Raw genomic sequence first — 108,406 nt, 5'->3', positions numbered from 1 at the left:
CGCTGGTGAGGCCTCACCTGGAGCACTGTGTGCAGTTCTGGGCTCCTGGTGCAAAACAGACAGGGATCTGCTGGAAAGAGTGCAGCAGAGGGATATGAAGATGATAAAGGGCGTGGAACAGCTCCTGCATGAGGAGAGGCTGAGAGAGCTGGGGCTGTTCAGCCTTGAGAAGGCTCAGAGGGGATCTGATCCACGGCTGTCAATATCTGAGCAGCGGGAGGCAAAGGCACGAGGCCGGACTCTTCTCAGCAGTGTGTGGCCATAGGATGAGGGGAAACGGCCACAAACTGAAGCATGGGAAGCTGTGCACCAACGTGCGTGGGGACTTCTTCCCAGTGCAGTGACGGAGCACTGGAGCTGCACACAGAGGTGGTGGGGTCTCCTTCTGTGCCTGGACGCCGAGCTGTGCACCCTGGGCTGGGAGCTGCTCGGCAGGGGGGTGGGCTCCATGGTCTCCAGGGGTCCCTTCCAACCCCTACAGCTCTGTGAATCTGTGAACCTCAGCTTTGCTGCCCCACGCCCAGCCTTCATCCATCAGCATCCCCACATTTTCCTCTGCAGCCCTGCTCTCAAGGAGTTGTTCTCCCGCTCCGTGCCCATATCTGGGATGACATCCAGCCAGGTGCAGCACCTTGCACTCGGCCTTGTGGAACTTCATTCGGTTCCCTTGGGCCCAGTCCTCAGCCCGGCCAGGTCCCTCTGGGTGCCGTCCTTTCCTTCTGTTGGATCACACTGCTCAGCTCGGTGTCATCAGCAATCTGCTGAGGGTACACTCAATCCCACTGTCTGTGTCACTGATTACAACAGGAACACTGCTCCCACGTGGGCCCCTGAGGGACACCGCTCCCCCCCAGCCTGCACCTGATCGTAGAGCCCCTGACCACAGTCCTCGGGCAGTGTCCATCCACTGATTTCTTACCTTAGAGTGAGGGCAGTATGGTTGGGTCACGGTTGGACTCCATGATCTATAAGGTCTTTTCCAACCTGAGTGATTGTATGATTCTATGACCCACTGAACAGTCCATCTCCCAAACCCATCTCTCTCCAGTTCAGAGTTAGGGGTGTGCTATGGGACCACGTCAAAGGCTGTATGTAGTGTATGATAATTCTGTGTATGTGAGGAGGTAGTTTAGTATCAGGGAGTCAAGACAAGCAGCAGTGTCCTGAGAGTTTGGAAACGTGCTTGATGGTAAAGACAGGTTACATACCTTTGGGATGTTTTTCTACAGGAACTGATTTAACTCAGTGCTAGGAGATGGGGAGAGTACAAGTGAAGTGGTCACCAGTAAATAAACCCTGCTTTTAATTGTTCCTCGCCGCATTGCCCAGGGCATTATTCACCACATGCCACTTAGACACCGCACCAAATGGAGCTGTTAACTTCCACAGAGGTGTCGACACCATCGCTGCACTGCTGGAATGCTTCACAAACACCAATTAACTCCTCAGTGCTCAATTGTGCTGTGATGAGGTGATTATCCCTGCGTTGCAGGAGAAGAACTGGAGCAGGAATATCCCATTTACAGTACCCCCTCACTTTAAGTGCTCGGTTGAAGGTTCACAGCTTTTAGGAACATAAAGAATGCATCTGGATGGTGGTCTGTGGAGGTGAAACTGTGGAGGTGAAACTTTAAATCTGTGATTTCTTAATCTGTGAGTGATTTCTGCCATGAGAATATCTGCGTTCCAGCAGCACGTTGCTGTGGGACTGATCTCTCTGCTTTGTCTTGTTCTTTTCCTCTTCTCTTGGGTATAACTGTGTGCAGTCTGAAATGTTTTCCTTTGATAGGGCTTTTATGTTCTGTTTTTGCTTTTAAAGTGCGGGTTGCTATTTTGCTCCAGGCAAGATCAAATATGAAATGAAGCACAAGCAGGACTGCACTCACAGAAGGTTCTGCTGTGCCGTTTAGAACCTCGGAAGATTTTTATGAGCGCAGCATGCAGGCTCTTGTTCATTGCTGAAGAAAATGCGTAGCTAATGGTGGTGGCTGTACTGAAAAACAGTGTTTTGTAGCTGAGAATTTGCTCTATCAAATGGAGTTATTATTATGCTCTCCTATCTGTTGCAGTTTCCACTGAAATAAATAGGAGGCATTACTTTCAGAGCAACCTCGGCCAGTTCCTCTTCGCTCAGTATGGCCCAGCCCAGCCAGAACAGGACAGCCACGCATAGCATCGAGTTATTCAGTGGCATTTTCTGATGGTGCTTTTAGTATCTGCAAGGACAGTCATCCCACAGCGTCTGCGGGCTCCTGTTACTGAGCTCGACCGCCCTCACGGTGATTTGCTCTTTGTGTGTCCAGCTGGAAGTTTCTTTATTGCAGCCTGTGTCTGCGAGGCTGACAGCACATCTGCGTGACACCCTGACTGCTCCACTCGTACGTGTGTGCCTCCAGTGGAAGAAGGGTGCATATGATGGATGGCTTTCCAAAATGCTGTCGCTTACCTGACCCCTTTCTTTCTCGCATTGTACTTTGGCCATCTGGTTTTCACCTTGGAGCGGATCTGGACTTCCTGAGCCGCCTCGATGGAGGCAGCTTGTGCCAAAAGACACGGGGCTGTGTGCCGCTTGCAAGCTGCTCCACTTTGAGGCTGTTCATCCAACCTGACCATCGAATGGCAGAGAAAACGGGAATTCTAAGTGAAAGCTTTCTTTCCCTGATGGCAGCGATCACGGGGTCAGTCACAACTGGCACTTCAGTTCCAATGCAGCATGCTTAAAAAGCGAAGGACGTGTGTGGGGCACAGACGGGGGCACAACCTGGAGTCCACTTCCTGACTTACTAATCATCCGCCACCAATCCACCAGCTTTAGCAGTCCTAAAGAAATCTTAAGGTTCTTTCCCACCAGTTCATAAGTCTGATTTACAAATGTTATGTTCGGCTTTTCAGTGTGTCAGAATATCTCATTTTATTTCAGTGGCTTAAAATATATGCCTGTTTTTATTTGTACTTCTGCTCGGTTTCATCTGAATCAGCGTTCAAAGAGAGCTTATTTTTTGGTGGTGAGAACTGCAGATTGCTAGTACCACTTGTATCCCAGTCTGCATCGGGGGAGTTCGGGATTTTCATCGTTCTTGGTAGTATTTTTCTCTCCTAATGCCTCTCAGAAGCATATATTTGAATATATGGACATGGATATATGGATGTAATCAAAGCATCACAGAACCACAGAGCTGTAGGGGTTGGAAGGGACCCCGGGAGACCATGGAGCCCACCCCCCTGCCGAGCAGCTCCCAGCCCAGGGTGCACAGCTCGGCGTCCAGGCACAGAAGGAGACCCCACCACCTCTGTGTGCAGCTCCAGTGCTCCGTCACTGCATCGTGAAGAAGTCCCCACGCACATTGGTGCACAGCTTCCCATGCTTCAGTTTGTGGCTGTTTGCCTTCGTCCTGTTGCCACACACTGCTTTCAAAACCATGCTTCAGTTCTGATTACTATAATGGCTTTTGTTTTGCAGTGTCATGTTGAAGGTGTGGCTATTTTCTCTGTTTCTGAGGTGTTCTGCGTGACTTAACAGAGAATGCCACACTTGAGCTTGGGTTGCTCAAGTCCCAACCTGGCTTTAGCGTACTTGAAAACTGACTCCCACTGCATAGCTTCATTTTCTTTTATTCACCCACTCTGTCTTCAATTTCTACCTCCTACTGAAAGCACCTCCTGCTGCAGGGTGCTGGAAAATGCCAGCTGCATGGACAACAGGGAGGGAGGAAGCTACCTGACAGCCCGTGCTCATGGCCAAGGCAGACCTGTCATGGTGAATATTCAGAAGTTCCTTGACGCCTTGCAGAGAGCAGTTTGATTCTCCAACAGAACGTAAAACATTATTTGGTTATTTATTTCTTTAGGTTGATTTGTCTTTTGGGGAATTGAAATAATATATCTATCAGGAAAACTTCTTGAGGTCCAAATAAGGATAACACTTCTTAGTTGGTTATGATACACGTGTTTAGGGCAGAAGTGATTTAACTGAACATTGGTAAGTGCTACGTATGTTTCTACAATGGAGCAAGTTACCTGGTGCTCATGTAATGGTTCCTGGAGGGTGAGGTACTATGTCAGCGGAGTCTGGGATGCGATTCAGACCTTCAACAACAGAAAGATAAACTGCAGCTAAACCCCTCTGAGAACAGAGGGAGCAAGGGAGCCAAACCAGCTGTCTTAAATACAGACACTTACATTTGGATGGGAGAAATAGCACTCCTTTTCTGAAGATGAGATTCAGGATTGATGGGTTGGACAAAAGATGACTGTAAGAAAAGCAAGTTTCGGTGTGAGTTTGGGGCTTGTATGCTTTTGTGCCCTATCTGGCACTGAAATACCACAGAATCGTCTAATATCCTGAGTGGGAAGGTGTCTGCCAAGTCCAACTCCTGGCTCCATGCAGGACTGCCTAACACTCAAATCGTATTTCTGAGAGCACTGTCCAAATGCTTCTTGAGCTTTTAATGAGTTTGACCCTTCCTGAGCCAGCGTCCGTGCTTCTCCTGGAGAATACCCAGAAAGGCTGATTTAAAGAGAAATGTTAACAGAGAGGATCTCATTCCTTGGTGTCTGAAAAACCTGCATTATCACACTGCAGCACGATGATACCGCCCGTTTTTCCAATCGATAGTTACCAATAACAAGGTTTGAAATAATCTTCTTTCAAGTTTTTCTGCTTTTTTATTCTGTTTTTCCTTATTATTTCCAATTTCATTCTGGTTCTTTGTAAGGAACCCTCAGCTACTGCATTTATTTGTTATTTTGTTTGCCTTTTTAACTGATTACAGTGCGTATATTGTCACGCTGGGTTGGTTTTGTAATACATCTAGATAATTACTATTTGCCACTAATGTCTCCACCAGGGCTCTTCTGTGCTGTAACTGCCTTTAAACAAAGAGCCAGGAAAGAAATGTTTGCTGCCCCAGATTGCTTATAATCCCAGGTAATGACACGATGCTGCAAGGGGATAAACCAAGCCATCAGGCCCGAGTGGACCTCATTTCAGGTGGCTGCAGTTGCTACAACTGTAAGACTTCAGGACTGGAAAAGAAAGCAGCAGAGTATCAGTGAACTCACTTGAACAGCAGGGCAGGTGCTCTGCTTTTGGCTTGCCTCTTGCTCCTCTATCCTCCCTTTTTTTCTGGAGATCTATTTCAGCTCGGTCGTACATGAGGCTGAACTCAGTGCGTGGCAGCAATGTGAGTGCAGCCAGTAACGGTGTGGCTGATTGCTGCTCGCTGGGGGAGCGAGTGGGAATGAAACAGATCTGTGCACCTTGTGATTGATAGTGGTCTTTGGCTTGAAGCAAAGATACTGCAGTATGCATTGCAGGGCTCAGTAATTAACCTCTTTTCCATTCTCAGGGAATTTGATGGTAGTTGACTACTGACTAAGTGTAATTTTATTTCCTCCAGTTAGGTCTTGTGTGTGCATGCTGTATCAGACTCCTGGGTTGAGATTCATCTTTCTGTAGCCTGTTGAGTGTCTGAATGACTGCTTCACCACTTCTATCAATAAAGGTACGAATAAACGACTGCAAAATGGGACATAATAGATTCAGTTTTTCTCCACATCTGATTGCATACAGCGTGTTTTTGTCCAGCTGTTTGCAGAAGGAGTTCCTGGTTTTCCTTGGGTGCTCCCCAGTAAAGATGCTGTGTTGCTGTGTCCTGCATTGCATCCTGTTCTTTAACTGGACCCTTCTGTCCTCACATTTACAGGTGATGATGATGAGATGAGACAGGAACTTGGCTCGCTCGGCATTGTTGAAGAGGGATCTGCATACCTACATACCTGACATTTCTCCTCAAACCTTGAGAAACACAATTTTTGTTTGAAACGCCTTCCCCTTTGCGATTGTTTCCTGATCCAGTTCGCACAGTGGCTCTGCAAACTGCTTTATTGGCATAACTGGCTAGAAGGGGGAGAAGCATAGCACAGCATGGGAATGCATGGCCAGGGCTGCACTGTTCTCAGTCCAATTCTAGGTTTTTGTTGGCATAACATGCAGGCAAGCCTTGCCAAAATACACAAGAAGGATATCAGCGCCTGCCTCCGGTGTGTCTGTGTCTCAGTATTCATCACATTCTGCTTTGGGAATCACAATGGACTGGAAGAAAATGACAGGCTTTCTCGGAGGAATTCCGCCTCCAACGGATGGATCAGCATGAAACCTGGGGCCAGGCAGCTGGCTGGATGGGCCCGTTCTTGTGAGCGACGGCCCTGGAACGTGCTGCTCAGAGGTGTAGTGGGTTATCCTTTTCTGGAGATATTCAAGCCTACTGGGACACTGCTACACAACCTTTTGCAGGGAGCCTGCTCTGCGGGTGTTGCAGTAGGTGATCTCCAGAGGTCCCTTCTGACCGCTGTGATCGTGTGATTTATTCAGGCTGGATTGCATCTTGATAACCTCGCCTGACAGCAGGCCATCTTTCATCTGGTCCTCACTCCCCGAGTACACCTCTCACCCTGCAGTGCCCTAGCAGTTCTGCAGCTCTTTTGTCCACTGCTAGTTCAGGTAAAAAAGCTGCCACCGAGTTGGAAGGAAGCAGAAACTGAAAAGGCATTTGTTTTGTTCATAGCACTGTTGTTACTGACTCATGCTGCTGTTTCACTTCTCTTGTCATTGGAATATCTTGGGTCTTGTTTGGAGGCATTATCTGTGACATTGCCCATGCTAGCAAAGTGCTTGTTAGGAAAGCCCACTGCTGCTGGATTTCTGCAGCAGTGCCCTGGCTGGTAGGATGGCTGTAGCTATGGGGAAATCATGGATTTCCCAGAAGAGAAATTGGAAGTGAAAGTTTGGAGGTTTTCAGTATTATTAGAGGATGGGATGGAACAAGCCCTCCTGTTTTCTTACTTTGTACTGGTGGAGAAGATTTGCTATTTCCAAAACAGTGACGGTGACTTGTGTAAGGAAGTAAGGCTTTGCCTGAGTGAAGTGCATTCCCCAGTTTGCATTTCTGGCTGGTGCGTGGTCCTGCTCTGCACATTGCATCACACTTGGTTGTCTCCCTTCGAGTCTTTTTAATCTCTCCAAAGGTATCTAGCCCAATCAGTATCTGTTAGGATCTGAACTTCACAAATCTCATCGTTTTGTAAATGGAGAGCAGCGACAAGGGAATAAATCTCAAAGAGGAATGACATATGTCATAACGATCTGTGGAAGAGGAGTCTAAACACAAACATCCAGTGTAAATATTATGGCCCTAAGTGCACTGGTAGGACACAGTGACTCTCGACAGACTTCAGTTCTGTGTCTTCTGTTCTGCTTGGGCTGAATTGTAGGAGCATCTGTTTCCAGCCCAGCAGCAGTCAGCCCCACGCTTGCTTACAGACCCTGCAGATCTTTGCTCCAACCTATGACTGACAACCCATCCTGACCCCAGACCTGCCTCGCCTTTGTGGCCCTGCCCAGCAATCCGCTGTGTATGAGCCTCAGCGCCGTCTCTGGGCCTGCTCCCGACCATTGGACCGACTTCCCAGTTTGACTCAGAGCTGCCTTGCTCCCAGCAGCTTGCCTGATGGGCTGGGCTCTTGGCTGACGCTGTCTCCATCACTGCTCAGTCACGGTGGGACTGAGCTCTTTCCGGCACTCCTCACCCCTTCCCTGGCTGAGGAGACCACAGTGCCATGCGTTGCCCCATCAGCTGGCTCTCCGTGATCAGTCAGTGTATGTGGAACAGAAGTGCAGCATCTCCACAAAGCAAGCCGTGAACGGAGTTCAGCTGATGTGACCCAGGACCTGGAGGAGAAGAGTAACACTTCCTCCTCCATCTTTGGCATTGCCATAGCATTTCAGATCCCCTAGGCTACCATAAAGGAAGAGAAGACTGAGGATGCTCCTTAGACGCAGCATCTGTGACTAATCCTTTCTGCCACTTCTGGTTTTGATCTGTTCCAGACACTTTATTTGTATATATTAACTGACCTGGTTTAAACACAACTTTCTCCTGTTTGTCTATCTAGTCTGAAGCTGCTGAGCAGGATTTTCCTGTTTTGATTCCAACTTGGTATCAAGAAGGAGCAGCAACCAGCAGGAGCTCAGCGCAGGATCTGCTTTGTATGCGGTGCACACACAGTCTGTGTGTCACTGGAGAATTCTCTGGGCCCCGTGGCGTCCCAGCCTTGCTTTGCTGGTAGGTGCTGAAGGAGTCTCTTTGGAAGTTTGTCTGCTTCACTGTCCTCCGAGCTCCCCATCGTAATTATTCACTGTAAAGGACTTTTTCAGTGTGACTGTGAAGAGATCCAACATTATTGTGGTAAGCAGCACTGACATTTGGACAAAAGTATGGTGCCAGCCTGGGGCTTTCGTTGTTTTTACCAGAGTTCAGCTACCACTACCGTCCTTCTCAGGGAAAGACACGGGACGTGGCACAAGGAATGAAGTTTCCTGTGGTCAGATATCCTGTCTTTAACATGCTTCCCGATCGGTAACCCCCATTCAGGTCAGAGTGGCATTCGGGTTCAGCGTGGTTGAATATCAAGTGTGATCTGATTGAGAGAAAGCACGCATCTGCCTGTCCTGGCCAGGTATGGCCTCTGCTCGGAAAAAGGCCGAGGATCTTCTCCTCCTGCCCAGGGCTCATCACTCCTTTCAGCAGCCCTTACCTTAGTAGCAGAAGCTGCACTTCAGTTTCTAATCTATATTTTATTTATTTGTAGCATTGCAGCACGCAGGGAAGATGCACAGGTTTTAAAGTCAGAAGAATATGACTGTCTCTCCTCTCCTGCCTGAAAAGACCAAAGACATCAAGCAGCACTGCAGTGGATGTGAACTGCACAAGAACGTTGGTTTAAATCAACGAAGAATTCAGCCAACCTGCGGGGAGCTGCTCTCTGTAGCTTTCTGTTGTGTGCAGCCGACCCCAGCTTCCAGCTGCACAGCTCCTGCTGCAGCTGTCTGCCCAGAACAGCAGGACAGAGCCTCGTACACGTGCACTCCTCAGTGCATGCACCCGCACAGATCGGTGCCCGATTGGTTCTTGGTGTGGACGTTCCAGATTTAACACTCACTGGACCGTGGTAGTTCAGGCAGGAAGATGAAATTGTTTTTCCATTATGCGGAGTTGCAAATCTCCTCTTTCCCCCTTCTTTCAATTCTCTTTCTCTTTGTTTATTGCTTTAGTTTCTAGTTCAGCATCATTAGGAAGTAAAAAATAAGCATGTGCTAGATCAGAGTGGCAAACCCAGATAGAGTCTTGCAGGCCTCATTAGAAAGCATTATGGAATCAGTTGTTGAGGATGTTTGAAAGAAAACAACAGCGTCAGAAGAAATGTGACTGGAAATGAACCTGAGATACTTTAAAGCATAATTTTTACTTAAAAAAACCCCAAACTTTTTCTTTTCTTTTCTTTTCTTTTCCTTTCCTCTTCCCTTCCCTTCCCTTCCCTTCCCTTCCCTTCCCTTCCCTTCCCTTCCCTTCCCTTCCCTTCCCTTCCCTTCCCTTCCCTTCCCTTCCCTTCCCTTCCCTTCCCTTCCCTTCCCTTCCCTTCCCTTCCCTTCCCTTCCCTTCCCTTCCCCCTTCCCCTTCCCCTTCCCCTTCCCCTTCCCCTTCCCCTTCCCTTTCCCTTTCCCTTTCCCTTTCCCTTTCCCTTTCCCTTTCCCTTTTCCCTTTTCCCTTTTCCCTTTTCCCTTTTCCCTTTTCCCTTTTCCCTTTTCCCTTTTCCCTTTTCCTTTCTTTTCTTGTCTGAGATTTTGCTCTGGTTTCCTCACTCCTGGTATGAGATTTTGCTGCAGTTTCCTAACTCCTGTCTTTCTGAACACACTCCTGTGCTGTCGTTCTCTGAGAGGCGTTGGAAGGAGCAGTCAAAGGGGCCCAGGGGAAAGCTTGGGGGGACTTTTTGTACGGGCACATAGCGACAGGGTGAGGGGAAGTGGCTTTAAGCTGGAAGAGGGCAGATTTAGGCTAGATAGCAGGAAGAAATTCTCTCCTGCGTTCACTGTGAGGATGGTGAGGCACTGACACAGGCTGCCCAGCGAGGCTGGGGGTGCCCCCTCCCTGCAGTGTGTTTGAATGTGGACAAGCTCTGTCGCTTTCCTCAACCCAATTCCGTGCACTGAACAACTGCTGTGCAGTGGAGCTCCGCACGTGGCAGTTCACGTCTCTGTCACTAGAGGCCCCCCCGGGATTTCTTTTTAGCCTACTCCGTTCAAGTCCTGCACGAAGGCCGTCATTATCTATAAAACCAGCATAGAAAATCTTCCAGAAATCAAACAACACAGCTCTTCCCATCTGCTGCATGCTGGTATGCAGACGGAGAGGGGCGGCGGCAGGAGCAGAGGGGCACAGAAGGAGTGGGAATGATCCTCAGCAGTGGACGCCTTCGGAGGAGCTGCTCCTGTTGCAGGGGCAGCTGTGGTGTTGCAGTATGGTTTGCGAGTTACTCTCATTACCGTTTTGCATGGGATGGAGAGCTCCAGTTTCTAATTTCTCTGTTTTATTGGGGTGGGGAATTCATCCCGTGGGGTGACATCACTCCACTGAGGAGAGGGCTGATTTTTGACTGAGGGTGCTGGAAACGAAATTCTTTGGGGTGAACTCATACAGAGAGGAGACAGCTCTGGAACAGACCAGAATAACCTCTGACAGGCACCATCCAAGCAGTTCTGGCTCTTGTCAGAACAATACAAATGGCCCAGGTATGAGCAACCAGCTCTTCTGCTTCCCTCTCCTGTCCATCTTCCATTTCTTGTTCCATCCTTGGCCCTCCCTTTCTCCATCTTTGGCCCTTCCTCCAGCCCACTGGTGTCCAACCTTTTGGCTCCGTGGGCTGCACTGAGCAAAGAGGAATTGTCTTGGGCTGCATTTAAACACCTAATAAAGTTAATCTAAACGAGTCACAATTTTCTTCCGTATTTTTTTTTTTTAAATTAAAACATGAAAAAGAGGGCAAGAAGATCATAAAGCTAATGGATCTTTGGCCTCACGTTTGTGAAATCACGCATCAATCCGTTTCAAGAGATGTGGCTGCAATGAGTGAATTCTCCAGGTGCTCACACAGTTTTACTGTTCCTGTGCTTCGCCCTTGAAAACAGTTGTTCACAAATGTAAATGAGGGATATTTTTTTTCTCTGGCAGTGATAAATCTGATAAGAATCTGTTACAGAGGCACGATCAGATTTTTCTTTTAGCTGAATGTCTGATTGCAACTTCGTGTACTCCGTATGCACGTAATGTATTTATGCTGACTGAAAGCAGAGTTGCAAATAGACCAAAAAATGATGGGTTTTCAGAAATCTTGAAAGCTATTCTCTATTCCTTCTTTGCAGGGGCTGTGTGTCGCAGACAGTGGGATGGAGCACACCTCTGGAATGTTTGTGGGTGACACCAAGCCACGCGGTGCAGCTGATGTGATGAAGAAGACAAGCTCCCCTTCCCGTTCCCTTGTTTACCTGGGTTGGTAGCGATAGGACAGGAGGGAACGGTTCCAAACTAAGACAGTGGAGGTTGAGGTTGGATGTGCGGAGGAAGTTTGTCACTCAGAGGATGGTGACACACCGGTACAGGTTACTGTACCAGAGCGGTTGTGGATGCCCCGTCCCTCGAGGAACTAAAGGCAAGGCTGGATGCGGCCCTATGGATTCTGCGACACTCTGGGGCCACTGTGGCCTCTCTATGGGGCTCTGTGGGGTCACTATGGGGCTGTGGGTGCCCCATCCCTGGAGGCACTCAAGCCAAGGCTGCACGTGGCTCTGGGCAGCCTGGTTTGCGGTGGGGTGACCCTGCCCACAGCACAGGGGTTGGAAGGAGATGAACTCTGAGGTCCCTTCCTAGCCAGGCCACTCTGTGATGACTCTGTGATGATGATGGTTCTGGCTTCCTGTTCCCTCTGAACTTCAGAACCATGGATTGCAGCACCCCCATCGCGTGCTTTGTCTCATCATCACATTTCAGTGACAGCAACTACTGTTCAGCTTTTGGCTGCACAGTGGCTTCCAGCTCTCCCTGGCTGCTACCCGTGCATTGCTATTGTGCCACACCAGCTGGGCCACTGACCACATCACATTTTGGTTGGATGCACCCCAGTATGCCATGCCATGCCTTGTAGGCCTTTCCCAGGTGCGTGCTTTCCTGCTGGATCCCAAAGCACCAGCAGCTCTGGCTAAAACCTCACCTCCTTTCAGCACCTTTCAGCAGGAAACAACCCATCTATTTGCTGGGCTATGGGCAAGCTGATGGCAGGAAGCAAAGCTGAGAAACTGTAGACTTCACCCAGTGCAAACGGAATAACTCGAGGGTCTAAAATGTAAAGTAAACTTTATTATCCTTGAACCACAAAATAGATTTCTTTGGTTGTACAAATGTCACTAGTTACAGTCTTGATGCGCTAATTTTCCCTCAGAGTCTCTCAGGAGAGAAGGGGAGAGAACCCAGAGCCTGTCACCAGGTACCAAAAAGGGAAAGGAAGAAGAATCACGTTAGTCACCAAAACAAATCCGAGATCGTTTCCAAAATTGCTCTCGTTAAAAAGCGTATGCTAAAATTAGATTTTAAAAAGGAAAAAAGCTCAAATTGCTGATGATGGAAGCAGCCGTGGCTGCAGCTCGAGATATCCCAGTTCCCCCTTCAGAGCCCTGTAAAATGAAACCGTGTGAAGTCAGTTAAAACTATCCTCTGGATTTTGGCAGGGAGGGAGGTTCTCAACGATAAAAAAACAGTGCCTCCAACCATTCAGCAAACGTACAAGCAGAAGTGCCTGCCTCTCCCAGGCCACATCCCAGTGAAGGTTCAGCTCTGGCCTTACTGCTGGAGTTCAGCAGAGAGCACCAATGGATCTGGATGGACAGATCAATGACTGCTGAACTCAGATGCCTTTCTCTCTATTAGAGGCATTCACAGAAAAAAAAAATCCAACAACAAAACCCAAACAAAATCCATTAAAAAAAGAAAGGAACAGGGATGTTTTACTTCAGTAGTGGGCAGTAAGAGCAGCAGAGACTGATTTCAGAGCTGTGAGCAGCATCAGCCTCCTCCACGCCTGTAGAGCTCACTGGATGCAAACTGTTCACGGCCCTTGTTCCAAGCGTGGACACCAGGAATCACCACACCCCGTCCCTTTTTCCTTTTGCTTTTTCCCTCCTGCTACGACAAGCATGCGTTTGCCCCATCCTGTGCGCAGTGGGGCCTGAAGTCAGCAAGCTGTCAGAGAGCGGCACGGCGTGGGGTGTGGTTATTGCAGGTCGCTGCCAGATCCATTCCCCCTCCCTGTGCTCCCCGTGTGGCAGGCGGTCACTCCTTCAAACCCCCCCGGGCACCACCACAGATGACAGCCAGCGGGACTCCCCCACCAGTACCCCACCTGTAAGACCCCGTTAGTCCTAACCTGACCCCAGCGATGCCACGTCCTACCCTTCCCCGTTTCCTGAATCCTACCCCCCTACCTCGTTAGCCGTTTACACCTCCTACCTCTGCCACCATACCCTAATCCCTCGCTACTCTGCTATTGCTGCCACGCACACGTGCCTGGGGTAGACACCTGCCTCCCACAGCAGCAGGACACTCTGCAGACAGGAGCAGCTTCCCACGTGGGACAGACGCTGCGCTCACGGAGGCAGCAGCAGAACGGAGCTGGCACGGGCTCCGGCTCGTTCAGTCTTCTTTTGAGCACTCGGGTGTCAGTGTCAGTAAGGAGGCACTTCACTAAAATTCCTTTTTTTGTGTTGTTTTTTTTTTTGCCTCCAAGCTTCCACACGCTCCCAAAAGAAAGCAGAGGTGACACAGTGTGGGAGGTGGAAGGAGATGCTTCTTGGCAAAAGACTGGAAATTAAATAGGAGTGAAGGCTGGAACTTCCTTCTCGTCCACACCAGGGTAGAAGCTCTCGCATTAACCATTAAACAAAAAATCCGGGTTGAGGAAATAACAGCTGGAGCTCAACACACTCACACTCTATGTTCTCCGTGTCCTACCGTCCCACCCACCCCCCTTCCCCCAGTATTTACAGGCTAACAAACTGCAGCTGCCCACCGTCCTACCCACAGCTCCTCCTGGTTAGCCATCAGTCAGTCTCGGGTCATCCCCTTTCGGTTCGGACGTGCCCCAGTGCACTATTGGGTGAGAAGAGAGGGCGGTTCACAGCCTGAAGGAAGTCGGTTAACCACGACGCTCCCGGGGTGCTCATTTCCACCTGGAGTCCAGGAGGCAGCACTACGGGCAGCGTGCTGCTACTCCTGGGGCACGGGAAGTTCAGGAGCCCCGTGCTGGGCCGTTGCAAAGCCCGGGTGCCTCGGGTCGTCTACGTCGGGACAGCGGCCTCCAGGCTGCGCCGGCTGTGTCGGAGTTTGCGTTTGCTGCTGTACAGAGCCATCTCTTCAAGTGCAGATGCAGTTGGTGTTGACGAATCACGTGTTAATAGCATCTCCTCCTCCTCCTCTGGCTGTCCATCTTGCTCCTGAGGAACTGCGTAGATAAGAGGTAACAGATTGAGGAGGACGTGCTAGGTTGAGGTGTGCGAGCGATACGGTTAGCCACGACGTAAGGGTGCACCACGTGCTGAGAGGTAAACCACACCAGTACCCTGCCCTGAACTTTCAGGTGATCTGTACCTGAAGGACTACTATTTTCTGGGAAGGAAGTGCTGCTCCTCAGCAGACATCTTCCCTCAACACCCAGGATTCCCTGAAAATGGTACGGAAGTGCCCAACTTTAGGAATAATCAGCACACAGAAGGGACTGAGGCATATAACCTCGAGGTCCTTTTCGGCCCAGGCCATCCTGTGATTCTGTGACGTGCTCGAGCTCTGAGCACTGCGGGACTTTCAACAGAGTACTGAGCACTGAACAGCACTGTGAGTACTGCCACCGTACTGAGAGGGGGGAGCGTCTGTACACTGCACGTTGGGTCCTCCAGCAAAGGACCTCACCACAAAAGCCACTGTGGCAGAGCTGACCCTCAGCTGACATGCTCTGAGGCCTTTCAGGATGTGTTTTAGGGATTTGATTTAGTAGTAGGGTAGGGATAGTGATAGGAGGATGGTTGGACTAGATGATCTTGTAGGTCCTTTCCAACCTTATGAACCTATGAACCTATGTTTTGCACCTCGAGTACGTTGCGCTTTTACCTGCCCCAGAAAATCCACCCTCTGTGGTAATGTGGCTTGAGCAACGTCCACGGAGGACTGATGTAAAAAGGACAAAGCTTCACAAAGCCACAGAACTGCTCCTTCCAGTTCCCGAGAAGCCTCTCTGAAGTCTCTGCATTCAGTAGAGAACCTCAGATACAGAGATCTGTCACGTCAGAGGTGCACAAAGGTGCTGGGCCGTACTTAATGGCCCATCCTCTGCTCATGGCAATGTCCCCTTCCTCACAATAACCAGGTAGGAGTGTTTGTTATGAACCAGAACCCCTCCTGAACCACTGTGCAGCATCAACCTGTTGTTTGAGAAGGACTTGGAACCGAGAGAACACGGGTAACCAACGCGACACCTTGGGAGGACGCCAGGACTGACAACCACACGGCTCACCATCAAAGCAACCAAACCACAGTCAAACAAAGGCGTTGGCAGACATGGAGAGAAGCACTCAAACAGGGTGGAGGACTCAGAGCTGGTGGTGGGTGGTCACTGCTCTTAGGCCCAAAGGAGCCATGAAGCATGCAAATAAAGGCGACCTCACCACCGCGTAGTGCATTTTCCAAAGTCTTTTCTACAGTCCTCTGCCAAAGCTCTTAATGATAATCAGCTGCCAGAGGATAGGAAGATACATCCTTTAGCGTGTAAGAAAGTAGGTAAAGCAGAGAGAAATGATGGGAAGAAATGGCCTGCTGTCACAAAACGATGCAGCTATCTACAGCGAGCTCTGTGTTTGGTATCTAATGAAGAACAGAAGTGATGATGACTGCACTGAGAGACACTACGGACTGCTCCTCATTGCGTACTGTCAAATGGAGCTCAACTCCAAAAACACCACTGGGATCTTACAGAGATGGCCGGGCAGCGGTGTGAAGGGCAGAGGTTACTGCAGGAGTAACCTGACAGAGATTGAAGAAAGAAGAGAACAGCTCTGAAATGAAAGCCTGTAGCTTATGGTGTGCAAAGCCGAACAAAGGCGGCTGTAGTTTGGAGCAGTGTTCTGGAAAGAATCACTTCATGCTTCTTTCTTTAACACCTTTCCTCAGCGCTCCAAGCAGCTCGTGTCAGATCATCCCAAGCCCCGTGCTGACGTCGTGCATCTGCTTTTATGCTTTTGCTTGAAGCTCAGGTTCAACAGAGGTAGCAGACAGCTCTACAGAATCGACTCTGTAGTCACTAGGAGGAGCCTTCTGACAACAGCAGCACACTGCTTAGAAATGCAATTTCACTTCTGGACATCAGGTAAGAAGAAAGATGGGAGAACAGTTGAGCTTTGAATGAACCACCTCAAAGGAAAAACTCAGCACCGAGAGGTTTGCACTACAGCATGAAGAACAGAAGCTACTCTCAGAAGCTACATCTTTGTTGAGCATCTCTGCAGTCAAATCTCCTTGGCCAATGGTCCATGCATGGATTTGCCACGATAAAACGGAGAGAGGAGCTGTTAACTGTGTAAAATACAAGGAATATCTGCAGAGTAGGCAGAAGAAAGCCAGCATCAACTGGTGAACGAAAGGAAAGCACCATTATGGAGGAGGCATGCCCTGCTGTGCTCCACTACAGCACCTGGAACGGAGCAGGAGATGGCCTGAGCTGTCTCTTACGGTTGGGAACACAAGAACATAGCACAGCTAGCACAGCCTGAAGGGATACAGAAGACACAACTTTAGCTAGTGTTTATTTAGGTGATGGTGCACGTGGCTCCACAAGCTTGGGCCTGGGGAGTCACCTCACCTAGCTCCATCCAAATGCCCTCCAGCACCAACCAGGCCCACCGGCACTGCCTGCTGCTGGCTCTGACTCTGCTCTAGCACGAGGGGCACAAGGCAGTCCCTAACGATGGATGCTGTCCCCTTACAGCAGCTGCTGGAGGCCAGAACGTCCCACCCACATTCTACCACCACTCTTCACTCAAGAGCACAACACAGGAGGGTTAGGCATGCTCGTAACAAACAGTTCTCAGCAAATTAGCCATTAATGAGCACGATGCAGATATCCTACCCAAAACTGAATGTGGCGAATCTCAGGGTTTCATTCTAGAATGGACAAAAAAAGAAAAGGACAATGCTTCAAGCAGCATGAAGGTGAGGTCCTCAGGGCTGACTCCACACGCAGGCCAGGGAGAACACTCTAGAACCGTGGATGGGATGTAAACAGCACAGAGAAGTCTCCTTTGGCCATTGGCTTACCTGAGTTATTTCTGTCCTCTACGTATCTGAGGTCATCAGCTGCATCAGGTGACTGGAAAGAAGAAGACACGAGCGTTCACCTCTGTAACACCAGTGCCAGGTCATTTCCCCCTCCAGCCCACGACATACTGCAAGAGAACCTTCTGCCTCAGAGGCCCTGGTGGTGCAGCAGCCACGGCACTGCTCTCCCATTCACGTCTTCTGCTGAAATCAAGCAGCCTGCTGTCTGGACTGTGAGATGAGAGCTGTGTCTACTCTGCACAGCTCTCCTATCGCTTTGTCTGGGGAGAGGAGGGGATAGGAGGTGACAGGAAAGGCAAGAAGCATGAAGACTGCTGAAAAGGAGCAGAAACATGGGAGGGGACTGATGACACAGGACAGTGATCTCTCCTTGAGGGCCCTGGATCCCAGCTCTGCACCCGCACTGTTCTCAGGTCTGGCTTCGTAGGCAAAAATCAGTGTGTTTTTTTTTCCTTTATTCAGTTGCGTATGGAATCATAGAGGCACTAAGGTTGGAAGAGGCCTCATCAATTACCAAGTCCAACCCCAGCCCATCCCCACCATGCCCACAAACCGTGTCCCCAGGAGCCACATCTCCACGGTGCTTGGACACCCCATAGGATGGAGACTTCACCAGGAAGTGGTGCAGCCCGTGCCGGTGCATAACTGCTTTTTCCAGGAAAAAAGGTTTCCTGATCTCCAACCTGAACCTCCCTGGTGCAACACGAGGCCATCACCTCTCGTTCTACCACTGATCCCTGGGAGCAGAGACCAACCCCCACCTCCCTGCAGCCTCCTTACGGGGACCGGGAGAGAGCGGAGAGGTCTCCTCTGAGCCTCCTCTGCCCCAGACTGAACCATTCCCATTCTCTCAGCCGTTCTCCGCAGGACTTGTGATCCAGGCAGTGCACAGAACCCTCCGAAAACCCTTTGTTGCACTTCCTACCCATAAATGCTCTTCCAGATGGAGAACTGACATGGGATAGGAAGCACCTACATCCAAACAGACGTCAGAGACAGCTATGGAGAAACATCTACGGGTAACTGTCAAACTCCACCAGCTGTTGCTGTCAGAATCATAGAATGTCAGTGACTGGAAGGGACCCTGAAAGATCATGCAAGTCCAATCCTCTGCTGGAGCAGAGGACCCTCTGGAGACCCTCAGCAGAGCTCTGGGGACACTCAGCCCAGAGCTGCAGTGGGGTTGGAGCTGCCAGCTCTCTGCTGACCTGGTGCACCACTCCAAAAGTGAAGGGGAAAAGAAAGCACCAAGGGCTGAGCAATACCACCAGCGAAAGGAGTCAGCCAAGAGCAGGAATCAAATAATTTTAAGTGCTGAGGTTCCTCCGACTGCAGCTCTGACCATTTGGGACCTGAACAGTTTGTGCTGTGACAGCGGGTTATAGTCCACCACGCCAGCGTTCGCTGGCTCTCCATGCACACCACGAATGCAACTGCTGGCTTCTGCTTCATTCTTTTCACACAGAGCTTAAAAAGATAATCTAAGAGCCGCACACGATCCGCTCAAATCATCCGTCATAAATGCCATCAGGTAACGACTAACTCAGACAAAAGAAAAAACAGGCAGCTCACAGCAACGACAGAGCAGCGTAAACGAGGCTTCCTCCTCCCACGAGGGCTTCTTTAACACACTCGTGCCCCAAATATGATTACTTCTCAATGATGGTGACACCTACAGCAGAGCTAAAAGTAAGGAAACAGCCAGCACAGCTGCTTCTGGGGCAGGGTGCTGGGTAATTCCAGCCTGAAGCCAACATCAGCTCCCACTCGCATTGTGTTGGCCGTCTTTCCTATAGCTTCTCCCTCCCTTTCAGTTCTCATCTTTCACCCGAAGATGTTTCAGGGCCAGTAAAGGCGCAGATGTAGTTGCTTTGTATTTGCAAAGGCTTTGCCATCGCTCTTAAAACCATCTGCACCAACTTTTGACACCTGACCGATGCCTCCAGTGCCTCCTCAATACAGCACGGCCCGGTGCCATCGCCCCACGTGAGGGGAACCCTGAAGAGGACTTCCTCACGCCAGTCAGCCTCTGTTCTCAGGGCTCATCCCTCCACATGCAGCACTTCCTCTGAATTGAGCCCTGACCAATCCAGCAGCGGGCAGAAATTCAGCATGCAGTGAATACCTGGATTTCGTAAACAGGTTTGGAGGAAGGAATAGCAGCAAATTCCCGGTAGTCAAACTTCTTTTCAGACATGGACTGGAAGGGACAGTAAATGAGAAGAGAGAGAAAAGAGAGGGTGAGGAGAGAGGAACGGATGGACACGCAGCAGCACACCGAGTGATCTATGGAGAGTTAGGAGCAAAGCATGGTTCACAGTGTCAGCAGTGTTTGGATAGAGCCTCAGGAAAAGAAGGCGTCTCGGGGACACCGGGACGCCATGCTTTGTCGGCCCCGGGGTCAGGGGAGGTGCTCCAAGTTGCAGATTAAACACGATGTGCTCCGGTACACTGCACACGTGCACCGGGTATGTAGGAACCCCTCTGAGTATGGGAAAATCAGCAGCAAGATTTCCTGACAGCTCCAGCAGAGCTGATGCTTCAGCTCGGAGCTGGGGCAGAACCAGGCCCCACCAAGCTGCTGCACTCGCTCTGACAGTTCTCTGCAACAACACCCTGCTGCATTTATACAGCACTAGGAGACAGTAAGATGCTGACTTCAGCTTCAGGTTTATACTGCTGAGCAGGCAATGAAACAGAGAAAGGGAAAACAGACACTGCTGCGTATCTGTGCAAAAGGGGACATTGCGGTGGGCACAGCACAGCTCCATCCACAGTGCCCTCCTCCAGCTCTGCACCAGGTGAAGTGTTTCAACAGGGACTTCACGGCCGGGATGCACGACGACTGGGAAACCCCAGGATTACAGAGACAACAAAAGCAAGTGGAATGCCATACCAGCCTTCCTGGTGAAGTGACGTTCCTGGGGCTGCAATCTGCAAAAGATGACATAAAAGCACTGCTTATTGAACATCTTTATTACACGCGATGCACACCCGCCCGTCCCTTCCGTTGGGCACTTATTTATGTGTGATAAAAGACCACGCTCACAACAGACACTTTCAAAAGGAATAGAGAGGAAAAGGACCTGGGGGTGTTGGTTGATGCTCGGCTCAACATGAGCCGGCAGTGTGCCCAGGTGGCCAAGAAGGCCAACAGCATCCTGGCCTGGATTAGAAATAGTGCAGCCAGCAGGAGCAGGGAGGTGAGCATCCCCCTGTACTCAGCTCTGGTACGGCCGCACCTCGAGTACTGTGTTCAGTTTTGGGCCCCTCACTACAAGAAGGACATTGAGGCCCTGGAGCGTGTTCAGAGAAGGGCAACAAAACTGGGGAGGGGTCTGGAGCACAATGAGGAGCGGCTGAGGGAGCTGGGATTGTTTAGTCTGGAGAAGAGGAGGCTCAGAGGAGACCTTATTGCACTCTACCACTTCCTGAAGGGGGGTTGTGGTGAGGAGGGGGTGGGCCTCTTCTCCCTGATAAATAACGACAGGACGAGAGGGAATGGCCACAAGTTGCGCCGGGGAAGATTTAGATTAGACCTGAGGAAACATTTTGTCTCTGAAAGAGTGGTCAGGCACTGGAATGGCCTGCCTAGGGAGGTGGGTGAGGCACCATCCCTAGCGCTGTTCAAGGAGCGTTTGGATGAGGTGCTGGGGGATTGGATTGTGTAGTTGGGTGGGGATGGTGATAGGAGGATGGTTGGACTAGATGATCTTATAGGTCCTTTCCAACCTTATGAACTTATGAATTCCTCTTTCCTGTCTTTTAAACTCTGCTCTTGTTTCCCGGAACTGTCACTTAAATGTTTTGGTCTCTCGAGTTTTCCTATGTGTCAGGACCATGTCCTGTGCTGAGAAACGTCGTGCGCTCAAGTAGGTTCTTCCAGCCTCAGCTGAAGGAATAAACTGCATCCCCCAAATCTGCTTTCAAGGAAGCTGACCCGGACAAGCATTAACTTTCTTCCTCGGGAACTGCTGTACTGTACCTTCCAGTGGTGTTGGTGACGGGGTAGGAACGGGCGACGGAGACTCTGTCACCTGCTCCAGAGTGCTGCGTTTCTTTCCCTCCTTGGACTTGGCAATGACCATTTGCGCTTTGAGGGCATCCTGCTCAAGGGATTTCATCCTGTCTCAGAAAGGAGGGGGGAAGGAAGGAGAAAAAGGCGTCAGATATCGCTTTCTCTGTAAGAGATCAATGCCCTTTTCTGCGCCCAGCGGCTGCACCACAGTCAACGAGCTGAGTGCAGAAAGGCAGGATGAACCCTTGGTTCCCCGAGGCAGACAGACTTTCAGAGCAGGAGAGAACAGCTTGGTTTGCTGTCATCAGACATTACATCACATGTGTTGTCAGGTGTGCTGAACGGAGCCTGGGGCTCAGCATCAACCCCCTGAGCTGCTGCAGGCCTTCCCATGGGTGCCATCGCTCTATTGAGAGCGATCCAATCTGAGGAACGTGGAGGGGAACCGCCAGGGCTCGGCCAGTAGGTGAGTTTTCAGGGCTTTACTCTCCCCTGTGTTCCCAAGTGTGCCGCACTTTATCCCTCTGCTACCACTGGGACATGACAGACCACCTATAAAAAGGGGGTTCAGCCCTCAGAAACGTCGGCTCCCACCCAACCACACAAACCCAGTGTCCCCCCATCGTCCCCACTGACTGCCAGAAGTACCACGGTACCTCAGTACCACTAAATGCTCCCTACCCCTACAAGGACACAGCTGGGAGCACGGTGTTAGGCTGGGGGACACAGGCAGGACGGAGCATGCAGCTGGCAGGGATGGGGCTGTGCACACCTGGATTGGTTTCCTGACCCAGGGGTTCTCGAGGCGTGACTCTGCACTGGACTAGGCATCTGAGCTGGCCTGGCCCCGGGAGCAGGAGCCCATTGCCGGGACTGGTACAGCTTCCTGGCCAGATCCTGCTCGTACTGTTTAATACTGTCTTCAAGAGTTGAGGATCTGAGGAGGAGGAGGAGGAGGAGGAGGAGGAAGAGGAAGAGGAGAAGGAAGAGGAGATGATGGTAATGAACATTACAGTGGACAAATACAGGGAAAGAAAGAAACAGATACAGGAACATACCCTGGCAAGGAGAAATGTATGTCTGAGAAAGGAGCTGCCATGATTACAATAGGCTCCTACACCTGGTCCTTCCCAACACCAACTGCTGCGGAAGAAACAGAAATCTCCAGAGGGGAAACCTGGGATGACATGCCCAGAAGTGCTCACTTCAGAGCCTACGTGTCCAGAGATTGCCCTCCTCACACACTGGGAGGAGAGGACTGGAAACGTCAGCAGACCAACGCAAAGGGCTCAGCAGGGGCTGCAAAGAGCTGTGTGCATGTGTAAAGCAGACTGATGGAGTACGGAGCATGAGCACGTGTGTGTCCATGCACATCCCATCCCCTCTGTGAACACTGCGTGTACATATATGGATCCGACCACCCGTTAGCATGCACCGTTGTAAAGTGGGACCATACAGGGAGTTGGAAGGGACCCTTGGCAATCACTGGGCCCAGCTCCTGCCTCCGCAAAGGGCAACGTGAGCGTTAAACCACGTCTCTAAGAGCACTGTCCAAATGCTTCTTCAGCACTACTGACGCACTTGGAACCGCGACCGCCCCCCTGGGCGGCCTGTCCCATGCCCACCACCTTCAGCTGCAGACCCTTCCCCTAACCCCCGGCCTGACCCTCCCCTGACACAGCTCCATGCTGTTTCTTTAGGCCCTGCTGCTGTCAGCAGAGAGCAGAGATGCTAAGTTGGTGGGGGGCTGCCAGGAATGGGCTGCCGTGAGGCCTCCCCTCTGCCTCCTCTAAGCTGAACTCCTCGGACGTACCACAGGGTCACAGAATGGCCCAGGTTGGAGGGGACCTTAGAGACCATCTAGTGCCAACCCCCTGCCTCGGGGGAGGGCTGCCAATCACTACATCAAGCTGCACAAAGCCCCAGCCAACGTGGCCCCGAATGCCTCCTGAGATAGGGCCTCCATAACTTCTCTGAGCAAGCTCGCCACCCAACCTAAATTTCCCTTCTTTTAGCTTAAAGCCATTCCCCTTTGTCCTATCACTATCAGATGGTGTAAAAAGTTGGTCCCTCTTCTGCTTGGAAGTTCCCCTCAAGTACGGAATGGCCACACTGAGGTCACCCTGGAGCCTTCTCCGAGCCAAACAAGCCCAGCTCCCTCAAGCTACCTATCTTCATGGGGGGCTGCTCCAGCCCTCTGATCATCTCTGTGGCCCTCCTCGGGATGCACTCCAACGTTTTCCTCTCCAGTCCTTGAACAACCTCTGCTGTCCTTTGGGCACATGCTCATGTTTTTACATCCTTTTAATACTGCGGAGCCCACGTGCACTGCGCAAAGCGAGGCCACACCAATGCAAAATGAACAAGCACGTTGTTGTGAAGGGTCTGACTGCCACAGGCCCCACGACACGTGCGATCTCAGAGCTGAGTGCATCCACGAAGGAGCACGTGCACACTGGGAAAACCACACAGGCCTCGCTGGGCTGCTGCCCCTTCTCAGTGTGTGCCTGCAGCTCCTCATCACACCCTGCCTGGGTCATCTGTGTGTGCTGAGAACAAAGGACGGGTCCCCTATGTCCCCATGTCTTTCTCCCAGCAGAGGATGGGGAGTGGGTGTGTGGTGGTGGGGGGCATCACATGTCCTGGCAGGGCACTGATGACACAGGGAGAAAAGGGAAAGCCCAAGGTGGTGCGAGTTGATGGGGTCACAAGTGACAGCACACAGACCAGAGGAACTGGAAGGAAGCAGAAGATAGAAGATTAGAAAGAAAGTAATAAAATCATGCACTTAAAGAAAATACAGGTTAGTGAGGCTGCAGCACCACGTGCAAGGCGATCCTTCCCACTCTGCACGTGTGGGGCTGCGTGGGGAAATGAGACACGAGTCCTGGCTGCCCCCACGTCCCCACACCCCAGCAGTGACAGGACACGGCTCCTGAGACCACCACAGCTGTGAGACGTACGGTGGGAGGGACAGTCAGAGACAGACAGCTGAAGGAGCTCACTGCAGTGACCGATCCCTGGCAGTGCCAACAAGTCGGGCTGCAAGCACCCGAGGAACAGCCACACTCTCCTTTGGAGAGCTGAAGCAAAAATACACCTCGCTACCAGGAGTGAAAGGAAGCTGAGCAGCTGGTGTGCTCAGCTTTATGAACCTTAACCCAAATCCAAACCCAAACCCTAACCCTAACCCTAACCCCAACCCTGCACCTGGACAAGCAAAAGCTGAAAAGCAAGGCAGCTGCCAAGGGCTCCTTGGTGTGTTTGCCCTCAGCTCTAAAAGGCTTTCCCTTCACCAGCTCACCTTCTGTGGAAAAAGAAATGCTAAAACACACTTAAAAGGCAAGAGGCTGAGGATTTAGAACACACTGACCTCTCTCCTGCCCACTGCGGACAAACGCACTGTGTTCAACGCTGTATTCCACACTCAAACTCTTGCACAGTTGTAATGGCACTTCTCAGATCGCGTTACCTGCTGCCATCAGCCAGCTCAGATGAGGACACACTCCTGAGGCAGCCGGCACGCATCATGGGACGCGAGCAGGGTCCTCGCAATGGCTTTCACTTCCAGCAGTTTGCACAGGCACTGTCACACTCCTCCCTTTACACCCATCATAAACAAGGGCTTTACCATAACATTCCTTGGATGCACTAATGCTGAGGCTCAGGAGAGATCAGAGCTGCCAGAGCCTGCCCCATTTATAAGGGAAGATACATAGGAAGTGCAGGCACGAGGGAGAGAAAGTCCCGGCGGTCTGGCTGGAAAGGGAAGGCAGATCAGCCTCCACCACTTCCTCAAAGCAGAGAGATGCTGAATTTCGGGTGCCGAGGCAGAACAGCCAACTTCTGCTTTGCAGGACCACGTGCAACAGTGGGAAGTTGGCGTGGTCCATTTTTTAGGTTTTTTTTTTTGTTTAAGGCATCAAACCTGAGCAGCAGCTCCACGCAAAACGCCTTCGCCGAATGCGTCTGTGGTACTTCAGCAGTGCCACAGCCCTGTACAGTTTTCAACGTGTTGAACATTCACAGCCCTCCTGTGAGACAGTTACAGTCCTCTCATGGAGCAGAGACTCAAAGATCTGACCAAGTTCATAAGGAACTGTGCACCAGAGCAGGGATCCGGACCTGGGATCAGCCCCGGCCCAACCTCTCCCCAGCAATGGTTCCTAACCACACGTTTGTTGCCCAGAGATGTGGATGCTCCATCCCTGGAGGCTTTAAGGAAAGGCTGGACCAGGCTCTGGGCAACCTGGTGGAGCTGTGCGTGTCCCTGTGCACTGCAGGGGAGCTGGACCAGGTGCCCTTTAAAAGTCCCTTCCAACTCTAAGAGTTCTGTGATCCTATGATTCTGTGACACCTACCCAACTTCTGGCCCTGTAACGCAAGGCAAACGATGCCTCCTGAAAAGCTGCGACACAGAAACCTCAGGAATAACATCAGCCAGAACAGGAGCATGGTGCACAGCACGACACCCAGCGGGTCAGAGAAGCAGACACAATCCCACAAGGTCTGAAACAACGGCCCAGAGAGGAAACACTCCTATCAGACCACACTGCGGTCTGTGTAGAGGCATCCCCACCACTGGGAGCAGGCAAAGGAGAGATTGCTGAGTGCAGATCCACTCAGCTTGGAAAGGACTTCTGGACGTCACCTAAAGCTACTGAAAGCAGTGCCAGCTTCAAAGGGGCGACAGACGTGCTACCAGATAGCGGAAATGGCTCTCCCAAATGAAGGTTTAGTCTCACAGGTGTGCTTTCCAGGGACCTGGTGAGCACTGCTGAAATGAAGGCAATGCTTTGTAAAGAAAAAACATCAGCCGAGACAGAGCAGGGAAAGGGATCATCCACGGCCATGCAGTTGGAGCACGCCAAGAAAGTGTTCTGCCTGAAGGGAAAGAGCCTCAGTGACTGCAAAGATCAGCTCAGCACAGCTCTAAATAAGCACAGTCAAAACCATAAGCAGATCTGTTGCACGGTGAAGCAACAGTGGGAAGCTGAGCCCCCTGAAAAGCTCTGGGTGAGCTGTCAGCTCTCATCACTGAGAACTCCATCCACGTCCTCAGAGCCTCTCCAGAGGAACCCCTACGATCCATCCCTAACCTCAGATGTGACACTTTCAGGTGGTATCTCAAGTCACAGCAGTCCTTCCAGCATCCAACTGGGCAGACTGGCAAAGATGAGTCCTCAGCTGTGCTGTTCTTCTAAAACCTCCCACTCAACCTCCCCATAAAAAGGCCACTCCAGGTTTCTTTAGAGTCCCTGAATGCTCTTGGAGCAAGCAAGAAAGCTGTAATCAGTTATAGCAGCAGCCTAATTAATTCTTAACGGGATTACACTACACAGTAAGGGCCTGGACGAGCTTCCAGTCCAAAGCCCTGAAGCAGGAAGCTCTCTTCCTTTCAAAACAGATGTTTGCTCACTCTGTTGCAGCTCGTGATACAGCTTGAGTGGATTTAAATGCCCTAACTGTGCTCCCTCCAGCAAGCCCACCAGCCCAGCAACACCGACCACGGGAAATGTTCTTGCTGCTTTTCATTTTGGGACTGTGCAGGCACGGCTGGAACTTGGGACACCTCGCTCACACAGCTCGTCAGTCAGAAGCAGAGGAGTTCAGCCAAGCTGCGGATGCTTTGCATCGTCTGAACAGTGGAAAGGTGCAGCTGCATCCTCTGCAAGCACACGGCGCAGGGGAGTTTCTTCGTTCCCCACTTTAACACCTTGGGTTCCTGCCTGAACGAGCCTAGAGAAGAGAGCAGGGAAGGTCCCTCTGTCTCACCGTGCTGCCCTCCACATCGCTCGCTTCTCTGCCTCCAGAGCGCGACGTTCTGCCGGTGAAAGCTCCTTCTCTTGGCTGCTCAGGAGCTCGGGACTCTGCATCCGCAACCGCTCCTGGTGCCGCCGCTCGGCTTTGGCTGTGCGCACGGGAGCCAGCACATCCCCTGCTCCCAGACTCAACCTGGGCAGAGAGAGAAGCAGTGAGAAACCAGCAGGCCTGGTGCCCTCTCACTCTGCCTGCTCTTCTCACAGTGTGAGGCAATGACCAGCACCCCCGGCCCCTGCACCACAGCGCGGCCCAAGGAAATCACGGAGGGATGGAGGAATAACACAGACACGGAGGGAAGTTTCTGCTAAGTTCCCAATTACAGTTCTCGTCTTCTCCACAAAATTCTTCCTTTAGCACTCTGCATTTGTTAACAAGTAGAAGTCCCTTGCTCCATCACCCAGGCAAAGCACGCTGCTCATCCACTTACCCAGACGTGGAGTTCGTCCTCTGTTCGGGCTTCATTCCCTCTTCCAGAGAATTCCTCTGTGAGCTGTTGTTCTCATTCACCTCTGAGGACCTAAACCAGACGAGCACGTGAGTTAGCAGTACTGCCATCCCCAAGGAGTGTTCAGAATAGATCCAAGCCCCAGAACGCAATGCAGCCCAGTTTCAAGGCACAAGCCATCGTGGTTTTGCTCAACGTTTTTTGCTCCATTACTGCAAGCGTTTCCTTGTTCATTTCCTAACAGTTAATGCTCCCCAGCTCCCATCACCCGAGGACAGCCTGGCTGCTCCCAGCCTTTTCCTTTGCTGACCTTGGGTACACATGAACATTAACAAAGGAGGATCCTCCTGTGTTGTAAGTGAATGCATGTTTGGGGTAGGGACAAATCCTGAGTGACCTCAGAGAGGCAATTCTCTGTGCACACGTCCTACAGCTGCTTCACAAACTGAAGCCAGATGCTGAATAACCAAAGCACTGCACACTGCACCAGCTGACTGTGAGCCCAACAACCCTGCCCCCCACAGGTTAAGGTGCCCCAGTGACCGTGGCTTGGCGGGCAGACAGGATGCCCCCACGTTGCAGCTTTCATTTGTACTGCTCAAGTTTGTTTTCCTTAAATTCCAGTTCCGGTACAACGAAAGGAAAGATATTCCAAGATCCTAGAAGAGTAAAGCTAGGTTCAGCACCAGGGCTCTTCCTGAGCTATCTATCCCCAGAACTCAATGGCTTTCTGCTCCCAAGCACAGAGCTGAAGGAGGCGTTCTTCTGAAAAGAAAACTGGAAAACCAGAACTGCACGCAGCACGTTTCTGCACTGGAGAGAAGGCAATGTCCAGCCCTCTTCCCTGACAGTACGGGGACACCTCTGACACACGTGGTGGCACTGAGCTACTGCTGAGTGGTGCTGAGGACAGACAGCCTTACCGAGCTCCTGGAGCCTGGGTGCTCCTTCCATTCAGTCTCTCAATCTTGTACTCAACTCCTTCAATGATGACAGTGGACTGCATGCTCATCTCAGGCACTTGTTTCATCATCTCGTCCTCTTCCACGTCCTCCTCCAACAGAAGGGTACGTTTCTGCTGCAGTTTTCGAGCTGCCAAAATAAGACCGACTCATCTCACACCACACGAAACCCCATTAAATCCTGCAGGGATGCAGACTGTGCAGGACCTTGTGCTCACCATCTCTGCAAGTCTGTGCTGCTTTGAGTCTACGCTCTCCTGGACACAGCTTTTGTTTCTCTCCTCCCCTCCCCCAACACTTCAGATGTAAAAGCTTGTTGTGGTTTTGTGGTGTTGATGCCGGTATTCCACATCAGAGCATCACGCAGCAGTGAAGGAGTTAATGCTGTGGGAGCAGCAGAGGGGCAGAGCTCCGCACCAGATGCCAGGCGTGGAGGTTCAGCACGTGTGCTCCCCCTGCAATTCCTCCTTAATGTAAGCTCACAGCTTTTGGTTTGGAAATTTTATCTCTCTCTCAATTGTTCCATTTTATCATATTTAGTAAAGTTACCGTTCCTTCTCAGACCGCGCGGCCACTGCCGCAGTTTCTTTTTCTCTCCTCTCTCCCTTCTCGGTTTCCCTTGGGTCACTGTCACGGATAACACCGTGACAAAGCTCTATCCCATTCTTTGAGTCCTGCCCTTCTCACTCATCCAGGGGTCTCTCTCCCCTAGGTGGACTTTTTTTTATCTTAAACGAAGTGACATTTCTCCTTGTCTACCACACTTAGCAATTCTCAAACAAGTTCAAGCTGAGACTCCGCAGTTCTCCTTCCCACCTTGACCTCTGTACATAAAGAATCTGATGTACCCAGAAAATTTGATATGCTGGATGCGTGAATCAGCCACACTGAAGAGCCTCCAAAGGACAGCTGCAGTTTCTCTTCCTCACCTTCCTTCCTATCTGTTACGAGCTTACTCTTGTCTTAAATTTTATTTGCGTTCCTGAAACCAAGAATGCTTCTAATGCTTCACACCCTTCACAAAAAGCCTCTGAACAGGAATATGGGAGCGAAGGCAGGATGACAAGCTACACACAGACTGGAAGAGTCAATTTACAACAGGAATTCTGCTGTAACCTCGGTGAGCAGCAGTGAGTCACGGTTCCCAAAGCCAGGAATTCAATCCCACCTCTGTTTTCTTATGGAACGAGACCAGATTTCATTAGAAGCCCTTGTGTCCCATCACTGCTCCTCACTGACACTTAAAGCCGTTTCCAAACAGGAAGAAACTACATTGAAGACTACAGCAGCCATTTTCCCTCCTGTGAAAGCACTGTGCAAACTGGGAGCAGTACACCAGGCAATGAAAGCTCTCCTGTCACGTAAGGACAGCAGAGGCAATGCCACTCGCACCCCTGCAGGACTACACCAGGACAGAATCTCCTGCTCATCAACTCTGGCTTCTCACAAGGGAACATCACCATTAGCAGTAGCTTTGTGAAATTGTTTTGAAGTGTTCATCAACTCCAGGAAACCCTGGCACCACAGCACCACTGTTCCCACAGTGACAGCACCACAGCACCACTGCTCCCACAGTGACAGCGGAGCAGCCAGCAGGATCCTTACTGCTCACGTACATCAGACAATTACCAGGCCTTAAAGAATCACAGGACAGCTCATGCTGAAAGGACCCTAAAGATCACCAAGCTCCAATTCCCCAGTACGAGAGGTGGTAACCTCCACTTGTGCCAGGGGAGGTTCAGGTTTAATGATAGGAAAACACTGCTCTCTGAAAGAACGGTGATGCAGTGGCACAGCTGCACAGGGAGGTGGGGGAGTCACCATCGTGGGGGTGTTCAAGAACTGTGGAGATGTGGCCCTTGGGGACACGGTGGGGATGGGCTGGGGTTGGACGTGGTGCTTTCTAACACGAATGCTTCTAGGATGACCAATGACCACCTACAAGCTTCTGCAGGTGTTGGGTTCCCAGTGTGTGCACTCTCGTGCCTCCTGCAGAAGAAGGATCCACTGCACAGCCCACAGTTCCCTGCACAGAACGCAACGTACCTTCCTCTTCCTTCATTTTCTTCAGGTCATCCTCTCCCACCAAGGAGACTCGCTTCGGAGGCTTGTCCACCTGCTGCTGCTTCACCTCCACTTCGAAGTATTTCTGCCTCTCCCGGAAGGATCTCTGCTCAGGGCTGTGCAGTCCGCCCTGTGCTGACACCTGTGAAAATCCACAGCATCACTCTTCACTGAGCGAAAATCAAATCATAACAACAAAAATCCTAAAACCATAACACCAAACCAGGCCCAACGTGTGCCCTGTGCCCTCCTGCCTCGGCCACACGCTGCACAGCACTCCCTCCTCCTCCTCCCCAGCCCTCCCACCTGCCTGCACTGGGATCCTTTCTCCATACCCACAGTCCCAAAAGCCTGAATCCTCCCTGAGCCCCTGCTCCAGCCACCAGAACCTCTGGTTTGGTTTGGGTTTCTCTGTGCTGGGCTATTCCCAAGGACACTGAGAAATGGGCATGAACTAAAAGAGGACTTTCTGCCATCACTCCCTCCCCACAACCAAGGGTCACCGGTGTCATATCGACGGTGACGCTGGGGACATCACCTGGTGGAAAGGTGGGTTTACCTAAAACTTAATTCTAAGAAGTGGAAAGCTTCACCGTCATGAAAACAAACCCAGATTTAACAGAATAAATAACAGAACGTCAGAAGAATAAAACTACAGGGAGTAGAAGAAACTGATCCACAGAATCCAACTGTGAGCCAGAAATGAGGAACCGTGGGGGTAGAAATGAGAACTGACAAGAATTATTAAAAATGAGACTGTTCTTCAGTTACATAAATGGGAATGAATCATGGGAGGAGAGCACATGCACTGCCTGCAGCTTCAGCTTTGCCTTCAACCAGAATGCCCTCGAGCAGACGTAGCCCGGCCCTATGGCGTGGCAGTCCAGTGGGATTGCAAGGGGATTTGATATAGTAGCTTAGAGGGTAGGGATGGTGATAGGAGGATGGCTGGACTAGATGATCTTGTAGGTCCTTTCCAACCTAACGTACCTATGAACCTGTGTTTCTCTGTATCAGAACGGCCATGGTAACACAGAGCACCCTCGTGTCCTGGGAGAACAGTGCTCTGAAAGCCAAGGAGCCTCAGGAGTCCGTGAGCAGGTCCCCCTGCACGGTGACCACTTGCAGCGTGAACAGACGCCGTTCACTGCACGTCCCTCCCTGAAAGCAGCTTCTTCTGGGCAGCACTAGTTGCTGTCCTCCCTACCCTCCCACTTCCCTTGCTCTCTGGCAATGTCCCATCCTCTCTGTGCTGCACTGTTCGGGTGGCACTGCCCCCAACCAGCAGCAGTTACCTGCGTCTCGAGCAGGGGGTGTGACAAGGGCACTGCTGCAAAAGTCTTGTAGGCTTGCTTGACATTGATGGGAATCTCATCAGGAGAAGGTGGTGACGGTGGCTTTGGCTACAAGGGACAAGGACAGAACATTAAAAAAATCCCAGCTGTTATTAAAAACAAAACAATGGGGAAAACACTTCAAAATCCGCAGCCTGCAAAGCCTGAACAGTGGCACGTGGGACAGCCACTGCAGCCTCGTGCAGAAAGCTGAGCACTGCTTTGGGCATACTCTGTACAGAGCAGCACCAGCACCACAGCCACACTCTGTTTCTTGGATGGTGGAGAAATGATACTTCTGCTGGTACAGATCCTCACGGACTTCACCAGGGTCTCGTGACCCATCCCTTGGCCACGGGGCCAAACTGATGTCTCACTCCTAAAGGATTCCCACCCAGTTCAACGAGCCCCTGTCTGAATCAATGGGCTTTTGCAGCTGGGAAGCAGTGACCCTACGGCGGACAGACCACTCCTTAGGACTGAAAAAGCCAAATTCATTCCACTGGGAAATGAGAGAGAAGCTCTGGGCTTATCTGACTGACAGAACCTCCCGCACTGGAAGGGATCTACCACTGCCACTCCTCATTTGTTTTTTCCTTCTTCCCCAGTGGCTGCTGTACTTCTAATGTGGTATAGATCCATACAAGCTTCAATAACAAGAGAAAGGCCACACTACAAGTATGCAGTGGCAATTCTTACCCAGGCTAAGACCAAAATACACAAATCCTTCTCTCCCATCAGCACACAGCACTGAGAATGAGAAGCTCTGACGGAAAAGCAATCACCTTGCAGGTCACAGAATCGTCTCACTATCGGTGAGATGGCACTGGCTTTTGCTCCGAGATGCAAGGTACTGACAGACAAGGTGTCTGAGCATAACTCTACGTGGCACCGGAGCAGCCTGGGACACGCTGAGCGAGAAGGAACTGCGGCCACTTACAGAGTTCTGGACACTGGAGCATGGCTCGGGTTGCTGGAAGGGATTGGGGCTGTCCCCGTCCTCCGAGTTATGCGAGGCAGCGTTCTGTCGTGCCCGAGAAAGAGGCTGAATGACGCCTGGCTTGGTCTGCTCAGGTCAGTGCCACACAACGGGAAAAGGGCAGAGGGAGAGAGAGAGGGAGAGAAACGAGTTGAGCAGTCAGGGGAGCAATACACCAAGCCAGCCACGCCTCTGCTGCAAGTATTTGGGGAAGCAGAGAGCTTCAGCAAAGCAACACCAGGGAGGTAAGCGAAGGCCAAGGCACAAAGCAGAGCCTGCCATGGGTGTGGCAGCTGCAGCAGTCAGAGGGGAATGGCACAGATATGGCAGAGCTCGGGGAACGTGAGCATCACCCATGGGAGATGCAGCTGGGAAGCGATGGCAAGGAATGGGTACTGGCAAAAGTTGGGGTGCAGTGAACAGAACGACAGCACAAGGGGTCCAACTAGGAACACAGAAGTGGAGACAGGAGACCGAGATGTGACTTAGGTGTCATCAGTGCTGGGTGACACGTGCAAGGGAACACAACACCAAAAGCTTAAAGGGACCAGAAGCAGAAACACAGAGAGCAAAGTGCTACTGTAAAGAGGAGTAAAAGCTGTAAGCAGTGACACTGAGTTTTCAGTGCAGGGATATTTAAGACAGTGCATTTGTACAAACTTGGAGGAACAGTGAGAAGGAGAACGCAGAGCCAACAGTGAGAAGTAACTGGGCTGGAGGTAAGCACACACAGGAGGAAGAGGCAAGCTTCACGAGATGGAGGACACTGTATCTCACAGCAGGGGTACTTACTGATCTGCTGTCATCCTGCGACGCAATGAAGTTGATGGAAGCCTGAAAGCAGAAACAGAAGTGTCAAGGTGGTCCACGACAGAATCCTTCAGCTAACCCTGCTCCATTCAAAAACAGACTTACAAAGCTCTTCCCCCCCCTTCTTCCCATACAGCACAAAGCTTTCAAGTCTCACATCAACCCCTGCAATGCATTCTTCATGTGGGGAGCAGCTCACAGAGCAGCTTCTCTGAGGTCCTCTGCAAGAAGACATGATTCTCTGTGCTCCTCCACACACGAGCCCCCACCCTCTCCACTTCTCCTCCGGCTCAGCTGACCATGGCCCCTCTTGGCATCCCCTGCACTCGAGCAAAGTCATCAGCACTGCAGCTCCTTGGCCAACCCAGCAGAAGGAGCAGGGATCTGTGCTTTAGGCAGCTGCCAGGGCACTGCTCTGCAGCAAGCTGTGGGGCACCCCAAGCCCACGAGGTGGGGAGCGTGGAGCTAGAGGAAGCGAGCAGCGGTGCCAGGTGGGAGCAGCATGGAGCAGCAGCACACACTGCACACCAGCGGGCACTTACAAAGCGTGTCTCCCTGCCTGGCCGAGCAGCTGCGGGCATCTGCAGAAGGGAAACACCAGGGGAGAGAATGGAGAGAAAATGGAGAGAGCAGCGTACCCGCGAGAGGCTGTGAGCTTCCCCAGCACACAGAATGCCCTCACCCCATGCTATCAGTGCCCCCACTCCTCCCTGCCACAAAGGAAGGCTCAGTGCCCACCTCTGCGCACGCCCAAACCCACTGCAAACAGCTCCTTCCTCTTCACACCTTGCAGGACCCAAGGGCAGGCAACGCTAGTGTGCCTCAGGACAACCGGGCACTACGAGCCCTCAGCCTGACCCCAGCCCCGAGGAAGGCCATGGAATGGATCCCCATGGCATGCGCAGGACAGCCAGGGGATCAGGCCCAGGGACGTGGGTTCATGAATCACAGTAGCACAGAATGGCTCAGGTTGGAAGGGAACCTGAAGATCATCAAGTTCCAACCCCCCCCCCCCCCAACACAGGCAGGGCCACCAACCTCCAGGTCTGGTAGTAGACCAGGCTGGCCAGGGCCCCATCCAACCAGTGAAGTTTCCACTAACAGTGACTGCTAGGAAAAGACAACTGTTCACTACCACCAAAGGAATGAAATGACAACAAGCCACAAGGGCCCTCTAATGCCAACTGATTCATCACTGAGCAAGCCCATCCAGAATTAAGAATGCAGAGGCATGAGCTGAAGGCAGTCAGTGGCAAGGACACGTCACTGTGCCTCCAGTGCCAACGTGCCTCTACAGAAGGTATCAGAGGATCACGAAAGCTGACTGTGACAACTTGGAACTAAGAACACTCCATCCAAACACTTGTTTAAATTTAAAAGAATAATAATAAACCAATGGTTACAGAAATAATCCCGCAGCGAGGGCTATCGCACGCTGGAGCTGGTGTCTGGAAAGATGCCGTCCCTGGAGGCCTTCAGAATTTGGTGAGCACTGCCCTGAGCAACCTGACCTCACTGTGAGCAGCACCTGAGACCAGAGCACCCTGCAGCCCTACATCCCTCTGTGAGCAGCTACGGGGACACCTCTGAGAACTGTGCTCTTTTTTCAACCAAGGGCTGAGCTTCTTTAAGGAAATGAATGTCCAGATCTCTCTCTACCGTCCTCACCCCAAGAGTACTCCTAGATAGAAAGACCTTAAACTCAAAGAAAGCTGACATTTGGGGTAAAGGGGAGACCCACAGGCAAAGAGCCCCAAATGCACCTCTGAGCAGTACACATCCGCTGCCAGGAAAGCAAATGGATGGAGCTGGAAGAGAACGCACTGACACTGCGTTGCTGTGATGAGTAGCACCTCCTCCTAGACCTACTGTGCCCACAGTGCTCGCTTCACTTTAAGGACCCAAGAACTGAAGGAGATGCAAGACAGCATAAGGAAGGAACAGAAGATGGAGTGAACTACTGCCCACTACAGCTCCACTGTCCTACCTGCTACTCCCAGCCAGGTGCTTCTGACCCTTATTCCTGACTCTGACTGCTGTCAGTGTTAGTGGTCGCCCCAAGATGGTGCAATTCACCTCGCCAGGCTGCTCCAAAATTCACTGAGCAAAACCAGCCGTTGGCTTTTGTCAAGCTCAGATTGCTGCAACAACTCAGCCAAAGAGCTGGTAACTGCCAGAGCTGTCTGGTCCAAAGGGTTGGAGGGCAGCCATGCTCCCAAAGGATGCAAAAATAACTAAGGACAGCACACAGCACAGCTTCCAGTTCGTGATGGCTCATAATGCAATCCCAGGAACACATCGTGTCTGTGAAGGGAAAACTTCAACATCCACAGAATCACAGAATTGTAGGGGAGGGGAAGGACCTCCAGAGATCATCCAGTCCAACCCCCTGCCAGAGCAGGCTCCCTAGACCAGGTGACCCTAATCCTAACCCTAATCCACTTCAGAATTTCATTTGGAAAGGCTCAACTGATTTGTGAAGCCTACTGCCTCGGGGCAAGCACTGAAACCAAAGATGAGATTTAGAACAAAAGATCACGGTTTGTAGGTGTAATAAGAAGAGCTAGTGAGAATAGGTAATGCTGACAAAAAGAAACCTAAAGTTACGAGGGATTTTAAAGGTCAAAATTAAAAATCCAGAGAGGTAGTTATATTAAGTGGGCTCCCTCGGGGTGGGGCAGCCTGTGAGGGCAGAGGGGACCTCTGATCTTCTCAAGAGCCAACGTGGGCTGCTGGCAGAGTCACCAACAGGACAGGGATCAGTGTGGGAGCGTGAGCAGCAGTGCTTTACAGAGCCGAGGTGATCCTCCCAACCTTCACTTCCCCATCTTTCCTGATGTACAGAACTCTGTCATCATCTTAGGTACTCTCCTGCTCGTTCATTACCCTGATAATTAAATTAACCCTCACAGCAGTACCTCTCCACCGAGTTTATGACCAGCTCATTAAATCCTGGCTCTCAGAAACATTCTGAAAGAGAAGAGCTCTAGACCTCCAGTTGCATCCTAGAGGAGATATTTCTCCACCACGAAGGCGGCACTGCCAACCACAGGAATCCCTCTCAGATTCAGGATTACCCTCAGCTCCCTCTGCTCCCTCTCCCTCCTGGGAGCACACCTTCCTCTTCCCCACCTTCCTCTTCCCCACTGCCTGCCTCGGGTGCAGCCTCACCTGCTGGTTACCGGGAGAATAGGGGCTTTCTCGCCTCGAGTTTCCCATCCCCGGCTCAGGAGCCTGCAAGAGAGAAGACAAAGCTGGAGAGTTATGTACACAGCAGCTTCCACACATCTCCATCTGCAGTGAGGCCAGGAGACGGCGCTGCTATCCAACCCAATGGCAACGACGGGACACCTCACCACCAGAAAGAGAAAGCAGCATCAGTGCCAGCCCAGCAGCAGATGCCATACTGCAAAAAGCACTGCAAACAGCACGGGAACCACACTGAACATCCCATCGCCTCGCGTCGCCAACCGAGTCAGGGCAAGACCTTCTGCCTCCCCCCAGCTCAGGACAAACTCCGTGTTGCGTGGACACCGAGCAACAAAAGCCACCTGTAACTGGAAGGGGACTCCTCCCCGGCTGTGCCCATTGCAGGGCCTGGCATGGGAAGGACAAAGCTTCTGCAGGAGCCCCACAGCGGCGCTGCAAAGAGCACGGTCCTGATAACTGTCATGCTGGTTAAGGAACGCTATCAGAAAGCATTTTACATGCCTAAAAGTGGAACTGGGTCCTTCGGGATTTCAAGAGCTCCTGAAGCAGATCTAAGGGCTTTGCCATTGTTAATTATTGTACTCATGCAACAGTGAAGCCCGTTAACGTGATTTGGGTCAGCCGTGGGCAACTGTATTTATCTCTACACACTACGCCAGGGGACGTGACCTACAGAGAAAAGAAAACATCTGATCCTTCTTCACACCATAATGACAGAGCACGGCAGCCTCAAACCGATCCCTCCCATGCCACCACTGCTGCTCCTTTGGCTCCGGCCGCCTCTGCCCGAGGCCTTTGTGTGCACTTCACCCAGCCACCGAGGAGGGTGCTGCCCTGCAAGAGCTCATTCTACAAAGAAAAGCCCTCAGCTCCCCGACCCACCCGTCACAGCTCTGCTGCCAGCACTCAGGAGGAGAATCGATGATGGGAATCGTTTTTTATGACAGCAACGTGGAATCTGATTAGATTAAGTGTGACACCGATTCTGCCGCGTGCCTCGCTCCATTTTTAAACGCCGACACGTGGAAAAAACAAACGGTCACCACAGAACTGGGCTACAACCACCTAAGAAAACGAATCCTTCCCATCGGTGTATCTGTGGCTTCAACTGCTGTCCAGACCCCCCAAAAGGCCAAGAAAGGATGAAGAGGAGGGCGGTGCGGTGCCCATCCACAACAGGATGCCCTTGGGCCTTTGGGTCCTCCTGACTCTGCGGCAGCTTACACCAAGTTAAACACAAGCAAGTTTTCCACTGCAACAAGGGCCGTTCTCCCTTGAAATCTGAAAACCTGACCCGCTGGAATGAGTCCTCTGAGGAACAGCATGCCCTCGTGCTGGAAGTTAGCGACCTCAGCTACGCTCCTTGCTCTCAGAGGTCTAAAAACGTCCGCCGTCACCCTGCAGCTCCCTGCTCCCACGGCCACCGCAGCCCCACAGGACCTCCGCTGCTCCCCATGGCTGCCCACGGCAGGAGGAGGTCCCCCCCAGCCCCACACCGCTGCCTCCTCACAGAGGGCACATGCACACCCGCTACGTTAGTGCTGGAGGACAGCTACAGTCAGACACCACACACACACACAAGCGCGTGCGTTAGGTGGGAGCAGCCCAGGCCTCGTGCTGCCCGCTGCACGCCCCGTGCTTTAGTAGAGGTGCGTGGCTCCTGGGTGAGGGCATGCTGCACGCCGTACGAGCGCTTGCCTTGGAGTAAAGGTTGGTCTTCAGCACTCCCTCCCTGCCATAGCCCAGCGGAGGGCCCCCCAGGCAGGCCCTGCCCGCCGCCTTCCCCCTGCGGTTGGCCACCACGAAGGGGTTCTCGCTGAAGAGGATGGGCTGCGAGTCGATCATGCACTCCTGCTCTGGCGCCTCTAGCTCCTGGGGCGGGGAGCGACTGGTGGGATCCCGCTGGTCTACAGGGGGCTTTTCTGCCCCACACGTGCGCCTGCATGGCGACGCGGGGTCCTGGGGAGGGCCAGGCTCACGGCTGGTGCTCGGGGCTGCTGCTGGGGAGCAGTCCCGGCCGTCCTGTGCCACCGGCAGGGACAGCATAGCGCGGTCGCTCTCTGTGCCGGAGGTGGCCCTACCGCACTGAACAGGCTGCGAGGAAACAGAAGGGTCAGAGAGACATGAAGAGAGCAAGGGGAAGGAGAGGAAGAGAAAGTGCAGAGCTGAAGGACAGGGGACAGAGAAATTCCTGCAGTGATGCCCACAGCACCGTTCCATCTTCTACTGTGACCCCAAGTGCTACTTCCAAGCGAGGACCTCGCTGTCAGCATGCAATACACACACTGACTTATCAGCACGCTCATGCACGCTCCTTGCACTTCTCCAGCTCCCGTTTACACTCCTGTTTGCATTTCTGCAGCTCACCAGCAACAGTGACTCCACGAGCTGCACAAGCACACGGCCTTCCACCTCCTGCAGCATCCCCAGCTCCACCATCACGCCGCCAAACACCGTCTGCCTCACCCCAGTGTACCTTCACACAGCCCCAGCACACAGATGACCCCTGTCGTCTCTCCCCACTGCACAGTCACACCGCATCACCGCTCCCCGTGCAGACCCACCCTATCTGCACACACACACACACGTTGTGGGCCCACTTCATCACGACGCACACTCACAGCAGCAACACGAGCAGCAGGTAACAGCACGGACCCCTTCACACGCTCTCCCTGAGCTGAGCCCATCCCAGACGAAGCACTGACCTTTCCTCTTTGAGTACCATAAAAGAGTGTTTGTTACCCCACCAAAGCCTTCGCCAGTGAAGTGGGGATAACGGGAGAACAATGCTGCAGCCTCCTCCTGCCCAGCAAAGAGCCCTTCTGCTCACAGCACATTCCCCAGTTCCTGTGTCAGGGCAGTGCTCACCAAAATAGCTCTCGTGGCCGGGTGGGCTGCTGGCTACAATGGCAGCTGAGAGGCTCAGGAATTCCTGCGGCCCTCCCCCAGCCCTCACCCCCACCCCATCGCAGAGCGTGGGCTCAGATCGTATTTCTTCAGATGCTGAAGTTCTGTGCTACCCCCGGAAATTCTGCTATTGTGCTACGTCCCTTCCCAATGTAAAAAAAACTCCTACAAGAAATAAAAATCCCCCTCCTCCCCACCGAAATCCAACTTTCTTTTCCCAGAGCGCCATAAATTATCCCAATACAAAGTCACACCATGGCTGAAAGTGCTCTCAGTGTTCGCTGGTGGATGTGCTAACTGGAATCAGGTCAGCAGCCCGCAGGCGTGAGGTGGCTTCGCCATCCTGCACTGCTTTTCCTTGCCAAGCAGAGAGCACGAACATCACTCGGCCCAGGTTCCAGCCGAATCCCACACCACCAAAGCTCACTCTGCTCACACAGAGGGGAAAAAGGTAAATGATGCTTTTAGGGCCCGGTGGTGACGGGCTCCTCCCCAGGGCCGCACGAGGCCTGGTGGACCTCCAAGGCTCGTTCTGATCATGGACACGGTTGGAGCTGAGCTTCAGCCCCTCCTCACGTTGATCTCTAGCACTACTGCAGTGCCCCAGTGCAGGATGCCCTGCTCCCTCAGCTCCACATGGACTATTTTTATCGGACAAGCAAGCATTTCTATTCTGGGGAAGCAACAATCCTGGCAATGAGGCGTGCAGCCTCACTCTGTCACTCCACACTCCAGCACAGAGAACGGTAATACTTCCCTCTGCATCCTCCAAGCAGATACAGAAGGAATGTATTTGCAGTTTTGACCCATCCCTTTGCCTCAGATGCTGACACAAACCTATCTGAAATCAAACGGCGACAGAGAGAGAATCGCTGGCCAGGAATCAAAAGATTCGGACTGGAAAGCACGGATTAATTATCTAATGATGGTGACCTGTAACTGACACATGTAAAGTCATCTCCATTTCTTATGGGACAGAAGGCAAAGTGAGATTTTAAATGTTTTGCTGTAGCATTATCCCCACGTCCTAACACAGCACTGCGGGACCGAGGAGCCGGCGCTGCAGAGGGCACTGCTGAGGGTAACACCTTCGTGCAGCTGTGCAAACAGCTCCGACACACAACACGTTTTGCACAGAAAACCTTGAGGACTCCTACGCACAGAACAACCAACACAGCAGCACAGATTAAGCCAGGACAGACAACCATCAGCTCTGTTCTTGGGGCACCGCCGTGAGGAATTCCACTGCACAGACAGAGGTTGCACCTCCTCCTGCTTGGCAGCGTGAAGAGCAGCCCTGCTTTGCCTTGAGGGGCATTATACAGCAGCAGAAGATATGGAAGACAGCACAGGGGAGAAAGTGCCTGGTGTGAGAGCTGGCCAAAGCACACACAGAAACAGAGAGATACTTTGGGGATGGGGAAATAGAGACAGCCATCCTAATACAGGAATGTCGTTCGCAGACAGACAACCTGCTAACTGAGTCAAGAATGGTTTGGGTTGGAAGGGTCCATAAAGATAATAAACCACAGAACGGGTTGGATTGGAAGAGACCTTAAAGACTTCCAACCCTTGTGCCATGGCAGGGATGCTCCACCAGAGCAGATTGCCCAGGGCACACCCAGCATGGTCTTGGGCACCTCCAGACATGGGGCACTCACACTTCTCTGTGGCAGGCCCCCATCACCCTCACCGTGAAGGTATTTTTCCTTATACCCAACCTAAACCTATCTTCTTTTATTATCCCATGCCCTATCACTACACGCCCATGTACAAAGTCCCCCTCCAGCTTCTTGTAGGCCCTTTTAGGTACTGGAAGGCTGCTATAAGGCTTCCTCCCAGAGCTTTTTCTCTTCTCCAGGCTGGAGGACCCCAACTCTCTCAGCTTCTCTTCACTGGAAAGGTGCTGCAGCCCTATGAGCTGCATCCTTTTCTGCTGGTTGGACTGCTTGCATCTTCCACTGTGCCACCAAATGGGCGAGGTGCAGCCCGAACCTCGCTGTCACCGGGGCTCACAGCTCACAACCGAAGCAGAAGGAATCTTCTCAAACAGAGCAAAGGTAGGGCTGTGCAAAAGACAGCTGGAAGAAGACAAACGTGCACTAACTGACCCTTCCCCTGAGACAGGACATTTATAGATGCCGCCCTACACCCGGCGTTCCAGTGCTCGGCCACACATTCCAGCCCCAGGCGCTCCCAGACTCGGGCACAGACTCCCAAATGCTGTTCAGTGCTGGGAGACACTTGGGCTGCTCACAAAGGGACAGCTGCCTGCATGGGGCTGGCTCTCCCCTCGCTTCCAGCTCCTCAGTTACATTGAGAGATGCTGGAAATACTTCAAATGTTCTCCTGATGAAACATTTCTTTGTGGACAGCCAGGAGAGAAAACCCAAAGCTTGGGAGGATGGGGAGGAACAGTGTAAGACAAAGCTGGTGGCACAGACAATGAGATGACAGATACGAGAGAAGAGCTGCCCCAATGGAACGAAACGGAGATGGGTAAAAGAGATGGTCTGAAACAATGGGAGAAGAAAGGGATATTTTGTCTCTGATGCCATCAGCAATGGGGTGGTCCTTCCTGTAGCAGCAGGAAAGGGACTGGGTTAAGCCCGAGGACTGGATGATGTCTGGAGATCCCTCCCAACCCCTACAATTCTGTGATTCCAAGGGAGCAGGCAGCAACTCAGCAGGGAGGACAAAGGAAACAGACACAGATGTGATGTTTTAAGCAACCCAGGAAGGACAGATAGACTTGTGACCTGTGGCATTTGGGGAGTCAGGATTTTCTCTTTGCTGAGTTTCCAGCATGTACCAGAGAGGGAAACACAGGAGAGCAGAGGGGCAGCAGCAGTACCAGAGGCACTACCTGTGCCAGGCCGGGATATACAATCACTTCTGCTTTGCCTGCTGCACTTCTAGGTGGGTCCTAACCTTGCTTTAAAACTTTTGGTACCACTGCCCCGCACTCCTTGCTTTCTCTGCACGCAACACTGTCACCTTCTGTGCCTGCCATCATCTCCCCCTCCTGCTTCTGCAGCTCCCAGTACTTGCCCCCTTCCCCACCAATGTCCCCACTCTCTCAGGACGTTGGACTGGATGACCTTGTAGAGGTTGATTCCAACCTCGTGATTCTATGATTCTTATGATTCATTCACACGTATTCCTCCCCCTGCTGGGCTGTTCTTTCTGCCTTGTTCAAACCACCTCCTGCACCTAAGCAGCTACAGAAGCCACTTCCCCGTCTGTAATGGGAAGCAACCTGGCTCCCTGCTCTCACTGCTGTCTCCTTTTAACAATTCTGCTGCAGCTCCTCCCGTTTCAGACAGCTGAAGTCCATGACAGCTCTGCAGAGCACCACCACCATCACACCAGGGCAGAGGAGGGGGGCAGGGAAGGGGAAAATCACCGCTCTTCCCACGCAGGGATGTGCACTCAACATCCATCACTTACAGTGCGACTGACTCTCTGCGAGCCACTGCTGGGCAAAGCAGCCAGGGTCCGATAGTCCATTCGCAAAGGTTCACTCGTGACATTCTGGAGAGGGGTAAGGGGGGGAAGCAAAAACAAAACAGAAACAGCACGAAGAGATCAGGCCAGAAATCAACTGCATCAACCACAGAGAGCAATTAAAAGGAAACCACCCCTAGTCACAGCCACAGCTTTATCTCCAAACGCTGCAGGAAGCTCCCGTTGCTGGGACGTGAACCACAGCCACAGGGAAAAGTGACAGGCCTGGAGAAAACACTGCAGGAAACAGCCATCCCTCCTGTGCAGCGCACACATCCACTCTTACAGAAAGAGAAAAGAATACTAAATATATATAACCAGTTTGCACCAAATCCAGGAAGATTTCCAGTCTGGAGCTGGAGATACAGGAGTTGGACTCGATGATCCTTACGGGTGCCTTCCAACTCCGTACATTCCACGACTTTATATTTAAGGAAGTCAATCTACAATTCCTCCGTGGTATCTTTTTTCAGCATTAATTGTGCCTGACATCACTTCTTATTTTAATCTGCTTTCCAATTTCAGCCACTGTTTTTCACCATTCCTTCCTCAACCGCCTTGAAGAGCTCCCTGCTGCCTTCTCACATGCTGAAGTTGTGCTTTTTGAAGGGCAGAGGGGTGTGAGGAGAACACATGCTGAGGGCAACGAGTGCTTCTACTTCTGGAGGTTTCTCCAGCCCTTAGGCCCAGCTCTGCCTCTTCTCTACACCTCTCCAACCCTCCCACCCCACTCCTCACCTCTGCAGCCTCCTCCTCAAGCCGCCGCGTGGCCGCCTCCCGCTCCCTACGCATCCACTCCTTCCATGCGACAGGACAGAGCCAGACCAGCATCCAAGCAGTGCAGGCAAAGAGAGAGGGAGAGAGGTCAGCTGCATGCCGGGCAATCACTCCAGAGGGAGAACAGAGCAGCGTGGAGAGGGCTGGTGTCAGGATGGGGTGAGTGGACGTCAGCACAGGAGCTCGGCCCAGGGAAGGAGAAGCTGGCGTTCTGCTGGAGTTAGGGCACTGCCAGCAAACTGGTGGCAACAGCCACCCCACACGAGTGAAAACACGGGCTCAGCAGGGGAGGGAAGAGGGCAGGGAGCTCTAAGATCCTCAGCAGGGCCACTCCTAAGGAAGAGGATGCGGAGCCGAACCCCACACAGCGTCACTGAGGGATGGGAGAAGGCTGCTCATAGCTACAGAGAGGGATCCTGGCAGAGCACAGAGTGGGGAAGCTGTAAGGGCACAGAGAAACGAATCTACAGAGCACGAGCTGGTGGTCATCGAGGAATAAGTGCTAAGAATCACACAGGCTTGTTAACAGCATCACAGACACAAAGCTACAGAGACAAACCGTACGGAGGGCTTAAAGCCGGAGGGTGAGTACAGCACTCAGTGCAGCACAACAGTGAAAACACCAGTGACCAATATCATTGCAGCTTCAGAGCTGCAGGGGGAAAGGAATAACAACTCACTGCTTGTTTTAAAGAGGAATTCTATCTGTGCACTTAAATTCTGTGACCTTCTGCCCAGAACCTTTGCTCCCGAGCGGGGCCTGTGGACAAAAGGAGCATAATAGCTCTGCTCCACGGCACATTTCAGCCCTTCTGACTGCTCCTCTCCATCAGCAGCCCCCAGAGGGTCCTGAGGTCACAGGGCTGATGGATGGGAGGCAGCTGAGGAACAGAGAGGGAGTTCTGATCAGCACCTGGCTATCCTGTGCATTACCCACTCGCAAATGATCAACGTCCAACAGCACAATCCCCATCTCCAGATGAGCAACGTGAGAAGATGCCAATGCTCCAGAGGACTGCAGGACCCAAAGGGATATTCAGGGACATTTAGGGACATTTAAGCTGAAGTACACGTATGCTCTAGACAAGTATTATCTGTAAAACTGAAGGTCACAAAGTGAAAAGTAAGAGGAGTGCCAGGCAGCGCCGATGGAGCTGGGCAGCGCTGGAAGTCCATCCCCTGCAACATCTGAGCGATCCGGGGAAGCTCTGCAGTAAGGTCACCACAGTACCTGTGGCCACAGAGCTGAGATGATAAGAGAAATGTGCCATGAATCAGCCCATGGAGATCTGGAGTTCCTAATAATATTGCTCTTAGACTCTGAGTTATCAAAGAACCAAACTCGGAAGATGGATGCGGAGTGCAACAGCGGCTCCTGAAAACTTCTGTGGGAACAGTGGTGGGTATGGCAAAATCAGCATTCCTCCTCCTCCTTCGGTTCCCAACCTCACTGTGATCTCTGCCTCTTCTGTGCAAAACAACGTGAAACAAAGGTCCAACGTGGAACAAAAGGCCAAAAGGTCCAAACATGGTAACGTACTGCTGAGAACTTGGCACTGGGTGGGAAGTTGCTGCAGCACTCCAACCGATGCTACGTGGTGCTGGAGCCATCAGTGCTACAAATTCGGACTTAATCATTAGAAATGGTATTAGAATCTCAGTGTTCAGGTCACATTAAGAGGCAGCAGAAGAAAAACATCCCTGTTCTCAGATCAGATGGATCCTGAGATGTCGGAGGAGCCTGGAGCACACTCCTTCTGGGGTCCCAATGGAAGGAGCACCAAAAAACACAAAGTCCTGAAGGCAGAGGCAATTCTGGAGAGGATCACCAGGCTACAGACACCACCCTGAGCCCTTCAGAGGCTGGACACCGTATTTACATCAGGCACACCAGGTGAGAGGAAGGGCAGTATACGGCAACACTGACTTCAGAAGTGCTTTAAATGCACTCCACCAAAACCTCACAACAGTGCTCAAAATCGTTCAAAAATAAAACTTCTGAGAAGGATGAACCCCGATGACTGAGTGCTGTTCATCGTGGAGGAAGAATAATGAGACGTGATCCAACATGCCCACTGCCATTTTGAAATATCACTGATAGCTGAATGCTCACTTATTTTTTTCTGTTAAACAGAACGTTTGTATAAAACTTCAGGTTCAAATTTTCCATGAAAAGCAATTATAATACCATTTAAAAAAATGAAAGATAGCCACGGTTACCACCTGATTACAGAAGCTTCTATGTTTTTTGGCATTATGTTTTGTTGGTTGGTTGGTGGGGTTTTTTTTTTTTGTCAGTTTCTGGTGGGATTTTTAAGTAATCTCAGCACAAATATCAGAAGAGCTTTGATGTTCCTAAGGCAGGACAAACGCAGACTGCTCAGGTAGAGCCACTTGCCCTTGGTTCATCCACAGCTTTTAGAAGTGCTGGGAATGATCCACAGTACCTGTGGCTAACGACAGAGATTCCAGGTTCATGTGACTTAAAACTGGTAGGAATACTCTCTGCTGTAACAGCAACACTATAAGGAGAGGTTTTCTGCAAGCACCACATACCACTCCTTCTAGGAAAGAAGGCAACAATCTGTAAGAAGAACCTAAATCTGATCTACCGTGGCTATGGCACTGGAAGAATTCCCACCTCAGGGATGGTCCTAAACACCATCAGAGCACTCTGCAGATCCTTGATTCACACAAGTGTTGTCTGCCTTTGCGCAGGCGGATGTTGGTCCGACCAATCTTCAGGCCATCAAAAGAGAAGCACAGCTTCCAATGGGAATATGTGATGTGCTGAATCCTCTTTGTCTCTCTACCTCAGTCTTCTATAAAGCCATATTCCTGCACAGCTCATAGCAGCCACAAATTAGGATTATACGAACACAAATTACGTGTGAGCACAGCTAGTGATCACATACTACGTGCCTGAAAGATCACGGGGCCATTTTGTTGTTCAGTGCTGTGTTCTGTTACAGTCTGTGCCATCATTGCTGTTTGTCTGGTTTTTTTTCCCCAAAAAAGGTAAATTTCAAGTGTTACCTGAACGACAAAGATCACCTCCATCCAGAATTGCCAATGTAACTGCACACTCGTGAGATGGGAAATGTGAGGGGAAAAAAACAAAGTACAAGGGGTCAAGTAGAGTCTACTCAGCCTAGGGACTGAACAACAGAGAGAACCTGGAAAGGTGAATAGATCTAAACTGGAAACCTGAAGAAATGCAAAACGTACACACACGTATTCGCCAGGAGAGCAGGCTGGCAATGGGCAGTGCAGAAGAACTCAGTTTTCCCTCACTGTCCAAAAGGATCCGACTGAACACATACACTGCAGTTTTAAGAGAGGGAAGTGGAAAATCCAACTCATTCAGGGACAGAGCTGTGATGCCCACTCAGAACAATGGCCACGGGAACTGAGGAACGCAAAGTCCTGACGGATTAATGGGGCTGATTCCTCAAGCTCTGAGCTGTGTTCCCATCTTCGCTCCTGAAAGCTGTCAGACCACCGAGTGCTGTACAGAGAGCACTGAGGAAATGTGGGACTCCCACACCCGTGGGGTCGTTTTCCTCAAAGCTGCAGCTGTAAGAAAGCCTTGGCCAGAAAGTCCCAGCGGGTAACAAAGACAAACTGCACAAATAACAGGTCAGTACCACCAAAGAGGCACAAAGGAAGGTATGCCAAAGCCAAAAAGCAACTACAGTAACCAAGAGGTGCACTACGGGGAGGGAAGGCCCCCACAGCGACCCCAGCCAGGCAGAGGTACTCTGTGCCACGTTCCTCAGGGCCTGCAGCCTTGGCAGAACTGCTGCCAAGAACAAATGCCACCACATGGAACATCTCTCACCACTTTCTCCATTTCTTCTCTCTCCCACTGAGTTGCTTCTCTCATCATTTCCATCTCCTAGGAGAGACCAAAGTTAGAGCCACTTCACCCAGTGCTCTCTCCCTGCGTGGAGCCTGGCAAACTCAGGAGGACTCCAGAGCCACGTCCCCGTGTAATCCTGCTACGTGTGCTGGGAGCTGCTGATCCCATAAACAAGGAGTCCACTACTCGTTAGGCCGCAGGTTCCACACACCAAGGGGAGGTACTTGAGGTATATATATAATACTTGAGGGAATACTCTTCCCAGCTATTCCATTGCACACCATTCTCCCAGCTGAAGCTGGAACACCCACCTTCTGCAGGACCTCCAGTTCTTCAGGGCTTAAGTCCCTGTCAATAGAGGAGATGCTTTCCAGGCTATTCTTGCGCCCGATACCAGCAGCAAAAGGGTTTGCAATAATTCCTGGAGACATCTACGAAGCAAAAAACACAATAAATCATGGTGGAAACCATACGAGATTCCATACTCTGGGCTACCAGACAGAGAGCACTGAGATGCTCCTAGACAAGGCAGAAATGCTTCACAACTCAAAGCTTTATCTCAACTGTCAATTACAAAAGGAAATCGAGGGCTAGGAAAGAGGAATTTAAATTAAAACAGGTACAGAAAGGGGACAGATTACCAAGGACTGAGTATGTGTTCTAGTGAAGGATAAAACAAAAAGCTTTCTAAGCCTCAATGACAGAAAGTTGAGAAGGCTCAGGATTACAGTCGGAGTTTCCCTGGGGGAAAGGTGAGCACCACCAGACAAAATTTACTTTACATATAACATTAATACAAGAAAAAACTGCTAGAAGCACACAGGAGAACATTTGTTTGGAAACCACACTTCCACGCAGCACAGCCATATGGCAAAAACAGCTCTGTAACCAGCAGAAGATATACAGACCTTGGGAAAACAGTGCTTTATGAATGAGTGAGAGAGCAAACCTCGAAATCCGAGACCTCCACAAAACCCAACCAACGAATCAAAACAGAAAAAAAAGCCCACAACAAAAGGCTGGAAAATGCAGCCATGCTCTGTGCAGAAATAGGTGGGCTCCTTACGACGTTGGTGTCTGCAGGGCTCCTTGCACATCCCCTTCTCACCTCAATGGCAGCTGCAGCCTTGGGATCGAAGCCATCGCACACCAGCACCAGGAGAGCATCACCCACGCTCCGGAGGATCTGCACGGCCTCTGTGTGTGTCATTCCCAGCAAACTCTGATGGTTCACCTCCAGGATCCGCATTCCCACCTTGAGACGGCCGTCCCGGGCTGCGGCCCCGGAGGAGCTCACCTGTGGGCAAAGGGTGGGATCCTGGCTTTACTCAGGGGGTAAAGAGAAGGTCAGAGAGCACGAGGACCACATCAGGAAGAAGGAATACAAAACGTGGAAATAAGGCTGAGGATACATGTCAGGGAAAGCGACTGAAAGCACCCGGACACATTCACAGAGAGAGCAAAAAAGGAAGAATATGCATATTTCAATAGAGGAAAAGTGTAGAAGAAATCCATTACGGGAGATGAAAAGAATCTGTATTTGAAATATCTCGTGTTCCAAGGAAATTGTTTGTCAGCGAAGCAGGTGAGAGAGAAAGTTCATGCATCCATGATTTACCTTCAGAGCAAGGAAAGTTTAATATCTTTTTTGTTGTTCTTGAGGTGGAAAAATGCAGATGTGGGGATACGCTTCCTGGATAAAGATTAATGAGTCATAAAGACTTTTCTTTCTGGTGGACACAGGCATAACTAATCATAGAATCACAGAATCATTAAGGTCGGAGAAGACCTCAAAGATCAGCTGCAACCCATCCCCACCATGCCACGTCCCTCACTGCCACATCTCCACGGCTCCTGAACATCTCCAGGGTCAGTGACTCCACCACTTCCCCAGGCACCCTGTTCTGATGCTTGACTGCTCTTTGTGAGAAGAAATGCTCCCTGACACCCAACCTGAAGTTATGAACTTTCCCTCCCCTTTCTCTGAGAGGTATCATACGTAACTGCAAGTGACAAGAACTTATCCCTGCCCCACGTAACCAACGTCATCAGGGGAAGCAACGTGATGCCACACACTGGTAAGGCACAGAAATGCCAGAGTTTGTCTCAAAGAGTGCAAATAGCAATGTATGTTTGAGAAGAGAATGGAAGTGCACGCTCTGTCACCAGAACAGAGGTAGTAACGTTAAGGAAAGGTTATTAATGCTTTCCCCTTTAGGATGAGGAGAAGGGACTGCAGGATTCGCTGTGGGTACCACGAGGGGAGGAGGAAAAAAAAAGGATGGCATTTGGTATGGGGGAAGTAGGCAAGGTGGGAAAGAGAAAAAGAAATTGAACGATGGATTTAGGAGAAGATGCTATCGGGGTCTGCATGGAAATCTAGGATTCAACTTAAAGCACCTCGGGGAAAGGAACACCACACTCAATGGTCCTTACTCCTTCTAATGGGAAACCAAAACCTTGAAATGAAACGGGATGAACGCACAGCCAACCTGCCCAGATGAAGGTCTTGGTGCACTGTGTATACAAGCAGCTGTCGCTGGGAACACAAGTCAAATAATGGCTTGAATTCAAATGCCCTGACTCAAACCCAAGAGCCAACGTGAACTGTGACCAGCGCTACATAAAGGCTTTGCAAAAAGAGTATAGAAATGTGGAGGATCTCCTGCACAGCCTGCAGATTTACACCAAGAGAAAAAGGACAGCACAGGGGCAGCAGACAGGTCGTGGGCTGGGGGAAATGCAAGGACACGCAGTGCTGGTTGTCAGGGTAGCACAGAGCATGAGAAGCTCCTAGAGATCTTTTCCAACCTTAATGACTCTGTTCTAAGACACAGACAGTGCTGGGAGAGGGGAAAAGGAAAAAACAACAGCAAAGGCACACACGCTTACTCGGCTTATTGTTTTATAAATGACAAAAGTGCTTTGAGAAAGAGGAGAAGGAAATGCTGCACGTCACCTTTCTTTAGGTTTTAAGGAGGGAAAACAGCCATGCATGCCTACAGATCATTTCCTACAGAGAAGAAAATATGTAAATGCATGAATGGAAAGTGCATGCATAGCAGTAGCCACGTGAAGCTACATGGAAGATGGCCAAACGTTCTGATTTTCTTTCCCAGAGAAAAAATGCACGAGCACGACAGTGAAACACTCTGAGATAATGTGAGGAAGAGAGGAACACACAATCAGAAGTCCATAATGCAACTGTCATCTGCATTATTCATACATCGCCACCACGCTACTCTCACTGCAACTGATCATGAACTTCAAACTGTGGATATGTTCAAGCTTTCTCACTGTATTCAACTTGTAACACTCTGGCAATAAGAAAAAGAGCCAGGTCACAGCTTTACAAAAAGAAAAAAGATAATAAAGAGATCCAACAAAAACAGTAATGAAGGAAGACTGAGAGGAAGGAATCAGACACTCAAAAAAGGAAAAAGTCAATGCTCCATCTCTCAGCTAGCAGAGATATAGAAGCAATGTAAGCGAACCAGGAAAACCACAGTGGTGTGGGGAGCTGAGAGGTAAAGCTGAAATGACACTGTCAAAGTAGCTGCAATCAGTACTCCCTGCTCCCTACCCCTGGCAGCACAGTTAGCACAATCAGAGATAAAGGGAATAACCACAATACACGAGCAGCTGCTCGTGCTCACCCCTGCCCTGTGATTCCCTGCAGCCCACGACGCCTCTGCTGCTGCTGAGTACTGAGTTGTGCCTTATATTCCTAAAACCCGAGTCCAGGTGATGATCATATTGCATGCAGCTTGATGGGAATTTGTCCTGATCTACAGAGGGTCTGTCCAGGTGACAAACAAGACCGTGTAACTGAGACTTCTAATGATGCTATGCAACTGTAAGCCACACTAAGAGCTAGAAAAGGTGATAATAAGCTCTGCTGGCTGTTAAATCCTTGTTTAACTAATAGCAAATCTCTAATTATAACCACAACCCTGTGGTCAGCCCTCAGACCACCAAGGACCCCTAAGGAACTTGCCTTTCCTCTGTAGCGTGACAGCAAGGAATCACAGAAGCACTGAAGTTGGAAAAGATCACTATGATCACCAAGCACAAATCCCAACCCACCCCCACCATGGCCACTAAAACACACTCCCCAAGAGCCACGTCTCCATGGTTCCTAACAGCCCCAGGGCCACAAGCAAGTGGGGCAGCAACAGGAACTGAGGGAAAAAAGAGAGTTAGCATGGGTTCATGTAATGGAAAAAGGACCAAAACGTGCACAGCCAAAAAAAAGGCAAATGAAGGAAATGAAATTAGAAATTTTACAGCTGTTGTGAAGGAGGGAATATGAAAGGAAACACATTCACATGCTTCCGTGAATGGAAAAACTAAAGAGAACCCATGTACTCAGTGAAAAACGGGGTGAGCATAGAAAACAGATTCTCTCAGGGAACACCTTTCCTCCCAGCAGTGCTTGCACACCATCAAGGGGCAGAATTTGTGGTCTGGTACCTTAGAAATGAAGATGCCTTCATCAGTAGGATCAAAGGGATTTCCAGCATGACCCTTGGCTCCACCCCGGATGCTGATGCCCAGCTTTTCTCCTGGAGCCTTTTCGATGCATATTTCCTGAAAATATAGAAAGATCTCCATGTTTCTGGCTTAAGATCAGACTGGAATTGTAGAGGAAAAGCTTTTAGCAGACAACCATGCTCTAAAAATCCTGACAGGGACCTGACTTGGACGTTTCCCTCCTTTGGCAGTCGATTTTTTTTCATATGGCTCTGTACTTTTGTCTACTTCCTACCTCTAGTCTTCATGAAATGCGAGAACAGTCAATCAGTTCTGATCACAGTATCATCACTGGCACAGCAAGAGACCCCACAGTCCTCAGCTGGATATGAACTCACAGGACAGTCGGTTTTGTGACCCACTGTAGAGTACTGCTTCAGCAGGGGGGTTGGACTCCATGATCTCTTGAGGTCCCTTCCAACCTCTGTGATTCTGATTACCCCACAAGAGAAACACAACAGTTTGGGTTGGAACAGACCTTAAAGATCATGCAGTCCCCCTTGCTGTGGGCAGGGACACCTTGCACTACATCAGGCTGCCCAGAAGAGCCCCACCTAACCTGGTCCTGAGCACCTCCATAATGGGCACTCACCCACAGCTTCTCCGGGCGGCCTGTGCTAGGCCTCAGCACAACCTGAGGAAAGAATGTCTTCCTTATACGTAATCAATTCTCCTCTTTTAGTTTAAAGCCATCACCCCACCTCTTATCACTACAATCCACATTAGAGTCCCTCCCAGTTTTCCTGTCGGCCCCTTTCAGGTTCTGGATGTCCGCAGCGAGGCCTTCCCACGTCTGAACGACCCCAGCTCTCAGCCTCTCCTCACAGGAGAGGTGCTCCAGCACTCTGATCATCTCCGTTGGCCCTCCTCCGGATCCAGAAAGGCTCAAAGAGAAGTTTAGCTGTAACACGGACCCATACCTCCAGCTAGATGAGAAACTGCCCTCAGAGCTGAGTGCAGCTCCTGCTGAGCACCCACCTGCATGCCAGGCGGCGGCGGATCCCGCCTCACGAGCACGGTCAGCTCCTGCGTGTTGGAGAGCAGGGCGTTCACGGCCTCCTGGTGCGTGGCATGGCGCAGGTCAATGCTGTTCACCTCCAGGATCCTGTCCCCCACGCGGAGTCCGCTGCGGGATGCCAACCCACGGGGAATGACCTGCCAACAATCGCTGATGTTACAACCAGACAAGGAAACGCCGTTTCTCCTCGGGGAGACACTGACACACTCAGCTCTGGTACGGCCGCACCTCGAGTACTGTGTTCAGTTTTGGGCCCCTCACTACAAGAAGGACATGGAGGCCCTGGAGCGTGTTCAGAGAAGGGCAACAAAACTGGGGAGGGGTCTGGAGCACCATGAGGAGCGGCTGAGGGAGCTGGGATTGTTTAGTCTGGAGAAGAGGAGGCTCAGAGGAGACCTTATTGCACTCTACCACTTCCTGAAGGGGGGTTGTGGTGAGGAGGGGGTGGGCCTCTTCTCCCTGATAAATAACGACAGGACGAGAGGGAACGGCCACAAGTTGCACCGGGGAAGATTTAGATTAGACCTCAGGAAACATTTTGTCTCTGAAAGAGTGGTCAGGCACTGGAATGGCCTGCCTAGGGAGGTGGGTGAGGCACCATCCCTAGCGCTGTTCAAGAAGCGTTTAGATGAGGTGCTGAGGGATTTGGTTTAGTAGTTCAGTGGGTAGGGATGGTGATGGGAGGATGGTTGGACTAGATGATCTTTTAGGTCCTTTCCAACCTAAGGTATCTATGAATCTATGGCACCCTATGGATCCCTATGGCACCCCATGGGTCACCATGACACCCCATGGGTCACTATGGCACTCTAAGGATCCCACGGGCACCCTAAGGATCCCTAAGCGTTTAGATGAGGTGCTAAGGGATTTGGTTTAGTAGTTCAGTGGGTAGGGATGGTGATAGGATGGTTGGACTAGATGATCTTGTAGGTCCTTTCCAACCTCATGTACCTATGAACCTATGGAAACAGAAGCTCAGCAGTTTCAAAAGCCTCCTCTCCCCAGACAGTGCAGCAGGAATGAACTCTGCACGTTATCATTCAATTTTTTTACACGCCTAAAACAGTGGAAGTACATTTAATAGCAATTAACCCTTCGCATGTGCATGCGTTCCTCCTCATTCCATTTGTTATTTTTTAACCTGCATTATACTTCTCAGACCTCTTGCATCAAAGCCCCAATAACGAAAACAACCGAGGAGCGCTCACTGCTGGGCATTACCTTTGAAATGAAAACCCCTGGTTCATGAATCCCAAATGGGTGGCTCGAATGGTCGCTGCCTCCTACGATGCTGAGCCCCAGAGGACCGCCTGCTTTTATGAGGTGAATTTCCTGGGAGGAACGAGAAGCAGAGTCATGGAGAATGAAGAATATCACAGTAAGGACCACCAACGGGGAATCAGGGACGCTCCGAGTGAGCGAGCACGAGTTGCCACGGGACAAAAGGGTTCCCTGGTACTTCCTGATACTCCAGCAACCCACCCAGCCCTCCTCACAGCACCCTGCTTTCAAACAAAAGACACTCAATACCTGCTGCCCATTTACCATTACCTACGACCCAGTACCATCCCCTACTCCAGCGGCTCACCTCGATGGGATACTGATCCTCCAGGCCTTTGGAGAGCTGGCTCCTTTGCAGCGAAGGCATGTCCTCTGGTGGGCTCTCCCCGTGGTTGGGGGGTGGTGGTGGGGAGTGCATGCGCACCCACGGTGTGCCAGGCGCGTCTCCGTCGCCGGGCTGCTCTGCACCCTCTCTCTCTACCAGCAGGACGATGGTGGGGGAGGATGCGGTAAGCAGCGCTACGGCCTGATCATGCCTGGCTTCTGTCATGTCTACCCCATTGATCTAGAACAACCCGCAAACAGCGTCAGACCATCACCTGGGCACACCTGGCATTTCAAACATAGCTCACGCACCCTGAGACCCACGCTGACGCCCTGCCCCTCTCCAAGTCTGCTTCCCAAAGCACGCTGGAACTTAGAGTGCTCCTTCCCACCTTGCGAAGGAACCCGGGCAACTTCTCATCCCTGGCTGACCACACTCCTCTTCGCACGCAGCTCACCATCCCCTCTCACCTTCCCTGCACACCTCGAAGCTCCACCAGCACCAGCGATGCCCCAGGGACCAATGATGATGCATTACCTCCTGGATGCTGCTACAAAGCTAGCTAGTGCCACCTTAACTGCTGTTGAGACTAGTTGCATATTCATGACCAACAAAACACCTACCACTCCTTTTTGGCTCTGCATGCCAGCTTTCCTGCTGGGTCACAGAAAAAGAAGCCCCAGTGGCTGCATTAGAGGAATGGGTCCAACGACCTTAATAGGGGAAGAAGGCAAAGCAGCGATTCCCAGAAGTGATGTCACAGCACACCAATGTGCCATGCCACCAGCTGCCTCTCTGCGGGCATTTGCCCATATCAATCACTCTCCAAGCCAGGACAGAGGCAGCGAAGTGCTGAAGGGCACGACCTGATGTGCAATGGGACCTGCTGTGAGCTGCTGCCTGCCCACACTGGGCAACATTATGGCAATCACGGGAGGATGGTCCCAGTTTTAAGTCATAAAAAGTGTACTACAGGTATAAAAACATCCTGAAGCACTGAGACCGAGATTCAATCAGTCAGCAGCGGTTGTCTGGAGGATACAAAAGGAAAAGCAGAACTCTTTTGGACAAGAAAACATAATGCAATATGCTCTCCAATCTTGCTACGGTATCAGTGAAAGACATAAATGCTTTGGACAAAGGGGTATTTGCAGTACAGAGGGAATCAGCAATGCCATTTGCAGAGCCCTGGAGAGACCTCGTCTAAAAAACTGCTCACTATTCTCAGTCTTCACACCCCCAGAATTACTATATCCCCTCCCAGGCTCCTTCCAAAACAACAGTTTCTGGGCAAAGTTGGCTGCACGTTGTCTGAGGAGGCTCTGTCCAGAAACTTGAGCAGCACTACCATCACCCAACCCACCTGCCCATCCCACCCACAGCCAGCTGTGCTCCTCTGCCTGTGGCAATGGGGTTTGAGACCACAGCAGGGATCCTGTCCCTCTTCCTGGGGCTCCCAGCAATACTGCCCGCTCACAGAGCCATCTCCTGACTGCCCCAGGGACAGCGGAGACGGCTCCTCGCTGTGACACAGGCAGGAAAATCTCATCCTCGTGGCCTCACACTCAGAGATCTGCCCCCAAAGTACATCTCTGGCACCAAGCACTGCGGACCAGCAAGGAGGTGAAGATGTCAGCCTGCACATTATCACACAGGAGGAGGATCCGGGAAGGAAGCAGAAGTACCCAGGGCAGGGGCTCGTCAGCACAGAAGACAAAAAGCAGGAAAGATAAATAACATGCAGGTGCACAAACCCAGTGAAGAGCAGGTAACAGAGACAAGACTCAGGGCACTCACAGTCGTGTCATTAAGCACTAATTAACTGCTCAAAAGGCCACGTTACAGCCTGGTTTTTAGGTGGTGCTGTGTGGAGTGAGGACCTGGACTCCGTGAATGGACACAAGATGTCCTTGACTCACAGCACATCCCATCTAACAGCCCCTGACAGAATTTTCTGCATCAATTGCTCATGAGGACTCTCACGCATCACCTGGTGCCGCCACTGCCCTCAGTCTCTCCCAGATAAGGGTTCTTCTGTTTTCTCCCAGTCCTGCCTCCAAAAACCCAGCTGCCCTTGGCCACTGCTCCCAGTCCTGAATCTCCCTGCTAGATCCAATGGTTGGACTTGATGATCTTAATGATCTTTTCCAACCCTGACGAGTCTATGATTCTCAAACAACGTGCAAACTCTCCAACGTTACCTCCCTGCCCCGGATGCTTTCCGCCACCAAGATGACTCCCAAGAGCATCATGAAACTGTGTCAGGGTGTGACTCAAAAGAGACATGAGAACATGAAGAAGGCTGGGGAGTTAGTAATCAGTCACGGGTGAGCTTCGTGGGATGTTAACTTTGAAGAGAGATCTAGGCTGGGCTCTTCAATTCGTGCACTCAGAGCTCTCAGAAGAAAATAAAAGTTTTCCTGGCCCTTCCCTGCAGAGAAGTCCAGGATGGTACAGAGCACAGGGGAAGACCGTGAAGATTTGCTGTATTTCTTTCCCCAAGACAACAAAAATTCTTTGGCAAAGTGAAACAGAGGCATGACTATGAGACCATGACCCTTGAGGCCGATTTGTCCAGAGATCTGTCACAGAGCTGCTCATGCAATTCTTAGAATGAGCAGAAACACTCAAGGGCAAATATAAGCAAGAAGATATGAGAGGTCTCAGGATGTAACGCCAGCACCACGTGGGTATCACATTCGGCAGTGCACCCGCAGGAAGGAAAGGCAAAGGAAAGAAGAGCAGCTGCTAGCAGGAGGCATGCCTGCTGCAGTCAGGCACTTGCTGGAACGTGCAGGTGTTATATGAACAGTCTGATGCGAATGAAACTGCCCAGGGATATGAATACAGGGATGCAACAGACTTCTGACTGCACTCCGAGATCTCACGATTCCTTTTTGCCATAGGAAGAGCCCATTAACACCATGCCATGGGCGTTTGCCTGCACTCACACCTCTCAGTCATGCCTCCATGTCAGTGGAGCATTGAAGGAAGAGTAAAAGCAAAGTTAATTGGAGCTACGGGGAGGGACTGTTCACCAGGAAGCGTAATAGCAGGACAAGGGGTAATGGCTTTGAGCTGAAAATGGGAGATATAGACAACAGGAAATTCTTCACTATGTGGGTGGTGAGGCCCTGGAGCAGGCTGTCCATAGACGTGTTAGATGTGTTTAAGGCCAGGCAGGATGGGCGTGACCCTGCCTGCAGCACAGGGGCTGGAAGTGGATGGTCTTCAAGGTCCCTTCCAACCCAAACCATCACATGACTCCATGATTCTGTCTGACAACAACCAAGGCTTTGTTTTGGGAGGAGCGCTGGGAAACAAGGAGAGATGTTGTACCAGTTCAGGTCTGCTGGTGGGATATGACTGCCAGATCGAGGCCAAAGCTCCACTGCAGCTTTGTGCCAGAGCCAACACAACACAGCCCCCAGCCTAGGGATAGAGCAGACAGAAGCCAGCACTGACGAGGCTGTATCAGTGTTTACCCACACCAGCTCTGTGGTAACACGTGCTCTTACCACAGCAGCTGGATCAGAAACCCACCACCAGCACCAAGAGGCAGGAGCTTCCACCTGGAGGCAGCATGCGAGCTTGGGAGGAGGGTCAGGAGGCTCAGCAGGCCCTCCCCACAGGAGGGGAGCCGGTGGGTGACACATTAGGCAGAAAGATTGAGGTTAGAGGCAGCAGTGAGATCTGTATCACAGCACAGACAGGAGGGGAGCTGGGGCCAGAGGTTGAAACGAAAGCAGGGGGAGCACTACAGCGTGCCCTGCCCAGCTCCACCTTGCCCTCCCTCTCCTTCCACCAGTGCTGACCACTGCCACACCGTCCCCTCCTCTTCAAGGAGCTGAAAAAAAGCACCCCAAAACCTAGTGTTAAAGACATGAAAACAGCCGAGGCAGGGCAGGGAACTGTACTTGTGCCTCCTGCTCCAAGAGCACCGTCAGCGTCAGCCCCTTCCCATTCCCTCCTGCTGTGCCCTGAACACCCACACTCACCGAGATGACCCGGTCTCCTACATGCAGGATCCCGTCCCGATGGGCTGCACCTCCCTCTGCAATCCGTGAGATGAAAATCCCCTGAAATGCAATCAGAAGGGTCAGAGACTCCCGTGCCTTCTCGAGTTAGGGCTTTGCTCCCCAACACCGGGAAAGTCTCAGCCCAGTCCCCTTTGCAGAACCCTCCCCTGGCACCTTCCCTTCGCCCCTCGCTCCAGCGTACCCCGCTCTACTTCCCGAGCCACCTGCAGGAAAGCCTTCATGTGGCCAAGAGCCCAGAACATATGTCAAGAGGACAGCAGCAGGATTAAATGTCACTAGCAGGGATTGCAAGCCTCGGCCCCACCTCCTTCTGAACTTCTCCCTTTCCCTGAGTTAAGAGCAGACTCTGCCTCTGAGCACGGCAGGACAGCTCAGGGTCCCCAGGCCACGCCTCGCTGCCTCTTGCCCGAAGCGATGAAAAGACCCCGTGCTGCCTCCAAGACGCAGGGATCAGAGCCCCTTTCTTCCCCAAGAACTGCCACTGACCGTGTCCCCAGCCTGGTACGGCGTGGAGCCTTTGCCGCCAGCGATGCTGAAGCCCAGGCCCTTCTCATTGCGCATCAAGCAGGTGGAGTATCGCTCGGTGGGAGCTGCCCCCTCGGGTCTGTCTGGGAAGCGGAGGCCACCTCTCCTCTCTCGAGGGCTGTAGTCATCCTCAGGGCGCAGCGGAGTGACGGTGATGGCGTTCTCCGGCTCCACCATCCGCTCCCGAAGGACCGTCATGGAGACGGAGCTCCCCGAGCCACGCAGCGCTTCCACTGCCACGTGGTGCTCCGCGCAGTGCAAGGACACACCGTTCACCTGGGGACACAGAGAGCCAGGCACAGCCCTTCACAGCACTTCTTCCAGCAGCACACACGGAGAGCTCCAACCTTCCCCGCTCCCCAACACAGGCGCAGTGCATCATCGTGCTGGATCAGGCTCTGGGCACCCCGATCCAGCTGCGGGTGCCCCTGTTTGCTGCAGGGGAGTCGAACCAGGTGGCCTTTAAAGGTCCCTTCCCACCCGAACCATTCTGTGATTCTATTCATAGATTCATAGATACATGAGGTTGGAAAGGACCTACAAGATCATCTAATCCAACCATCCTCCCATCACCATCCCTACCCACTGAACTACTAAATCAAATCCCTCAGCAGTTCATCTAAATGCTTAGGGATCCTTAGGGTGCCATAGTGACCCATGGGGTGCCATAGGGATCCATAGGGTGCCATAGGTTCATAGGTACATGAGGTTGGAAAGGACCTACAAGATCATCTAGTCCAACCATCCTCCCATCACCATCCCTACCCACTGAACTACTAAACCAAATCCCTTAGCACCTCATCTAAACGCTTAGGGATCCTTAGGGTGCCATAGTGACCCATGGGATGCCATAGGTTCATAGATACCTTAGGTTGGAAAGGACCTATGAGATCATCTAGTCCAACCATCCTCCTATCACCATCCCTACCCACTGAACTACTAAATCCAATCCCTCAGCACCTCATCTAAACGCTCCTTGAGCAGCACTAGGGATGGTGCCTCACCCACCTCCCTAGGCAGGCCATCCCAGTGCCTGACCACTCTTTCAGAGAAAAAATGTTTCCTCAAATCTAATCTAAATCTTCCCCGGCGCAACTTGTGGCCACTCCCTCTCGTCCTGTCATTCTATGATCCCCCGCAGAGCTCTGTGCTGTCACCCTGTCCCCACTGGGACAGACATCACCTGCGGCCCAATAAGGAAGCTTCCCTGTGCCTAAATCCATAATGCAAGGGAATAAGAGGCTGATGGGTTGGGCTCCAAGAGCTGCAGTCAGTGGGTCCCACCAGGCTGGCAGAGGTGGGGCTCTGCAGGGCTCCATCTTAGGGCCTGTTGTCTCTGAGCTCATCACTGACCTGACTTGCAGGCATTCTGGTGATCCTGCATGGAACCAGGAGTAGGACTCAGTGACCTTACAGTGCCCTTCAAATTAGGATATTCTTCATTTCTGCGACCCCAAATCTAATTTAAATCTTATCTCTCCTACTTCAAAGACATTTAAGACTTGCTATCCCATCATGCCTGTTACTACTGACCAATGCTATCCTTATTCCAGAGGGGGAGACCTCACCACTCAACGCCAATGAGAACAGACCCCAAACCTGACGTGCCTCAGCCATATCTGAGCAGCAGGTGCAACAGCATTTGAGAAAAAATAAGAGTAATGTTGTGAGGGTGCATCTGATCCTGCAGGAGGCATAGATGAAACGACACCACGGGAAGGAAACTCTGAGCTGACAAAGAGTCTTTCCCCAGATCTTTAACTGAAAAGGCATCTATTTTCACGTGGTGCCATAAATATAATCATTGAAAAAAGGAACATTCATTCATCTCTCAAAATCCTCAAGAGCTGACTGTCCTTTTTCTGCAGCAAAGCACAATGCATGCAGCACAAGGATGCTGGGTCCCTGGAATATACAAGAAACCAGGCTAGATGATCACACTGCTTGGGCTTAAACTTCATGCAGTTACCCAAACAATCCTGTGGCTGCAGAAGTGAACGAGGTAGCATTGCAAATACCAGAAGCAAGTTTTTCTCATAAAGCAATACAAAACTGCTAATTACACAACCGTACACTGCTCTGACTTCTACCACACCCAGAGCCAGGCTAAGTGGTGAAAAGGAATGGGGCATCTTGTCGGGCAGATGCCACATCTCTGCTGCCCAGACACAGACTGCAGCAGCAGGAGGGGATAAGGCACCCGGGGACACAGCAGCTCTCACAAACACAGCTCCAAAGGCAGGCAGCTTATCCCTCTGGTCTCTATCCAGTACTGTAAGGAGAACTGGCCCCCGCGTAATGCAATCAGTCCTTCCTCAAGTAGACCTCAATCTCATATGATTAATCACGCCTCAAATAATCTGAAGAGAGGCATTTGGCTGGGCAGAGGTTAAGATTGATGTGACAAGGTTTGCTTTTACCCTATACAACGAAGTAGAAAGGGACAGCACACAGAGGCTGGCTGCTCAGCCTGCTGGGCACGTGGACTGAGTTACAGAGCTGCAGAACCCTTAAGAGTTGGAAGGGACCTTTAAAGGCCAATGTCCAACTCGCCTGCAGTGCACAGGGACACGCACAGCTCCACCAGGTTGCCCAGAGCCTGGTCCAGCCTTGCCTTAAAGTCTCCAGGGCCACACCACACCTCTGGGCAACCCGTGCCAGTGCTTCACCTCCCTCACTTATGCAACGTTTTGTTTGGGGAGAGCGAATGCAAGAGCAATTTCTGTCCTTATAAAGAAGCCAAAGATGAAGGGTAACGTTGGAGCCAGGAGGGTTTTGTTTTTTCTTGCAGAGCTCATGACACTTGATGTGGCCTCCAGACCAGCGTCACAGACATAGGCAACGACCCACGCCTCTCCACGCATTAAAAATGTTTACGTCCTCACAGCAGCTAGGATCTTACCTCCAGAAGCTTGTCCCCAACACGAACCCCTGCACGAGCTGCAGGTCCCTCTTCTGAGACACGGGAAATGAAGATGCCCTGGAAGAAAAAGAGTGTGTTGAAGGAGGTGGAGTCCACTCCCCAACCCTGTAAAGCACAGAATGAGAACACTGCACCTCATCCACCCTATGGGAAAGGGGAAATTCCCCGCCAACCCCATACCCTGCATGTGGGGACAAGACATTCACATCACCCCAATGAGGAAACGGTACAAAGGGAAAAATATATTTATCCCATGGCCAAGGGAAAAGGGAAACATGAATCCTTCTCCAGTATGGGGAGAACAACACGGCTGATGCCATCACACACGCGCTTGAGTCAACCCTGCACTTTTCTCCTTTACAGTCCCGTATACAAATGCGGGTGAGAGAGAAACTGCCGTTCTCATTGCTTCTGAATCTCAGCAGCACAAAGGCTCCAGGAAGTTGTGCTCCAGATGCAAAGCTGCCTCTGCACTCCAGCCCAGGGGCGAGACGTACCAAGCAGACCCCTGAAGGCCACGAAGTGCTTTCTGTTGCTCCTTTACGCCCCGCTAACGAGCAGCTCAGGGGCTGCTCCCACACTGCTTGGTGAAATCCCACCCCAACCACAAAGCTCTTACATACAGCCACGGAGAAGCAGCCCCTGACAGCAGGTGCTTCCACGATGATGCAGTCCGGGGTCTTACCTCGTCGTCACCCTTATAGGGGGTGGAGCCCTTGCCCCCTGCGATGCTGATGCCCAGCCCCCCCGTCTGCCGCACGATTGTCAGTGTGAGCTGGAAGCAGAATGGACACGAGTTACACACCAGCACAGGCAGAGAGAACGCCACAAACATCTTGAAGAGACAAGGATGACTAGTTCAGAGGACGTGCACAAGCGCACAGACCTCATCCGCATGCTTCTGCTCGTGGATTTATGTAAGCTTGCTACCCGTGTCTCAAAGGGACCAACGTTACGGTATAAACTGTTTTTCACGTCTGACTCCTGTGAACTCTTATCTCGAGACCAAGAGTCAGTTTGCCTGTAATGAACACACTGGAATGAGATGTCCACCATAAAGCAAACTGAGCAGCGGGACAGGACTGGGTAAGGAAACAGGAACGGCGTTCTGTCACAGCCCAGCTCCAGCACACAGCTCCTGGGGGTGTCCTCTGTACAGCTGCTGGGGGACTGTGGGCTACCCCAACGAAGCATGCAGTCACAAGAATGGCACATCTACAATACCCTGAAGAGACACTTGGCTTTACTGTGTGACTCTGGAAAAGCCATCTGTCTCGTCCGGTGGCTCCTTCCTCTCCTCTCCTCCCCTCTGCATGTGCAAGTTCAGAACTGGGGCTGTGCAATCCAGAAGTCTCCTCTTCCCATTCCCCACCTTCACACACCAAATGATGGCCCCTTCCAAGAGCAAAGATTTCCTCAAACTTTAACTGAAATTGCCTACATCCAGGACACCAGCACACACCGTTCTTGTTGCCCCAGTCACGGGAAGGAAGGTAAGGGAGCACGTAGTAGGAAAGAGGAAGGAATAGGATAGACAGGACTCTCTGGGATCTGTCAGGGCCAAGGAGCTGCTGAGGTTAAGTGACAGAAATACACAGAGACTTCTGGAGAGAACTGAAATGGCTGTCCTCCCAGTGCCAGTTCCCAGGAAACAAAGCCCAGAATAGAGAGCGGCTGCTGCAGAGGGGCCTAGCTTCACCACCAGGTCCAGCTGGCTTGGCCAGACAACAGGGCAACCAAAGAAGCAGGAAACACCTTCCTTCATGCTCTCCCTTCAAACCCTTCTTCACTTCCTACACGGACAGAAGCAACAGCCTGTGGGGTCTTCACACATTACCAAGATCAACAGACCCACAAAGTGCACAGCTAGGATGAGGTTCTTTGTCCTAAGTACACCCATATTGTGAGACCTAGAGGCTGAGGCACCCTACATCATCGACAGCACGTTTGATATCGGTTACAGATTAGACACGCTCCTCTTGTGTGAAAACCTTCATTAGGTTTGCAGTCTCACTGGGTTTTGATAATGCCCTAAATGCTTCTAACGACATAAAAGACTTGACCATTGAAACTAACTGAAAGATAAACCACAGAACAACAGATTTCACAAAGTCGCTGAAATCAGACTAAAAACACGGGGAAATATGCCAGAAAAAAACACCGGGCTGAGGGTGAAGAACCCGTCACCTCATATCTAACACTGTAAACTGAAAAAACAAAACATCAAGGAGGAACCAGACGTAATCAGATTTAAAGACACTGCTGGAACAACAATGGGCTTGAATGGGATATAAAAGTATTCAAAAGAGGATTTCAAGCTCCCAAAGCGTGTGAGTCCTCCCATAAAAACACCGCAGTAACAGGAAGAGCGTGGACAGCAGATTGAAAGTGGTGATCCTCCCCCTCTGCTCTGCCCAGGCCACATTTAGACCACTGCGTCCAGTCCTGGGTTCCCCAGCTCAAAACAGATGGGGATCTCCTGGAAGGAGTCCAGCAGAGGACCACAAGGGCCTGGAGCATCTCCCCAGTGAGGAAAGGCTGAGCGATCCGGGGCTGTTCAAGCCTGGGGAGAAGAAGACTGAGGGGGGATTTAATAATTTTTATCAATTCCTAAAGGGAAGAGCCAGGCAAATGGATGAGGCCAGGCTCTTGGTGGTGGTGTACAGCAATAGGACAAGGACCAATGGCCTAAAACTTGAACACAGGAAGTTCTGTACTAACACAAGAAGAACTTCTTTATGGTCAGGGTGGAGGAGCACTGGAACAGGCTGCACAGAGAGGTGGAGGAGTCTCCATCCATAGAGATACTGAAGACCCACGTGGACCCCCAGGTGTGTGTGACCTTTTGTAGGGAACTGCTTAAGCAGGTGGGTTGGATTCAAGGATCTCTTGAGGTCCTTTCCAACCTCTGTGATTATGTGAAGCCAAACTGGTGAATGTTTGCTTGAAATCTATGAGAACAATACAAAGTGAGCATGCACTTGCCAAAAAGGGAACAGGTTCCAGTAGCCTACAGGTGCCCTTTAGTTTTAAATTCAGGGCTACGAAAGACAGTGAAGGGTCTGGAGGGCAAGAGGTGTGAGGAGCAGCTGAGGTCCCTTGGATTGTTCCACCTGGAGAACAGGACACTGAGGGGAGGCCTCGTGGTGGCCTGGAGCTCTTCATTGTGACCCACAGCTCCCCATGTTGGGCTGCAGCTCCTCACGATGGCCTTGCAGGTCTTCATGGTGGCCTTGCAGGTCCTCATGTTGGACTGCAGCTCCTCACGATGGCCTTGCAGGTCTTCATGTTGGCCTTGCAGGTCCTCATGTTGGACTGCAGCTCCTCATGTTGGCCTTGCAGGTCTTCATGTTGCCCTGCAGCTCCTCATGGTGGCCTTACAGGTCTTCATGTTGGCCTGCAGCTCCTCACAGTGGCCCTGCAGCTCCTCACAGTGGCCTTGCAGGTCTTCGTGTTGGCTTGCAGCAGCGACGGGCAGACCTGAGCAGCAAGCAGTCGTCCGTAGAAGCAGCACCGGGTCAGCACAGGAGGAGGGGTGCGGGGTCAGCATGGGAGAAGCGGCGAGGGGTCAACCCCCGGAGGGGCAGCAGCGAACAGTGATCAGCTCGTGAGGTCTCTCCAAAGAGAAGGCCTCTCCAGGAAGCAGCAGGCAGTGATCAGCTCGGGAGGTCTCTCCTAAGAGAAAGCTTCTCCAAGAGAAAGCCACTCCAGAGAAAACCCTCCAACTTCGTGGCTGCAGGACCCCTCTATTTATCTCCCAGATTTCTCCAGTCTACGTGAGGAACCCCTCGAACCTCTCCTGCTTGGGCATCAGGCGGGTATCGCCTAAGACGGTTATCTCCCCCTGGAGATGAGTTCCATAAACGAGTGTTCTCCGGTCATTGAGCTGCAGCACTCCGGTCATTGAGCTGCAGCGTCAGGGGAGTATTACCTGAGATGGTTATCTTCCCTTGGAGGGGAGTTCCACAAAAGAGTGTTCAATGGCCACTGAGCTGCAGCTTAGGCCGCCCCAGGACATGCCCATCAGCTTGTCCCTGAGACAAAGGATTTCACAACCCTTTCCCAGGACTAACTTGGACATGTTCGGACATGTTCATCAGCAACCTTTGAGGCAATGGTAAAAGATATTAGTCTTTTACAGCAGCTCCTCATGGTAGCCTTGCAGGTCTTCATGTTGGACTACAGCTCCTCACGGTGGCCATGCAGGTCTTCATGTTGGCCTGCAGCTCCTCACGGTGGCCTTGCAGGTCTTCATGTTGGCTTGCAGCTCCTCACGGTGGCCTTGCAGCTCCTCATGTTGGCCTGCAGTTCCTCATGGTGGCCCACAGCTCCTCATGGCAGGGTACACCTCCCCATGGCATCCTACAGCCACAGGGCTGCTACAGAACTGCTCTGACCCCCAAAGGCAGGAAGCTCAGCCAGCAGCTGTCCAGGCTGAGAGGGCTAGCACAGTATCACCTCCACGTCACTCCACCAGTGACTTCTGTACTTTTTCTCTTCTTCTGTTTTTGCCCTTGCCACCCCAGATCCACCTCCACCCAGCAATGGTTCATCTCGCACTCCACAACAGATCTGTGATATTCCCCACACAGGAACACGCTGCTCATCCGACTCTGATTCCTTACAGCAGCAAAAAGGGAAAACGCCGTCACTAAATGACAGCAAATCCAGAGTCTCACTCTAGTTCATGCAGGCCCCCTCCATGGACATATGCTGCTGGGACAGGAGGAATGGCAAATGGCAATAGCTGACACTTCAGCCTCAAGTTGGTATTGCTCTGAACTGCCACCGCAGCCCAGGCAAAAACTCAGCCCCAGTGAGGCTGCATCTCGAGGGCTGTGTTTGGATTTGAGCTCCTCACTACAAGGAAGATATGAAGGTCCTGGGGCACATCCAGAGGAGGGCAGCAGAGCTATGGTCTGAAGCACAGCCCTGTGGGGAGCGGTCAAGGGGGTGGGATGGCTCAGTCTGGAGCAGAAAAAGGCTCCGGGGACACGGCAGGGCTCTCTCCAGCTTCCTGAAAGGAGGATGGAGCGAGATGGGGATCGTCCTCTGCTCCCAGGGACAGCAACAGGACAAGAGGTGAAGGCTTCACGTTGGAAATTCAGGTTGGATATTAGGGAACACTTCTTCTCAGAAAGGGCAGCCATGCAGTGGCTCAGCTGCCCAATGGGAGAGTCACTGTCCCTGGAGGTGCTCAAGAACAGTGGAGATGTGGCACGTGGGGACATGGTCAGTGGGCACGGTGGGGATGGGCAGGGGCTGGACTTGGTGATCCTGGACGTCCTTTCCAACCTTAATGACTCTATGACTGCATGGAAGGGAGCAGCTACACTTCCCAACCTGCTCCTCTGCCTCCCTTGGAGGACCCTTCTGTGTTTCTACCTTTACATTTCAGAGGAACACACCCAAATAAGGCCTGGCTCCGCTCCCACCTATTTTCCACAGACCTTTGAACAGAGGCTCCTGACCCTGACAAGATTTTCCAAATCACAGCGAATAAACATGAACTATTACCAGGAAACAAATGCTGCACTCACAAACCAGGCTTACTTTCCCAGTAGCTGCCAGGGATATCTGAACACTGCCCAACAGATCCAGGACACTGTTCAGCACTGTGTCCTGCAAACTGCCAATTAAGGGTCTTGGCAACTTGCTCTGATCAGGGGCACAGCAGAAAGAGAGGCAGCAAACCTGACTTTCAGAGGTCTCTACTGGCACAGCGTGGGGCTGCTGCACTTCAGAGCTGCTGAAAGACCAAGCTGTTTCTCTGGTGCACACCCAAAGGAGTTGGGTTCAAGGAGGTCATTTTGAGAAAGCAGCAGTTTTCTGCACGCGCGGGCATCTTTTGGAGATACGTACATTTGCAGGCAGGTAATTCCAGAGCTGCTCCCCCTGAACCTTTAAATGGGACTGGATTGACCACAGTGACACAGAACGGGCAAATGTACAATGAATACTTCCCATTGGTGTTTGGATAGAAGCACGGTGATGCACACGAATCACACTCCAACAGGAGCTCAAGAATCCATTAAACATCACCGCTATGGGAAACCCACTTAAAAAGCCAGGAGGTCTAAATAACGCGTAGCCAAGTGTCCCAACAACTGGCCGGGATCTCCAATATGCTCACAGAGCAGTTACAAAGTTCTGGAATCTTGATGCCCTGCAATAGCATTCATGTTGTGCTGCTGGATTAAAACTCACGTGGGACGATGCCTGCAGTTCCCTGACAGCCATCCCAGCACCATTTCCAGAGGAGGAACCAAAGATCCAGCACGCACGCCTCTTACCAGGCAGAGGCAAATAATACTCACATCGAGCAGTCTAACTTTTTGAAGTACCTTCTTGTCACGAAGAAACAAACAACTCACCACCACCACCACCACTGTGCCATTCCTCAGCCAGACATCGAACTTGGCTGATAAGAGGAACAGCACAAATGTAATATGCACACTTTGGTAAAACTTGGTGCTTCTCATCAGCAGATGCTCTTCCCGACAGCGTGGGACGTTGGTGCTACATCGTACAGGCTGAGAACCAAGCACTGCTCACCAGCAAAGAGCCACGAGGAAGGTGGGCCTCCACAGAGACTTGATCAGGCCTGATCCTATCCCAAATCCCCAATTGTAAAGTTAACTGTTGTGTTTGAGGGGAGGCCAGGGTGCTTCAGACAAGAGGAGGAGATGGGGCAGGACAGCATTTTTAATTCCTTTTTCACGCCCTTAATGACTTCGTAGGGAATGATTTCAGTGGTGATGAAGGAACTTCAGACCCGCATGGTTTTCAATGGGAAGCAACGCTGAACTGCACAACACCACGGAACGAAGACACAAAAATGAGTATGGAGAAATGAGACCATTTCACGGACTGAAGCTCCATTCTGTCAACGGGATTAACAGTCCAGAAATCCTAAAGTGCAGACTACGAGGATCAGGGGAAGCACCAAGTAAGGGATCACCACTGCTGAAGACTGCAGTGCATCATCCCCTCGAGGAATTCCTGCACGCTCACCGTCAGAGATGTCTTTGCACCGACATCACACACTCAACATCTGTGTCTTTTTTTCCAGGAACACCTCTACAAAACTGAGGTCCTCACAGAAGAGATGTCTCAGGAGCCAAAGGCTCTGACTCACCAGGAAAGATGAGAAGAGCTAAATACGTCCTTGGTAAGCACTGACTCACGAGAACACGTGGACAGACTGAAAATACCGATGAGCAAATGGAAGGTGAGAAACCACTGCACGAGGTGCTGAGAGCTGAGCTAAAAATGAACAATGGAAACAGGACCGTGGAGGAGAGGTCCTCCCCTGGCAAAGCAGCTGAGCTGGGGTTTCGTGGCTGTGGTGGTGCTCGTCTGCCCTTTAAGATGCTCTGTTAGTTACAGACAGCACGGGTGCCCTGCAGTGCTAAGTGCACTTCTCCAAAGAGGCCCCAAGACAACGGTCCAGATTTCATTAAGTGAAGATGGCAGAAAGGATGAAAGTTATTACACGTTCACATCCATGGTGGTTTTGGAGCCGTGAACAAAAAACCCTCCAGGCACAACGAGGTGGCAGCAGAGAGCTTGGGTTCGTGGAGGGGAAGTGGAAGAATACCATACACGGTGCAATGAAGTCTGATCATACTCTGCCATACTGTCCACAGCCAACAGATTTAGAGTAGAAGAGGAGAGAGGGCAGTGAGAAAGACATCAAAAGGAAAACTGAACTTAGAAGAGAACTTGGTTTCTTCCATCTCACGCAATGAAAGCGGGAACAGTGACTGATGGCCAAAAAAATACCAAAAGGGCAAAGGGTCAGGCAGCAGAAAACAGGTTTTTCAGGATAAAATTCAGTTAAAACAATGAATAAACAAACACAAGTTTAGATGGAAAACAAGCTTTCTACTCATTCAAGAATAAGAAATCCGGAGGAGCTTTGCAGCAGGAGAAACCAGAGTAGGAGAAAATGATCTGCATCTATGCATCTGCGATCTAGTGACCCACCTGGTGGATGGGGGAAGGCTGCTGATGTGCTCTGCCTGGACTTCAGCAGAGCCTTTAACACCATCTCCCACAGCATTCTCCTGCAGGAGCTGCAGCCCACGGCTCGGACAGGTACACTGTGCTGGGTAAGGAACTGCTGGAGGGCCGGGCACTGAGTGGTGGTGAATGGAGTTCGACCCAGCTGGCAACCGGGCACCAGTGCTGATCCCCAGGGGTCGGTGCTGGGACCCGAGCTCTTCATTATCTTTATTGGTGATGTGGATGAGGGCACTGAGTGCACCCTCAGTGCGTTGGCAGATGAGCCCACGTTGGCTGGAGGTGTCCGTCTGCCTGGGGGCAGCGAGGCCCCGCAGAGGGATCAGGAAAGGGATGGCCGGGCTCAGGGGAGACCTCACTGCTCTCTACAACGACCTGAAGGAGGTGGTGCTGAGCTGGGGGTCGGCCTCTGCTCTCTTGTGATTAGTGACAGGATGAGAGGGGATGGCCTCAAGCTGCGCCAGGGCAGATTCAGGCTGGATGTTAGGAAGCATTTCTCCTCTGAGTGCTGGGATGGGCTGCACAGGGATGTGGTGGAGTCACCGACCCTGGAGGTGTTCAAAGAACGTTGGGACACTGTGTTGAAAAACACGGTTTAGAGAGATCTATTGATGTCAGGATGGTTGAACTGGGTGACCTCAGAGGTCTTTTCCAACCTCAGGGGTTCTATGATCTAATAAAATGTTTATGAAACTGTACAGCATACAGTCACTGATTGAAGGATGCAGCAGAGTGCATCCTCAGCAAGCTTAATGCCAACACCAAGGGGGAGTGGTGGGTACATCAGAGGGTCCCGCTGCCATCCAGGGGCTCTGGACAGGCTGAGAAATGGGCTGAAGGAGCCTCACAGATTTCAACGAGGAATGCAAAGCCTGAACCTGGGGAGGAACAACCACACAGCAGGATGTGCCAGGGCACCTGGCTGGAAAAGGACACAGGATCCTGGAAGAGCCCAGGTAAGACTTGAGCCATTGATGAGCCCCCAGCACCAGGAGGGCCGATGGAACAGCACGAGGTGATCCTGACCCTCCACTCAGCACCAGGGAGGCAGCACCTGAGTGCTGGGATCAGCACTGGGTTCCCAGGAGTAATAAAGAGCTGGAGATGCGTGGGAGAGAGTACAACAGAGGGCTGCAAAGATGATGAAGGGCCTGAAGTAGCTCAGTTGGGAAGAGAAGCTGGGGGAGCTGGGGCTGCTCAGCTCGGAGAAGCAGCAGCTTGGGGGGGGTCCATCAGCACCCACAGACACTGGGAGGGGCACAGAGGATGGAGGAGGCTCTGGTCAGCGGTGCCAGCAGCACAAGAGATTCCCTCTGCCCATCAGGAAGCACTGCACTGTGTGTGTGGCTCAGCACCATCACAGGTTGCACAGAGGCTGTGGGGTCTCCTCCTTGGAGATGCTCAACAGCTGTGGGACGTGGTCCCAGAGCAGTGAGGAAACTGGCTGATGTGGTTGCCAAATCACTCCCGATGGTATTTCACAAGTCATGTCAGCCAGGGGAAGTCCCCGGTGAACGGATAAAAGGAAACATCACTCCATCTGTAAGGGTTAAAAGGATGACCCCGGGAACTACCGACCTGTCAGCCTCATCTCTGTGCTGGGAAGGCTCACAAAGCAGATCCTCCTGGAAGCTGTGCTAAGGCACACAGAAGGCAGGGAGATGCTATGGTGAAGCTGTGCTGGTTCTTCCAAGGACAAACCCTGCTTGACCAACCTGGTGACCTTCTTATGATGGTGTCACTGCATCAGTGGATGAGGAAAGAGACGCTGACATCATCTGTCCGGACTTCAGAAAGCCCTCTGACACGGTACCCAGCCACATCCTTCTCTCCAAACTGGAGAAAGACACGGATCTGATGGGAGGACTGTTAGAGGGATGAAGAGCTGGCTGCAGGATCGAGCCCAGAGAGCGGCGGTCGGTGGCTCCGTGTCTGGATGGAGATCTGTGACGAGTGGTGTGCCCCAGGGGTCGGTGCTGGGGCCGACACTCATTAATATCTTCATCAGTGACACTGACAGGGGGCTCGAGTGCCCCTCAGCAGTTTGCTGCACACACCACGCTGTGGGGTGTGGTGACAGCAGAGGGACGGGATGCCATCCACAGGGACCTGGACAGGCTGAGCTGTGGGCCCAGGGGCTTCAACAAACCCAAGTGCAGGGTCTGGAGCCACGAGAGGACTGCTCCTTCAAAAAGTACATCCCACTCCCACCAGCTGAGCACGTCGTGATGTTTAGTTGGCTTTTAAGGGTTCAGAATTTGCAGATCACATTGTGGGAAAATAAAATTGTCTGTGTAAGAACGTGACACACAACATTGTCCTGAAAGGTACGGTGGTCCCACTCAGGAAACAAGAGGTCCAAGCAGTGAAGGCAGCACTGCAGCAGCACCAGGAGATGAAGGGGGCTGTCCTGAGCAGCCCCCTTCAGGTAAGGCTGCTATAAGAGCTAACCTGACTCGCTCCTGGCTCCAGAGTGACATAAGAGCAAACAAAGGAGGCTGATGGAATCCTTTCCACCATCCTCCAAACCTCTACGATCAGCCCAGCTCCCCCAACACAAGAAGGACACAGGTTCAGAGGAGGGCCACAAAGATGGTCAGAGGTCTGGAGCATCTCCCCTACGAGCACTACTAAGAGAGCTGGGGCTCTTCAGCCTGAAGAAGAGAAGGCTCCAGAAGGACCCTACAGTAGCCTGCCAGTACCTGGAGGGGGGGGATGGGTGCCTACAGGAAAGCTGGAGGGGTGTGGGGGGAGTGCTTTTTATAAGGGCACGCAGTACCAGGATGAGGGGGAATGGCTTTAAGCTGGAAGAGGGCAGATTTAGACTAGACAGCAGGAAAAAATTCTTCTCCAGTGTCTCAGCATCCTCGCAGTAAACACAGCAGAGGTTGCTCAGCGAGGCTGGGGGTGCCCCCTCCCTGCAGGCACCCAAGGCCAGGCTGGATGGGGCCGTGAGCAGCCTGCTCTGCTGGGAGGTGTCCCTGCCTACAGCTGGGGGTCGGAACTACGTGGTCGGAAAGGCTCCTTCCAACCCAAACCACTCTGTGAACCTGCAGAGGGAAATGACCACCATACCCTCTCCAAACGGCCTCGTACAGCTGGGAGGACACATCGCAGGAGAAGCAAAACCAGAGGAAGCTCCCCAGCCAGCACAGGCTGCCTCTGCAAAGCACTGGCTCTCATTTTCAGGTGCTCTGTAGAAGACACATCAGGAGTGGGCGAGCACAAAGGAGGACACCAGCCATTGCTGCATACAATGCAGCACCAGGCAGAGCTCCCTCTGCCTCCTCAGTTTTCACAGCAGCTGTCTTCTCTGGAAGCAAGCAGAATTCAGTTGCACCCGCATGCCTTCAAATACAGTCTGACATACTGCTTCACAGGCCCTGACTCAGTATTAGGGTTAAGCATTAAACCGTAATTAAAACTAAATATTCTCTTTTAAGAGCTGCATAAAAATAGACAAAGATTGTGATCACGGCTCTACGAGCTTACAACCGACTGCTCCCCAAAGCTGGTCTGCTGCAGGGCACCTTCAGCCCCCACCCACCCGGAGGATCCCCAGGACCCCTTGGGAGCTGCAGCACCACCTCACACCTTATGCAGCACTGCACAGTGGGGTCACAGATCTGCACGAAGAAGGAATGTCACTACACGGACATCAGAACCACGTGGGGGCACTGACCAAGTGCCCTCCCCACTGGTCTCCAAGAAGCCCTGGGCACTTCCATCAGATGCAGGCAGAGCACGGGCAGGAGGCAAGCAGGCAGCGTGCCTCCTGATACAAGGCTGAGGTTTCCCAGGCTGCTGCATATGCAATAAACTCCACCTATTGAGGCTGAGGTCCTTCAGTGCTCAATGAGGAACAAGAGCAGTTCCCAAACAGGGGACCTGGAAGCACTCGTGCAGAGGTGCTGCCTCTTTACTGGTGACTGCAGAGAAGAGAAACGCAAGAGATGCGAGTGCACCTCTCCAGTGACCTTCAGCTAAGGAGAAAAATCTGCTTCAGGACACAAACCAACAGCAGGAGCAGGTAGGAGCCAGCTCACATTTCACTCGAAGCAGAAATGAAGTGTCTGACACCCACTCCAAAACGAAGCAGGAAGAGCCTCCACCTCACACCTGAGAGAAGCAGAGGTGTGTGCACGGTCAGTCAGGCCAGCATGCTCAAGTACTAAACACGTGGGTCTGGTGCCATTGTGCTGTCGCCAAGGGAAGCACTCTCCACCATCCTACCGACACAGCATCTGCCTCTTGCCAGGGGCAGCAGCACCGTGCCTCCAGGAGCCCTCTGCAAAGACTGCCCGCAGAGAGCCACTGACAAAAGGGGGGGTAGGCGAGCCTGCTGAAACTTGGGGTGGGAAGGAAAATAACCACAGTCAGAGGATGAGCTAAGACAGCAAATCTGTGTTTAAACCAGGGTGCAGAACACAACACGACAGAGGCCTCACAGCTCCTCCAGTGCCACCTGCACCTTTCTGATGTCCCACAGCACTGCAGGTGAGGAGCTGGTGGTGGGGCTGCGTCAGATGCGAGCATCCTGAACTAGCTCCAGCCCGCCTTCTTCATGCAAAGGCACGATGCCTTGAGATCAGTCCTCTGCCAGAGCCCAAAGGGTCACCCCACTGCACTCAGCAGATCCTGGAGCCCTCCTCTGCTCCCCCTGGGCTACCACCGCTCCTGAACATATGCACACGTTTTCTTCCACCTCCTTCCGCAGTGCACAGCACACAGGAGCTGAGCCTTCCACCTGTGTCCCCCTCTGTTTCTTCTCATTTCTCCCAACTCAATCTTGATCTGCAGCAGCCATTCTCACCTCAGGGATGGAAAGGGAGGAAAAGGAGCAGGGAGAGGAGGGAAGCAGGGGAAGAACCAATCATGGTGCTGGTGATCGGTCAGGTCCAGAAGCCACTTGACCCCAACAGATCAGAGTTCCCCCTACAACAAGGGGTGAGCCTGGGAAGCAAATCAAGCAGACGGAATGATTTTCGGCAGAGAGAGAACAGTGGGAGTGGTACAGACCTCTTCCTCCTCAATGCGAGCAGGTTCAATCAGCAGATTATTGGCTTGATCAAACGACACCCCCTGTTAGGACAGGAACCAGCAAAGAGGCATGCGGATTAGTGGAGCATCAACCAAACCCACCACCACAACCACCACCACCCAACACAACACACACAGACGCACACGGCTCTGACAGGGCCGGCCGTGGACCCTGAGCAGACCCCACTGCTCCTCACAGCCACCTCCAAGCGAGGACGAGGACAGGGCTGCTCCCACAGCGTGCAGCACGTCGGCACGTGTGGGCCAGCTGCACAGCTGCCTCCTAAGGGCCTCACTTCGTCCGTGCCGACGCACTGAGGCTGTGGCCACCGAGTTCAAAGCTGAGCACCACGAGCTGCCCTCACCCCCCTGTACAGAGCCAGCGGGCGAAGGAGGAAAGGTGGAAGAGCCAGGAGAAATGGCTCTCAGGTGCTGCCTGGCGGTCCCAAGCCCAACTGCATCGCTCCCCACCTACAAGGGGAAACGCTTCCAGCAGGACTACACAACCGGGGATCCCACTCCTAAAGGTAGGAAACGTGGTCCCAAATGAAGGAGCGTCCCCTGAAAGCCCCCTGTCCTGGCGTAGGGGCACTGCCTCCTGCACGCCGTGGTCAGCGCATCCATCTCCACCGGGACACCGCTCCCCCACCTCCATCAGCTCAGGAGGAGAGATCATACATCTGGAGGAGGCATTCAGCCCAGCCCCAAGAAAGGGAGAACTGTAATTCCCAAGCAGAAGGCTGAGCTACTAACAGAGATGACTTTTCCTGACAGACACCAAACCCGCGGCCTCAACGTCTACGGAGGTTTTGCCTCAGTGCCTCCTGAGCTTTGAGTCCCAGCTTGAAACAAGCCTTCGGGTCAGGGTCATTTCCCAAGCATGGCAGGCGTGGATGCAGGGCACTCAGGACAGCTTCACACACTCTTAACAGCAGCAGCCACAATGCGTTTCCACTCTGAAGAACTCTGCAGGCAGCGAAGGGAACTGCATGCCCCATTCTTAGGTAGTGAACGCGTCAGCTCAGACAGCAAGGCAGAATGCACTGAGGGGAAGGCTCCTAAGGAAAACCCGAGCACAGAACCTTCCCTGTGCTGCTTGAACTCTATAGAGTGGGGTTGAAATGATCCCAACAGTCTGGAGCATGCACAGTAACAGCAGAAATAGGTTTTACTCCATCGTGTTCCACCAGCTCAGGCCTACACCTCTCCCCTACGACCTCTGCTGGTGCCCATACAATACGATGGGGACCCACCTGCATCCCAACCTCCGCCTCCCAAGCACACCTCATAACACCATCACCAGCTGCAGTAAGAACTGCTCTGACCTCCCAGCGTCCCCTGGAAGCACACCCCTCAATCGCTGTACCCCCCCTCAAGCAGGAACCCGCGTGTCCCTAGCCAAATAAACACGGTGCTGGTTCAACCAAGCAGGACCTCTCCCCAAAATCAGCTCAAGCATGAGCAGAAAGGCCCACTGCTGCCCCATGGCAATGGGGAACTCCAGAGCAGAACTCTCCCATGTACCACACACACCTGATCTGAGTGCGCCCGTGCTGGGGCAGGCACAGGGGAGCAGTAAGGACAAGGTGCTGCCCCCCACTCTGACAATGCAGAAGAACTGTGGCATAAAGGCAATGGTAAGCAGCCTGAACCTTGAAGCTTGAGGTTAGGTCCACCCAGAGACACAGCTCATCCTATTGCAAACAAGGTGCAACGAGAGCAGGTGAGGACACGGAAAGGAACGGAGGAGCTGTGAGCATTAAGAGAACTGCTCTCGCAGCACGGATCCCAACATCACGTAAAGGGCACCAGAAGTCAGACACAAACAGCACGGCACAGCTCAGACAACCAACTGTAAAAGCCCCAGAACGAGCTCCAGCTCTGCCACCCTCAGCACATCTCACTCGAGAGCTGGAGCCTGCAGTGCTTTCACTGGTGCCACGTGGACCTGCTTGGCAGTTCAGAGCACAAGGGAGCTCAGGCACCCTCGGGTGCTCTCCTCCCACAAGACCTTACCTTCACTGATGGCTGAGCAGACAAAGATCCATTCTTTCTGTCATCCTCATCCCACGCTTCCTCCTCCTCCTCGGGCTCTGTGTTGTTGTGGCAGCCCCCCAATTCCTCCTCCTCTTTGGGGACTCCATCACTGTTCAGCCCCTGCAGGAGTGCTACCACAGCCTCTGGCTTGGGGAGCTTAGTTATCTTGAAGTGTTTCTTATAGTGGGGTGTGTCCTTGCGGATCAGCCTCTGTTTCTCCACTGGGAACGGCCGCTCTTCGTCTTCGTCTTCATCCTCACTCCTTATCAGTGTGTCCTCAGCAAAGTGCACAGTGGGCTGCAATGGCGAAGGCCCAGAAAGGCTGTGAGCCTCACAAAACAGCCAGACACCTGCCCACCCTCCAACACCAGCACAGGCAAAGCCAGCACCTCAGCTTTCATGCTACAGAAGACTCAGGAATGCATCTCAGTTTCCCCCTAACTGTTGTCCCCCTCCCCCCTCGCCCCCATATCGGCACCTTTACCTAGACAGCTCCATGGGCTCAGGGCACCCAGAACTAGCCCTGGCACTCCCACAGTCCCTATCTGGTTCCCACATATCCTCCCTAGTCCTCAATGAACCCAGATGAACCAGGACCCCAAATCTCTACGTGCAGCCCCCTACCATGCCCTTTATTTGCCTTCAGCACTGCCAAAATCACACTCTGTACACCCATTCACCATTTCCTCAAAAGCTTTCAATCCTTCCACTTCTTAACGTGATGCCGCTGAAGCTCCCAGATTCCTACCTCATTGTATTCCACTTCCACATCTTCATCCTCCTGGACAACCGTTTCCTTACGCTCCTCTTCAGCTCTTGGCTTGGCTTCCTTCTCCAGCTCCTGCACCTCCAGCACCTGCCCATTTGGCCGGCTCCTCTGCCTCTCCTCTCCCTGCTCCTCCGCCCTGAGGTCAGCAGAGACGGTGCTGTTGGAGAGGTGGGAGTCCTCGCTGCGGTTGGATGTGGCACTCAGTCTCTTTTCCTGAGATGACAGATTGTAAAAGTCAAGATGGCAGCCCAGGCAGGAGGTGGTGCACTTAAACAAGACTGCTGCAGGGTGGAATACGTGCCAGCACCAACAGAACTGGCTTTTAATTCAGGCTGCCTGCTGCCTCCTCTGCTGTTTCACCCAGCTCCACCTGTGCCACCACCGATGTGGGCATTTACTGTCAGCATCACACCTGTGCAGCAGTGCACCACACCCCAGTACTCCGGTTCGGTCTTTATTCAGAAAATCAGTGAGTTGCTCTCCCTGAGAGAGAAGTAGCACACGATCCCCCTTACGCCCTTCTCCACATCCCAGCCCCACCTCCTGCCCCACCTCAGCAGCCCCAGCCACACCTCCTGCCCCACCTCAGCAGCCCCAGCCCCACCTCCTGCCCCACCTCAGCAGCCCCAGCCCCACCTCCTGCCCCACCTCAGCAGCCCCACCTACACCTCCTGCCCCAACTCAGCAGCCCCACCTACACCTCCTGCCCCACCTACACCACCTGCCCCACCTCAGCAGCCCCACCTACACCTCCTGCCCCACCTACACCACCTGCCCCACCTCAGCAGCCCCACCTACACCTCCTGCCCCAGCCACACCTCCTGCCCCACCTCAGCAGCCCCAGCCCCACCTCCTGCCCCACCTCAGCAGCCCCACCTACACCTCCTGCCCCACCTATACCTCCTGCCCCAGCCACACCTCCTGCCCCACTTCAGCAGCCCCTGCTGACCCAAGGTGGGTTCTAACCCTCACAATGCAAGCAGTCCATGCTCAATCTGTTCCCACATTTCCCAAGGCTTTTTTTTCCTGCCCAAACACAGCCTCCCTGTCCCCCAGGTCTGCTGCACGTTCTCTGTCTGTACTTCTCCCCTTCTTAGCAAGCGGCACTCACTTCTGAGCTGGATGAATTCAGGTCTGCACCAGGTTTTGCAGCACAGACCTCACCGCGTCGAACTTCGATCACCTTCTTCATAACCTTGAGTTCACTGGGATGAGGGGTTGCTCTGCGCTGTAGGCCCTACCAAAGGAGAACACAGAGCACGGGATCTCAGTGGGAGCAGCCTAAAAGTGGGTGCATTCAAACCACGTGCTCCTATCAGGCCACTGGAGCCCCAGCTGGATGGGACCCAAATGTCACATGCAGGACCTGAGCTGGGCTCCTCTGCCATTACCGTAGAGCTGGGAAGAGGAAAGAAATGGGAGAGGACACTGAAAGCAGCAGCAGAAAGACCGTCTCCGTGCTGGAAGGACAGATGCAAGTATGTTTTATTTGAAGGATTCAGGTTAAGATAATCTCTCTTCACAAGACAACAAAGGAGAAAATGCTCCGCAGGAGATTTAAACCAATAAATATCTGCTGTAAACTGAAACGCTTGTCCTTCCCTTTGCGTTTGTAGTCAAAGGAAAATGACCTGCCATCCTTTTGGAGTCTGCCTGCAGCTCCAACACTGCACCCGTGCTTCCCCAAGAAACGATGCTCCAGGAACTCCTTACCCTCCTCTCAGCTCCTGACTCCTCCTCGTCGTCTCCTCTGGGGTCATCCAGGAACTGAATCACGCTGACTCTGTTTAAGTTGGTGTCTGTCCAGCTCTCATCCATGCTGTTCTGCAGAAGATTCTCTGAGGAGAAAGACAACAGAATGGGAGCTACTTTCCGAGCACACACAGGGTTTGTGGGGTTGGATGAAGGACAGTTCCCAGCCTGCCAGGACACTCCTGTCTGCCCACAGCACCAAGCAGCAGAGGACACCTCCAGATCTTCTCCCCTCTGCATGTGGCAGCCTCTACAGAACGTACCGAGGGGCTCAGGCTCACATCTAACGTAAGGACTAGAGGAAAACGGTCGGATGAAGGCACAGACCAGAAGCACTAACACAGTTACAGCATCACAGCAGGAAGCAAACCTCACGGACCGCACTGCTCAGCCAACAGACGCAAGCAGAAGACGTGAAGACAAGGCTGCAGCCCTGTCCTGCTTCATCAGCCCACGAGAAGTCAAAGCGTGCTGCAGCCACCACAGCCACCCAGAACAGTGCAACCAGGCAGAGAGGTTCGCAGTCTTCTCCTACATCACTCTCCAGACTGATGTACGCAGCACTGCGGGAAGCGTTCACAGCACAGTCTCTTACCCAGGCTGGGAGAGGGCTGCTGGGGAAGCAGGTAGCACGTGAGGACTTTTTCTCCTGTCTTTTCATCATCCTCTGTCTGGAATTTCAGCATGGGCTGGGACTGGTTTTCTGCCAGCCACAAGGCCTTCAGGTTAAGATTCGTCAAAGCAAAGGGCAAATTCTGCAGCCTGCAAGAGAAAAGAAGGATGGTTAAACTTCCTGGTGGCAGTGGAACTTGCACTCAGCTCCAGACTGCGTCAGATGAAGGACAGAGGGTGGCACTGCGGGTCCACCTCTTGTGTGCACACAGCAGCAGTGATTCTGTGAGAGCCACGGATTGGACTCTGCAAACACATGAGCTCAGATCGGTTTTTAGCAGAGGGCAACCCCTTCCTGCCGTTGTTTCGTTCTAGATGAACATTTTTGAACCCTTCCACCTGCAGCCTCCAAATTCTATCCTTTCTAAACAGCAAAGCATTGAATCTATTACGCTGCTGCACGGGACGTGCAATGAATCAGATGCAAACAGGGAAGAAAACAGACTCTGTCCCTGCATCGACTGCAGACCTGCAGTACAAACAGCCGCTGGCCCACGCTGTGCTTTGTACGTGTCCACTACTTGGACTCAGTCTTCTTCTGTAGATACTGACAGTCCCAGGGATGAACAGCACAGAAAGCAGTGGCGAAATTGATGTGGCTCTGAGACATTTGAGTCAGCTGTGCCCGCTGCAGCTCTCAGCTGTATGCAGTCAAGCAAACAGAAACACGTCTGTATTTGCAGCAAAGGGACGGAGGGTGTCCAGCACCCACTGCAGAGCACTGCCAGGGGCTGAAGGCAGAACAGTGCTGAGTGGGAAGCAGCCAAAAACCACTCTGGAGTGTGCACACTGTGATGAAGGCTACACGAGTGTGCCCTCTGAGTGAGGATGGGCAAAGAGAAGAGGAAGAGAAGGACGCGCTCTTCTGCTGTGCTGAGAGAAACCCAAGAGGCTCCAGAGGCCTCAAGCCACAGCAGCATCTCCTGCTCATCCTAAGGCTCTGGCACTGATCACCTGAGCACTGATGACACAATGCTTCAAAATGTGGAGGCGTGAAAGCAGCGGGGAGGGATTCCCCCCGATCTTTCTTTCACACACAGCAAAACGTCCCCACCCATCCGCCCGTCCCCGAATCGGTTCGACCTTATGTTCAAGTAACACAGAGAAGAGGCTTTAAGCAGGCAAAAAGTTGGAGACAGGCAGCACCTTTCAGAGCCCTGAGCAGCCCCTCCGAAACTGCTGGTGAGATGGCACAGATCCAGCACCTCCCCGAACAAACCATGGCACCTATCTGGGGCAACCTCTTTCGAATCCTGAAGGCCGCAAAAGACCTCTGGCACCAAGTCCAACCACCAACCCTTCCCCACCGTGCCCACGGACTCAAGCTCCACACCTCCACGGCTCCTGAATGCCCCCAAGGATGGCGACCCTGGGGCGTGTTCAGAGGAGGGCAACAAAACTGGGGAGGGGGGGTCTGGAGCACAATGAGGAGCGGCTGAGGGAGCTGGGATGGGTTGGGGTGGAGAAGAGGAGGCTCAGAGGAGACCTTACTGCACTCTGCCACTTCCTGAAGGGGGGTTGTGGTGAGGAGGGGGTGGGCCTCTTCTCCCTGATAAATAATGACAGGACGAGAGGGAACGGCCACAAGTTGCGCCGGGGAAGATTTAGATGAGACCTGAGGAAACATTTTGTCTCTGAAAGAGTGGTCAGGCCCTGGGATGGCCTGCCTAGGGAGGTGGGTGAGGCACCATCCCTAGCGCTGCTCAAGGAGCGTTTAGATGAGGTGCTGAGGGATTTGGTTTAGTAGTTCAGTGGGTAGGGATGGTGACAGGAGGATGGTTGGACTAGATGATCTCGTAGGGCCTTTCCAACCTAATGAACCTATGATTCCACCCCGTCCCTGGGCACCCGGTTCCAGTGCCTGACGGCTCTTCTGAGAGCTCCAGGAGGTGCCCACGGGCACTCGGGACACCCACGGCCTGCCCACCCTCCCGCTGACCTGTTCCCTGCCACGTCCAGGACGTGCAGCTCAGTGGTGCTGGCGAGCTCTGCGGGCAGCAGGGCCAGGCGGTTGTCTCGCAGGGACAGGACGTTCAGGTTGGAGCAGCCCCCGATCTCGGCTGGAAGGGACAGCAATCGGTTCCGATCCACATTGAGGTTTGTCAGCTTGGTCAGCTTCCCAAGGGACTTGGGTAAGGCCTAGGAAGGGCACAACTCAGTGGTTAATCGAGGACAGCACCGTCTACAAAGCCCGCTTTCCAAGGCAAAATAACTGCCTCTGTCCTAACAAGATGAGAGCCCAGCAGCTCTCACTGCAGCCTCAGGACAGGTTCTCCCCTCGGGTTCACAGACTGCTCCGTGCCAACTATTTCTCCCAGGATGGCTGCTGGAATACTTACTGCCAGCATGTTCTCTGTCAGGATGAGTTCTGATAGATTTTCACAGTCTCCAATTGACTCCGTCACCTCCGTCAGTCGGTTCTGGTCCACTTTGAGGATGGAGAGCTGCTTCAGCTGACCTGCTCGGGGCAACAAGCAAACGTGAACTAAGCCACAGAGAACTACACCATCCCACGACCATCTGCCTGAAATACCTCCCACGAGGGATTTCCTAACCTAAAAGCATAGGCCCTTCTTCCCAACCAGACTCTCTCCACAGATTTCATCCGTTTATCCCTATAAACTTAAAGGGACGTGATAAGCAGGAGGGAAACTGGCCCTTCAATGCACGCAGAGACTGATAGAAGGAGAGGAACTGGCTCTAAACTAAAAGAAGGGAAATTTAGGTGAGGTGTTGGGAAGGAACCCTTTACCTAGGAGCAGAGAGGCCCTGGCACTGCTGCCCAGAGAAGTGTGGGTGCCCCATCCCTGGAGGTGCTCAAGGCAGCGGATGGGACCACGGGCTGTCTGAGCTGGTAGGGGACAACCAGCCCACAGCAAGGGGTTGGAACTGATGACCCCTGAGGTCTCCTCTGATCCAAACCATCCTAGGACACGATTCCTCAAAACAGATCAAGAACCCAAACACCTCACACAGCTCTGCTCAACAGCACCATCTACTGCTCCCGCGCTCCCCCAGCGAGCGCATCCAGAAACGCTTTGTTAGATACAGCTGTGCCTGAAGCCCCCACCCCCCCGCAGGAGGAGCCCTGCCCCACTCCCCATCCCAACACTCACCAATCCCATCCGGAATGCTCTCCAGCAGGTTCTGGGACAGCAGCAGGTCGGTCAGAGCTACCAGCCCACTGACCTCGTTGGGCAGCTGCTCCAGCTTGTTCTCAGACACGTCCAGGCAGACCAAACGGCGCAGATTGCCCAGCTCCTAGGATGGGAAAGGGGACACTGTGGCTCCAAGGAGCAGCACGGGGAGGGAGCGGAGTGGTGAAGCAGCAGTCCTGAACAGGTACTCACCGGGGGCAGAGCGGAGAGCTGGTTGCGGTCCAACCACAGCTCACGCAGGTTTGGCAGTGCTCCCAGGGTATCCGGCTGCAACAGAGCACGACGGGACGGTGTCAGTCCTCCCACCAAACCTCTGCAAAGCTGGGCACTGTTAACTGCTTTCACACCTAAACCATTTATCCAAAGGTGTACGAACTCAGCGTGGCAGCCGTCTGTTTGGGAACGCCCGGGCTGCCGTGCTGGCTGCAAAGCTCCACCAAGAAACGGGGGAAACAACAGCAAAGACCCATCCAGCAGGGAGCAAGACAAAAGACAAACAGGGATTTGGAGCAGCTTTCTGCCAGGAAGCCCTTCCAGGCATTGAAAGTAGGAACAACTGAACCCACAGCTGCAAAATTAAAAAGAAATGCCACTGAATTTGCCCTAGTGTGAAGGAGAGCTGGATTTCAGGATGGAGCGTGCTTAGGCTCTGGGGCTCATCATGGAGATGCCTCTGTCTGAGGGCACACACCATGTGCTTGCTGGGCTGATGCTGCTGCCAGGAATAATGTGGGACGGTCCTTCTCCTTCTGGTTGAGAAATTAAATCAGAAAGAAGAAAGACAAAGTTGGCCCAGCAGCAAGGAAGAGCAGTGACAGCGCAGCACGGAAGTGAAAGGAAGCACCAGAATCTCCTTGGAAAGGAAAATCCTTCAGCAGCTGGAGAGCAAGAGAGGACATCTCGGAGCAGGAGGACTGAAAGAAAGCAGAACAAGGCGTGCACGAGAACGGCAGCAGGGCCCAACATAAAAAAGGAAAATTAAGCTGCAAACAACGACTGGGCAGAGCCTCACACAGAACTTGTTTCTGTGCATTTCAGACAAAAAACCCACTTAGGTGCACAAAGGTACAGGTGCTGCCCCTACCACCCACCCATGTTCCCTCCCCACCACCCCTCACCTACCAGGACTTCCAGGTCATTGCCTCCAAGATCCAACTGCTCTAACTTGACAAGGAATGAGAGCGAGCTGCAAGACACAGAGAGCAGAAATGAGAGGAGAGAAAGGAAGGAAGGAAGAACGGAGGGTTAGCATCAGGGAGGCACATCTAAAAAAGAATAATAAGGGACATAATTCTGACTAATTCCTAAACCTGACGGAGCAATCCTGCTCCTCAAATAGCCCGAGCCACCCGATTTAGGGGCACTGACACCTTCCTGACATCAGATTTCTCGCACAGGGAACCGTGTTCAGCAGCATCAGCAGCTCCCAAGGAGGCAGTTTCCACTGTCACCATCTGCCTTCTCCCCCTCCCACCATCACGGGTCACTTGAGCAAAAGCAGGACAGGCAACAAGCCACACTTCAACACTGCTCCCTGTTTTACTGCAAGGATGGGGACCACGGAGCAACAGATGGCAGGAAACAGCAGGGGAACACACGTATCTGGGAGACAAAGGAAGCAGAGGTGTGGGGAGAGGCAAGAAAGAAAAATGTAACGGCCCCAAACTCCCCAACGGGATGAGTGTGGGGCTTAGGAGAAAGGGAAGGACAGCACCAGCACGATGCCTCAGAAGAGGTCAAGGCACAGAGACGAGGAGATCACCAGGCAGGATGCTGCAAGGAGTCTGCAAGGAACCACAGTCAGTGGACAGCAGTGGTCCAAAGCAGTGCCCTGTGCATTCAGAGCACACTGTGAACTGCCCACGACACCGGGACTCGGCTCTTCTGACGTGGCCCAGGTGTTCTGCCTCCAGTCCTACCCATCACTCCAACAGCTGCTCCCTGAAACAGGGCTTGCTGGCTCCTGCTTGCACAAACCCCATTTAATCCCTGCCTATGCTCCAAGTGAAAGACTTTAGACCTTCCAGTATCTTCATAAGGGGTCGTCCTCACAAAGAAATCACTGTATCTGCCTGTCAGTACAGCTCTGCATCTCAGCAGCACCCAAACCAAGGTACTGGAGGCTGAAAATACGTGAGAAAGCAATGAGAAGTCATGCCTGCCGCACTCAGGCAGTAAAATAAAGGGACTACGTGGGAAGAGCAAGTTCTTGTCTTTTGCAGCAGTGGATTTGGAGATGTTCACTCAAGTAAAGGTTTCTCAGTTACACTGTCAGACTCCGTTGAACAGGAACATCTCATTATAGAACCACAGAACAATCCAAGCTGGACGGGACCCGTAAGGATCATCACATCCAGCTCCTGGACTCCTATTACTTTGCTCTTTTGACTCCTTTAAGCGTGAACCAGCCCTGACTCTACCTCAGCACTTTCACAGTTCAGTTTCCAAAACAGGGCCGAGTAAGGCGTGGAATTCAGGCTGATCTGAGGTCCTCCAACACGTGTCAGTACTGACCACCCCTCACCGTGAGCCACGCTCCCAGACAGCGGGTGGGATGTGTCCCAGCACATGGGAGAGACGAGGAGCAGTAACAGCTGTACAGGAGGAGCAGTTTCAGAACTCAGCTGAAGGCCAAGCAGTGAATTCATTCTGACAAGTTAAGGTCACTGCAAGCTGGAACAGCAATAAAAACTAGAAGGACACTGATAAACTGCGCATCACAGGCTCACAGCACCGAAGCCATCCACATGGATGAGACATTCTGCTCTTTAGCGAGATCACCTGCACTTGTTTAAAGTCATTCCTGAGTGCAGTTTGTAGACAAAGTACAGATCTCATGTTTGCTTAGGAGATCTGACACACATTGCCTTGGCCTTTAAGACTCCCTCTAGCTTCAGAAGTGATCCCGTCAGTGGTGGGACATGGAAAGAAGCTGGAACTGCACTGCAGAATGAGCATCCAGTCTGCACTCAGTGCCCAGGGAAACAGCCCCAGCCTCAGAGCATGCTGCAAGCAGCATTCCAGCTGGCATACAGGGAACTCAGGGAACCGAAGGAACACGGGGGCACCAGAGATCTCCCAGAAACCATTTGGGTTTTGTCACAGACCGAATTCTCAAGATCTGTACCCTTGCTGCTGTCCCTAGGCAGTGAAAAGCCGCTGGGCTCATTCTTGATCACAGTTCGGAAGCCCAGCTCTGGATGCAGCTACTGCAGCTCTGGATGCAGCTACTGCAGCTCTTCTCTTATGCAGTCTATCTCAGTGGTGGCCTCTGCCTGCACAACCACTAAACACATCCAAAGGCAGCAGAGGGCATCGCCGCCACATCCAAACTTATCCGGCTTCAGCTCTTGCCTTCACTGCTGTGGCTCTGTTCCACGTGGGCTCACCTCAGCTGGTGATACGAAGAGGACAGGACCCCTCTGCAGTGGGGCTTCCACTTCTGTCCACAAAAGACCTGGTGGCCTCGGGATCGGGATGAGATGACAGCGTTAATTCGAACTAAGCTTCGACCCCCGTGTGCTCACCAGCTGTGATGGGTGGGAGCTGCTAAGTGCACACTCAGCTCTGTTTTGGAAATGCCAGCCTACAGCCTCAGCTACAGACCAATAAAGCTGATGCTGTATGAACCCTGAACCTGCAGATCCCAGAGGAAAACATCTGTAAGTAAGAGCACTTGTGAGCCACAGCAGCATCGTGCAGAGGGGGAGGCACAGCTATCACAGCAGCAGTGGACTAAAACCCCAAATACTTATAGTTAATTGTTTCGTTAGATGCTTCTTTCATCCTCTTCTTAAAACAAAGCAGGACAGGTCCTAAGAAAACACAGGCAGCCACACTGAATACTTGCCACAAACAGTAAGGACGCTTAAGGAAGGGTGACAGAACACCACTGAGGAGAGAGCGTGGGCCATTTCTCTCCCTCCTTGTGACAACCTAGAGAAATGCAGCAAGACGCAGATATAATCTGTTCAAAGCTTTGAGCCCTCCCAAGGAAAGTGACAGATCCTTTACTACAGGTCCACAACGGATCAGGCAGGAGACCCCCAAAGCCACGGGACACTCACGTTGGCAGAGTCTTCAGCAGGTTCTCCCGTAGCTCCAAAGTCACCAGGTTTGCCAGACTGCAAGAGAAAAGGGAGTGAGAAGGCCAAGTTCACCGAAAGGACAGAAATACAAGAAGATGCTCACACCCCTTCCCTTAAGACAGCCACCACGAGTGCGTGGATCATTTACGTTATCACGAAATGGACCACATCTGTTTGGAAAGGGGCAAACGGGCACTCATAAAAGGAGAGACAGAGGACTGGAGAGGCCTGGATTTACTCCTTGCCTCTGCCACTGGCCATAGGGGAGTATAAGCAGCTGAGATCCAGGAAAGGAACCTTCCTCCGGGTTGCCTTTCACAACAAGGAGAATGGCCGGAGCTGCTCGGATGGGACGTTCAGCACAGCAGCACACTGCAGCTGGAGGGCACGAGTCCTGCCAGCACAGAGCCCCACCCCAACCTCCCCCCCGTTTTTGAGGAGCAGAGCCACACTCACTTCCCGATGTCGTTGGGGAGGCTCTGAAGGGACACATCGTTCAGGGCCAAGTGGCCCAGGCTGCGCAGCTGCGTGAATCCCTCAGGAAGCCTGCAGACACACGACAGAACAAAACACCATCAGTGCTGTGCACAAACCCAGCTGAGCTCTTCACTCACGCTCCCAGAAGCCAGGCCTGCCCCATCTGGTACAGCAGGTGGAAAGGGGAGAAGCAGGAACCAACCCCGACCCACGACATGCTCCATTTCCAAGGTGACATCACTCCCTTGCACCAAAGTCACGGCACGTCTAACGACAAACACGTCTGCAGTGCTGAAGCATGAACCCCACACCGTGCCACGTCAGCACTGAAACTTGAAAGGAAGGAGGGTGACCTACTAATCCAAAACTCAGCAACAGATACTGCTGCACTCCTCAGATTCAGGCAGTACTATCAAAACAGTTCTGAGCTGTCATGGAGTAAGGGAAGAGCCTGAAGAGCAGGAATCCTTTCCCGTTCAAAGGCTGCTCCTGGAGCAAAAGACACACATCTTGCAACTCTGAGCCACAAAACCTGACAAATCACTGCACAGTACCTGTGGTACTACGTGTCACTGCTGTGCTTGGAGATCCCCAGACACCGAAAAGCTTTTCCCCTTCTGCCAGTGCTTGGCACCACCAGAGGGAAGCAGAGAGTTAAATCTATTTAAACACGATTTGGGAAGCACCTGCCCTGGAGTATAAAGAGCAGCAGGCACATGGAGGCAGACTGGCACCCATCTCCAGGGACTCCAGCAGTCAGGACATCATGATACCAGTGCCTGAAAGCGTGGTTCCTCAAGGCAGAGAAGCCAGAGCTTTGCAAATTCAGAGCTGTAGAGGCAGAATACTGAAGAGAAGGCAAAGAGCTGTTCTTGGGCGTAGTTCTGGCCACTGCAATACCAAAGCAACCCAACTATTTCAAGGGATGGCCATCCTAAGCTCTAAACAAAGCCAAGGGCAAAAAGGTCCAACAGGTAACACGTGACAACATGCAGCCTTCCTCCTGCCCTCTGTAATCCAACCAGTCCTCATCCACGGTGAAGGAAGGAGAGAGGAACTCAGCTATTCTAGGAGGACAGAAGTCCTTGCCACCCACACCGGTGGCATCCACGTGAACCAAGCCTCATGAGCCCAAGCTGCAGACCTGCAGGAGGGGGAGCATGCTCCTCCCTACGTGGAATGCCCCATGTTGTCAGGGAGCAGACAAGCAAAGGTCTTGGCAAAGGGAAGATGACTGCAAGGTGCAGACCGGAGGAAGGATGAGGAACTTGAGCTCTCGTTCCCAGCTGCACAAAGGGGCCACGTGCACCTTCCTACCTGGAAAGGGGATTCCCACTGAAGTCTGCGATCTCCAAGGATTTGCAGAACTTGATGCTTTCTGGAATTTCTGGAATGTCTAGGGAGAAGGAAAAAAAAAAAAGACATGAAAGAAATAGAGGCTTGGGAAGAGCCCATCACGTGGAAAACGGGACACCCGGTACCAGCAGCAGGCTGAGGCAGGGCAAGACAAGTGAATGCTCACAGCTGCGGCCCCACGATGGATCACTGTGCAGCACAGCGAAAGGGAAATGCCTCTTTCAGAGCAGAAGTGCAGAGATGTGGTGCTGGGGGGCACTGAGCCCAGCTTACCATTGCGGGAGATGTCCAGCTCCACCAGCTGCATGAAGTTGGCCACCTCGGGGGGAAGTCTCTGGATCTCATTGTCACTCAGACCCAGTTTACGCAGGTTCAGAAGCCTAAAGAAAGGCTGGGACAGAAAGAGAACAAAAGTGGGTCAGTAGAGCTCTGTGAGCATTTCTTACCTCAGGACAAACCCAAATCCATCATCTCCTCTCGTCGCCTGCCCTGGTGAGGCCTCGTGCACTGTTGCACGGGTGAGAATCCCAATTACAGTCCACAGAGACAAGGGTGAAAGCTGGCATTTAACGAGGTTAACTTGATGATTCACTTAACACCTCTATCAACCCACTGCCCTTCCCCTTCCCTTGTAAGATGCAAAGTGAAACAGAGCAGCCATCCGAGGCATTCACGTCCTGCACAACGCAGAGGTCACTACAAAGCAGCCACCAGCAGACCCCCCCGTGTTCGTGGGCACGGCTCAGAGAAGCCAACCAAGGGAAAATAAAACACAGGGACATCCCAGCTGAACTCCCATCCTCCCTGTACAGCAGATGCTCACGGCAGTACGTCCCATCAGGACAACGACGACAGGTTCCCAAGCAGCAGGGAAACATCTGTGCCATCTGGACTGGAAGAACAGAGAGCAAACTGTCTGCAGGACCCAAGAACTGGACGAGGAGAGCAAACATCTGCCACAGAAACGTGGAGTCAGTGTGACCCCTCGTGCTAGCCCAGCAGCACCCGACTTCTTCTCACCCTCGTCCTCATATTAGGTGGTACATTGGAAGGTTCAATCAGTCACTCTCAGCACCACCGAGCACGCCCTACTACACTCATCAGCTCCCACAGTCCTGCAGCAGCTCCTGCTGCTGGACACGGGACGTGGGGCAGGATGGAAACCAGGCTGTGGGGTTTGCTGCTTTTCCTGGATCGTGCTGGAGCGGATGGGATAACAAACAAACCATCAGAAGCCACTGCAGAAAGTCAGGCAGCTTTAGGAAGTTTACCTATAACCCACAGGTCGATCCAGAGCCCGTTTCACACATCCACAACAGCACTGCAGCGCCCACTGCCCCGAGGAGCTGCTCCATGCCCACTGCCCTCGGGTGCAGAGCCTTCTCTTGATACCCAAACCTGACCCTCCTCCAGATATCAGGAATAAGATGCACAGAGCACAAGGAGAGCAGCTTGCCCCACCGGAGGGACCACGATGAGGTCCATCATCTGAGTGCAGACAGAAGCTTTGCAGCAGGAAAGCAAAGCCCTCCTGACGTCAAACAGCACGAGCTCTCTTTAATTCAGTTTATCTAATGCAAAATCAGTTTAAGAAGAAAGGAAGTAGGTGAAAGTCTAAATGACAACAAAGCCCCAAGCCGGAGCAGGAGACGTAGAGTTTGATTTGCTATTGTTCCTTGAATCCTTCCCCTCATTTTAGAATGCAAGGAAATTCCAGGCAAGACATTGTGTTGACCTGGGGAAGATTCTGGGCCTGGAGAGCAGCAAAGGGAAGGGAACATCCACAACCCGAGCTGCTGTGCTTCTGGCCCCGCACTGCAGGCAGCCCCAGATCACCTGCACAAGCTTCTGGAAAAAATCAAACAGAATTTACTGGAATCAAATCACGCCAGATTGCAAGGTACGAGGGAATTATTTATTGCCTCGTGCTAGCACACCTACATCACTGTAAATGCAATGAGAAGCCAACTGCAGACTGACTGTCAGCACGATGCTGCTGTGACAGCCTCTGGTGGTCCTTCCCCACCCATCTGACTTTGCTCCTTGGGGTCACTTGCTGAACACAGCACTGCAAAATATCCCGTTCTGCGTGCAGCCTCTGTACGCCCATCACTTCCTGACCCACCACGGACGGAGCATCGTCAGATCTGCGCACGAATTTCCACCCAGCCAACAGCAATAGCAACAGGTCACACATCCCACTTCCTAGGAGTCAGCGAAGCCGAACGTGAACAACCTAACTCTGATATATATCTAACAACCTAACTATGATCTTGAGGGAGATCACACGGCACGTGCATGGCAATAAAGGGATCAGACCCAGCCAGCACGGGTTCACCAGGGGCAGGTCGTGCTTGTCCAACCTCATCTCCTTCTATGACTGGGTGACCAGACAGGTAGATGAGGGAAAGGCTGTCGATGTAGTCTACCTGGACTTCAGCAAGGCCTTCAACACGGTCTCCCACAGTATTCTCCTGAGGAAACTGGCAGCCCGTGGTGTGGACAGGTTCACTCTTCTCTGGGTGGAGAACTGGCTGGAGGGCCGTGCCCAGAGGGTGGTGGTTAATGGAGTTAAGTCCAGCTGGCGTCCTGTAACGAGTGGTGTCCCCCAAGGGTCAGTTTTGGGGCCCATCTTGTTTAATATCTTTATTGATGACCTAGACGAGGGAATTGAGTGTACCCTCAGTAAGTCTGCAGATGACACCAAGTTGGGAGGATGTGTCAAACTGCCTGAGGGTAGGGAGGCCCTTCAGAGGGACCTGGATAGGCTGAACAGCTGGGCTGAGCTCAATGGGATGAGGTTCAATAAGACCAAGTGCCGGGTGCTGCACTTTGGCCACAATAACCCCATGCAATGCTATAGGCTTGGGGCAGAATGGCTTGAAGAATGGAGAGAGGAAAAGGACCTGGGGGTGTTGGTTGATGCTCGGCTCAACATGAGCCGGCAGTGTGCCCAGGTGGCCAAGAAGGCCAACGGCATCCTGGCCTGGATTAGAAACAGTGCAGCCAGCAGGAGCAGGGAGGTGATCATCCCCCTGTACTCAGCTCTCAAGTACTGTGTTCAGTTTTGGGCCCCTCACTACAAGAAGGACATGGAGGCCCTGGAGTGTGTTCAGAGAAGGGCAACAAAACTGGGGAGGGGTCTGGAGCACAAGTCTTATGAGGAGCGGCTGAGGGAGCTGGGATTGTTCAGTCTGGAGAAGAGGAGGCTCAGAGGAGACCTTATTGCACTCTACCACTTCCTGAAGGGGGGTTGTGGTGAGGAGGGGGTGGGCCTCTTCTCCCTGATAAATAACGACAGGACGAGAGGGAATGGCCACAAGTTGCGCCGGGGAAGATTGAGATTAGACCTGAGGAAACATTTTGTCTCTGAAAGAGTGGTCAGGCACTGGAATGGCCTGCCTAGGGAGGTGGGTGAGGCACCGTCCCTAGCGCTGTTCAAGAAGCGTTTAGATGAGGTGCTAAGGGATTGGATTGAGTAGTTGGGTAGGGATGGTGATAGGAGGATGGTTGGACTAGATGATCTTATAGGTCCTTTCCAACCTTATGAACCTATGAACCTATGATAGGACAAGAATCCAAACCAGCCAGAGGTCACCAGGTGACACGCGGGACTTCGGTGTGAGAACTGAGCTCTTACATCTGCAAGGAAAGGAAATGAAGCAGAAGGCAAATGACCCACGCCTGCGTGGACCAGAAGAACCACTTCTCACCACTACCAGGACTGCCAAGTCAGGATGAAGTAACGTGGGACAACGCGAGGGAACGGAGGACCGACAGAAGTGCACACACTGGACTGAGTGTGATGCAACGTTCAGCTCACACTCTGTGACCTGGGAACTCCCAGTCTGTGACAGCAGAAAGAGAACAAATTAACTTTAAAACTGTTACCGGGACTGAGTGAAAGCCCAAGCGCATCTCTTTGGAGAGTGGTAATTATCCCTCTTCTTAATCACCGTTAACCTTGTTTCACACAGCTGGCAAAAACTATGACAAATTAAGTACTGCGTGCCCCTCCGGAGATGAAACAGAAAACTACGAAGGAGTGCACAGTGAGGGCATGGTGGTTCCCACACACAGCACTGCTGGGCAGGTCCAGCAGAAATGCAGGGCAGCTGAGGCTGGAAGGGACCTCTCGAGGTCAGCATGCACAGAGGGCTGCCCACCACTGCATCCATGTGGTCCTGAATACCAGCAAGGTGCTCTGCCATCTCACCGGGCAGCGTACCAGAGAACCACAGCACCACTGAGGTTGGAAAAGATCATCGAGTCCAACCCCAACCCACGTCCACTGAGTACGTTCCCAAGTGGCCACGTCCCCACGGAGCACCTCCAGGGCTGGGGACTCCTCCACATCCCCGGGCAGCTGTGCCAATGCCCGACTGCTCTTTCCAAGAAGGAACTGTTCTCCTATCACAGAACCACAGAGCTGTAGGGGTTAAAAGGGACCCGTGCAGACCATGGAGCCCACCCCCCTGCCGAGCAGCTCCCAGCCCAGGGTGCACAGCTCGGCGTCCAGGCACAGAAGGAGACCCCACCACCTCTGTGTGCAGCTCCAGTGCTCCATCACTGCATCGTGAAGAAGTCCCCATGCACATTGGTGCACAGCTTCCCATGCTTCAGTTTGTGGCTGTTTCCCCTCGTCCTATGGCCACACACTGCTGAGAGGAGTCCAAATCTGAACCTCCCTGGGCACAGAGTGAGGCCATCGCCTCTCGTCCTATCGCTGGGAGCAGAGGCTGACCCCCACCTCGCTCCAAGCTCTCTGCACACTGCCCAGGGCCTTTTTTTGTAGTGAGAGCCCAACACTGAGCACAGCACTGAGCTGTGGCCTCACCAGTGCCAGTACAGAGGGACGGTCAGCTCCCCGCTGCTGCTGGATGCACTGTTTCTGATCCAGGCCAGGATGGTGTTGGCCTTCTTGGCCACCCAGGCACACTGCTGGCTCACGTTCAGCCGAGCATCCACCAGCACCCCCGGCTCCTTTTCCTCCACACAGCTCCCAAGCACTCTGCCATCACGTAGAGATGCACGGGGCTGTCGTGACCAAACCTCATTGCACTTCGTCCCATTTCCCGAGGCCCAGAGATCCAACGTGTACAGCTCTCTCTCTGTAGGGCCTTCCTTCCCCCGGGCAGATGGAGCCTTCATCCCAGCTCCGTGTCCCCCACAGACTCACTTAGGGTTCACCCAACGTCCTCATACATGGCCCATACAGACACTGAACAGTCCCCAGTGGGACAGAACCCCATTTACCACCACTCTCTGGTCTTTGCCATCCGCTGCTTCGTTACCCAGCAAAGGGGGACTCACACCTGTGAAGCTCCCTGCATTACCACCGAGGCTGCAGCGAAGCCCCAGGACATGAACAAAGGATTAATGGGGTCCTGGGTCAGCTCAGGGAGCAGCAGCTTTTGGAGCATGATGCCAGGACTGGGCATCCCCCCCTCCCCCGAGGGCTCTCTTCTGAAGGGCAACGGTTGGCACGGCCGTGCCTCCCCCCCTCTGCTCGCTTATTCAGAGGAATCAAGAAGTGGAAAAATGCAAAAAGGAGAAAGGACAATGGATAAAAGCATCAGAATAAACCCTTTGAAACACCACTCGACTATGTCCTTTCCCAGAAACAACAAAACCCTGAGAGCAGACCTGCAGAGCCAACTATTCCCACGGGGTTAACCTGTCGCCAAGGGACGCAGCGAAGTGTCCCCGCTGCTCCGGTCTCTCTGGGTGACACTGTGTCCCCCAGATGTGTCACCACATCAGCTCCTCCAGGTGCTGACCCACTGACCACCCTCTGGGCAGCACTCTGCTATAGGCAGACAGTGCTTCCCAAAGCCCCGTGGCCGCGGCAGCACAGAACAAAGCCAGGTGCACGTCAGAGGAAGAGGAGCCCAACGCCAACACCCACCTTACACAACCACAGCGACCCTGCCTGCGATGCTGCTGAGATAAGGGAGCAACAACTTCTCCATCTGGAGACCAGGAACTGGCTTCTCCATGTACACGGAGTCTCTGCTGGAATTGCACGGTACATTCCTGCTCCAGCAGCGTGCTCTAGGCTCCGAGAGCCGATGCCAGGGCTCGGATCTCTCCTTGCTTCCTCAAAAACAACCTGAACCCACGGACAAAGGCCCAGAGCCAGAGGCATCAGATGAGGTGATGATGCCAGCGTGCCTCCAAGCCAAGCTGGAGGGGCTCCAGGCACAGCTCCTGCTCAGCTCCCAGCCCTCGCAGCGATAAGGACGAGTCCTCCCTACGTCTCATTACTCTTAAGAGAGTTTCAAACTCAGCTGTCAAGCCCTGCTGGAACAGCCCCGCTGCCTTCAGCAGGACAGCACATGTTTAATTAAAGGCCAGATCAGACTCCGGAGCAGGAAGGTAATTACAACTCTCCTGGTGATTCACAAGCCCAGGACCTGGTTCCCATGCTCCAAGAACCAGGGTCACCGCAGCACGCAGCACAGCTCCGCGTTTCCCCGACCAGAACCGAGCACTCAGCTGCCGTGGGCAGAGCTGTCAGCAGGGACACACAGCAGCATACGCAGCTCCTCCGAGTGCTGACAGCACAGCCAGAGCACAGAGGGCCTGCCCTGCTGCCAGCGTGTGGAGCACGTGTCAAACCCCCCATGAGAAGTGTGAACAGAGCGGGGTTCCTCCTCCTCCTCCTCCACCCGCGATGAAAGGAAGAGCCGAGCTTTGACGGCAGTGCCAGTGGGACTGCCTCTGGGGAAAGGCAGCTGCGTGGCAGAGATCCACGCCGAGCTGGGAGCAAAACTACAAAGCAAAGGAGCTGATGGCCTCTGAGGCTGAACTTGGTCCTTCCAAGTCACTGTGCTCGAAGCCAGCCCCATTGCAGGTGAGGCCACAGGACCAGAAAGGCTTGCGCCCCGCAGCCGGACACAGCGGGCAGAATGCGGCCCCGCAGCGGAGCAGGAGCAGCCCACCTGCAGCACAGCACTGCCTGCTGGGCTCACCACCAGGGCACAACTCAGCACACACCTTTCCCCGACCCCGGCAGAAACGATCCCAGCAATACGTGTTCCCAGAACGTTGAGATGCCAGGAAATTATTCCACCTGAAACGGAGTGAGATCAATGGACTTAAACAGGAGCAGAGGTCAACAATTGGACCACCATAACCAAGCGACTAAAACAGCGTGGAGCTCCAGTGGAGAGGCAGCACACACGTCTGTGGGAGGCCCTGATGCCAAGGGATCTTATCAGACCCTGTGGGAGACCTCACTGCTCTCTACCACCCCCTGAAAGGAGGTGGTAGGGAGGTGGGGGTCGGCCTCTGCCCCCAGGTACAGCAACACAGCATCACAACACCTGAAAAGCAGCAGCTCCAGCATCCCAAGGAGAAACTGCTCTGCAGCAGCCGAGCACCAGGACCCCCAGCACCAGGACCCCCCAGCACCAGGCTGCAGCTGGGAGCCGAGCCACCTGCAGGTAGGCTGCTCCCCCTACTGCAACCCAGCCGGATTTCCGACCATTGAACCCCACGGATCAGGCCCTGAGGAATGCACTTTGAATATATAAAAGTGCTTCAGCATCAGGAGCGCATTCCAGCTGAGACAAAGCGAGCTGTCCCCAAGCCAAGTGCTCAGCCAGCTGCCTCTTCCCAGGCTTTAACTGGGACAGAGGAATGCAGTCCCCCCCCCCCGGGGGGAGGAGGCAGCAACTGTTGGGCTGCAGACAGCAACAATGCCCCAGAATGGGATGCAGGAGCAAAGTGGAATCTCTGGCCCAAACGAAACAACAAAGTCCCAAGTTGCAGAAAGGAAATCCCCGAGTCAGGATCTGATCAGCACAATTAATGCACTTCTCCTGCAAAGAGCTGTGGGTTTGGGGTTTTGGGGGGGGGGTTCTGGGATTTTTTTTTTTATTTATTTTTATTTTTATTTTTTACAGAACTGCAGCAGTCCATCGTCTCAGGGTGTGCCTCGAATGAAGGAGCAGCATCACTCACTCCCCAGAGCCATCCTCCTTCCCATCCATCCTACCACTCCCCCACCCCTCCCCAGCACAGCACCTATCAGAGCGGTCCCCTCCACCACATCATGGTCAAAAAGAGACCCAACTCACCTCCTCCTCAGCCATTTTCTGACCAAAGAAGAGCCAGCCAGCAATTACAAAGGCGATTTCCTTATCTGTAATGTCACAAATGTCAGCAATAGGGAATGATGCCAAGAGTCAGACAATAACCTGTTCCAATTGTTTCAAGGAGGAATGCATTTTTTCTTGTGGCTGAAATCACATCGCCCCATGCATCCATCTCCAGCACTGCTAGCGACTTGGAGGAGCACGACAGAAACAAAAACACTGAACCAAATGAAACCACAAATAAGCTGGAGCTGGGAAGCGGTGTACGAGCTGATACCAAGCAGGGCAACCACAGCACTGCAGAGCACAATCTCGGGGTCCAGAGGAGAGCATTTGGGGGCTGGAAAAGGTTTTAGGGAAGAGTGAAATGTCCCTGTGTGGAAGGAGGGAGCAGATCCTCAGACTGAAGGCACAAGCAGCTTCTGTGTACAGGAGGAACTCAAATATGGTGTCAAAGTGGCTCTGCAGGGAGCAGCTCAGACCCCACGAGATGCCCCAAATTGGAAATGGGCAGAGGAGGAGCCAGGAACCACAGAGAGCAGCACAGCTGAGGGCTACACACACCCCTGTGCCATGCACAGAGCATCTGAGGACCCACCACGCTCCTTCACTGCTGCTCCACGCCTCATCCCTGTTTCTATCAAGGAGATGTGGAAGTAAGGCCATCAAACCCTGTGTCTGCAGGCTGGAGGAAAGCGATGCCACTCCCATCTTCACAGAGGGAAAAAGGAGGACCAGGTTGGTCATCCTCACCTCCATCCCTGGGAAGGTGACCAATTATAATCCTGTGAAAGAGGGTAAAAACCAAACGGAGCAGACAGCGCAGGTTTGCCAAGGGGAAGCCATGCCCAAGCAACCCAGAACCTCCTGAAATGAAAGGATGAGGAGCAGGGGGTACTGCCCTCTTCCTCCCTTCAGTACTGCCTCTGACACTCAGTGCCCCACACATCTTCAAAGAGAAGCTGCTGAGCACCGGGCTGCATGAGATCACAGAGTCACAGAGCAGTGCGAGGGGGAAGGACAGGAGGACTGGGAACGGACAGACAGGAGGACTGGGAACCAGCTGGGGATGGACAGGAGGACTGGGAACGGACAGACAGGAGGACTGGGAACCAGCTGGGGATGGACAGGAGGACTGGGAACGGACAGACAGGAGGACTGGGAACCAGCTGGGGATGGACAGGAGGACTGGGAACAGACAGACAGGAGGACTGGGAACCAGCTGGGGGGGTGCCCAGTGATGGTGGTCAGCAGTGCAAGGCCTGGTTGGAGGCCAGGAAGGAGCAACTTGCCCCAGGGGTCAGTGCTGCACACAGTCCCATCTGACAGCTCCGTTAACCACCTGGACCACAGGGTAGAAACAGAGGTGAGACGGGGGAGCAGCTGGCTCACAGCACCCACGGGGACCTGCATGGGCTGCAGCAGGCTGAGAAGCACTCCAAGGAGCTCCATCAGAAGTGCAGAGCCCTGCCCGGGGAGGGGGGAGCAGCCCCCCCCGTTAGGGCACACTGGGGTCACCCGTACTGGGAGCAGATGGCAGAAAAGGCCCTGGGATCCTGGTGGGATTGTTCTCCTCTGCTCAGCACCGGTGAGGCCACGCACGGAGTGCTGCCCAACGGGTCCAGCGTGGTGACCAACGGCCTGGAGGACCTCTGCTGTGAGGACAGGGAGCTGGGGCTGCTCAGCCCGGAGAAGCAGCAGCTTGGGGGGGGTCCCATCAGCACCCACAGACATTGGGAGGGGCACAGAGGATGGAGGAGGCTCCGGTTAGCAGTGCCAGCAGCACAAGAGATTCCCTCTGCCCATCAGGAAGCACTGCACTGCGTGTGTGGCTCAGCACCATCACAGGTTGCACAGAGGCTGTGGGGTCTCCTCCTTGGAGATGCTCAACAGCTGTGGGACGTGGTGCTGGGCACCTGCTCCGGGTATCCCTGCTCCAGTGGGGGTTGGGCCCGATGGACCATGAGGTCCCTGCCAGCCTCGGCTGCTCTGCAATGCCACGAAATTCGGGGATACCTGGGGGAAGGAGCAGAGCAGGTCGGATGAGACCTCGGGAGGTGAAGCCCTAATCAGGGGTTACACATCATCCCAACCATTCCTGGCAGACGCTCAGAGAAGGGAACAAGGAGGCATCTCAGAGATGTGAGCAGATCGGGTAATCACCAAATGAGCTGTGGGGCCACTGCGACACTGCATAGAGGCAGTGCCCGTGATCAGGAGGAGAAGGAAAACCTTCGCCACTGCTATCCCCGAGGAACAGGGAAAACCCAAAGGTGCAAACCCATCCCACGCAGCCACAGAGGGAAGACACCAACCACCACTACACAGCCGTACCTGGGGGTCTACGACCACAAATCCCTGAGCCCAGAGGGAGGGAGGACCCAGTGGGAGTGTGTACTGACGACCTCACTTCATAGAGCAAAAAGGGGAAGCTCGGGTGAGTGGCAGCTCCATCACTTCCCTGCTCCTCGAGCCTGTTTTCTTGTTTAAATCCCAAAGCTGCACGAGCTCTTTCTCCCCACAACGGAGCACAGTTACCACTGCAGCACAAGACCTTACCCCTCCTCACCACCCAGGATTCACGGGATTACTGCACAGAGAGCAGAAGGAAGGTGACACAGTTTATCACCCGGGCAGCAGCACGCCCAGAGAAGTCGGCTTTCAGAGCACCGAACCCACATCCAATGTGTACACATTAACTACACAGCTCCTGAAAGGCCCTCGGAGCCACGCCAGCTCCGTGCGCAGCTAACCATCAAGCCAAACCAGTTCCCTGGCTGGTTCTGCTAAGCGAGCCAGAGTGCAGATCCCACACGGTGCCCACTGCAGCCGGGCACTGAGCTGGGCAGGGCCATCTCTGCTGGTGATTCACGGCTCTCAGCTTCGTCAGGGAAGGGCTATTAGCACGGCCAGATTAAAAGGAGCAGCTCCGCTCCGCCATGCAAGCAAATAAAAGGCGCGAGCCTCCCTGCAAGCCGCAGATGCCAGGAAATTAAAAGCTTAATTAGGCTCGGAGGCCCCACCCCGTCTTGGGAAAGTGACAAATGCTGCTCACGGGTTTTGTCCTGCTCCGGACAAAGGACAGCAATGCTCTCACCCCAAGCAAACTGCAGGCCAACCACGGGAGGAGCCCGGAGCCTCTGCCAGCACAAACAGCGACAGGACGGGATCCGGGGTCTGCAGGGCTGCCCTCCTCCCTGCTGCTCCGGGCTCCTCAGTGCGAGATGGAAACAGCTCAGCAAGCAGCAGGAAATAAAACGTCTTCTGCACCGCACACAGTTCACCGGGGGAGTTTTGGTAAGGATGCTGCATCCCCTCCACGTGACATCCCCAGGGCTGCTCAGACCCACTGCTGCTCAGGACACTCGGGCTCCAGCAGCTACGTTCCTCCTCCTTCCCCCTTTCCCCACTCACAGCTCTTCCCGTCCGGGCATCCCTCCAGCCCTTGGTCCCCACGTCCCGCTGCATGCTGCCTGGCAGAGGCCTCCTCCCAACCCAACACCTTCCTCGTTATCTGCAGTCCCTGCTCAGCTCCTCCTCCTCCTCCTCCTCCACGTCCCAATCTCTGCTCCTCCCAGGTGTCTCCTGACCTCACCCCGGTGCCTCCCCATGCCCCAAACCTGAGCACTGCTCAGCAGGAGAGGCCAGACCCACGCAGCCCATAGCGAGCAGTTCAGAGTGGTGTCAATCTCACCAGAAAGGAATGAATCACAGAACATCACCGCCGAGTTCAGATCCAGGCTCTGACAGCAGATCCCCACCGACCACGCTCTGCTCCATCCACCACCTCCCACTGCCACACCACCTTCATTTTGGGTGGTCCCGTGTGGATCCTCACGGTCCCTTCCAACTGGAAATACTGTACAATCCTACTACTTATTCCTTTCCCGGTGAGATCAGCACCTTTGAGCTCCATGTTGTGGACTATGCCAGCAAGGATGAGCAGAGAGCAGCACAGGGCAAGGCACGTTCTCCTCCGGATCTCAGGCACCCAGTGAGGAGCACAGGGAACAAATACAATCTACCACTTCCCATTAACCCACGCCCTATCACCTGGCAGCAAATCCCTGCAGCAAGGCAGCAGATGCTCCGAGCACTGATTTCATCCATCGCTTCGAGCGAGCAGAGTTCAGCCACCGCTGCGAAAAAGCCAGACTCAGAACAGACAACATCCCACGTGGGACAAATAAAAAGGAGCAGGAGCAGACAGAAGATGGTTGAGCACTGCTGGAAAGAGAGAAACACACGCTCACTTCTCCAGCAAGGGAAGAGTGCATGGAAACACAGCGGGGTCACTCAGCAGAGAGATCGGATCCAGAGCAAAACAGCACGAGAAAGGGACGTGGGAAGGGCTGGTCCAGAAGAAAACCATGCCAATCCTCTTTGCTTCAAAGCCACCCCCACACCACTGCCTTTCCCCTGAGTCCTGATGGTGCCCTTGCAAACAGACCCGCCGTGGCTGAGCGTGCTGACGACGACTGCGTACTCTCACTCACGTTTTTCCTCCGTGATCCCCATTTATTTCTCTCCCGTCCCTCCCCTGTACGCTTTCCATTTTCACCCCCACCCACCTTGTGTAACACGGAGGTTCTCGCTCCTCCTCCTCCTCCTCCCACAGCCATCATCCTCCTGCATGAGCAGCAGGACAGCACCTGGGACTGAGCTTGGCTTTTGTTAGGGATGGGCTGAGGGGTCACTGCCAGGGAAACCCTGAGCAGCTGCAGTGCGTTCAGCACAGAGTGCAACCACACAAAGTCCAGGACAACACCTCTCCCCCTCCAGGTCTCTCCCAGGACACGCAGCAGAGCCTCATCCCAGCCGAGGGCAGCACCTTTACAGACCCTCATTCCACAAAGAGGTCCATTTCTTTCCCAAGCCCATGCAAGTTTTGAGCAGACCTTTATTTTCCTTGCACAAAAGCTGCTGCACGCCTCCCACCACGCTCCGTCCTGCTCTCTGTGCGTCCTTTCACCACTCACAGGACAACTGTCTCACTTTTCCCTATTGTTTTTCCAATCATTCCTCGCCTCTAAAAACTGAGGACGCTCGAGTGCCACCGAGGGAGCCGTGGTGCTGGGACAGGTTACGGCACCGATGCTGCAGAGCAGACGTAACACCCCGAGCTCAGCAACTGTGTCACAGTGCAGTGCGAGTGACAGCAGAAAGGAGTGAGGATGGACGCAAGGACAGGCAGGATCACACCCATCTGACCACACGCCACGCCAAACACGGGCAGAAAACTCACATCTATCGTCCGAAAGATGCTCTCTAAAGTGAGGACAAACAGCATCCACAGCTCAGGCAGAATCCAAACGGTTCTGCGTGGACCCAGTAAAGCTGTGGCTGTTCACACGGGCGGGGAGGAGGGGGGATTGTTCCCTGGCTCCTCTGCAGGAGGAGGATGCTCACCCATCAGCCCCAACCTGCCATCAATTTGGGCTATTTCTTTATTCCAGGTGATTTTTTTTTTAATTACTATTATTTTTCTGTCAGACTTTATGGCAACGGTTGGTTTGAAAGGGACCTAAAGATCAGCCACGGGCTGAGTGCCCCCCACCAGCTCAGGTCCCCCCCCCACGGCCTTGGGCAGCTCCAGGGATGGGGTACCCACACTTCTCTGGGAAACAAGAGAAGTTCAACGAGAAACAACACAATTACACTTTCCCCCCCCCGATATTTCCCATAAAAAGGCAACCTGGACCACGTTCATCCCTACGAGCTCCTGCCCAAACACACTGCAGGGACGTACCTCCTCTCTCCATACTTAACCACCCCCCTAAAAAAGGCACAGTCACCACAGGGCCACGTGGAAGAACTGCCCCCAGAATCCCCCCCAGCGCCTTCAGGTGCCCCCCATCCCGACAGCACAGCTTCATGCTCCAGCTCCTGTTTGCTGCATCCCGCGCTGCACGTTACCCGGCACATCACACCACTTCAGGGCACAGATAAAGGACCTCTCCCTGTGCAGGGCCACAAAAATGGTCAGCACATAGGGCCACAACGCTGCTGAGGGGACCAGAGCACCTCTGCATGGAGAAAGGCGGAGGGAGCTCAGCTTGCTCGACCTGGAGAGGGGAAAGCAACTGGGAGACCTCACTGCGGCCCTCCAGTACCTAAAGGGAGATCCTAAGCAGGAGCAGGACTGACTTTCTACGTGGTCCGACAGCAATAGGAACGGCTTTCGAGTTAACAGGGGAGATTCGGGTGAGATGAGAGAGCAAAATCCCTTCCCGAGAGGCAGTGAGGCTGCCCAGAAACATGGGTGCCCATCCCTGGAGGTGCCTGAGGTCACGGATGAGCCTGAGCCGGGGGGGGGGGCACCCAGACCACAGCAGAGGTGGCCCCACGGGTCCCTTCCAACCCAACAACTCTATGGCTCTGTAATTCTGCGGAGAAGTGGGAAACAGCCGGGTCTTTCCTACAGCCCTCCATCCTCTGCTCCAACATCAGAACTGCACCGGCACCGCAAACAATTTATCCGTGCAGAGAGCGCAGGGGCGGATCGGAGAAGACCTCGGCGACCCCCACGTCCAACCCCACCCCACACCTCTGCTACACCTGCAGGGACAGAGGCCCCACTGCTCTGCTGGGCACCCCACACCACCCCACACCCACTGCTCTGCTGGGCACCCCACACCACCCCACACCCACTCCTTCCGAGACGAAGCGTTCCCCGCTATCCAACCTCAACTCCAGAGCCACCGCCTCCCGCCCTATCGCTGCCCCCTGGGAGCGGCGGCCGATCCCTTTCAGCCCCCCACGTCCCCCCAGGCTCCGCACTGAGGTCTCCCCGCACCCCTCCGCCCCACGCGGCCCCCGTCCGTGGGCCGCTCCCCATAGCGCTGCCCTCCTCCGGACGCTCTCCTCGGTGCCTTTATTTTTTTTCCTCTCCTCTTTGCAACGAAGAAGGGCCCCCGACGGCGCCCACGGCGACGGATCAACGACGGCAAACTTCCTTCGTACCTGTTCCGATTAATCGCCCCAAACCGAACTCGACGTTCCCAACGCTCAACGGCGTTGAACAGCGAAACGCAGCGCTCCGGAGCTCAGCGCGTCGGGCCCCGCTCACGGCTCGGGGGGACGGCGGAGGGGCACGGGGGGGGGGGGATACGGGGGGCAGGCCCCTTCGGGGCCGCGGGGAACTCAGGGCCCACGGCGGGGGGAGAAGGGAAAAAGGAGCCGGGGGAGAAGGGAGCCGGGGCCGGGGGCGAGGCCGGGCCGCGTTCAGGCCTCACCTTGGGCAGCTCGCGGAGCTGGTTGGCGTCCAGCAGCAGCTCCTCCAACGAGCGGCTGTAACGGTAGATCTCCTCGGGCACGGCCTGCAGGGAGCAGTGCCTCCTGTCCAGCGCTTCCACGTGCCGGTTGCAGCGCCAAAGCGGCGGGACGCAGCGCAGCATCGCGGCCCGGATCGGTCCGGGGGCTCCGGGAGCGCCGCGCCGGGAAGGGCCGCCCGGGGGAGGGCCCGGATGTGCCGTGCGGAGGGGGCGGAGCCGCGCGGGGGAAGGGCCGAACCGCACCGCGGTAACCGCGTCCGCTCCGCCCACGAAGACGGCCCCGGGGGGGGGGGGGGGGTCCTGGGCATTCCCCGCCCCCACCCGGGAAACGGAGTGCCGCGATGCGGGCGGGCGGCTGCGCGGACCCCCGGGGGTCGGTGCTGGGAGCTGAGCTCTTCAGTATCTTTGTTGGTGATGAGGGCACCGAGCGCTCAGCCCGCACGGCCAGCAGTGCGCCCAGGCGGCCGAGGAGGCCGATGGCAGCCCGGCTCGGAGCAGCAGCAGCGCAGGCAGCAGGAGCAGGGGAGCCACGGTCCCACTGTGCTCAGCGCTGTGAGGCCGCAGCTCAGAGCTGCGCTCAGCGTTGGGCCCTCCCTGCAGTGCACACACGGAGGCCCTGCAGCGTGTGCAGGGAAGGGCAGCGAAGCTGGGAGGTTGGCTGTCCCCACCTGCTCAGCCTGCCCAGGGCTCCGTCCTTGGATGGGCATCCACGCTTCTCTGGGCAGCAGTGCCACAGCTTCACTGTCACTGGGCGAAGGATTTCCTCCTCTTTCGGACAGCCCTGTCCCCTCTGCCACACAAAGACCTGCACGAGAGGGTGCGTAGGAAACCAGCGACTAAGTGCAGTTTTACCTTTATTCGCAGGGGACGTCGAACCCCAGTGACCTGGAACACAGATTACGTGGATGGACTCTTCCCAAATACCACCGGGATACTGAAGAAACCTTCCGACTTGACTCCTTCCTGCTCAGAGGATCAGCAGCCCACAGGATTTTACCCACTTGAATCTTCCACAGGTCACCAGCAGGAACCGGCCAGCCAACGGCCCTCTGTACTTCGAAGACCTGAAACCTGAGGTCCTCAGCCGAAGAAAACATGGGTGAAATACAGTGCTGCCACGAGGTGCATCCGTGCAAGGTGGCACTCAGTTATCCCTTTTGTCCAAGCACTGACATCTAAGTCAGGAGACTCAGAAAAACGTGTTTCATTGCTGGGGTTGGGTAGGGGCAGAAAGAAACAGGAGCAGGCTGGGATCTGAACACGATACAGACTGAACTCGGCTGAGTCTCCTGAGATCATTCAACAGCAGACAGAGCTCATCCGAGCGCCCTCATCCCTCAGGGTGACGCCTCAAACCTTGTTTTTGTGGACGCAATCCTGCACAGGCAGGAGAGAGCTCTGAGCTCGGGCAAACTTTCTTTCCCCTCTGTGCTGAAATGCCCCAATTCAGAACTGAAGTGCCAGCCCTCCCAGCTCCACGCTTCTCTAACAAATCTCTCTCACCTCAACTGGAGCTGCATTCTCGCAGAGCAGGAGCTCCAGGAGAGGCTCAGACCTTTTTCAGGTCGGATTTTAGGAACCATTTCTTCTCAGAGCGGTCGTGTAGTGGCACAGCTGCCCAGAGCAGTGAGGGAGTCACCATCCACGGAGGCACCCAAGGGCCGTGGAGACAGATGTGGTGCTTGGGGACACGGAGGGATGGGTTGGAGTTGGACGTGGGGATCGTGGAGGTCTTTTCCAACCATAATGATTCTGTGATTTTATCACGGGACTGATGAGCCAAGCCCTGAAGGCTCAGCCCAGAGCAGGCTCTCAGCCTCAGCTTCACACCAGTGCTGTTTCCTTTAAGGACCAGAGAAATTGGTGATCAGCCCCAGGCCGTGAGCTCCAGCACTCTGGGTTTAACGGGTTTCCTCCTCACCCCAAACACTTTTGGGATGATTTCATCAGAAGCCAGAGCCTCCTCCGACAGCTGCCACCAGACAGAGCTGTTCAGGAGTCTGCACAGCTGCATCTGCACAGCTTGCAGCCATCAGGAAGGCACCAGAAACACAGAACAAGAACGGTATGGACACGTTTCAGCTCCTCCTCTCTTTCAGGCAATTACTGCAGATCCTTCCTCAGTCCGTGATTTTTTCCCTGCTCACATCTGCAGTTGGAGATCTGTCTGCCATTCCCACTCCATGCAGAGCTGACACTGTTGGGCTGTCATTACAGTACTGTTCAAACCCCGATCCTCTGTCAGAGAGTTGACTTGCCAAATCCAAAGTTACTTCTCTTACATTTGTACATCATGTCAGCCAGATTAAGACTGACTGTGCTAGAAGAGCTCTTAGCCAATAATGCCTGCTGTATCCCTGCATCGATTTCTCCCTTTCCTTCCCCTCCCCTCTTCTGTGGGACCATCACCAATGTAAGGAAGCATCCTGTGCCACCCCGTGCTCCTACAGCCAGCCAACAGGAGCCAGAAAACGGAGGCTACAGAGAGCAAGGTCACACCAGAACGAGCTGAGAACGGTGAACTTTCTTCCGTGCTACAGACAGGAGCAGCGAGGAAGGGGCGATGCGCTGCCAAAGGAGAGGAGGCTGTGAGCTGGGGAAGAGCTCAGCAGGGATCACAGATGGTGTGGGACACACTTCCAGCACAGGAAGAGAGGAATGCTGCCGTGCCAGGCCCTGCGAAGGTCTCATCTGGAACACGCTCACCAGCTCTCATTAACTACTGCCAAGAAAATGGGATTGCCACGCTCCTCTCTGGGGCCCGCGATGTCAGGAGGGCTCAGAGGCACAGGAGCAGTGCCCGGCGTGGTCCACGGTCCTCAGGAGCTGGAGCACCTCTGCAACGGAGCCAGGCTGAGAGCTAAGAGCTGGGGTGAGGTCAGAACAGAAAGCAGCCCCATGAATCCGCTGCCAGTGAGGTTAGACTTCAAATACACATTTCTCACCTCTAACAGAAGGTGGGGGCAGCTGGAGACTGGGGGGGCAGCTGGAGACTGGGGGGGCAGCTGGAGACTGGGGGGGGCAGCTGGAGCCAGAGCGATTTCTA

The 108,406-nt window shown here is 53.0% G+C and overlaps 1 protein-coding gene across 1 annotated transcript; it reads right to left on the bottom strand.

Annotated features, from left to right (window-relative positions):
* Nucleotides 1-13,557: 13,557 nt before the first annotated feature.
* On the bottom strand, nt 13,558-105,521 carry SCRIB (scribble planar cell polarity protein). Its single transcript, XM_065751501.1, has 45 exons — nt 105,322-105,521; nt 90,258-90,375; nt 89,946-90,024; nt 88,608-88,697; nt 88,131-88,187; nt 85,186-85,249; nt 84,256-84,330; nt 84,022-84,166; nt 83,245-83,363; nt 82,845-83,044; nt 80,829-80,995; nt 80,195-80,319; nt 79,593-79,718; nt 78,461-78,694; nt 77,692-78,009; nt 75,655-75,717; nt 63,296-63,385; nt 62,590-62,667; nt 59,649-59,963; nt 59,121-59,201; nt 55,105-55,362; nt 54,738-54,848; nt 53,477-53,653; nt 52,439-52,555; nt 49,074-49,262; nt 48,277-48,396; nt 47,945-48,001; nt 44,065-44,124; nt 43,270-43,353; nt 38,611-39,006; nt 36,874-36,936; nt 34,245-34,283; nt 33,685-33,726; nt 32,854-32,982; nt 31,875-31,982; nt 30,562-30,721; nt 28,477-28,645; nt 27,536-27,625; nt 27,061-27,240; nt 22,058-22,222; nt 21,253-21,392; nt 20,164-20,201; nt 19,393-19,467; nt 17,247-17,298; nt 13,558-14,385 (listed from the first exon to the last, which is right to left on the bottom strand). Exons 1-45 carry the CDS (start codon nt 105,481-105,483, stop codon nt 14,222-14,224), a joined length of 5,889 nt encoding a protein of 1,962 aa, XP_065607573.1. The 5' UTR covers nt 105,484-105,521; the 3' UTR covers nt 13,558-14,221.
* Nucleotides 105,522-108,406: the final 2,885 nt, after the last annotated feature.

The sequence above is a fragment of the Cyrtonyx montezumae genome, unplaced genomic scaffold (genome assembly GCF_038088225.1).
Source record: "Cyrtonyx montezumae isolate F1298 unplaced genomic scaffold, pur_monq_1.0 scaffold_74, whole genome shotgun sequence".
NCBI classification, from domain to species: Eukaryota; Metazoa; Chordata; class Aves; order Galliformes; family Odontophoridae; genus Cyrtonyx; species Cyrtonyx montezumae.
This window is presented reverse-complemented; position numbering and strand designations above follow the sequence as displayed.

Excerpts from the sequence above, each read along its gene's own strand:
- SCRIB (XM_065751501.1), bottom strand. The coding sequence starts at position 105,483 with ATGCTGCGCTGCGTCCCGCCGCTTTGGCGCTGCAACCGGCACGTGGAA. Across the intron at positions 63,386-75,654 it reads CTCGCATTGAGGAGGAAGAG|CTCACACTGACAATCGTGCG; the intron begins GTCTGTACCACT and ends TTCTGCTTCCAG. Across the intron at positions 43,354-44,064 it reads TTGAGGAGGAGGCTGCAGAG|AATGTCACGAGTGAACCTTT; the intron begins GTGAGGAGTGGG and ends ACCCCTCTCCAG.